Consider the following 140580-nt stretch of genomic DNA (forward strand, 5'->3'; position numbering starts at 1 on the left):
GCGGTGCCATGTAATCTGCTGGTATTGGTCAACTGTGTTTTTTGAGGTCCAAGGTCAACACAGCCGTATACCAGGAAGCTTCCTGCTGCTAACCAACTTTATGGAGATGCAGATTTCATTTTCCAACAGAACTTGGCACCTGCACACAGTGTAATCTGAATTGGCCAGCAAACTCGTCTGACTTTAACCCCATAGATTTTCTGTGAAGAGGAAGATGCGATATGCCAGGCCCAACAATGCAAAAGAGCTGAAAACCATTTACAGAGCAACCTGGGCTCATAACACCTGAGCAGTGCCACAGACCGATCGACTCCATGCCACGCCGCATTGCTGCAGTAATTCAAGGAAAAGGAGCCCCAACTAAGTATTGAGTGCTGTACATGCTCCTACTTTTTATGTTCATACTTTTCAGTTGGCTAAGATTTATAAAAATCCTTTCTTTGTATTAGTCTTAAGTAATATTCTAATTTTCTGAGATCCTGAATTTGGGATTTTCCTTAGTTGTCAGTTATAATCATCAAAATTAAAAGAAGTAAACATTATACACAAATAAACAAGAAACATTTGAAATATATCAGTCTGTGTGTAATGAATGAATATAATATACAAGTTTCACTTTTTGAATGGAATTAGTGAAATAAATCAACTTTTTGATGATATTCTAATTATATGACCAGCACCTGTATAATAGTGCATGTAACATGTAACAAGAACACCTTAAAATAAAGTGAAGCTTTCACACAGGACGCGGAATGCGCTGCACTATGAAATCCATTTGTGTCAATAGCTTGCGCCGGACAAGGGCGGTTTGTTGCTGTGTCAACCAAAGCGCACGTGCAGCGGTGGACTTTTGCTGCTGCGTTCTGTGACATTTACCCGTGCGGCCAGTAGAAACATGCATGTGTGTGTGGGTTTGTGTCGGAATTTCCAGAGCTATACAATACAAAGTTTGCATTTTTTACAAAGTCGTTTTTCCTCCTCTAGCCTCCTCCACTGATTCATTTAAATAAAGCTCTGTTGTTATGTGTCTAGTCTTTCTGTTCTTTAATCTGTTTTGTTGAATTATTCACATAAATTAATACAAATAATCTAAAGGTTTTTACAGTATTTTTGTTTGCAACTAGTTCACTGAATAAATATAAAAAGATTTCATATGACAGCAAACAGCACAGGCTCCAATAGAAGCCCTGTTTTCCACTCTCTAATGTCTTCTCACCGCTCTGTGCTCTCAGGTCTGAACAACCCTGCTCTCTCCTTCTGCTCACGTCTGAACAAGGTAATTATACCTGCAGGTGTCTGATAGCTTTATTCATGGGACAATCCTTCCAGTTATCCTCTTTGATCAGTGGGAGAAAAAGCACTTTTGGGCTGTCATCTTCATCTCCAAAGCATACTCTCTCATGCTATACTTGACGATGATGAGAGAGACATCAGTATAGCAGCTCAGGGGGCCAAATATAATCTGAATCTGACTGGAAGCTTTTAGAAAGACACACGAAGTGCCTAAACTCAGATGTCGCCAAACTTAATTTTAAATCTCTCCCTGTTGGAAAACTAGGGTGGTATGTAGAACCGAAAAATCTTATCTTTAATTCACTGACATCAAGCTATTCGTGTTAGTCAGGTTCACCCTGAGAACAGAAATACGATCAAAGTCATTTTTCCATCCAAATATTTCCAGATTCGTCTGTTTGACGACTGTAACACGAGTTGAAACCATCTTTTACTCATGTAATGTAGGAAAAGATCCACTCAATTATTCACAGTCAGAATGTTTTGGCTAGTCGGTCTTGGCAGACAGACCAATTCCCATTCCAGTTGCAAAATCTAGCTTGTCAAGAAAATGAACCCTGTAGAAACGAGACAGAGTCAATCATCTCTTTTTCTGCGAGAGACACCGCAGCCAAAACAGGAAGTGATGCAATCCTGGACACAAATTACCCATTCGACCTATGATTGTCATGTACAGCTACCCCGACCAGCGTCCCAGAAATGTTTTTTTGCCCAAACAACAAACAAGCATTATCTGGAGTAAGTATACACCGCCGCTACTGACAGACATAAACAGGTTCGCCGCTACTGACAGACACAAACAGAATCCGCAGCTTTACTTTTCAATCTCTAAGGTAAGTCAGACAAGACTTACGTAATGCGTGTCACACAAACATGCTGCCTCAAATCCCGGCTGCAAAAACTTTAATGGCCTGAGCCTTTGAAGACAGACCTTCCATGTGGTGGTTGTTTAATAATAAAAATGTGACAGCGGAAAGGCTGTGGAGAAAGAGAGAGAGACGATCTCATTCCCATGAGCCTCAGTTTAGAGTCTCTGACAGCCAATCACCAGACTCACAGCTTTGGGCACAGAAATGCTTTTAGTTCTCTAAACTAACAGACTGTATCTGTGAACAGTCTACAGCTACATTGTACAGGACAGTGAATTCATGTCTCAGAAATGTAATAAAAAATATCACAAACCAAGCACAAGTTGAATTATGTCTGCTGATCAGCAGTCCACGGTGACCCTCATGGCATTATGGGTAGCCATCACTGCATTGACCAGTCGGAAGAAGACATTCAGCAAACTGCCTGTGGAGATCGAAGATACTCTTTCGTGTCTATGAATATTGGTTTTGAGAGTTTTACAGGGTGCTGGAGTGAAAATATAATAGGGATCCATACAACATTAGACTCCTTTGACTTTCATTGTTCAGTATGGACATTTTTTTATATTTACAATAGTGAGTCAGTCATAAACGTTTAGAAAGATATGAGGGTGAATACATGACATAACTTTTATTTTTGGGTCAACTATCCCTTTAAGCTTGAAGAAACTGATCTCTAATTCAAACCAGGTCTTAACAAAGGTTCTTCTTTTAAAAGCCTGTTTGATTTTGAGAGACAGTTCTAATATGCTTACTGCCTCTACACTCCCGATATTCCAAAAAAATGATTCAATCAAATACGAATAATGATAATGGACCATGGACCAATTATTATCATTACATTTATTATATTATTGTTGTTACAATTATTATATTATTGTTGCTTTTGTTCAAATAATAAAAAGATGGTCAAAAGTAGTCTGTTTTAATCGAACATTTTTGCATTTAGATACAGAAGAGCTTTTTCTGTTGAATATTAAAAAACAAATGAACAAAGAAAAGATCTGGATCTCCATGTCTGCCATCCAAATCAGCTGTTCCTGCTCATCTCCAGACTGGATCTCTTCTCTCCACTTTCCCTAATTGCAGATTAAATTATTAGATCTGTCAGCATTAATATTTTTATACTTAGATCTTGGTTGGAATCAAACTGTAACACCATGTGTCCCAACCAGATGTGACGCGACGTGATAAAAAGTATCTTTTCCATGTAGTTTTTCTCCTAACCACTCGTGACAGTGACTAATTGACACGGAATTATATTTTAGAAATGGTTTTTATTTTCTGCGACGTCGCAACAGGAACAACATACAAAATATGACAATGATAATCTCAGATAATGATTATGTGCTTTATTCAAATGTTAAAAGTGTCTAATGCGAGTTTGAATATTATTTTGCATGCTCTTTATAGCCATAGTGAAAGCAACAATAGATATTTTACCTCAGATCTTGAAAATAAATGAAGCGAAAGCAACCTTACTTTAAAACTGCGAACTCACTATGACCCAACATCCATAACAAAGATGGTAACTTATCACTCACTCAAACGGTTTAGTCCAATCACATTTGAATCATCTATTTTCATTGTCCACTCTTGTTTACTTCACACTTGCCATGTTTTTGCTGTCACATCGTATGTACACTGGACACGACAAATCATTAGAATTTTGTGTCAGCACACCATAAATAGAACGATTCAGCAGTTTTCTGTCATGGATTGTCTCGCTACGCTACACCGCATCTAGTGTTAGAATAAGTTCTATTGTGTTCTGTTGTTTCACACCACGCCTCTCGCATCCAGTGTGTAGACACAATATAAGTTTATGTTGCTTTCTGATGCTGTGTTTGGATTTTCATGCCACATTATTTAAAATTAGCATGCAAACATTTTTCTCTATCAGGCCTGCGGGCCACCTATTGAGGAACCATGCCCTATACTCATGCCTCTATTAAGCATAATGAGATCCAAGACATCCGAGAGAAGTTCAAGGAAACTTGATAATAAAAGATCTACACAGAGGGAGGAAAGGAAATGTATGATGAATTAAGCCTTAAACAAAGACTTCTTATATTATAAAAATATGGCTATTTTCTCTGACTGAAGGGAGGCGGATATTATAACTAAGACCTATACTTGGCATTCACCATAAGAGCTTTTGAGCAGCCATTCACTCTAAGTGCAGACACAAATGCCGTTCCTTAAACAGAGCATTTAGTTTTACAATAATAGCTCCTCCAAATAACCAACATTTATACTAGCACACACTATTTCCAAGATCACTCTAAAACCAGCCAAGTCTAGCGGGGAATACTTCAATAATGTAGAGGAGGATTAATAGAGTGTTTGGTCAAACATTTTTATCTTCATTATTTTTTTAAGTCCATTCTCAAATCACTACAGTTCAGCAGAATGCAATGTAGCAATATTTCATATAAGCACTGGAAAATCTGTCACTCTGACAAAACTATTTGCGAATGCATCAAGGCGGCATAATTCCAATGCGTTGTGCTAAAACAAGCCCTGTTGTCTTTGGAGAACCAACAGTTTAAAGCTTGCAGTGCACTTTGTAAATGATGACTAAAAAAGAGAAATGTTGTCCAGTGCAATAATATGATTGCCAACATAATTGGTTGCTGCTTTCCCAGATATTTCTAGAGAACAGCTCTGTTGCCTCTACCCATGTTGTTTTACAGAGCAAGCTATTCATTACAACAGAGCAGGGGTCTTTAACCAGGGAGTCCACTGCAGTACTGCAGGGGCTCTGACAATTATTTTTTAATGTTAAATAAATTGTGAAAAAATAAGAACATTGAGTTAACTTCAAAGCTGAAGAAGCAAGAGTTCATTTATTTATGCATCACATACCATCCACAGCTGAAGGGGACCCGACTCCATTTTTCTATTTGAATTACACAGTTCAAATATTCCATTAGGTGACCAATTCCCTTCTGAAGCAGTTTTGAAATTGTTGTCTGTGTATAAAAGGCCATATTTTTTCTGATAAATTTGAAAGAACATTACATGAGCATAGCACAACATAGCAGGAACATGAACAGGGGTTATATAAGGTCCTTTTGAGAGGAGAATGCAGTGCAGAACACAAGTGCGGCAGTGAGCTTCCTTCCATCCCTGCAATCCCATCCCATCAGCATCAAACACATAGACACAGCCAACACGAAGTAAACGGCCAGGATTTACTTAATGCCCCTGGCTCAGAATGGCTTGGAGCTTGGGCACTTCCTGTATCTTCTCATCCTGGAGAGAATTTGCTAGTCCCGTGGCTTCAGCCCAATTCAACATCTTGATTTAGTACCAAGAGAAGCATAAGCATCGATAAAGAGCAGCTTACAGTGTTGAGTCTGAATGGGCTCCCACTGCTTCCTCCCTTCCACAATGGGAATGGGAATATTGACAAGTAAAAACTGTATCCTCTAGTGAAAACCATGCCACACAAAGTAAAAAAACCTGATATAGTGTCAACAGTTTTCAACTGTGAAAAAGAGCACAGGCAACATCAATCCTGGTAAAAGGGGCTACATTGACCTTGCGTTTGTATCAGGAAATAAATCTCAATAGATTGTGCGATTCGAGCTCGGTTGGAACTTACCCTCGATAGAAGAGAGATCATTTTCTTTGATAGCCTTAATTAATTCATTGATTTATTCAGCGCTCCAGAAGCTCTTTAAATCACTCTTTAGATTATGATCTCACCGGTACACATCAAACGCGGGAAATTTGGTGTCTTATGTGCAGTAACGGATATGCCTGCAGGTGGAAACTGAATAACATTCAAAAGCATATTAAACACAGAAAGGTGCCATTTTATAAAAGAGAGAGAAAAAGTCACGCTTTTTGTTACTAAAGGGAAGTTTTTAAAGCGATTTTTGTCACGCATGCTTATCGCCCATCTTTGGGAAGCACCACCAATGTTACCTCACTCCTGGAACAACGCCTCTTGCTCTCTCAGACATTCTGAGGTGGATTCTGATGGACATATCAACTCATCTTTATTAGCCTAGACCCCAGGAGAGAGTAATGGGCACAGCCCAGCAGCGTGCTACTATCTCTCTCAGACAGCAGACTGTGGCCCCCTCCGTGGCCCTATTTAAAAGGCACTTATATTTTCGCTTCAAGGAACGCAGTTTTCCACTATGGCAGGAGATCCTTGATAGCCGCACACACACCCAAACAGAAAAAAAGTAGGAGGCGACAAAAAAAGAGGAGGGTGAAACTTCCTCATTAGAATTCCAACAAGGTGGAAGATTGCCAGTGGAGACTATAATGTAATTGTCATGGCAACTTCACAATGTACAAAGATCCCAGTGGAATTACTCTGATTCTCCCCTTCCCCCTTTCCCTAAAAGCCATTGGTTTAAAAAAGAAACCGAAGACATTTCAGTTTGGAAATCTCAGATGAACTGACAAGCTCTAAATAATTTCACAGGGTGAAAAAACAAAACCATGAGGTTCCAGACAAAAATCAATTTTATATGGCTGTGAAATTGTATACAGAAACAGTACGTATGCAAAATTAAATGAGCTAAAAGAGCACGTATTTAATGCAGACGTGGAACAATACATAAAGAAATGGATTTTCTGCTTTTACACCTCTGCAAGTGAAGCCAGCCAGACGTATGCAGAGGGTGGAGGAACAGGCACAAGCAGAGGGCACCGCTCTCCTCACCCATTCGCCCACTCTAAGGGGAACCAATGTGATTACTGCATTACCCTCTGGCAACCCTGCTTGAGTTCTGAGTCTGCCTTTAACCAGCTCGCTCGTCTAAAGACTGAGAAACAGACAGAAAGAGAACAAAACAGAGCGGATAAAGGGTCAACAAAGGAAAATCTCAAATGAAAAGATTCATCTAAGCTTTTTTTTTGTCTCACTCATAATCACCGTTCCGCATCTGTGCATGGCTGATAAAATTTTCAGTACAGACGGGCGAAAAATAATACAAGCCCTGATGCAGGCTTTGTCTTTTTTCAGCAATTTATTATTTCAACGAGATGACAAAAAAAGCAAGGGACTGAGGAAATTAGCTGAAATTCGATTGAAACATTCCACCTCCCACAAAATCAGGTCCATTGCGCTGTCAAACGGTCATGTGAGAGAGAGTTCGCTTGTGTGTGTGATATGTGTGAAGGAATAATGCTAATATTTCCAAAAGCCGCTCTTCAGCTCACCATTAGCGACTTTCTGAGTGACCAATACAGAGCTGAATCGGCTGTGTTTTTGTGCCTTCATTAAGCTTATTGTGTCAGCAGAAAGAGGGAGAAAAATAGCTATTTTAAGGGATTTATGCACTCTGTGCTTCCATGGGCGGGCAGTGAAACTCCAGGCCAGCAATACCTCCTTTCAGAGCGCTACAAAGGAAATGTAATTACCTTGATATGGTGGCAAAGGGAAAGGGCAAACTCTCAATATGCAGTAAATGCACTCATGCTGAGACCAGGCAGGGCTAATTTGCTACTGATCTGTAGGAGTTTTTCCTCATTTCTCCCCCCACCACCTATTTCTCTCTCTCTTTGCCACTCTTGGGGAAAAAATTGCATGAAGGAGTCGTGACCCTATTCCTACATGTGGATGGTCTCCTCAGCCCTAAACAGGACAGTATGAGATACCGGAGGCATGAGGCATGCATATTTAAAAACAGAAGTATGAAAATCTTTTATATATATATATAGATAGAGAGAGAGAGAGAGAGAGAAAGATACTGGCCATAAACTCTTGCATGGCCTTAGGCATTCACATTGTGGGGTAATTTGCATGAATATTTTTTAAAGGCACATAAAAAGCACTCAATGGTTAATAAGATGAAACTCCTAGAGAAGTTTAATTTAAGAATGCTAATTAATTCACTTTTCATTAGCCTCCATTTCAGATTAGGGAGACTCTAAAGACAGAAGCAGAGAACACAAAATTTTTGGAGAATACAAGTAAACCGCCACTCCTCGCTGCAGTTGAGAAAGAGAGATGCAATTCCAGATCCTCAAAAAGGTGCGCAAGAAACTGGAGGTAAATATAAAACAGAACAGGCAGAATTCTCAGACTACAGTTTGTCCTGTATACTCACAAGAAAGACAACGATATATGCAAAGTTAACAGGTTTAATGGATGTAATGGATGGAGTAATGTACATGAAAGCTCCACTAAATGAGAATGAGAGGATGCACAGTGAAAAATGCAAAACATTTTGACTTATTAGTAAGGACAAGTCTGTCAGCACACCAAGCTAAAGCTGGAACATAAGAGAGGAGAACAATTAGAAACCTGAGATTCCTCCGTGGGTAAAAGAACGAGAGAGATGCGGAGAGGGAGGAGGATAAAGTGAATAAGAGGGAAAAAACGTTGGATACTTGTAACTCAAGAACTGTAAGAATGTGTGTGCAGCAGGTATTTATGGAAAGGTGATGGCAGATAGTTGCTCTGGAAACGGCGACAACAAAAGAGAAGAGTAGAGAGTAGTGAAAGAAGAAGAAAAAAAAGAAAGAAAAACAACTGCAGGCAACGCTCAAGGTGTGATGGCACCAGCTCTGCGTACCACATCGTCATGGCAACAAGCAACGGGGAGAAATGGTGGTGTTAACATTCATTCAGAGAGGCAGCACATGTCCATCAATCTCTAGCACACAAAGAGGCAACAGCACGTCTGCTAATGGTGTGAAGCCTGCAGGGCGCTCCATTGTTCTGCAATAATTATGCCAAAAAGGACAGGAAAATGGTGTTGCTCTTTTCTTCACCAAGGGGTCGCAACACACACACAGATTCAAAAGAGAGGCTTCAGTTCATCCCAAGGTATAAAAGAAAAGCACACCTGACAACTCACACACACACATACGTTCATGAACACAGGGCACCCCGTGCACCCTCTGAAAGAGACACCAAAGGCGGACGTTCCTGCTTATCACTTTGTTTTGATAATCTTTTCTAAACACAGCCCTGGGCTTGCAGATAAACTCCAAACACAACATTCAAGGTGAGCTCTCTCTCTTCCTTCACTCCTTCCTTGGAATTCCATTTTTTTCCATTCGGTCCGTTTGCTGCCACACTCTGTCAGCGGTGGCAGGATGACGGGGCGGAGAACCGGAGGAGGTGGAGAGAGGAAAACAAGATGGCACAGCGGCGTGAAGGTTATGACTTTGAACGTGCGCACAGACAAAGAGTGCTCCGAGTGTTCCTGTTTGTTCCAGGTGCTTCTCTACTCTTGCAAAGTCAAACATCTACATGGCTTTTCATAGCCGGAGATACTGGTGAAGGTCAACACATGAGAGGGCAAAAGGGACTCACTGGCATTTGGCCTAGCTACACAAGGCTAAAACGAGAAACAATTTGTGTTTTTGTGTTTTTGTTGAATAGTGATTGACCATGTTATTGTTAACTAGAAGAAAGAAAAAAAAGAAAATCTGATATAAAATGAATATTATAAAAATTTAACTGTCTTGGCGACTAGATAATATAAATAGTACTAAAATTACTAAAAAGTAATAAAAGAAAAAAAGGAAAATTCCCAAACATATGTAAAAAAAAATAATATGCAATATATATTGAAAATATACAAATAAAGCTACTTCTATACTGCTGTAATACATAATACCAAACTTACATTTACTAAGTTTTACTCAAAAGTACTTTCTGAAGTTAATTCTATTCCAAGGAACACAGAGCCGAAGAATAATTGAAAGAGACTTTATTAATCCACAGGGGTAAATCCACACATGGAGAACAGGAGGAAGACACACGTACTTGACAGGTAATTGGTAGACCCGACAAAACTGAACTGAAAGGACTAGTGTTATAAAGGCAGAATAATAGGGGAAACACAGGTGTATGGAATCATTTAATAATCAGACTAAACAAGGACAGTAAACAGACCAAATTAGGTAAAACAGGAACTGAAACATGACAAAACAGGTCCAATCCTGACATCTCACCCCCCTCCCGTAAGTTGCGTCCTCGCACCACAGGCAACAACAGGAGCAGGCATAGAAGGGAGCTTGGGAGGAGGCTTCAGTGAAGGACAGGCCCCTGGGAGGGAGCGACTGAAGACCAAGGTGGAGCTGGCAGGAGGAAGCCGACTAAGCTGGTGGGACAGAGCGACTAGGCGCAGCCAGTGGAGAGGAGTCCAGAGGCAATGGCGGGTCGACGTCTAATTAAGGTGGAGCCAGATGGACGAGGGAACCCGGTGGAGCTGATGGATCGATGGTAGACGTTGAATGCAAGGGAGCTAAGAGCCGAGGAGGAGCCACTGGGACTATGGGCCAAGGCGGATTTAGGACATCGGAGGCTGGAGGCGGAGGTGAGGGAGAATCTGACCACGGCGACACTGGAAGATGGCAGTCCCATGGGCCTCGCACGGACGGGACCAGCGGAGACAGGAGAGGGGCCAGTCTATAAGATATTCTCCTCATTTTAGCCCTTTTGGTGTTCCATAGACTGCTCACCTTCAACCCGGTGCAGGGGGCAGAGCTCCATGCTGCGTTAACATCGTCTGCGGCTCTCTCCCTTGTGGTGGGCACTGTAGCCAGCTCTCACCCCTGTTCTGGTGGGTTGGGCTCTGGCTCACCGTCATTGGTGGACTCGGGCTTATGCTCCATACTGTGAGGAGATGGTGGACTGGGCTCTGGATCGGGAGTGGTCCCTGGGAACAGGTTGGGAACGGATATCTATTTCTCGCCAGTGTCCACTCCAGGAAGGCGACAAAATTTGCTCGGACGACGACACTCTGTATGCGTTGTACAAACTAAGTGAGGTGAGGTGACGTGACATTCAGCCAAGTATGGTGACCCATACTCAGAATTTGTGCTCTGCATTTAACCCATCCGAAGTGCACACACACAGAGCAGTGAACACACACACACTGTGAACACAAACTAATGTTGTAGAACACACAGAGCATGTCATCCGGGTAGTTGGTGAGGTGTGCCATAATCCAGAACAGTCTGGTGTGTGCCCCAAGCAAATTCTCCCCCTGCTCCAGCAGGAGAAGGAGGTATTCTGGGCAAAGGAGGGGATTCATACAACACAACAGAAAGAAAAAGGACTTTTCTGTATGCATCAAATACCCGGATGACCTACTATATTTACCAAAATCTGGTAAATATAACTCAAGTACACTGAAATCAGTACAGAAGCTGTGTTCGGAATGGCATACTACCACACAACTCCTACTATATTGCTGTATGTTGCATGTATACTGTGAATAGTAAGAGAATGTTCTGTATGCATGGAATGCCCGGATTACCTGCTACATTCGCAGAAATTTGATGAATCCATCTGAAGACACTGCATGGGATACTGTTTCCCAGAACGCAACGCACTCCATGTAATGTTTTATCTTCAAAGGCATGAGTAAACTGGAGGCGGTGAATGGTAATTATAAAACACATTTATACATACATGTTACTGTAAACTACAAACTATCACTGTTTATCTAAAAACAAAACCGTACGTAGGACATAAATTGTACTTAAATCTCTACAGCACATTCTGATCAAGCCAAATGATGTCACTTTTATCTCTATAGTGCTTTATACAGTACAGATTATTTTAAAGATACTGAATAATAAAAATATTGAAGTAATATAATGTATAAATAATCAAACACATCAGCAAAGCAGAAAAACTTATCGGCCGATATTTGACAAATGCCAAATATCGGCTGATATTAGAGGTCGACCGATGTATTGGTTTTGCCAATTTATCGGCACAGATAGTTGATTGCTGGAACAATTGGTTATTAGCAAAAATCCATGTCGATTCAATTACATTATATTCGCCCTGAATCATTAATGTACATAATGAATTGTATATTTAGCATTTCCATCTATACTTTTGTCTTTCTGTGGCTCTAATAAATCTGTATTCTTCATTTATAGAGCTATAATATAGATCACTCTTTCCATTTGCTACATTTTTTTAAACACTGAACTTCAAACTTATCTATGCCTCATTGTTCTTTCTTGAAGTAAACTTGTGTCTGTTTGGTGAGTAAATAAACTGTTTTAGACCACTGCTCGAATTGAACGCAACACGTCCGGAGTGTGTGAGTGTGATACCGGTTTATTTTGATTAGATAATCACTGAGTGCTCAATAAAAGAAGCACTTAAAGTGTGAGAGTATACATTGTACTGGGATAAATGTAGGTCCCTATGCTTTTCGCGATGCGGAAAACGCAGATGGAAAAGACAGAATCCATTCATAAAAACAGAATTCACAGTTTAACGTGGAATGACGCTCACGGTGATTTCACCGTCTGCCTTCTCACTTAATTAGGACGAAAACACATGAAGATCTCCCGAACTGCTCTGAGAGTCACTTTATGAGCATTTGACCGTTTGATTTGAGCAAAAGCATTATATGCACAGAACTGTAAAGGTATTCACGGCAACCCGTCAGAATAATAGTCCGGTTTTGAAGTCTATTTTTCAGTAGAATGTACTTAGCTGTACTGGAAATAAATAAAATTGAAATTCAACAGATTTTACAGAGCCCTATTGGAGTGTGGTAATTTCAACATTTACAATTACTATTACTAAAATTATTTTTATTATTATTATCACTTTAATTATTACTACTACTACTATTAGTATGGTTCAGTACTGTTTTTAAAAAAAATTGTGAGTGTGTGTAAATAAAGCACTATTTTACTTTTTGTTCAGTATCCATTTTAAAACTATCGGTTAATTAATCGGTATCGGCCAGTGTGGTCCAACCTAGCTACTGGTATCAGCAAAAACCAATATCGATCGACCTCTAGCCGATATATCGGCTTTGGTGAAATATCGGTCAAACACTATAAACAAACCGCAACACAATTAAGTTAGCACAACAGAGACAAGCTGCAACACAACACAATTAACACAACACAATGAAATCAATCCTACGTGTTGTGTTGTGGCAATTTAGTAGTGTGGTAGAGATTTCGCTGTGTTTTGTTGTGCACTACTGGGCCTCCATACAATGCAGATTAATATTAGATCATTATATTAGCTGATTATCAAAATAATTGATAGCTGCAGTCCTAATGCCAAATGAGACGTCGCTAGATACAAATCGAATGTCTAAAGTCATGCTACATAATTTCTCGTGACATAAACACTACTTAGCGCTTTGGTTCTGGCACGACTGCAGCATTTAATAAAAAAAAAAAACAAATGCTACAATGCCTCCTGCACTCATAAGTCACTCTGTCAATGCAGTACTGGCATGTCATTGCAATCATAGCAAAACACACTGACTCACTGAGGATCTGAGGTTATCAACTCCTAGTAAGTCAGCTGAGCTTAAGTTCAGAGGGATGCAGTATCTTTGCTGTCAGTGATCATGGTTTGCGTGGTGTGAGATGGTGTCTCTATATTTGCCAGCTTTGCAGGACAAACGTGTCTCTCTCAACATAAGCTGCAACTCACAGCAGTGGCCAACTGCAGAGGATGAGTCACATCAAACAAAGCACTAAATCTGTCCAAAACACACACGTTTGTGCACAAGGAGACGTGTGCCGCATCTCCGAGCTCTTGAGCCCTCAAACAAAGGATGAAAGAGATTAATTGCCCCCGTCTCAGAACCGCGTACAGTATCCACGTCACCTCTTCAAAAGAAGTAGAAACCAAGAAGAGAGACTCAGCTGAGGGCTGATAATAATGTGTCACTATAACTGCAAACACAGGGACAAGCTGAAACCTCTAGATACATCATAGTATGAATTTAAGTAATGTGGAGATCTTAGTGGGAGATTGTCAAATGTCTTATTGGCTTTGGGATCCGCTGATAGCTCTGGGTCTAGTGATAACTGTTTGAAATGGGTGTGAATGCACAGCACGCACAGACTTGTAATCCCACCTGTTCAGAGAGGTTTTGAGCAAGACGGTGAACATGAGCTCTACAGAGACACGTGGAGCAGCCATGGGGTCTGAACAGGAGTGGAAAGGGGCTGAGAAACTCCACAGGGAGCATGGCACAAAGGAACTGTTCTAACCCTAATGAGCAGCCAGATCTCAACACTGCAACACTCCTGTGCTGCTCTCACATGGGACTGTATCAAATATTTTCACTCACACTGGAGGTGTTCAAGTTACAAAGCTTTGGCCAAACACACAGCTTGTTGCTGAGGTTGAAGTGGGAGGCCTATTATGAGCAATGAGCACAAAAATCCCTTTCTTCAAATTCATGGCATAATTAGATCTATTTGCCCCTGTAATGTACTTTAGAAAAGGAAATCAAGAAGGAAGATGATGGAGACATGAGAGATTCAGATCAGAGAACCCTCTGAATGATGTATCTACAGAGGCCTGAACTCTTACCAGAAACCCTCTAACACAGTCCTCACCAGCAGATGAGGGGCAACTCGCTTGAAAATGCTTTTGAAGTCATCCAGCTTCAAGAAGGCATGACCTGTACAGAGCACAAAAATTCAGAGCAAGTGTTAACAAGACTAATACTTTAAAACATCGAAAAGTTGTTCATTATGGGACCGGGTGTGTTATTAGGGCGCCACACTTGCAAGAGATCAAGCAAAGAGGATGAGATAAGCATACCTGAGAGCACACTCTAATTATTTTTGCTTATCTTAAGGAATATAATCAGCTTTCTTTGCTCATTCCACCTACTAAAAAGCTGGTGGATAAAGCCAGAAGTACACTTCCCTTGTCCGAGATGTAATTTCCTTCATCAGTACAGTCCACTGAGCTTCACACATACAGGCAAGATTCTGAGTCTGTGAGAACTTGTTAGCAGACAACAGAGTTTTACCAGACAATATAATAAAAATAAAACATTGTTTTCCTAGAAAATTTTGACTAATTCAAGATTTAGTGATTTTATGTTTAACCGGATTATTCAAGTAACTTTGTCTTTGTTAAGAAAAAAAGTTCCAAGTGCATCACAAAAATTGGTTAACATGGTGCAAATGTAAACAAATGACACGATAAATATCTTTGAATAAAATATCCATGAAATATGAAGGCACATATTTTGCAAACATTTTAAACATATCATATATGTTCAGAAAAGCTAAATATTTCTTTACAAAAATTACTCCTGGCCTATTCACACCAAGAACGATAACTATAAAGATAACTATATTAGCATCCACACCAGTAGACGTCTGTTTATTCCAAGCGCTCGCTCGCCTGCCGCTAAGAATTCTCATATTATTGTTGATTATAGCAAGAATGATTCTGACTGAGTGTCATGTTTTTATCATTCATTAGCTGGAAAAAAAAATGTCTGAAATTTATTCCAACGATATTGTTTGTCTGTTCTGAGGAACTCATTATTGAACCTCACCTGTTTCCCATCAGTGACACTATAAAGGTTGCACTCATCCACACTCACATTGCGAAGTCTTGATTAGTTCAGTCTGGCATTTCCGAGCGGTTTCCTAGTGTTTTTTCCTTCCCTTTCTTTACTTTGGATTGTGTATACTGACTTTGATTGTCTGCCACCTGCCCCAACCTTTGCCTGGTACTGTTTCTGATTTTGGATATCCCCTGCATACGTGACGGTGTTACCTGAACTATGCCTGTCTTACCATTCTTAATAAACTACTGCATTTAGATCCGAACGTCTCTGACTCCATGCTACACTGACGTCTCATGTCTCTTGTAGCATCTGATGCATTATATGGCATTTTAATATGCGGTGCTAAAGAAGTTCAACTCAGTTCTCATAACATTCTTTCATTTTTTTTCATTCCACTGCCTGGGAATTTTATTTTATTTTTTCAAAAAAAAACTGTGTGAATAGCCGCTTAAAACTATAGATAGATTCTACATTTTTGTTTTTTCTTAACTGTTACCACTGGCATATCGTCAAAGTGTCTAATTTTATTATTGCATATTTTTATTCAAAACTAAGAAAAAAAGGGTAAAGTTCTAATTAATCAATAAAATTGCCCAGCCCTACAAAAGTGCATGTGATATGAGCACTTGAAAAGATGTTTCTATCACACTCATGGTCAAAAAAAATATACTCTAAAAATCTTCCACACCCTGTGCAAGACAGCATGGAAAATGTAGTATACCTAAGTCCACTTGATTTTTGCCTGATGTTGTGAGAGGGAGAAGTAAGACCGGCTGAGATCTCAGAGTGTCTCCGGGAGCCTCTTCCTGAGAGCTCAAAGGAACAGCTTGTTGTGCCTTCTTCTCAGCGGCTGGCACGCAGGACTTTGATTTGCAGGAAATGGCTCCCCTGAGGAAGTTTAGAGCGCTCACATCGAAAGTCAGAGCTGAGAGTGGAATCTGTTTAGCGTGTCTGCTGAATTGATGAGAGGCACAGCAGCGCACTGAGCATGGGGATTATGGTGGGGTGGAGGTGGGGGTCGCGGAGCACTGTGACATGCATGTCAACACACCAGACCCGACGACACCAGCTCACCAACCGTAACCAAACACTGCCCTCCACAGCCATGACAACATGGATGAGAGCGAACACCTGCGGGAACCACAAGATCTGTGCAAAACTTGAAAAATGACACATCTCATATGTAAAAGAATCTGAAGTGTTAGAAAGGTGTATAATTGCATGATTTATTTGCTGAATGCAGAAGAAAACGATTGTTTTGATGACAAAGCCTGAGTAGGAATCGGCAGGGAGCTCAGCTCACTTTCACACCCGGTGAGAACGGGAGGGTTTCCAACTGCACCGAGCATGCTCTGTCACCGGGCAGGCTGCCACTTCAGCTCTGAATGGGAGCGACGCACTTCAGCGCGCTTTAGCTTCCAGCGTGTCCCCATTGAAGATGAGGATGGGGGTGATGGAGCAGATGAAACAGTCAAACATCTCATCCAGCGCAAACTGTTCAGCCGCAGATAGGAGAGGACTTGCCTCTGTTGGCAGTCTGACAGATACATCAGGCAGAGAAAGCCAGGACAGAGGGTTTAAGCTTACCTGGCAGAGGAACAAAGACAATAAATCTGGGAACAGCTGAAATTATTAAGACATTTTGCAGCATGTAAGCTCTGCTGGAGAACACCTGCCTGACAGCTGTCCTTCAGCTTTCCAGCTGTGCATGTTCATTCAAACCCGTTTAATGAGAAGCCAGTTTCATTTTCAAAAAGATTCATATTTGATACAAAGAGCATTTTATAGCACTATCATTTGTCAGTGCTGATGGGTGAGTTAAGAGTAAGTCAAAATCACACTTCCAATCTCGGTTCTAAAATTAGCTCATTTTCAGGTTGCTACAAGGGTTGAGTGAACTCGCTCACAGCAATTTGGTCCTCGAGATGAATTTGATGGTTCATTAACATTCACAATTCTAATTAAAAGCCAACTGTATTTTTTTTAAATGCCTACTACTTATTGCTGGAGACGTTTTTAGGTCCTAGGAGGGTGTAAAAATGTTCCAAAGCCTGATCGGGAGGCTCACAGGAAGTCTGAGATATTTCAAAGCAGTCTGTGAAAGCAAATGAGATACCAAAGAGATAAACAGAAAGTGAATGAGAGTCAGCTTCGCTGCAATAATGGGTCCATCGAACATCTGCTGAAGAGGCAGCCTTCACATGTATAAATATTCTGCTCAAACACACCAGTTTTCCTCTGTAATGGCAGGCCAGCAGGGTTAATGAAATAAGATCCCTTGACCATTCTGAGCAGATTCAGTCAAGGTCAGCTGAAATCCTCCTCCTGTGGTCACTCCTAACATACTCAGTTAAATTATACTGTAACAAAACTAATTAGTTAATTATACATTTGACTCTCATTAGAATATCCTACAAACAGTTCCAGAGAGGGCGAAATGATCCATGGAGACACACGAGACCCATTTGACTGCTTTCTACCCAACCTTGAAGCATAAAACGTTTAGTTTCATAGCATAACTTCATATAGGGAAGAAAAATACTTCAGAAACAGCAGTTAAAGATGAAGGGGACCTTTGTATTTGACTTTGTAGTCTATCAGGCATTAACTGTTTAAAAACCATAAGTTAAATCACCAAAAAAGGTTGATTTCTTTTTCCACAGATATGAAAGTATAAAAAAAAAAACTACCAGGAGAAGGGAGAATATCCATTGCTTGATAGTCACAGTGGACCAAAAAAAGGACACAGGGCGCCCTCTACTGTAATAATAAGAAAACACCACCCATCCCCAAAACCACAATCATGTGTAAACTACATATTAGAAATTTGCAATCAAATATAATAGTTGACAAAAGCACCAACCCTTGTTTAAAGAAGAATAAATAAAATAAAAAATCCTCCCTGGGACAAGTGCACCTTGCATTGCATTCAAGTCATTCATTCATTAATTTCACCAATATGTGTGTTTCTTTTTTTGGAATAGAAACCCTAGACGTTCTACCACGCACTACCAGCTAAGTAACAGGAACTGTAAACACAGCAAACCACAAAGTCTTTGTACAACTAATTTGGTCAATAAATGCGAACTGCACAGAATTTATGTTCACAGTTATTCTAGGCCTCTAATGTTGTTTACTTCTAGTTCTCCTTGGCTAACTGGGGTCTAAACTTATGTGACATATTATATTAATAACCACCTTAGTACACTTGCAAAGTTTTTTCCATTGCACTTGAAAAGTGTCAGCTAAAACCACACATTTAGAGTGCATATGCCTTGTACTTGCACAGAAGACAATCCCAAAATAATTTGCACAGGTGCAAAAAGACTGCACAAGTGTTTCAACTGATTCACTATTCTTTACTATTTCCACAAAATAAAGATCATGCGGTCTGCAAGCAGATATATCACCAGCCTAATTTTCGATCAACTCAAATGTATTGAAGCAACAGTGTTAAACATGCATAGAGAAAGAGAGGAGGAACGTACAGTGTACATCAAATGCACTGAAGATCTGCCTCGTCTTCTCATATGGATCTTCTGCCGACATCTTCCTCCCCATGAGAGACTCAAACCGCTCCAGTGGGACCCCTTTCGGAGAAGGGAGAAAAAGGATACTGGATTTATTAAGTTACAAAGCTCTCGTCTGAAGTGCTTGCTCTTCCTTTACATGGCAGTCATCTGAAAGCACTATGTTTAAAGGAGTAATATCTTTCCCTCTTGCCTGCAGGGTAGTCGTTTTTTCTTTGAGTGCTGTTATAGAGATGAAAAAGGTAGGCTGGGGAGTTCTAGACAGCATTCTCGCGAAACACCAAACATACAGAGGGACTTTGGCGAGGGGAAAGGGGTGGGCTACACTGACAGTGATGGCTAAGAAATTTGGGGATATACCTCTATTGGGAAAAGAATAAATTAATTAAGAGATCCAAAGACAGATGTGATGGCTCCACTGCACTTCGAGTCATGCCAAAACATACGCTGTAATCTGTCCTTTGAGAATCTCACACCAAGTGATAAAAGTAAGAAAGGACTGTTTTCTAAAAACATGTTAGTAAACAGAATTGTACCTCTTCTAGAGGAAACCATGAGCACAAATGGTGACGTGTGAGATATATACCGATGTTTTCAAAATCCCTTATCCTAAGCAACAGTAATAGTAATGCTCGCCTTAGCAAGAACCTTTAATAATTAAAACTGAATCACGTTTTCTTGAAGTCACAACATAACAGAAGTAGTGACAGATCTTTTTATCTGCGCTGTGACATACACCCATGTGAGATGGATTATCAGATAATCTAAATGACTGAAAATTTCAAATGTCGGGCAAGGAAAGTATGGATGAATTATTCATGATAAGATCAATAACATGCATTTAAAAATTAGAAAAGAGGACATTTTCATTTCATGTTGACTTTCATTTGTGCTGTCAAATGTTGGAATTAAATTAGGACAACTCTGGCCTACAGAGATTTTAAACACTACATAAGCGATATCTGTTTCTGTTATCATCACATAGCCACGAAAATCTATTACATAACCTACATATTTGAATGAAATTCTAAAAATATGATAGATGTACAATCCATCTACCTAGTTCAGTTTTTATTACCCTCACACTTTCTTACAAAAAAAAAACACAACATATATTTACATATAACCCTGACAGCATGTTTGGCAACAAGTGAACAACGAAGAGTTGTGCAGACCTCTTTAAAACCCATCTCTCTCGCTGTTTCCCTCCTGCCTTTAAACAATGCTGGTGCAGGAATCCAGATCAGGGCTGACTGACATTCACTGTCAACTGGGTGGGCTGTGCATCATACCCAAGTTCCCACCCCTTTCTTAATTTCTGCCTCTTTACAATCTTCAACTTCAACCTTGGGGTCTTTCTATGCTCTTATTTTTTTCAGTTGGTTATCTTCACACCACCCTCCCCTTCCCCCTGATCCTCAAATCTTCTCTCCTCTTTTGCATGACTCATTCAGCAGAACAGACACACACACACACACAGCAAAATGTGCAACTGTGTTCTCGCCTAGAGCTCCTTTTCAAAATCATGGACATCTCTGATTTGATGTGCACTTTCCTCCCTTTTCACTTCGGACTATCCCTGAGCCATCCAGCCCAGGGTGTAAGATGAAATACAAGATTGCGTGGATGCTTAATGTTGCATAACCAGCCTAAATATAATGAGTTTTTGGGAGAATCAAAGACAAAATCTACACCTTAAGATAAAATCTAATGTGCCATTCTGGTTAGTCAAGCATTTGTCTGAGCTTATCAAATCAACTGCCATCATAATCAAATATTTGTCATACACAGCCTGGGAAGAGCCCATGTTTACATTTGCATGAATCTTTGCAGTTCAATATATAGGGCTTTGACATTTTCAGAGTTTTAATCTAGCATTCTCAACAAATGCTGGCTATTTATGGCAGATTCAAATTATGTACAGATTCAACTAAATTTACTGATAAGTACTTTCATGTCGGTTAATTGGTTAATAATAAATTAATATAAATTGACATATAAAGACAAGAATAGCAGGAAATATGTGCCACACTAAAATGTCAATAATTTAGCACTTCTCAATGGTCACCACAAAATGGTATTTACCTGCATAAGAGTTTCTACCACACTAAAAACTAAAAATACCTATAAGAATTCCTATAAAAATGCTAAAGACAAATGCGAACAAGTTATTAATCTATAAAATAAAACTACTCCAGCTATTCAAAGCCCTGGTCTTTGCTCTGTCACATTAACCTGTGGCGCTCAAGGCGGCAATGCCTTGCATAAACAAAAAAAAAAAATGGCCAAAAATAAACATCTGTTATTAAATATCCATCAGTTACCATTGTGGAAGGTATTTCTGAATCAACATCTCACATCCGGAAGCTTTCATGCCTCTGTGATAAAAATAGAGGCACTAGAAATAAATCGTAATTAGAAGATAGCTAGCTGTGTGACCTTTCCCCCATTTCTCTACTTATTTCGCTAGTGAAAGAGATTGAGATAAAGAAAAGGACAGTGGCAAGTGGCTGAGTGGGCTAGGCAAGTGGCAGCAGTATTGTGAACACCATGGTAGCACTGAAGCCTTAAGTGGCCTCTTTTGTGTACGATGAGCCTGTCAAAGCATTTCACTACTGAGTCTAGTCAAGACTCCCACGTCACCACCAGCAACCCTCTCCTCCCGACCATCACTAATTTAGTAATCACATGAAATGCAAAAGAGGGGCAATTTAATTCACCATTTGCTCTGAGCAAGATTTAATGGTGGAATATTTCATCACACAAAGCATGCCACTTTAACTAGATTATCTTCTGCATTCCCACAGGGCAGCATACAAAAGCAATTTGCTTGTGGGATAAACCAAGAAACAAATTACTTACTAATCTAGGTCTTCAACCATTTAATGTCTCCCTCAAAAAGCTGTCCTGCCAAACCCCCATTTTCCTCAGTGTCTCTGTCTGTCAAAAGGGCCTGTAGAAATCCTGTATGCATTTCACAGCAACATTATTTACCGCTGTTTTTCAGGATTTCATTACTGGCTATGTGTAAAAAGATTACACAGTATCTACATCAAGCTCCTTTTCCTTTCACTTTGAGTGGTATAAAATTTGGTTTTCCACAGAAAAAAATAAATCGAGAGCGAAATTGTGAATATAATTTTGACTGCACATCAATGTGAGTTGAGCGTCTGCTGAAGGTGAATCATAAAACACTAAAATACACAGCACTGGCATGTGTACAACTGTACAGCAAGCTGTGATGCAGTAATTCAATATGACATGTAACAGATATTATACTATGCCCTTACCTGGACAGTCAGCACCATTCTCCATCAAGATATCCGTCTCTGACTGCAAGAGAAAACACAAAATTATTATTAAATTATAATTAAAAAATATATATAAACAAAAAAAATATTAAAACTAAATTTAAAAACAAAATATAAATATCCAAAATCAATATCTTAATATCTTAAAATCATAAATATACAGTATGTAGGCTATACTTCACACACAAATAGTTGTCACTTTAAGTATTGAAATCATGTTTTCACTCTAAAACCGTTTGGATTATCTGACAGTCCAATAAAAATAGATCAATCCAACTTCTGGCAGTTATCGATATAAAAAAGGCGGCAAGCAGTGTTGCCAGGTTTTTATGTGCGGAGAAAATTGGCTTGGGGCGGGTGGACAAAATTTGGACTGGTTTACATTGTATAGGCTAATTGGCTAACAAACAAGCCTGAGTATGCATATACTGCATCCAAACAGTGATCACGACGTAATAAACACCATAGACATATAAATACATTTTTTTATGTTATGATAAACACAGGCATACTGCAGTGCAGAAACGCTGATGTTGACGTCACGGCCGTACTTTTATCCAATCACTCTCCAAATAATTCCAAATAGATATGACATATGTATCTCGTTAAATTTAAGACTGCTCAATTAATTTATAAAGCAATAAATAAACAGTTGCCTGGAAACATAGAACAGTTATTTACAGATAGGGTTGGGGGTTACACCTTGAGAGGGAATTTAAATTTGAGTCAACATAGGACTGGACTCAAAAGTTTGTGTATTTGTATCGATTTGTGGGGTGCTTTTGTGGAATGGTCTGAGCAGTTCGATCAAACAAAGTGTAAATATGTTGCAATTTAAAAAAGGTACAAAAGTTTTATTTTTGTTAAGTATAGAAGTGGAGAGGGTGACTGATGATTCATTATGGTGATAAATGCTGCTTGATAATGGCTTTTGTATATGTTTTTTTTCTTCATCTTTATATTAAGATAAAACATTATTTTAATTACGTTTTTTTTATTTATTATTATTTAAAACGTTATGTTTGATTTATCTTGTTCGATCGTGAACTGGTTTGGGTAGTTACTGGGGGAAGGACTTGATAAGCCTAGGGCTTCTACCTATCCCTTTTCGAACAGGTTGATCATTATGCTATAATTTATTTCAATAATGTTTAACCATTTCTATTTTACACCCTAGGATGCATATCACCAGACAGTGCACCAAACAGCAGCAAAACACCCAAAATGCACAAAATTTAATGTAGCACAATACTAAAATCAAATAAACACTTTAAAGTTTCAAAGGATTACTCTTTTGCATTCAAAAACAGATTAAATGCCGAGCAAATAAAAAAGCATTTGTAATAAAGGGGAATTTGGTTACAGACGTTTTTTATTTATATTTTATGCATTTAATTTAACATAATTTCCAAAGGAGAATTACAGAATACAAACAAATGTAAAAAAACAATAATAATAATAATAATAATAATAACAATAATCTTAATCTAAATGTATATAATGTACATCAGTGGCATCCAGATGGATTGGAATGTTTTATTAATTATTCAAATAACAATCAGAAAGGTAAAACCTTAACAAAAATATAATTATAAGAACAGAACAAGCACCCGGACAGCTTAAATAAATGATAATCTTTCACGGAACTTCAACAAACAACCGCGACGCTTTCTTCTCGCACAGACATGCAATGAACAGCGACCTCTAGTAACGGATTTCTCTAATTTTTAGTGGTGTAGCTCACAGATTTAGGCACAACACTTGTTATGTCCAGACAATATCATGCAAATTACTTCTTTGCAATGATCGTAATGATGTATGAGGTTATATTAGTAATTTAATGCAGTTAAAAGAATAATACATTAAATGAATAGTGATTTTGATGTCATTTCGATTTTGGGCTGCATAGAGCCCGGATAGCTCAGTCGGTAGAGCATCAGACTTTTAATCTGAGGGTCCAGGGTTCAAGTCCCTGTTCGGGCGAACTATGTTTTTTCACTGGAGGTAAAGAAATGTTTTTTCGTTTGCATTTGTAATGTCAAGAAATATCACATTTAATTTTCTATTCACATCTGACTTTTTAATTAATGCAGCATAGATCCATCCTATGCTCGTTCATAAAGAAATGTGACTTAATGTTCTGTCGTGTAACTATTTAACCACTTAACGTTAACTTGATAACAGTATTGTCATTTGTAAATACCATGTCAACTCAGCATCAAAACACCAGAATCTGTTCTAAACAAAACTGTTTCACAAGGGTCATGACATCGTTCAACAACATTAACTCAGATCTTACCAACTCCATTTTCCCTCTCGGCATTGTTTATTTCTCTCTCACTCCTAAAGCTTCTTCTTGCAGAATATTTGCATCGAGACAACCTAGTTAAAAAAATCTGAAGGCTTCTGGAAAGCTGTATATGCTCGCATAGAAACCGTATGGATGTGAGGGATTGGTTGTCTATGCAGAGTAGTACCAGAGACGCTGACTGGATATAAACTATTTCAGAATTCTATGACGAATAGTCCGTATTTTCAAAATAAAAGTGTTAAAAGCTACTCATTGCAAGTCAATTTCGAAAAAACAAATCATCAACATATTTCACCCCTCAAACCAATTAACGTGTAAGAAAACATTTATTCCGCTTGAAGAATAAGCTTATTTTAGGGCAATAAAGGAGGTTTGCATTTTACATTACTTTCATGAAAATTAAGTAATCACATCCTCTTTATTGGAAGGCAAAAATACAAACACGCCGTTGTAATGAAATACTGATCAATAAAAAACCTAGACATGTTAAAAATTCCATATTACATTATAATCATTACTTATTATGCAATATTTAAATTATTATTTATTATTATTTTATTTGTAATTATAGTATTATTCTATGAATTTTGCTGTCACTTTATTTAATGAAATAAAACTTTTACAATGTTGAGCTATAGGATGACAGTGAGCTCATAATGAAACTGATGTCTAAAACTGTGTGTGTGTGTGGTCTGTGTGTGTGTGTGTGTGCGTGTGAGTGTGTGTGTGAAAGATAAACATAAAAAAGTCGAAATGTTGACATATAAGTATAATTATAATAAATCGAAATTAGAAGATTGTTCAATGTCGCGTATCATAGACTTTTATTTTGAAGAACATTATGGCGTGTCTCTGCTGTAGCTACATGTGGAATTTACAGTGAGAGACTGAGAGCGAGTGCATACCAAATCAAAACAAAGCGAACTGCTGTAGTGCTGTAATGAGTTTCAAATTGACAAGGGTCTAGCAGTTTTGTAGCTGTATATTTGCAGCACTTTATTTCTTTATAACCGTAAACAATTTTAAAAGTATCTTCTTGTAGGCTTATTTCTTCTTCCCGCCTTTTTGTAAGTTTAAATTCATCTACGTTGAACTACATTGGTATTATGTGATGCATACAGTGTATCTTTACGATCTATTATCTATGCGAGCATTTATCTTTTGTCCATATCTGCTTGTGCAAATACAAAAAGCTGTTAATTTAACACAAAACCAGATTGTTGTATTGTAAACATAACATAGTATGAACGATTACAGTATATGGTTGACTGTGTGTAACTATAAAAGTACAATAATACTGTGATCCACAGCTGAAGAAAAATGTCCCAGGACAGTCAACACGGCAAATGGACCATATCAGATAGTGAAGACGAGGACAACATTATTCCTCCAACACCTCAAAAGGAATCAAACAAACCAAGCATTAAACCTGATTTAGAAAGAAAACCTGACACGAGCACCACTTTCTTCAAGCAAGAGCCCAGGCTGAGTCCAAAACGCAATGAGGACACCCATTCTATAAAAGAACCGTCCGCTCCCTCCATGGGATCTGAAGCCAGGAAAGCCGCCCATGTGAATCAAACCCTCCCTGTAAAATATGAAAGCAACCCTTCACCTTCTGTAAAGAGAAAGAGAGAAACAGAAGAGGCAGGCTGGAACCTCTCAAGCAGTGATGATGAAACTCCACCACCTGCCCCCAAAAAAGAGCCCAAGAAGTCTGATGTAAGTCCTAAGAAGAAGAAGACTGAAGACACACGTCCTCCGAGTCCACACGGCACTGGTTATTATAAAGAAGAGCCATCTGATTTCTTTGAGACCAATTTATTGTCTATGAACGACATGTATCGTTTTTATTTAAACAAAGTCACTGGGATACCTAAACAGTTCAACACTGGAGCGCTGCATATCAAAGGTATGTCAATTTAAAAAAAGTTCTGATACATGTTATGTATTTCTGATCATCTTATAATAAACTGTTTTCTTCTTCTATTCTATAATCAGACATACTTTCTCCAATGTTTGGAACGCTGAAAGAGTCTGTACAGGTATTGTGTTAATCAATGAAGTTGCAGGTAAGAGACTTCTACCAACCTACTGACCAACATCTTTTTTTTTCTTTTGTAGTTTAATTACTGCTTTGATGTTCCATGGATGGTGGAGCAGTATCCACCTGAATTTAGGTAGGATGAAATCTCATATTGTTGGTGATGTAGAATAACACACTCATTTCCCCACACTGAACACATGTCAGTAAGAACTTATGCTGTTCGTTTTTTGCTGTTTTTAGGGACAAGCCGGTCATACTCGTTCATGGAGAAAAAAGAGAGTCCAAGGCTCGGTTAATCGAGCAAGCCAAACCATATCCACATATTCGTTTCTGCCAGGTTCTCTCAGTTTTGCAATAATTTACTTTTTCCACTAGAGGGAAGCATTAAACTTTATGTTAGTCTGAGGTCGTCTATAATATTATGTATTACAGTAACTGGAAAAACCTATAAAAATACTTTAAGGCAGGATTCTTAATGAAAGAATACTAAATGTGTCTTGGTGAGTTAAACTCTCTCTTGTTTTTAACAGGCCAAACTGGATATTGCATTTGGCACACATCATACGTGAGTGTTGAGATGTTTTATATATTTATATAATTTTAGTGAGACTGGGTGAAAAAAAAAAAAACTTAAGCTTGAAGTTTGAAAACAGGTGCATGAAATAAAACATTCAACCATATAAGGTTTTTTTTTTTTTTTTTAAGTAGTATGGGTTATGCCAAACATTCTAATGTGTCACTGTCGTAGGATGCCACCAGTTAAATGAGCTGCAATGCCAGCTGTAAGCCACATCCCATCAGTACCATCCCAGAATATGGATTAAGCAATCTTCTAAAATTAAAACACATTAATGCTCACAGTTATGAGATGAAACACTCAGAAAGCATATATCAGTGTGGTCCAAGTGGTGGCTTGGTTTTTAAGTGACAATGCAACTGTGGTGGTGTTGTAGTTCACTTATATAATTTCATTAACACCTTGATCAGGATTTAGGTTTTATAAGTAACATAATGCCAGTAACATAATGCATATTGAATATAGCACTCCTCGAACTACTCAAATAAGTATTAACGTCTTCACAGTCCATGCCGGTGTGCAGATTATCAGCAGCGCATCTGTTGTGATGAGTTGAAATTAGATGTTAAACAGGCGCAGTATTGAATTTTAATGTGATGTATTCCTAGAGTACTGTTTTCTCTCATAAGGATTTGTTATGTTTTATTCAACAGAGAAAGAAATAACAGGATTGAGCATTTCTGACTCCAGAGGAGCAAATTAAATGGCTTGTCTTTTATATAAATTGAACAAAAAAGGAAGCAAAAGAACAGAAAGATTTGCAGTATAATCCTACTCGAAACACCTTTAAGTATTCATGTGCTAATTTGCCTTTAAATGAGTTCTAAACGTACCTCTCTGAAGAACACAGAGAGTTATTTTATTATTTTATTAAGTGAAATAATAGATTTTCACACAAAGAACAGCATAGAATTGATTTTGTATTTCAATACTTTTGGTTTTTGTTAGAATTAATTCAACACTAAAGCTGAAGGCTTAATCATTTTTTTAAATGTATTATTTTATACCGCTTGACACAAAAAGCCATAGAGTTTAGCTCAAATAAAAGTTATTATGCAGCGAAGTAATACTGAGTCTTTGGTAAATGTGCCATAGGGTTTAATGGTAGTGTTTTGATAGACACAAATGAATGACATTATGTAAGATCAGTAGTATTAAAATCATAGTTGCCTTTTGCAGGAAAATGATGCTGCTTTGGTACGAGGAGGGTTTCAGAGTCATCATTCTTACCTCAAACCTCATCCGAGCCGATTGGTACCAGAAGACACAGGGGTAAGATGGTCCAGTGTGGAATGGGAGGGGCTAAAAACAAACTTGAGTAAATGAATGGTCAGAATGGAAACGTTCTAGCTGACGGTGCAGTCCATTAAGAAACGAGCTGTTTATGTTGTGCTCTCTTTTGTAGAGAAGCTCGTTTTCTGAATACGCCAACATTTGTTTCATATCTGAAATGAAAGTGGCGCATTCGCTAGTCCTAATGACACATTTGTCTGTTGCTATGACAACACACTGAGAAGATACTTAGAGTAAATTGAAATTAAGCTGATGTATCCTAAATAGGAGTGTTGAGCTCTGCAAATCCAAATAAACCAATCACGTTGTTATAGACACCTCTCTTTCCCGAAATGGTGTTTAAATTAACTACATGGAATAATTGCTTAAACAAAGCATTATGAAAGCTTTCCATTAATAAAGTTATTGTCAATGGTGTTACCAGCAGAAGCTAGCAGGCAGGTCAGCGTGATGGCTAATGAATTAGCAATCACTTTCGGTTATTAGGTTCAATTTTATTCACGGTGTAACAGAAACAGAATACCATTAAGGAGACAAAAGCTCCAGAGTCATAGGGTTAGGCTGGCAGTTAGGTTATCAAGCACACTAAGCTGTGGATTAGTGAGGAGGAAATGAAATCTCTAAATGAAACAGTTAATATTTAAACCCGCTGGCACACATATATTCAGACAATCTGACATAGTACAGTATATTGGCCCTTTCACTAAACCAGTATTGTGAGATTAGTGTCAGCTCACACAGAGGCTATTAAGTGCTTTTGGAGCTGTGACCTGGTCAGTGCACATGCTGTGTCATATGGTACTGTGGTGTTTATACGGAGGATGTGAGTTTGAATCCAGATTGATATTTCCCAATACCATTCCCACCTGTTCTATGCATCATTTCTTGTCCTCAGTGTCCCTGTAAATAAAGTGTAGCCACAAATGAAAAGGATTGGTAGACTAGAATAGAGGAGAAATAGCCACCGCTGCTAAGTTTGAAAGAGAAAGGCATTGTGTCCACCAGAACATCTTTGTCCAGCTGTCAATGGCAAAAAAATAAAATAAAAAATAAATAAAATAAAGATGTGGTTGTACATTTGATTGTAAAATTAACGTTTAATCAAAGTTGGCACTATTTACTATTCACATTTTTGGTTTTGTGAACAATGGAAGTCTCTTATGCTTACCAAGGCTGCTATTATTTGATCTAAAATATATAATTTAAAAGTCATTTATTTTTTGTTTATTTCACATGATGATCCTTCAGAAATCATTCTAATATGCTGATGTTGTCATCAAGAATTTTTTTTTTCTAATTAACAATGTTAAAAACAGTTATGCTGCTTAATATATTTGTGGAAACGATGATTAATTTTTCAGGATTCTTTGATGAAGAGAAAGCTTCAAGAACAACATTCATTTCAAATATAGATCTTTTGTAAAAAAAATTCCATAAAAAAAAAAAACTTGCTGAACCCGAATTTAGTGTAGGGTGACAAATGATAATTCACGTTGAATTTAATTACAACTGAACCGTTTTGCCGTAGATGAAATTGTTGTTGTGGTGTTGTACTAACAATATTCAATTAGACATTATAGATATTATAGGACATAGATATTTTGATTCTAGTCCATGATGTTTTTGGCGTTATTAACAAAAAACAATTTGCTGCATATAGCGCCACCTAGTGTCAGAAAGATGTGTTTGTGTGTGTGCCTGAGTAATGAGTGAGGTCGGGACCATGGCTGAATGGATTATAGATTTGCTATTCGCATGAAAATTGCAAAGCTTTTAAAGCAACAGTTTTTCACTCAAGCTGTTTGAATTGGCTGGGCAAATGCTAGATGCAGTTGCCTGAAGGCCAGAGTATTTCATCGGTGTTATGGAGAATGCACCCTCTGTTCCTCGCATTTGCCAACCTGTCTCTATCAGCTTCAGACCACAGTGAAGCACAATGAATATCATTAAAGGTCTGACATGGCTCCCCATCTGGTTCTGTCTGATCCCAGGTATCCACATTCTCATTACTATTCACACAGACGAAGGTTCTTCCTCTCAAGTCTCTTCTGACAGACTTTTCTACTGCCTTTATTGTAATGGCTCCAATCTGAATCCATATTGATTTGCTCTCCTTGAGTCTCACGGGAATATGCTATAATCAGTCTGTCAAGACAAGACCCCACACTCCTCCAGTCTTGAGTTATTGGACTTCTTTAGGAGAAGTCTGGCACATCTTTTTCTGCATGAATGTGTGCACTTGTGGAATGCAAAAGCTTTAATAATACTAAGGGTTCTGCATTGATCTTTTATTTTCTACAAAAGTTAAAATGTTAACTAGCAAAAAAGGATTAGAAATTGACTTGGTGCATAAATGTATTTATTGCTGTGGTCCTTAAAGACAGATACCATATTTTAATTGAGGTGAATGAAAATACATAAAGAAAAATCAACATATTTTGACAAAAAATCTTTTTCACTGAATTAACTTTTACTCCATTGCTTTTGATCTCAACAGCGATTCTCCTTCAGTACCGAATCTTCTGAGTCATGGCAAAATAAATCATATATTTAACATGCAGTGAGTTTTTAGTCAATATTGAGTGTGTTGCAATAAAAAAAATGTGGAATAATGTCAACCAACATTCTTCAATCGTGTTGTCTTTGTGGGATGTGCGCAAAAACAAACCGGTGTAGTCTGAATCCCAAACAAATGACTCTTATGAAACAATTATTTTAATGAACTTTGCCTTTAGAATTGATTTTCAGAGGCATTCTTTAATTTAACTTTTTGGCTTTTTAACCAAGCATATAACACAAGCAAGCCAAATATGACATGTCCTAGTCGCAACGTCAGGATCTGACAATCTTGTGCATAAACATTGTAACATTTTGATGATTCCCATCCTTCATTAGTAAATTTGTTGCTTGTATCTCTGTGACAGGATGTGGATGAGTCCTCTGTACCCCAGGTTACCGGAGGGAAGTCCAGGAACAGCGGGGGAGTCTCCAACCAACTTCAAAAGCGACCTGCTGGAATACCTGGAAGCATACCGGGCTCCAGAGCTTGCTGAGTGGATTGACCGCATCAAACAGCATGATCTGTCAGAAACGAAGTGAGAATCTTAACAAGTGAAAGAGCCATTATTTAAATTAGAAAGTTGACGTAATATAGTCAGACATTTGACCGATTGCAATAGGCATTCACAATGCTGCTTATTCTATCAGAAACAATCCATTTTGAGACTGTCTGATTGACACTTAAATCAACCAGTTTATTTAGTTGTTCATGCCATTTAGTTGTGGGTTTATCTAAAATAGATGTTACCATTTTTAACCTTTAACCTATAACCTTTTTTTTATGTTTTTGAAAGCTCGCCAAAACAGCCATTTTCTATTTTAATACATTTTTAAATATAATTTATTCCTTTGATGGCAAAGCTGAATCTGTATTAAATTATTTTTCTGAAATCATTCTAATATTCTGATTTGGTGCTCAAGAAGCATTTCTTATTATTATCAATGTTAAAAACACTTGTGCTGCCTAACATTGTTGTGGGGACCAGAATACATTTTACAGAAATCAGTTTTCAGCATTGGACGTATTCATTCCTTGAAACCAAAAAATCCTACTGACCCCAACATTTTGAATAGTAGTATACAAATTAAATCACAAAATAATAGAGTAAAGTATCTGTCCATCCAAATGGAATTATTTTTTAGTCTCGGGCCGGACGGAATTGTGGGTGGGGGGAGTGCATGTACAGTTCTATCTCCACCTTCAATACCACGACTTAGGTGCCCTTGAGCAAGGCATCGAACCCCCAACTGCTCCCCGGGCGCCACAGCATAAATGGCTGCCCACTGCTCCGGGTGTGTGCGCACAGTTTGTGTGTGTGTGTTCACTGCTCTGTGTGTATGCATTTCGGATGGGTTAAATGCAGAGCACAAATTCTGAGTATGGGTCACCATACTTGGCTGAATGTCACTTCACTTTCACTTTTCACTTTTATTTGATTTCTAAATAAAACTCAGCATATCTGTCAGGTTTGGTTTCACTAATCTGACTTTGTTAATTTGTTTAATATTAATATTAAATTATTAATTTTATAAAATCTTTATAATTTTTTTTATGTTATTGTTTTTTAAGTGACAACTGATTTTGTATGTTTTCTTGTATAGGGTATATCTCATTGGTTCAACTCCAGGAAGATATCAAGGACCTGCCATGGAGAAGTGGGGCCATCTACGATTAAGAAAAGTAAAGTTTTTGTCTTATTGATTACACAATCTTTTTCAAAGACAATAGTTCCTCTCCACCCTAAACTTTAAGGGTTAAAATTATGTCATTAATGACCCTCATTTCGTTCCAAACCCCTGAGACCTCCGTTCATTTTAGGAACACAGTTTAAGATATTTTAGATTTAATCTGAGAGCTCTCAGTCCCTCCATTGAAACTGTGTGTACAGTATACTGTCCATGTCCAGAAAGGTAAGAAAAACATCATCAAAGTAGTCCATGGGACATCAGAGGGTCAGTTAGAATTTGTTGAAGCATCAAAATACATTTTGATCCAAAAATAACAAAAACTATGACTTTATTCAGTGTTAATTATAAAAATAACAGACTTAATTTTTGTTATTTATGGACCAAAATTTATTTTCGATGCTTCAACAAATTCTATCTGACCCTGGAACGACATAAGGGTGAGTAATTAATGACATAATTTTAATATTTGGGTGAACTAACCCAAATGATGTTCATGAAAATGCATTGTATGCCTGTTAGGATGCCTTGGAGATGTACTCTTCATTTATTGAGTGAATTCAGATAACACTGGCAGAGTGAGGTGTTGGATTGGTCTTTGCAAGATCCAGAAACTGAGCCAGGAGAAATCAATTTCTGTACTAAAATGAAGTCACACTGAACATTGTCTAAACAGCGCTTTGATATGAATGACTGACTCACACAGAGCACACTCTTTACACCTTCATAAGGCTCAACCCACATCAACTGGTGGGTCGTGAACCAAAAATAGGTCAAGGGCTGGTTTAAAAGATTGCTGACAGCAGAGCAAAACAATACTAATGCACATAATAACATGCAACCTACCATATACTCATGCATACTTATGATAGGCATATTGTCTTTTAAAAGAGAGGTAAAAACACTTCCCATATCTTGTGTTGTTGACGTCAAAGACAATGTGTCCAATTTTGTTGCTAATTCATCTGTCAATTGATAAGCTAGCCATATAAGAAACATGCGAATATTGATGTAGTGTGACATACACTCATTGTTTTTGTTTCTCTCAGTTGCTCAGCGAGCATGCGATGCCCGTGCAAAATGAAGAGCGATGGCACGTGCTCGGCCAGTTCTCCAGTATTGGCTCCATGGGACTTGATAAAACTAAATGGTTGGCAGCTGAGTTCCAGCGCACTCTGACCACACTGGGGAAGGCAAGGAAATCATTAGCCAGTCCAGAAACACAGATGCTCCTGGTAAGTGTTTCAAACAGCCCCTGCAGAGCATTTCTGAAATGGTAAAAGGATCTGTTCGTATCACTGCCGTACCCTCTCTGGATTTCGAATAAAGTGGCCAGAAGGATATTACAATAAACACAGTGGCACACTCTCCTACCAGCTTGCTTATCTATCAGGATAAATGAGCTCTCAATTGTGTCTCCATTTTAATTAGGTTAGAATCTAGGCGGGACACCGGAGCGCACATGTGCATCTGCTTGTTTCTGCATGTTCCTCATTCGTGTATTTCAGTATCCAATTCCTCTGAGCTATGAAATGTGAAATTTGTTGGCGTCCCACGTGTTTAATTAGCAATTAGTATTCATAGCATGTTCCCTTTTGCTATACTTGAATTCCAATTTTGCAAAAAAGGAAACCTTTTCAAGTCTCTCTCGGCACGAGCTGTTAGAGACAATAGTTACAAGAAGAATTCTCATCCATTCTGTTATTTGCATAACAATATCTGCTCAGATGGAGGAATGGAAGATTGATTTCTGTCTGATGCAGTTATTGTTAAATGTCAGTTGAAAAGTCAAGGCGCCACACGGAGTGTCTTCATCACAGAGAAAGATGGCAGACAGTACCATCGAGCCTTAAATGTTACTGTGTCATCTCTAAAGACCGAAGGCTCTTCCAGTTAGCAGGTTTCAGAAACTCTGTTGAACTATTGAGGTAATTTAGTTCCATTACTGTTGAGGACAAGGGAAATTATTCAGAAGTTCTAAATGTAGACATATAAAGAACACATTATGCACTTTTCTATTGCGATCACATCTGTATTGTGCGAGTCAGACAGTTTAGTTCTGTCTAGTTTCTTAGTGTTTTAAAGGTCAGTGGGTTTAATGGGTGGATGGGTACAGTAGATAGATAGCCTACAGTTCAATAGTTTGATTGATCTTCTTTTTTTTTGTCACATGATGCAAAATTATTCTAAAATGGCGATTTTGTGCTCAAGAAACATTTCTTAATATCAGTTGTGCTGCTTAATATTTTTGTGGAACTGTGATAATTGTTTTTTTTTCTTTGAGAATGGAAAGTTCAAAAGAGCAGCATTTTTTAAAATATAATCTTTAACAATGTAAAAGTCTGTTACTTTTGTTTCATTGAATCCTTTCTTGAATCCCTAAACAAAATTATGAATTCATTTATTTTAAGAAAAGAATAATACTGAACATTTAGTCAAATTGCCATAAATAAATAAAAATGTAATGAATCCGTTGTCATTTCTAGATTTACCCATCTGTGGAAAATGTCAGAACCAGTTTGGAGGGCTATCCAGGTATCATTCATTTTTTATTCTGAAATCAAAACATATTTTTTTCCCTCACACCTCCACCTCCACATGTGATGAGTAACTGTTCTTATCCCTGCAGCCGGGGGATCTTTACCCTACAGTATACAGACGGCTCAAAAACAACTCTGGCTTCATTCTCACTTCCAGTAAGTTCTCATATCTCTGTAAAAAATAAATAAAATAAAGAACATTTTGGCAATGTACTCATCGATATTCAGCCTAAAATTCCCCTGTTTAAATGCTACCATGAATATTCTCCTAAAAAGGCTCCTTAGCAGTGCACAACTAAACAGTTGCCTTTCCAAAGAGTTATCTGACCCTTAAATTGCTCCTTAGAAATTTCAATTGGGTTCTTATCCCATCTCTTCCATCATTTTAACACATTATAATCATAAATAAGCTATTTTACTGTTCGCCTCAATTTTGCTAAGTGATCAGAGATGGGGCTATTGCAATGTAGATTCAGTCTCAGTCCCCCTCTGGAGTGCACACTCTACACTTCTACTCAGTATATTTAAATGAGTCCATGTAGATTTCAGTATTCATGCCTGAATGCTGACAGCAATCAGACAGAAAGCTCTCCTCTTCGTCGGCACAGAACGTCCTAAAGCATCATCTCTCTGCACCTGCAAATTGCATGAAATACTTCTCTTGGTGCTTTTGCACCTAGGAAAGGTATATCAGCAGGTGTTTCTCCATGTTCTTTCTCTCTTTCACTTCCCTTCTCAATCTGTCTCCTCTAAACAGTGGCTGGCATGCCGATGTTACTGGCAGGAGCAATGCGATGCCTCACATTAAAACCTACATGAGGGTTTCACCGGACTACACACAACTGGCCTGGTTTCTTGTCACAAGGTTAGAATGATTAAATAACTTGCTTGCTGAATTGTATTCATTTTAGGCCTGATTGACAGTCAGAATTTCAGATCAGATACAGCTAGTCTAGTCACAGCTGGACAAAGAACTGTGCCAAGCGGTTTTATTTTAGTGTTATTTATATATGATTATAGTGCTATACTGTGTACTACTACTGTACTAAATATTATAAATACTAATTGAAGTATATATACTATTAAGTGTTTATTTTAGCTACATTTTGCCTTTTTCATACTACTGTTTAGGTTTAAATTACTTTAATTCAGTTTAAATTTTATTTCCAGTTTTAGTGATTCAACTTAATGTTATTAAGCCAACATTTTTAAATTGTTCATGTATTAATCTTTTATTGTCTTGTTTTTTATTTAATTTTTATTTAACCAAGGTTATAGTCTTGGTGCCATGTTTGTTGAATGCAACTTAAAATGTCTAGAATTTAGAGTAAAAAAATAGGCTTACAATTACAATATTTAATATTGTACAGTATTACAATCACATATTAAATGTTGTACAATGACAATATTTTGGCTTTGTTAAGCCATAATAATGGTTTGAAATACAGTTTGCAATTCTGCTATTACACAATGCACTTTTAAAGTAATAGACAATATAATCTTATCATCATTTTAAACACCTGTTTTATTGAGATTTTATCTCTTTTTGTTATTTCACATCCAAGCTGCTTTAGCAATATCAGATAATTAAGTGTTTATCATATGTCAGTTCAGATCATAATTTTGTCAGTCATCACCAAACTGCACAGCCCTACAAAACAACAAGAGTGGTCTAGAAGGAAATATCTAGGGCTCAGTGGATAATACACATGCCTTTGGTGTGAGAGACCTGGGTTCGAATCCACTGTGAGACACCAATGTGTCCCTGAGCACGACACTTAACCCCTAGTTGCTCCAGAGGCGTGCGACCTCTGACATATATAGTAGGGCCGGGACTCGATTAAAAAAATTAATCTAATTAATTAGAGGCTTTGTAATTAATTAATCGAAATTAATCGCATTTTAATCGCATATAAATATTTGACCTGAGAACAGTGAGAAGTAATTTTTTTTCACATGGATTTATAGTATACCATTGAATAATGACTGAATACATGAGCTTAAGCAACAAAATATTGTTTATTTTTGTTCAACCAAGTCTAGCAGACCAGTGCAATTTTTGCCATGAAGTGTAGCAATAGCATATTTAGAAACAATTTAGAAATAGTACATTTCAGAAATTCAGGAAGCTTATAGGTGCTGGAACCTTCTGTAAAGTGTTTTTTTTTTTTTAAGTAAAACACAATACTGTCAATTACATTCAGAACATTGGAAACACTGACTATTAGAAAACATCTCTCTGTAGCTTCAGAGGCCATAACATACTAATTATACAAACCTTGGCCAAAACATTAAAGAGTTCAACATAAACTGTTGCACCAACAAAATAATACATAGTTCAACATAAAATGTAAAGTCCACGCTAGCTGCTATATGTTTTGCGTTTAGGTGATACTTGAGGCTCGATGTGCTGCTGCAGTGATGTGCGAACGCTAGTTGGTGCTCCAGTATAATCGGTCCTGACGAAACTCATCCAGTGAGAAACGTTCCGCGGTGCTAAAATAAGTTATTAAAAATGCGGGATTTTTTTTTTCTGTAATTAATTAATCTTAGTTAACGCGTTATTTTTTGTGTAATTAATTAATCTCAATTAACGCGTTAAAGTCCCGGCCCTAATATATAGCAATTGTAAGTCGCTTTGAATAATGTAATGTAAAAAAAAAAACTTCATTTGTTGCCTTGTACCCACATGTGTAATAAAGTTGAATCTAATCTTATCTAAAAATACACAATTCTAAGCATAATTGCATCAACACTGAAATCAGTTTGTGGTTACTCATAGGTTTTGTTGATGATGCATACAGTATATATGTTTGTGTTAGCTTTTTACAACAAACACCAAAACACATCTTTATTGCCTTGAATTTGACATATTAATGCTAAGCCGGATGAGATCAGCACCGTTTCTGCTCTTTTGTTCTTCAGAGGGCTGCTCATAGCTGCCAAAATAATGCTCTTGGCAGAAGGAGGCTTGTTTTTCTCGGATCCCTGGCAGATTTGTGTCTTCTGTGCAGCATTGATAGTGTTCCACTCAAAGGATCCCTTAGGCCCCATAAATGTATATTTACACAACATAAGCCTGATATGTTTGTTTATTGAAGATTACGCCATTCTCTTTCATTGGCTGTTTCTTAGCTGCAAAATAATAGCTGCTTTCCTGTTTCTTCAGTCTGGAAGGTTATATGTTTGTTAGTTAGCACCTTGGACTCTGGACCATTAAACTGCTCACTCAACAGCACTTTTACAGATAATCAAAGCTCTTTAGTGAAATTGGTCAATTGAAGTGGTAAAGACTTGGTGGACAAGCGGCAGGTGGGTTATAAAACGCAACAACGTGGTAAAAGAACACTCTTCTCTTTGATTATCTTTCAGATTACATTCAGGAATAGCATGTTCATTCAGCAGTTGAAAGCTTGAATTTCAGATTTTGCCCTAGAAAACCAATCACTGAGGAAAGATTCTGGTTTTAAAAGCCTCTCTTTTACCAGCAGACAATGATATTCTTTATTAAAAATCTTTTAACACATGATGTTCCTGTGGCTCTGTCATTGAAGCCCACGTGATTTTCATCTCAAGGCTGCATGAATGGCCACTGTTCCTGTGGCATTTCTAAAAGCGATGGCTTTAATCGTGGTTGAAATGCACAGGAAGGGAGATCGTGAGCAGTGTCTTTAGGTCAGTCATGTCCAGCGATGAGTTATTCATAGATCTTTTTATGAAGATTAAAGCCTGCAGTGGATGCAAAGCCTTCAAGCATAGCCTGTCATTCTTAAACATCTAAGTCCAAAACCCATTAATTATTCAGTAATTGCAGTCTGAAAAAAGACTCCTCTACAATATCCTTTAGCTTTGACGTGTTTAATGCTAATACTTCTAGTTTAGGTGACATTTATATGAATGTTTGACTTTGAAACATGGGTGAAACTTCATCTGCTGGTATGCTCCGCAGTGCCAATTTATCAAAAGCTGCCTGGGGCGCCCTGGAGAAGAACAACACTCAGATTATGGTTCGTTCCTATGAACTGGGAGTTCTCTACCTGCCTTCAGCCTTTGTGAGTATTGAGTACCTGTGCATTTCTGACCTTCTGCTAAATCCAGTTAAAACCAGCTTCTGATTGTGGCTGAATAGTATCTAGTTAGGCCGCGTTTCCACTAAAGCATTTTTCCTTAGGCTAGCATATTCTTTCCGTTTTTTTCAATGGAAGCATTTATTTTTTAAAGAATGTTCAACTTTGGGTAAAACACAGCGCTCATCACAGTCTTTTTAGTCATCTAACCAATCACAGTGGAAGAGGGGCGGGATTAATACCACACCGACCAACTTTTTGCTTGTACTTTGACCGAACAATAATGGAGAAGTAAATATTCCTTGTCTTGGAGTATTCATGACTTCACCAGATGGGCTTCCTGGACTATCACAATAAACTGTAAATATGGAGAGGAATTTCAAAAGTGTGACTTCCAAGCTTAAAAAGTTGATTGGAAATTAGGGAATTTACTGTACAAAACCAAGTGAACTGAACCAAACTGAGTGTTTCCTATATATTCTAGTAATGTTTCAAATATGTACTTCTGGTTGATGAGTCGAACACTTTTCCAGCAGGGTGTTAGTTTAAAAGAAAAATTAAGATCTCCAGTAAAACCCCCTAAGAGAAGAAACTTTAAAGAGAAGGAGCTGAACAGAGACAAAAAAAGACATCTGTAGAGTCTCTGAACGTACTTCTTAGCTACTCTAAGTGTGAAAATACTAAACATAATGTCTTGGAGTAGATCTCTTGTTTCTCCATATGTAGAGACAGAGATTTTGTGTAACATTCACATACTCGCAGGGTAATTTGTCCTTGTTGTCAGGGTAGGTCTTAGAATTACTTCAAAAGTTGCTAAGCAACAGTATGGTTCAGTTCTCTTGCTGTGGAAAAGGGGTGGGGGGACATGAGTTTGAAAGAGGATAGTAAAAGGTTGTGCTCTCTTATTCAAAAGGGATGTGTTTTGTCTTTTTTTGTGGCCTGGAGCCTCTTTGTTTTGGTTGAACAAAGTTTTGTTTATGTCATGGTTAGTTCTTGCTAGAGGTCATTTTTGATTTGTTACATTATAATGGATCCATAATTAGTCATTTTAAGGTTGAATAATATTTTTCACTGAGCATGTTTTTAGGACATTATATTTTGCATTCAGTACACATAAGCATTACTTGGTTTCCTTGCTTAAGTTACAAATGAGCCTGCATGTTGACTGTTGAAGTTATTTTTACATCTGTAGGTCATGCTCCATAATTTCCACATTAGTCACGTTTTTTTTGTTTGCGACAGTGTGGTGCTTTAATAAAAGTTCTCTTGTTTAAGAAAGTGTGAGATCAGACTGTTGAAGATCGTCATAGTATAAAATACATTTTGTTTTTGCTCTTAACGAAACAGCTTTGACTGCATGTCTTTAAGTTTTCAGTACATCACACTGTTTCAGTCATGCTGTGTTGCAGAACTACTTGTGAGCCAAACTCGCCCTTGTCCTCTTTAGCACCAATAAATCTAGTTGACTTAATAAAGCATGTTTCTGAAGTGAGACGCAGTTAATGAGTCATGCTTTTTTAAAAATAGGATTTCATAATTTTGTAATTTCAGATTTAGTATTCATGTAAATTGCTCATTACTAGCTCCTCCAAGCAGCCAAGGCCATTACAGAAATGTAAAAGAAAATGTTCAGTATAACATGTAATAAGATAGGGATGCACTGAATTTAAAAATAAAAATTAAGGAATAATTCACTTTAAAATTTTTAATTTTGTCATCATTTACTCACCCTCCTGTCATTCCAAACCTGTATGAGTTTCTTTCTTATGTTAAACATTAAATAAGTGATTTTGAAGAATGCTGGTAACAGTTGATGGTCCTCATTGGCTTTCATAGTATTTCTTTCCCTACTATGGAAGTCAACGGAGACCAACAGCTGTTTGGTTCTACAAAATTCTTCAAAATATCATCAAGCTTTGGAACAACATGATTATGAGTAAATGATGACAGAATTTTCATTTTGGGGTGAACTATTCCTTTTAATAGGTTCAAGTAATCAAAAATTATGTTTTTCAATGTCTCATTGTATATGGATTCATGGTGTTCTGTTCCATGAATTCATCTTTGTTTTGTGTTTGCTTTTACAAACTGTTGGATTAAATTATTATCTGTGGTAGACAGAAACCCTACAATTCCTGGTTTACCACTTAAGCTCTGACTCAGTTGGGTATTTATTTACTCTTTGGCATCCTCTTGAACCACCCAGTTGGCTACTTGTTTTAAATGCAACCAAAAACAGCTGTGGCTAAACAATAGAACAGCTGGGTTCAATAGACATGTCATCAAGATGCTAGTGAAAAACATAAGAACCAGTGAAGTTAGTAATGAGGAATGTGATGTTTTTGCTAGTGCCACAACAATTAATTATGCATGAACTCTGTCAGTATGTCTGGCTGCAGCTGATTGAGCAGAAATTCAGATAAATTGCTTAATTATTGACTAACCCTCATATTACTCCGGACCACATTAACCTCAATGATGGCTCTGCTCAACCACTAAGATGTGTTTATTAGTTATAACAACACAATTTATCAGTATTACTTGTGACAGCTGAAATATAACTAGAAGTTTGAAGGTTATTTGGGAGTTTTGCTGTTTTTGTTATTTTTTTATGGTTATTATTTTTATATTCTATATTCTATTTTTTTTTTATTTTTTGGTTTGTATGTGTACAGTATATATAGATGCTTCAAGAAACCTGCCTACAAAGCTACAGTACTGTTAAAGGTTTTAGGCACTTGAGTAAAAAACTGAGGATGCTGTCAAAAATAGATTATCAATTAACTTCTGTTAACTAAATTAAATCAACATTTGGTGCAACCATCCTTTGTGTTTAAAGCAGCTTTTGGCCTAGGTGCACTTGTGCATAATTATTTTTAGGTAGCTTTGCAGGTAGGTCTCTTGAAGCATCTTTGAGATGCTGCCACAGTTCTTCTAGATTTAAGGCCCGTTCACACCAAGCACGATAACTATAAAGATAACGATAAAGATATAGTTCTAAAAATTGTTCTCAATATTAAAGAATAGCGGAGTCCACACCACAACTATAACAATAAAGGCAAAGAGAAACGATATCGTTGGAATCACTTTCAGAACAATTTTTTTTCTGATTAATGATAAAAACATTGCCAACCAATCAGAATCAATCCTGCTGTAATGAGCTCGAGAATTTAAAGCATCCGACGCGCGTCCGCTTGGAATACACAGACAATATCGTTCGCTGGTGTGGACGCTAATATCGTTTTCTTTATAGTTATCCTTCTTGGTGTGAACAGGCCTTTAGTCTGTCTGAGTTTGTTCTGTTCCTTCATGTTATTCCACACAGAATGGATGATGATGATGATGATGATGATGATAAGACCTCTGTGTCGAGCATTAGCTGCTATAAGATTCCTTAACTAGAAACAAAACTAAATCTCACTGGATTATTACAATTAATGGCTAAATGAATGTTTGAAAGTGTAAACTGATATTTCCTATGGACACACTACAGCAAAAGATAGAAATAACTTATTTGTGCTGGTGGTCTTGCATCAGGGTAAAGTGGCCTTTAGAAGAGGGAGTTTAGAGGAAGGCAGTTATTACATGTAATTAATCTCAGTGATTAACAGTCCTAATTGCTGGTTACATTACTTCCATTATACTCATTTGTTTTTGATAAAAACATCTGCTAAATGGTTAAATGTAAATGTATGTTAAAAGCTTTCTAAACTCTCCCAAATGCCTTCCATATTCAGAATTTCAGAACTTTTTGTATTGAGTTTCTAGGTCGCTTCCTGTTTTTTCTTCACAGATAGCAGGACAGTGTTTGCGTGTGCTTGCACCTGCTCCATCTCTCTGGGTTTTGTGAAAGCTTTAGCTGTCTGAGTCTGGGTGACATTTTCCCCACTGCCCTTTAAATCTATCCAGCCCCCTCCATCATCATGCCCACCACACAAATGAGAGTTTAGCTTCCCTCGGAACAGTCCTGCTCCCCTCTGGCTTTTTCCACAGAAAACAGGATGAATAAATGCACTCGTTCTCATTAGAGCTGCACGAGCACTTTTGTCATGTGTTGTCTCCATCATGTGAGTTCATGGGAGTCATGGCATATCTTAAGGTCTATTGATATGAGGTTAAAATAAATGTGTCTTTCAGTTAGTTTGGGACTTTTTTTTTTTTTACATGTTCTCAGTTTTTTTAGCAATGTGAATAATCCACTGGTTCTATTAATGGAAATACTGTTTTTTTTTTTTTTGGTCATATATTTTGTTGTTACTTAAATTATTATGCATATAATTATTTATTTGTGTGAAAATTGTTTTTGTAGGATGCTAGTTATTTCTTAACTAAATCTTTTGGCGTTAGAGATGAACAGGATAGTCAACTATTCATCTGACAATCAATTGGCAAATTAGTGATTATTTATTTAAAATAATGAATAACATTTTTTTATTATTTAAAAAAATATTTTCTCTGCTGTGAAAAGTTATTCTGAGATGCAGCCTAGCTTGCAGTGATGTTGTTAATAATGTTTGTGTGTGAACAGTGCAACAAGTGCACTATAACTTTGTATAATTTTGTGCAATAAGTAATTTATATTTTAGCTTATTTATGACTTTTTCAGATTAGCACATCCCTACTGAGCACTGATACATGTGCTTTTTATTTGTAGAATATGAGCACATTTCCTGTGGAGAAGAATGTGTTTCCGGCCTCTAGCTCCTCCAAAGGCTTCCCGGTGCCTTATGACCTCCCACCTCAGCATTACTCAAGCAAAGGTGAGACTGAACATTGCAAGTAACTTGACTAAGATTCATTGTATTTGTAGTTCCAACCTTCATTAAAATGTCAGAGATGTTCTTCTGAACTCTGAACAACCACACATATTTAAAATGACAGATGAGGCATTTGAATCAAAGTTTAAAGGTTTGCTTAATGCGTAGAAAGTACACTGAATTATCGCTTGAGGAAAGGTTAACCTTTACTTTGAATTTTAGAGTTCAAATGACTGCTGAGGAAACACTCTTTAGATATTAATTGCACAATGAAAAAGCCTTTATGAAAGCTTGCAGTGCAGGCCAGTATCCAGGCTAAACAAATCAATTATTTTGATACTGTGCAAATGTCTAAATTTGCTCTTTCACACTTGTTAGTTTTGTAGCTAAATTACATTCTCTTTAATTATAATGCAGCCTATCATATAATGAATAATTGTGTTTCTTGAGTGTACATCACTGTGTGTGATGAGCAAGGTGTTCAAAGACAGCTACTCGTGATGTCATAGTGTATATTTTAATTGCTGACAGCAGTGAAGCACAAGAGGTATGCATGACACAATTAATGGCCATTTCATTTCCTGCACAGTGGTGTACTCTGAGTCATCCATTGAGATTAATAATGAGGAAACATTTGGTTCAGCTCATAGGACTTGATGTTAATATCCCTAGTAATCAGCACTCCTAATTTTAAGTGGGGAGAGGGGTAAGAACGTCATCAGGGTCTTCAGGTGGGCACCCTCCTTCACAGGTGTTTCGTTGATAGGCCCACGACACCTCCAGAGGGCTCATCGGCAGCACCTGGTGTCCCAGGTGAGCCCCCTTCTGCTTTTACCCCTCCTTATTGTTCTTTGCAGCCCAGTTGGGGTCCTTCCTCTTTATCCAGATCCACCTGCTGCTCTGCTCTGCTGCCTCCGACAGTGATCTAATGGCTTTCCTGAAGGCCTGTCCCCGAACTCCCACACTCTTCAGGAGCCTGACTATGGATGTGGCCACAAATCCTCTGCAGCCAATCTCTACCGGAAGTACCTGTGTACGCCAACCTAGTTGTTTTGCCTCAAAACCTATATCAATGTACTTCAGCTTTTTCCATTCATATGCTTCTCCCACTGCAGCCTCCCATGGTACAGTTAGTTCCACGATGAAGAGGGACTTCTGTGAAGTTGACCACAAAAAAATATCCGGCCTGAGTTTGGTGTTTGAAATCTCAGGTGGAAACTTGAGTTGCTGATCTTGGTCCACTTGCATTTTCCAGTCCCGTGTGGTATCCAAGTGGGTACTATCCACTCTTGCAGCTGGTTTTGCTGGGCACTGCCCTGCTCTCACAAAGGGATGACTGGCAATTGGCGTAGGACTTGGTTATGCCTCCAGGTTTAACAGCGTTGGGACAGACTGGTTTTGCAGCAAGTAAGGATGTGCTTAAGAGTTGCTGGGGTTTGGCAGAAAAGGCATGCTGGATCATCTCCATACCACTGGTTAAGATTCTTAGGTGTAGAAAGAACATCGTAGGTTAGGGCTGCACGATGTGTCGTTTAAGCTTCGATATCACGATGTACGAATCCTCGATAGTCACATCGCCGAATGTGCGATGTAGGCTGTGGTAGTTGATCCGTTATTCTTTAACTGTACGGGCCAGCTGCTCCCCGGCTCTGACGAATGTCATTTGCGGATTAATTGCACAGCTTAACCCTCATAGACTGAAAGTTTTGACAGGGCAGAAAGAAAGAGAGCGCGCGAGAGAGAGAGATAGAGATAGAGAGAGAGCGCGCGCACGTGAGAGAGAGAAAGAGAGAGAGAGGGAGAGAGCAGCATGCTCACTGTCTTCAAACAACACGAGCGCTGTCTTACTCTCTCTCCCTCGCGCATATTAATCAATTGACACGATGGTTTCAATGTTTAAATCATTTAAAATGAGAATTTAAGTGTGCTCACCCCATTTTTGTTTGTAAGAAGAAAATTTATTAGATTTCATATCGCAATATATATCGCAGAAAAATAAAATATCGCAATGTCATTTTTTCCCAATATCGTGCAGCCCTATCGTAGGTGGCCCTGATGAGGAAGCTTATTTGGCTTCCTTCCATTTCCCACATATCTCTCCAAGTGAGCTTATGATTCTCCAGGTTTTACCAGGTAGTCCACTGGCCCTGCTCAGCTTGTGCCACTGCCTTTGCGCATCTCTCTGCTTCCTGTTGATGCCGGACCTCAGCAACTACCAACTTTCTCTTCTCTGCAGATGTTGCCTTGTGCCATGTAGGTCGACTAGTCCCAAGTCCAAGCCCGCCTCTTCCTTGCTGCACCTGTCCAACTGAGTAGGTCTCCATGTCTGAGAGTGAATTGTGCTTGCTCTACACTCTTAGTTGGAGTCCACTTCCTCCCAGTTGCCAGTCTGCGAGGAGCTGTTCGTATGGCTGCATCTTGAGGCCTCGCTTTAATGCACTTGTATTCTTCGGTGAGGCTAGAGATAGGTAGTTCCAGTGCACCGTTTCAATACAACCCAGTGTTACTGAGGCAGCGCGGAAGTCCCAGCCACTTCTTGATGTATGCACTGACTGTCCTCTCCAGCTTCTCAACTTTGGAAGGGTATGCGGGTAGCAACCCAACTTTCCCAGAAATGAAATCTTATCAATACTGACAAGACCTTTGATGGTTTCTTCACTCAATAAGTCACACTCCTCTGCGTCGTTGAGATTTGCATTGTACCACCATCCTAAGCTCTTGACAGGCTGCTCTGTCACCAATGGAATGGGTGTTTCATTGATGTTGAACCTCTGGTTGGTAAGCTTTCCTTTGATGATGAATATGCTCCTGGATTTACTGGGTTTCAACTTCATCCTTGCCCATGTAATGTTTGAGTGAAGCTTTGCTAACAGACGTTTGGTACAGGCGATGGTTGAGGTCAAGGTGGTCATATCATCCATATAGGCACGAATCGGTGGTAGCCGCTGTCCATCCTGCCGACGCTCCCCTCCGACTACCCATCTAGATGCCCTGATGATCACTTCCATTGCTATGATGTAGGCTATAGGGGATATGGTGCACCCTGCCATGATACCCACTTCCAATGCTTGCCATGATGTTGTGTATTCTGCAGTTGCTATGGAGAATTGCAAATCTTTGAAGTAGTTTCTTACCAGATTTGTGATGGTTTCAGGAACATGAAAGAAATTGAAGGCTGCCCATATTACTGAATGGGGGACAGATCCAAAAGCATTGGCCAGATCGAGGAATAAAACATGCAGGTCTCTTCCCTCCCTTTTTACAGATTCTATTTGATGCCAAATCATGCTTGTGTTTTCAAGGCATCCTAAAAAACCTGGTACCCCGGCATTCTGTATAGACGTGTCAATCAAGTTGTTCTGCTTAAAGTAAAAATGCTAAAGAAGATCTTGCCTTCAACATTCAGGAGATTGATTTGTCGAAATTGGTCAATGTTTGAGGCATCCTTCTCCTTGGGAATTACTACTCCCCCTGCTCTTTGCCATGCTTTTGGGATGTTTTGTTTCTTCCATGTCACCTTCATTATCCTCCACAGAAACCACAAGTCACCTGGGGTGTTCTTATACAACCGGTAAGGAACTCCATTTGGTCCTGGTGCAAAGGCTACCCTTGCCTTCCTTACTATGTTGTCGATCTCAGTCCATTTTGGGGGGCTGTCATCGAACTGGTGATTTTGTTGGGGAATTGGCAGTATGTCTGATGGGATCTCCTTTTGCTCAAGTCTTTGGTCATCTGAGTGTGTCGCTTCAGGTGGTGCTCCAGCTCCTTCTTTGGTACCTTAAGAGATCCGCTCTTTTCCCTTGTAAAAAAACCCTTTTCCAAATTGAAGGGATTCTAGTAGGAGAAAATTCTTGTCTTCTCCTTTTTCCTTTGTTTAGTTCGGAGGTTTTCTGCTTGTTCTTGTCTTGCAGCTGATGATGTTAGTGCCGTGCTGATTATTCGCTTTGCCATTGTCATGTTCTTTCCAAGGTCCGTTACCGTCTAGTCAGTTGACGACATGACATTTACTGCCACCCAGATTTTCAAATATATATATTAGGGGTGTAACGGTACGCAAAAATCACGGTTCGGTATGTACCTCAGTTTTAAAGTCACGGTTTGGTTCATTTTCGTTACAGTAAGGGAAAGAAATGCAAACATTAAACTGCAGGTTGTTTATTACTATAAACTTTTTTTACCAATTAGTTTTTTTAAATACTTTTTAATAAAATATATCTAAAATAAAAAAGAATAAGAAATAAAATACTGCTGCAAAGTTATCCACTAAAAAAATACTCTGTCTCAAACCAATATCATATAATAAAATATAATGAAAAATATAAATAAATAACTATGATTACAGTGCAGCATTAGCAATACCAGCTTATAGGCCTGCTCATATTTAAAAAATATATATATAACTTTTCCAAAGTGTAAAGTGCAGCACCAACAGTTTCAGTTTTTAGACCTGCTCAGATTTCGTTATTGCGTTGGACCGATCGGAATTAAGAGCAAAGGTCTGTTTAAATGCAGACGGGAGCTGCGTTTGAGTTACAATAGTTTTTTTCCTAGTTGTAGTGATGTTCACACTCGCATGATGCCTTTTGAAAACATTAGGCCGGTGACACACTGGCATATTGCACCTGCAATATTTGAAAATCGATAATTATTAATTAATTTTTTTAATTACATTTATATCTGAATATATGTCAACCTATAGACTTTCAAACATCAAAGTGTCAATTAATATGTATTTGTGTACAAAATGACATATAAACATATTTTCCTATTCTATTTTGCCTGGAAACGCTTCCAACACGCGTGAAAAATAGGCGTCGGTTCTATTTCTAGCATGCACACGTGTTCCGCGCCCCGAGCCGTGCATGAGATGCGCGTCTCACACAGGCAGTCTGCAAGCTCTAACCTGTTAACATGGGAGCCGAATTAAAAATGGACACACCACGCAGATGAGACGCTTGCACCACGCATCCAGTGTGTCGCCAGCCTTATTAGAATCAGCTGCAGGGCGGGATTTGCAGTGAACGCGGAGACTTCCGCCACTTAATATGTTCGTTTGGAAACACGACAATGAACCTATGTTACGCATACAAAATATTGCATTCGGTCATTCGGTACACACGTGCACCGTACCGAAAGCCCTGTACAAAAATGGTCCGGTAGGAATACACGTACCGTTACACCCCTAATATATATATATATATATATACTGATTTGATGTGTGCAAAATGTTATAATTTATATTAATAATGTTTATTATTATTTAAAAACGATTTCTATTTCAAATAAATTATTTTCCTTTTCTGTTCCTGTATGAATGTATGTATACAACAAAGAAGAAAAAGGATGCTACTTGTCAGCTTCCTGTAAGCCAATATGTATAAACGAGAAGCCTTCCATTTTATGTAAATAAGCGTTTTGGTCATGAGTCAAGTATATGGCTGTTTAGTAAAACTATGGATTGTTTTGACTGACAGCACAATTCCAGATGAACCCAAACTATAGCCTGCAGGACTTGTGACACTAAATTAACTCATTATCATCTGCTGGGTAATTACTGTGTTCTATGGTGCAGACTTTTGTGCAAATGCACAGATTCAGAGACAGAAGGCTCACAGGGATATATCACCAGTTTTGCATTCAACGCATGCTGTCAAAAGAAAAAGAGATTTCACATTAATTGGTGTGATAAATTGGTGTTAAAAAATCCAAAATGTTAAATAATTTTTAAAAAATAATGTTTTTTTGAAATTACAGGTTCTGAATTATGGTCTTAAGTACAGAAGTTTTGCAGAGAAAAATAAGCACCTGATGTTGAAAACAGAGCATATTAGACATACCTTTTTTGGCTTTGTTTTGAGATATAAGATTATTTTATTCTGTTTTTGGGTGTCCATTATATTCATATGCTACTGATAACGTCAGGAATCACTAGTACTTATGTTAGTCACTGTCAAAGACCGTTTGATTGTTCAGCCATATAATTACAGAGAAAATCCAACTGTCATCGGCGCCACATTCTTAGTAAATGAAAATAAGAGTGCTATGGGCCCTGCCCCTGCCCCGGCCCCGTCAGTTTGACGACCTTTAATCATGGTGAGAAAATAGAGGCGGCAATCGATGGTACTATTGAAACCAAGGGTGTCATCAGTTTATGAACTGAGGCAGAAACACTCTGTGGTTGCCATAGCAGCGTAGGTCTTTTGATAGCAGAGGCTTCAGCCATGAAGTGTGATTAGTGGGCGTGGCCTCTAGATCAAGATAAAAATGGACAGTCTTCTCTGTATGTTTAGTAAGCTTGGGCTTCTGCATTGATTATGATGCATCAATGTGCATTTAGCAGTAAATTATGTTTTAGCACTCTATCTGTGAATCTTTTTGTCTGTGTTTGGAATATTACATTATATGTGACCTGGACCACAAAACCAGTAATAAGGATCAGTTTTTGGAAATTAAGTTTATAAATCATCTGAAAGCTGAAATTTTTTTATAATAATAACCTTTCCATTCATGTATGTTTTTTTTTTTTGTTGTTTTTTTTTTAATGTCCAGGATATATATATATAAAACATAAATAAATAATATTGACAGTATTACTATTTTTACTGTATTTTGATCAAATAAATGCAGCCTTGGTAAGCATATTAAACGTCTTTTACATACATTTAAAAAAATATTTTGGACTGTAGTGTATACTTTGCACAGTATGTCCAGAATTTCTATGTAATTTATGAGTTATATATAATTTATATTTAATTTAAATTTATACTTTTGATTTTAACATTTTTACCTATATTTAATCACACTACCAAACATTTGTAAAAAAAAAAAAATAATAATAATAATTAGGTCAAAATGCAACTCCAAAATATGTTTTAGGTGTGTCTCTCAGCTTGGCCTGAATTGCATTCATAACAGACTAAATTATTTGTATTATTATTTATTTATTTTATTAATTAATTGTTTGTAATAGACAATAAATTAAGCTTATTCTAGTTTTCTGAAATGAGTGCAAGTGGAGGACAGAACTATGGTTCTCCAGTGGGCCACTCAAAGGGTCACAGCCAGGACAGACAGAACTCATTGAAAGCTCAGATGAAAGTTATTTCCACCAAGGCCTATCGTAGTGTCTCGCATCTGCTATCAGGCACTTCATTTCATACACATGATTGCTTATCCAATCAAATCAAATGTGTCACTGTCCTTGCTGATACTCATTCGTGTGATATTCAGTTTCCCACTGGATATATTCCAGTGTCATTCGTTTACATAAATGTATGTAACAGTTAACTGCAACGGAGTCACACAAGTGCTTCTTAGAGTATTATTTTATGTCTAAAAGGAGTTTTTAAAATATGACTTCTCTTATGGGAAGGGGATATGTTAGTGGTTATGGTTTCTTTAATAAGAGCATCCATCATGCTCTCTCTCACAGTTCATTTCATCTGAGCCCTGCCGTCAACACCTGTGATATTAATACAGACCGATCCCAGTCACACACCCAAATGTACACCTCAAAGAGTAGCGCTGCACCTCTATATTAAGACAAACGTAATACATTTCTATTTCTGTTGCTGCTGAGAGAGGATAGTTTCATATCCCTCTAAATCAGCTCAGGACTTCTCAACACTGTCTATTCTTCAACGGGCTCAGTCTCGTCTCACAACCAAAAAGGGACCAGCTATTGTGAATTAGAATGGACCACTTCTCAGTAGCTACTTGAATCTAGTTCTTTAATTCAGCGAGGAGACCATTGAGTGCTGCTTAAGATCCTCTAATGTGCAAACACCACTAAAGTAATAGTTCTCCCCAAAAACTTTCATCTATGTACCCAGATCTTTCAAGCTTCAATTTTCCATACAATGAAAGCTATCACAGCTGTGAACTAAGTTCATTCTAGGAGAAGTTGTTCTTTATGAATGCTTTTTTAATGTGCAAGAAAAGATCATGTCAGAGGTGTGTTATTTTCAGTTATCATATTGGTAAATTGCATGCCATTTTTATGCACCCCTTCTGGCAAAAAGACAAGCCGTAGATGGTTTTGATGATTAGTTTTTCTTCACTTCCTCTTCACGTATATTGCAGCTGTTCCAGGCAACAATTAACCCTGGGTGTGAACGTTTGTGTAGCCCTACTGCTGTGTGTTCCTGCTGTTAGATGAAAAAACTGTCATTATTGAAAGTTCTTGAAATTGTTGCGCTAATTAAATAACTTAATAGTTCTTCCAAAGGCAATCATTGTTATTGCTATTGCTCATAGTCGGGCTTAGGGAAGTATTACATTTGAATGCATAATTCATCCTACACCAACTGATATACTAAAAGTAAAACTGAAAAGAAAAATAATATTAAATAGACATTTTAAAAAATAAATAAAAAAACAACAGAAAAACAAAATTGATAAAACTTATCTAAAATTAAAATGAAAACAACATAGAAATTTAAAAACTAATTCAAAAGATTAACAACTATATATTATCTAAATTATACTAAAACGACTGTTATGTATTCCTTTTTAATACATTTTTGTTTATTTTATTTTTGCATAATACAATGCATTAAGGTCCACACAAGGCATCTATTTATTTTAAATAATTTTATTGGGTACTACACCACCTACTCATTAGGTCTATATATGTATAAATAAAGACAAGTTTTATGACGGTTGACTATATATGCCTCTGTATTTTACCCAGTTATCTGTAAAAATTCCTTTGAGATAATTGACTCGCTTATATTTTTCTGTAAGTTATAAAGTGTAATGTTCTCATATCAGAGGTATTATATATCTATTCTCATTCACCATTTTGTTTTGTTTCATGCACTTTCTTTAGAGGTATTTTAATTGCTGGGTTGTTTTGAGATTGAATCCAGTTGTCAGCTTGTTACCATGGATACTGCTGTTTTACAGTCTTTTCTAGAAGTATATATCTTATAATAGATTATTAAGTAAACCACACAGTTTGTGCACGATCCTTCATACTGATACAGGACACACACCAGTAGTTATGCCACAGGTGAGCATATATCTCAAGGCAGGTCAGCCTTCAGGGAGAGGTTAGAACCTTCTCTTCTAGCCATACTGGGAATATTTGTTGGCCCAAGGCAAATATGTAATTCTGCATCATCTCAAATCATCATGAAACTCTGCCCGGAGCAGTTCAGACTCCGAGACTGTAAATCTCCAGGGTTTCCATTAATGTATGCTGTTGCGTTTCAGTTGTGTTTTCTTCTCGTTGCAGATCAACCGTGGATCTGGAATATTCCTTACACTAAAGCCCCAGACACTCATGGAAATGTATGGGTTCCTTCTTGAGAAGTTCGAGGTTCAGGGATCATCTGCATAAGACAGAATTAACATAGAAAACAGACCATCGGCATTTGACTCTGCTTCGGGTCTGTTTAGGTTAAGCCTTATGAGGATCTAACCACCACACTTTAAAGGAATAGATCACCCACATTCACCTTCATTTCGTTCCAAACCTATATGAGTTTCTTTCTCATGTTGAACTTAGAAGATATTTTGAAGAATGCTGGTAATCAAGTAGTAGTTGGTCCCCATTGACCTTCTATGGATGTCAGTGGGGACCAACAACTGTTTGGTTCAAAATTCTTCCAAATATCTTATTTTGTGTTCAACATAAGAAACTTATATAGGCTTGGAACTGATGACAACATTTTCATTTTTGGGTGAATGGTAGATGTGCACCATTATAGTGTGCACCCTTAATGCTGTATTTTAGTCCTTTTTTTTCATAGTAGAAATTGGTGATGTTTAGTTATGCCTAAATTGTCAACTTTTTGTAAAAACACCAAATAAAATGCATTTTACAACTGGAAAACCTTGGAACTAAATACATTTTTCAGTAGCAGTGTCCTCCAATGACTGAAATCCAGTAATGTTTGTTGAAAATAGCAATCAAATGATGTTTTTATTCAGCAAAACAACCATTCCCAATGGTTTTTACCTAGTTATGTTTACTTCTTGATTCAAAAACCTCAGAAGCAGGTAATGGGTACCATTTATTTATATATATATATATATATATATATATATATGTATATACATTTTGAGCTGGATTTGTTGTATATAACCAATAGAGTTCAGATAAAAAAAAGGACTAAATGAAATAGTGAAAACATCTCAAATTGGTCTTTTTTAAAAGTTTGATTATGGACATGTCCTGTGAAATGAACTCTGGGCGAGCTCCAAGGGCAGATTGATATTTTCATTCCCGGCTACAGTGATGCAGTAATGTGTTTGAGGAGGACTCTGCTCCCCCGGCATCAGTGATATATTGAATGTGTTCAAAATACAGAACAATTGGTGATGTTTTCTACTCAATCTGAAATTGTCATGTTGCCTAGCAACATTGGAAAAGTTAACTCTACCTTGATACAGGAATTCCCCGTGGCCCCATTCTATTTATTTTTTTCGTTTAATGAACAAATTTAAGGTTCACTTCGACCTTTTCTCCAGCACATCTGTACTTTAAAGTTGCAGCATGTCCTTTGAGGAATTTTTATCGTACATTGTAATGAAAATGAAATATTCCACCTGAATTATGTATCTCTCACTTGCACAGCTACTGTATCTGAGACATTTATTGAAACCGCTTTAACGGAAACTGCTTTAGAAAAGATAAATATTAGAGAGGTCTCCTCTATTCTGAAAAGGTCTTTTAGTATTGATCTTGGATCATTAGAGTGATTCCTAACAGAGCAGTCTGGCCGAAACCACGAGGATCATTATGTGTTTACCATTCCAATGAGTGACTACTGTGTTAATGATTCCAATTACATCCCTGCAATTACTAATAATTGTCCCCATGTTATTCAACTCATAGTTTTGTCTCTGTATGACATTTTAGCAACTATTTTTCAAAGTGTGTGTGTATATATATAATTTACTATAATTTACTAATAGACTCCTGTTTACATTTTCTCAAAAAAAAACTAATCTAATTCTAAATCTAATTTCTTATGATTTTAATAATAATGTCCTAAATACAAGGTAAGTATCAAACTATCAGCTAAGTATCAGTCTTCATTTCAAAGGAGCAATTTATTGTGTCTGACCACTGATGAAGTTGCATGGGCAATCAGGCTACAGATGTCTTGTTTTGTGTTGCTTGGAACTAGACATGAAAAGACACGAAGGCATCATATGGAAAGCTGTGTTAACATTTATTCTTTAAAACTAACTAGTAACTGCATTTGTTAAGTTCTGATTAATGCTATTACAGTTTTCACTGGCACATAATCCCTTTTTCAGTGATGTTTAATTAGGTTCAAATATCAATTAGTCCAGCTTTGCTATATTAAAACAGCTTATTTATTTTGACTGTTTTCTATCCCGACATGGAGACTGTTGAACGCGCCACTTTAAATGGTTTTGTGGTGCTCGTTGTATTTTAAAACACAATTGCAATGTTTTCAACTGATAAATAAATAACAAAAAAAATGTAAATATATGGGGCAATAATCTCCAAATAAGTCCAGCCAAACCCGCGTTCGCTACATCTTGTATGCACGCACTGTCACGAGCTAATGCACTGTAAATGGCAGATTTTTAATAAACAAATAGGACTACCGGACAAAAACATTCTAAATCTGACATTTTCAGGAACAGGACCAAATTAAGTACTGGTCATAATACTCGCTTAAAATGTTTGATGTGAGTAACAGTGTATTTTGGAGCAGTGCAGATGGAAGCGGTTCTCTGACTGCGCAGCATAGCCACACAAGCCACAGTTATGTTCGGGATCATTTTATTTTAAATGCCATAATGTCAGTTGAAAACATTGCAATTGTGTTTTAAAATACAACGAGCACCACGAAACCATTTAAAGTGGCGCGTTCAACAGTCTCCATGTCGGGATAGAAAACAGTCAACAAAGTAAAATAATCTCATTTTATCATATGCTCATAATCACATCTATTCATTGTATAATCCTGTTACCAGTATTTTATTCAGGCTAAAACCCCTTTAATCGAAGAGAAAAAAGCATTTTTTGATTAATTGATCATTAATTTAAACAGCAATCGATCATGGAAATGATTGAAAATTGACATCCCTTATGGTATTTTGAGTAAAAAGTGCCCCTGCTGATGGGGGATAGATAATCAATCATGAAAATCATAAGGATGACTTTTCCATTTGTGGATATGAAATGGATAGATTCAGATGGTAAATATCATACATTATGTTGGGCATTAACTTAGAGATAATCACCATGTTTAGCATGCAACCATCATAAAAAAATATATATTAATCATGTCATATAATAAAATAAAATGTGTTGTTACTACTGTAAATTATTATGGGATCTCCTTCAGAGCTTTCCAAATCTTAAATTTCTGAAAGATTTTGATTCATTATTTTAACATGTTTTATATTAACATATTTTAATGATGAACAATTACTGGATAATTACTGAACAAAAATAGTTTTATCAAAATAAGTAGAAAAAATACTACACACTTGACCAAAGTGATTGTTTTGAACAAGTATTAACTTATTTAAAAAAAAAGACTATTTTAGCTAAAGTATTTGTATCAATACTGTGTGCCTTTTACCCCATACCACCTCATACATTTATAAGATTTTTAAACAAAATAAACGACTATGATTTATTTTAAATCAAAATCTGTTGCTGCATAAATGTTCAATACAAATGTATATGTTTTTTTCTTCAATCATACACTTTGGGCGCCATACTTTTATGTCCTCTGAGTACATTATTAACATTTAAAAACTACTGAAAACAAGCAGTACACTAAAATGTTTCTTGGGGAAATAAAAGTTCCATGAATAATGTATAAATAACGTTTTTGTGAAAACGTTTTGAGAACATTATTTAAGACGAGAACTTTGAACAAATATTCCATTATAATTAGTTTATGCATAGCTTTTAGGGAACTTTGCCACAAACTTTAGCAAGTTCTGATAACGTTCCCTATTAGCTGAGAAAAAGATACTAGTCGCTATTTAGGTTCTTATTAGTTGTAATACTGTTAAAATAAGACCCAGCAACAAAGATAGAACAACTATGGTTTTAGAGTGCAATTGTTAAAATGGCTTGCCATATGCGTCTGCTCCGAGAGTTTCGTGTAGTCGCAGTGAACATGCGCTTCTTGTGAGGTTTGTCTACTGAACTTAAGGGCACATCGTGAATATTTCCAGAGAGTTCTTGCGAGTTTAGTCTGTGTGAACTGGTGTTGAAGGCTTACTATAAAAGTTTTAGCTTATGCACAGATTCAAAGCTTGTATCCAGTAGCGTATTGCAGCTCTTTTTCCGTATAGCTTGTGTATGCACCTGATGGACGTTCTGTACCTGCATCGACTGAAGTGAATTTAAGGTAAAGGCTTTTCGAAGAGACCCAGTGAGATGCATCACATGAGATGAGCTGAACTAGCAGATCCACCCACAGTCTCATCTAACAGGATTTCAGCTGCCACTAAACCCATTGTCAGAGGATGGTATGAGCATCTCTCATCATCATTGCTCATACTCATTTGGTGTCCATGCAGCCAAGGAATAATGGAAGACGAGGAAGTTTCTTACAGTTGCATGGCCACCACCGTTAAATGTAAGATGTGGATACTTTATTACCAGTCCTGTCCAGCAGTAGTCACATAATGGCATGTAGAGGCGCGTGCTGCTGTGGCTGTGGTCCTGCGAATGAAGATAATGCGAGGTTCATAATGTTGCTGCTCCTCATCATCCTCTATCTCCTGTGCGGAGCCGCGGTCTTTTCAGCCCTGGAGCATCCCAAGGAGAAGCAGGCGAAGGAAAAGTGGGCTCAGAGGTTTGAGCTCTTCAGCCAAAAGTACAATCTCAACAGAAGTGATCTGGAGAAGTTCTTGAGACATTATGAAGAGGCGAATATAGCAGGAATACGGGTGGACACCCTCAGACCGCGCTGGGATTTTACTGGAGCCTTTTACTTTGTCGGTACTGTCGTTTCCACCATCGGTAAGACTTAAAAGATTAGGAAATATTCTTTAATGTATTAGGTATATGCTATTTTTCTAAAATCCTTAAAAAATGTTTATTAAAAATATATTTACAACAACTACATAAAAATAATAATAGTATGATAATATGGTAATACTAATGTATTTAGTATTGTGTGTTTGTGTGACAGAGAGAGAGACGCTAGTCACACTTTTCAATCCAGTAAATAGCCTAAAAGTGTTCCCTGGGGGGAAAAAATGTAGACACTGTTTATTCCAGACACCTTATTGTTTGAAGAGTGGGGCATGTGCTCACAATAAAAGTAAAGTAACCTTTCAGCAAAGTCGAAACAGTTTAATGAAATAAGAAAGATAAGATAAGATAAGAAAAAATAAATAAATAAAAATAAAGACATTTCTTTAGCCAACAATTACTGTAATTAATAAACTTTACATTTCTAATATTTCAAATAGTCCAACCTGTCTTATAGTCCCTGCATGAATGTATGTTGGTGTGGTTTTATCATCTTAATTTGTTTACCTGAAACACTGCAAATAATAATAATAAAAATCAAGAGAGGTTTGACTTTAACATATTAAAAATCAGTTAGAGAAAACAATTATGTAATTTGAATTTGACTCATAAAGCACAAAGTTACTGACATATAGCCATTGTGTCAACTAGACCTGCAGTATATGTGACAGCTATTTGTGAATTATTTATTTATTGACTTCTTGTGTTGTTAAATTTTAGTGTTCATGTTGTTGTGTATTTATTTATTTGTTGATATATGTGTTAAAAAACGTTGTCAGGATTTTATAATTAAAAATGAATACATTTAGTTTAGTTTGTTTATCTCTCTGTGATCAAGCACCTCATGAAATGTCCAGTGATAAAGTCTTCAGACCTAAGCTGAGGATGAGCTTGTCTTCATGACGTCCCCGTCAATGGTGGGTTTCATGTGCAGGGGAAAAACATCTATGAGAAGAATAATGCAATCCACTTGTTATTTGCATTTCAACAAGTGTGACAAGGGAAAGGTGGGAGATGTTTCAGTATCTGTCACCAATAGCAACAGTTTGTGCTCCAGCTTTGAAGAAGAAAATAGTTCTGGCCGATTGAGCTCAATAAACAGCCTGCAGCAAATATTATTTATTCCATTCTGTATAGTTATAAATTAAAATTTCTTGCTCTCATATATCCCACAGGGTTTGGAATGACCACACCAGCCACAGTCGCTGGCAAAATCTTCCTGATCTTCTATGGACTCATTGGCTGTGCAGCCACCATTTTATTTTTCAATCTGTTCTTGGAGAGAATAATAACAGTGTTGGCTTTTGTTCTCAAATCCTGCCACGAAGTCCAACGGCGACGCAGAGGAGTTTTACCACACGACAGCAGGCAAAACTTGAGCAACGCGAGGCTCAATCATGAAGACAGTCTTGCGGGATGGAAGCCCTCGGTGTATTGTGTGATGTTGATCCTTTGCGTGGCAGCAATAATCATTTCTTGCTGTGCTTCGGCCATGTATTCCTCAATCGAGGGATGGGGATATTTGGATTCACTCTACTTCTGCTTTGTGGCATTCAGTACCATTGGTTTCGGGGATATGGTCAGCAGCCAGCGGGCCAGTTACGAAAACCAAACCGTCTACAGAATCAGCAATTTCTTCTTTATTTTAATGGGCGTTTGCTGCATTTACTCGCTATTCAACGTCATCTCTATTGTTATCAAGCAGGTGCTCAACTGGCTCCTGAAAAAGCTTGAGATACCTTGCCGTCACTGCCCCAAGAGGTCTCTCCGGCCCCGTAAAAATGCAGTCATGCCGGCCCATGTCCGAACACGTGTTCGCAACATATCCATAGACACAGATGCAGTGAACGACAGCGAGACGGATGGACGCAGGATGTCTGGAGAGATGATCTCCATGAGAGACTTCCTGGCGGCTAATAAGGTCAACTTGGCGATCATGCAGAAACAACTGTCTGAGACTGCCAACGGCCATCCCAGGCCATGCGGGTCAACAAATAGGCATAATGGATTCTCTGGTGGGGTCGGAGCCCTGGGTATAATGAATAATAGACTTGCAGAAACCAGTGTGGACAGATAAATGTAACCATAAAAAAAAAACACCACAATGGCTTAATAAAAAGACAGATTGCACTGCCCATATTTTAGCTAGTATTACTTTTATAATACAGATACATGAAGTCTCTTGTGTGTGTTGAATGCTGTAGCTGAAATATCCATTGCTGCTCTGAAGGTGAAGAGAACAGAAAACTCCAGCTCAGGTCTGTTTCTAAGATTGATGTGCTGGGAGAGGCTTTGCCGCACTGTTTCGACTCAAACTTTCTTATAATTGCAGGGGGTTTTGTTTGTTTGTTTTTTTAATGGAGGATGTTGCAATCAGGTGTAGCACTTTGTATGGCAAAAAAAAAATGAACAGATGCGTTCTACAGAACAGATCTACAGTGGGGTGTCCAAAGTCTGAGACCACTAGTGTAAATGTATATTTTCTATTTATATTATGAGCATAAGACACATTCAATTTCATAACTATTCACAGAAAAAAATGATGTGGCTTGTCCTTCTTTGGCTTAAATTGCAGCAGCAGTCGAGCTGCGTGAATTTTGGATCAAATGAGCCAAAGAGCATCTTATGAACATCTGACCTTCAGAGTAACATGAGCAATGTTTACATATTGGACCTAGAAATAGTTCTCAATCTTATGTATTTAATATATTAAACCTAACATATACACTACCGTTCAAAAGTTTGTTTGAAAAATAACACTCATTCAGAAAGGATGCATTAAATTTACAGTAAAAACATTTACAAACATACAAAATATTTATATTTCAAATAAATGCTGTTCTTTTGAACTTCAATCCATCAAAAATCTTTAAAACATTTATCATGGTTTTCACAAAAATATTAAACAGCACAACTGTTTGAAACATTGATTATAGATATTTCTTGAGTACCATAGCATATTAGAATTATTTCTAAAAAAAATAATTAAATAAACAACTTTACTATCACATGAACAAGTATGCATGCATTTAATATGCATGCATGCACATGTAGGGTCTGAGATTTCGACTGTGGTGTCAGACTTTTGGACTCGCCTTTCTGTCACTTCTGTCTGACACTTTCTAGTGGAGCATTTCTTTTAAGTTCAGCTGAACAATCTAAGTGAAAATTTGATGCAAATTAAATTCATTCATCAGTAGCTTAATATCCTCTTCATTGTGCAGGTATGTAGATATGGACATGAGGCATAAGGTGCAACAGCTAAGAGATCCAGACAGCCCACATGCCATCTGTTTCAGACACTTCAAAGAGTCTAGCAGCTGTATAGAATTCATGACCTAACAGTCTATTGATTGCTTTAATTGCTTATCAGGTATTTCAGATGAACTGGAACAAATGTGCAACAGAACAAAAAGAACAATGTCGTTTTGAACTCTTCATGAAATATGTGCAATGCCAAAATGGGTGTGATGCAGGACATCAAATCATTTTCTCCAGCACTTTGAATCTTGAACTTTGAAACTTGCTTACTTTATTTTGAGGTGAATGACTGTATGTAGAGATGTAATGCATGATGAATTATAATAAAATAAGCTTTGACACTTTTGCTGGGAAATCATGCAAATCATTGTATCATTCTGAACAACATTTATCTAAGTTATATTATTATTACTTTTATTTTTTAAATCTTGAATGCATTATAATCAGGGATGCTCTCTACACTTGATGCAGCACGGCGTGTGTGTGTTTGTGTGTCATGACTTTCCTTCCATTAACATCTGTCACCTGCAGTCTTGTGGCCTTCACCAGCTTTCACACCAACTAATGTCGATATGATTCTACTGTCAATTCAGGGGAATCTCAGGGGTGATGTGAAAGCCAGCAAAAGCAATGCAATGAGTTTCCAACCTGTTTCCAAGCAGCAAAGGAAATAGATGTTTTCTAGCATGTTCTAGTCTTCTTATTTGTTCATTTTGTGCATAGTGGGCTGTCAAAATTTGTGAGTGGATCAATGCAAAGTCAGTGATCCATAACAGTCATATTGTTGCACGCCTAATGCACATTTCTTGCCCAGTTTGCACAATTATAATACTATAATCAACTCAAGAAGCCCTGGGTTATTTGGATGTGATTTGATTTTGAAACACATGCACATATATAAAGTCTAGGCTGCAAATAAGCTTCCGAAGAGACCGTTCATTTAACTCAAACACCCACCACCATATTTAATATTGTATGGGGTAAGTTGCCATTCAATAGGTATTTCAGCTAAAACTAAACAACTGTGAAACACACACACTCACAAAAAAACACAAAAGTATCAAACCATTGTTCTAACCAACATTTTTAAATCATATAAAATTGAAATTGGCAGTATACCTACTACATAGTAATAATAAATTAGAGATATTCTGAAAGCGTTTGAGAATTAGTATTTTGTGATAGCAAAACATGGTGTTTTGTGGGCACTGTTGTTGTGATTGCGGTAAATGTCCACTAGAGGGAGGTAGTATGTTATAAAACTGTGTATCCCCCTGTGCAGGTGTTGTAGGAATTTCATTTAATCCAGTACCATCAAACGTACCTTTTTATCTTTTAGGGTTTCTTTACTGCTTTTCCTCACACAATTAATAAATTATGAAGTGTATGTGAGTCTTTCTTTAAAAGTGCTATGTCGAATAAATAGTAAATATGTACTCTGAAGGGGGGGGGGGGGATACATTATCTCTATCAAAACATAGCCTACATCTGTATGATTTGTATAAAATTACTAATAAACTAAATTCATATTTTCGAGAAAAAAGAGTGAGAGAGGAATATAAGCAGTGACCTCCACATTCTGTCGTCACGTCCTCAGCGAATAAAAAGTCAGAAAGGACATTTTTGTCCGTGCAGCACTTGGTGAAAAATGATCGAGGATGAAACTGTACCATATTCCACTGGATTTGTAGTCCGGCGCTCGACGAACTCCCATTAAGTGTGACTATCCCGCCCGCCGGGAGGAACTACAACTCCCATGAAACCGCCGCAGCGCTTCTGTTAATATCAATATGGCTTCTGTCAGTCAGACAAAGGCGAATCAGTTTTTGCCCTGAAATGAAATCAAATTAGGGAAAGGTAGCGGGAGAGTCGGACATCGTCCTGTTTTGCTGGTTCATGCCTGGCGACGGGGATTAAAGAGACGGAAACACTGTAGGTTGAGTTGAATAAATGCTGTGGTGCACGGAGGCCCCGCACGCGCACAATCAGGTAAGTCTGATTGTGAGATGCCAAATTATAAGAAAGGCGTCATTTGTTAAATCTGTCTGGAGACGTGGAACATGCATTCACGTATAAATGACGCTCGGAGGGAACTGAGCTCGGTTCGACCGCTGGGTCGCATGTAGAGTCACATCTGCTCTCATTCTGCGCTGGGATAGGGCTTTAGAAAAGAAATGCCAGCAACTGTGCAACAACTTACTCTTATGTTGACATTGGTGAAATTAACTAGTAGCTGTGTTGATGCTAATCTCTTTGCATTTATTACTATGACTTATTATTTATGTATATGTTGTATATTATTATATTTTGTGTTTTAACAAGGTGCTGACAGCATCCTAGAGCTGTGGTGTTATTTGGGTACGGGGTGTGTTTAAATTGGGTTAAGGTGACATCTGGTGAATATAGGCTTGATGGTTTATGCAAATTGTATTTTTTTTTTCAATAGCAGTTATTTTTTATTTAGAGAAGGCGACCCTATTAAAACACCCTAAATTCAAAGTTGTGCATGTTTTTTGATAGATACTATATGTTAATAGTAAATAAAGTGTATGCAATATATGAGCAATCCAACTGATCAAGTTAAATTGCTTTGCAAATGATAAATCCAGATCGTTTTTCTAATGTAAAGTGCATTTATCTTGCACCATGCTTCATGGTGCATCATGCTTTTTTATTCTAAATTCTTCACATTGCATTACGTTAAATAAAATAATTTAAATGCATTTTTGACTAAGCAGCCTACCTGACAAACTGCAAAAACTGCTGATGAAGCTAAAATATGGATCATGGTTTTGTAGTTTACTTATAGGGTAGGCTTATATGAATAAGGGTTAACAGTGCACATTATAAGCATTCCTTATAAGCCCTCAGAACAAAAAAAAAGTGTTAAGTTTATGGATAATAATTAAGAAACAGAGCTTAAAATCTTTGTAGTTTTTTCTCAAATAGCTTGTATAATATTTTAATTTAACATAATTATTAAAAGTAGAGATGGGCGTTTTCTGCAAATATCACATTTGAATATTTGAGTTCAAAAGAAACAAATTTTTGAATATTTGTTTATTTAAATTAAGTTTAATGAGACAGACAGTTATCTATTCAGCAACATTTATTATTATTTTTTTTTTCAAATAACGAACTTGAGCACGCAAAAGATACGATGTGTGAACGGCCTCTAAGAACTGCTGTCTTCTACAGTAACGTTACTTCAAATATGCAGTGGAGAATCACAGAAAGTGGCACGACTAGCGTTTTCCTTGAAATGTTTCCTTGAAATGTTTGAATGAAACAATGTTGAAATGTTTCCGCGAAATGTGAATGGCACCTTATTCATTAATTCATTATTTTTTGCTTGCATACATCTTCAAATATGCAGTGGAGAATCGCAGAAAGTGACCAAATTAGGTTTTATTGTGAACTTTTTATCTTTTTTTTTTTTGTTGTGAAATTCGAATATCATTTTTATTTATTGAATAATTTGAGCAGAACGACTATTCGAATGTTCGACTATCCATGCACACCCCTAATTAAAAGTGTTTATTTATAATTTTTTTTTTTTTTTTTTCTACTGCATCTTTGTGAGCATCATTTAAACATTGTCATGTGCTTGTTACAAATGTAACAGTTTAAAAGCCTGAGAATTGCCTTTAAAAGTAAGGAAAATAAATAATTTGGGGATGCATTTGATTTATTATCTCTTAATTTTTAATACAAAATAGCTTCTTGAATTGCAGTAAAATTGCAGTAACAGCTTTACTATATGCAGTTTTGTGTGGCCTGAAAAATAATTTTGTTTATGTTTCTGTAAAAATGTAGATGTTCTGTAGATGCTTATCACATTGTTTATTTCTAGAAATAACTTTAATTGTAGAAGCACAGTGAGCATCAGGTACTTCAGACACATGTTCTGGATGGTCTCTGTTTTCATTGATCAGTGGACTTGAAGGTCTAATAATTACCAGCTGTCTCTAGAGGTAAATTGATATTTTAAAGATCACAGTAACTTACATATGCAACAAATGGGCTGTAAAAATAGTTGAAAATTGTGGAGAATTGAAGTAATAAGAGATTTGGGCTTTTTGTGGATGCCGTGCTGATGAAGAGAACCAGGGGCATATGGACAAAATCAACTTTGATCTTGAGCTGCTGTACAACAGATGAGTTTTTGTGCTGCTGCTGCTGCCTTAGTACTGTAGTTTCATAACTTTAATTTATAGATGCTTTTATGCTTCCATGTATATGTCAGATAAGACTATGAATATGCAAATAAAAGAAACAGTGAGCAACACTAAACTCTAAAACTCCTCAGAGCATTAAATGTTATTAAAATTGCATGCACACCAGTAGCCTTGCATTCAATGCTTTATACCGTGAGATTCCATCTTCATTGATTAAAAGTAGCAATGCATTTTGCATTATTAAACATTTAATAATTAAACATATTTTTTTTATGTGTGCAGACCAGTTAACTGAGTTGGTTTGTCATCACCAAGTGCGGAGAAGTGGTTGTGCGTGCCTGTGGTTTATCACGTCTACATATAAGCGTTTCTCAATTCTTGTGTCACTGTGGTTTATCTGCTAGCATATAAAAAAAAAAGATTTGATGTCTGAGGTGACACCTTTACATTTGTGATTACATTTTTATTCTCATATCAGAAAGACTGAACATGTTTATGTGGTGCACGCATCCGTGGGACAATAGGGGATTTTTATTTTATGACTTGTATTGTTCGGTTTCTAACACCAAAGGATACAAAAAATGGAATATTGAACAAATCCTTTAAGAACGCTCTCAGATTTATTGTTGTTTTTGCTGATTCGCTGTATCTGATGCCTCTGGATAATTAAACCTTTTGAAGCTTTTTAGGGGTGCTTGGGTGAGCAGAAATCTTTTATGCATTTTATGCAGCGCAGACACCAGGAGACAGTCGTACTCGCTCATCAGCAGAATTTATTCTTGAAGAACATGTCGCAGGGAAGTTGAAATCTTCATTTTGTTAAAAGGAGCGTCACTGTTTTCTCGTTTGCTTGATTGCACTGTGCCATATGGAATGCATATTGCGCTGGCACGAGTTTTGCATTTGCAGCGTCATAACTTGTAGCTTCCTTTTAAAACTCGAAATGAATTGAAATACGGTGTGTTACGGGGCAACAATTCGGCAGAAGCACGCGTGTGTGGGCAACAGCCTGGCATTGAGAGAACTTTTCTCAGACAAACGCCTGTACGGAGTGATTCATCCTCAGCTTCTTCACTGAAAGTAGGTTGGCCGCCTCGAATGGAATTTTTCTTGGCAGTTTTCCCTAAAGTTAACCTCCTTCCCCCTCCTCACGTGTCCCAGCTTTCTGCTGTTTAAAGTCTATTAAAAATTCTGTGGTAATGCATGCAGTGTCTTTGCCTTGACCTCAGACAGGCTCCACACTTCTGTTGCAATGATAGGTCGATAAAGGTGCGGTGACTTTGACATTTTCTTGGAAAAAGAATGCTTTAGTTAGGGCTCATGCGCATGCGGCCCCTGCTACACCTCCTCCACTGCATTTCTCAGCCTAGACTAAAAAAACAATGTTTTTGTCTGTGTTGTTTTGATTTTTATAACTATGCAGCCATGCGTCGTGTTTTATCAGCATTTCCTCCAGCATCAGTTCTCTAATGCAGCAGCTCTCTCTCTTTTTCTTGGCAGAATGTCCCATTACACAGATGAGCCTCGTTTTACCATTGAGCAGATTGACTTGCTGCAGCGGCTACGTCGGAGCGGCATGACAAAGCAAGAGATTTTGCATGCCCTGGACACCCTCGACCGGCTGGACCGTGAGCACGTGGAGAAGTTCGGCCATCGTCACGTCCACAGCGGAAGCGGGGCAGCTGGCGTCAATCACGGCAATGACAGCAACGCCACCACCTCTTCCAACTCCTGCACTACCTCCTCTAACAACCTCACAGCCTCTTCTTCAACGACCTCTAAGGCCACGCAGACGGGATACCGTGGCAATGGCCTCTCTCCCTCCCCAAGCAACAGCTATGACACCTCCCCGCCCCCGACGGTCCCCACCCCCGTTCCGGTAGTAGCACCCATGGTCCAAAATGGACGGGACGGCCTCGCCGCTATGCCCAACGGGAAGCTCTCTCCGCCCCGCTTCGCTGTTAGCAACACCTCCTCGCGGGCGTTTGCATACGAGCTTCCAGATGAGGAAGTGGACATCGATGACAAAGTCGAGGAGCTCATGAGGTAGGTGGGAAACTCTTGGGATGGGACGGTTCTTATTTTATATAAAAAATAAAAGAATAAACTGGATGGTTACAACACAAAAACAATATGAACATTAAACTTGCAGGCAGCATTGAAAGGGCCCTCGCACCCGGTATCACGCTTAGTGGTGGTGATTTGACTAGATCTGAATTTGGGCAAGGGCTTGTGTTCAGGACAGGACTCTTATCAAGCATGTGAAGTTTATGGCAGATCGGATATTGTATGCCTGAATTGTAACAACTTGCTATATTATAGCGAAATATTGAAGTTTGTCAGGCCGTCTGATAAATTCAAGATCTTTGTGATTTAACGTCACAAAGGGCTTTATTATTCTTAAACTTCCAGGTGGGTTTCGGACTTTGCACTGGACGGCTTCTTTGTAGGTATGGGTGTGATACATGTGTCTACCAAATTTCGTACATGTATTTGAAACATAGCTCAAGAGGCACTTTTGTTTAAATTTAATAGCTGGCACTGTTGAGCCATTTTGCCACACCCACTTCTGAAACCAATGTCAGATGTACATTTTCACCACTTCTGATGCTTGTGCACTCAAGTTCAATGAGTGATTGAGCATGTTTAGGCTCTCAAACTCAAAAGCACTCACTGCGGTGCTCGGGGCCCTAAATACAGAACAAAAAAAACAAAAAAACTTTTTGTAATCCACTTCATGATGAACATTTGTCTTTTGAACTCATCAGCCTAAATACCTTAATTATTAGCTTTCATTCATATCTGAACTGAAATAAACATTGTATTTGTGTGATACCTCGAAATACAGTGTAAAAACAACAACAAAAAAAACAGTGTACAGGTGTATCTAAAAAAATTTGAATATCGTTCTTTTTTATAAAAAAAAAAAAGTGAAATATTAATATATTCTAGATTAATTACATGTAAGGTAAATAATTTCAAAAGTTTTTTTTTTTTTTGATGATTGGAGCTTACAGCTCATCCAGTATCTCAAAATATTATAAGATTTCCTAAGATCAGTAATTCAAGTTCTTTAAGTATGTTCATTTATGCACTCAAAAGTGGTTTTGGCACTCTTAAACAAAATAAAATCCGAGTGCAGTCCAATTCATGTTCAGTTGACTCTTATGAGCAACTCTTTTACATTCATTTTACAAAACGAATCACAAATCATTCATAAAGATAAGGATAAACTTTATTCATGTCAGTCTTTAACACTCATAAACCCACGTATCATATCTGAACTGAAATAAACGATGTATTTGCCATTTGTGAAGCTTAAATGAGTGTTTTTAATACTGACTGGTTGTTGATATGATAACATATAGTTAAAGGCAAGCATTAGGAACATTTTTGTTGTCTAAAAATGGTTCTTTAAGAAATGTTGCCAAAAATAGTGTTGCTGTTTTTCACTTGATGTCTCTCTCTCTCTCTGTTGTTGTAGAATGGACAGTGCTATAATTAAAGAAGAGATTAAAGCCTTCTTGGGGAACCGGCGGATATCACAGGCAGTAGTTGCCCAAGTTACAGGTTAGTTTGCTCTGGCTTTTTGTTTTCAAAAATGAATAAAAGATATATTGTGAATTATCCTGTGACTGTGATATTTCCCTTGTTATTTTGTATAATAAAAAAGACAGCCGTTAAAACACACACCTTGATATTTAGTTATTTCTAGCATCAGCTGTATGGCTGCTTTTTATTACAGTTGTGGGATTTGTCATGGCAGGCCTTCGAAAGGCATATGCAAGTCAGATTTTGCCCTAAGAAGCTGTGCGTTGTTGTGTGCAGGTATCAGTCAGAGCCGGATCTCTCATTGGCTGCTCCAGCAGGGCTCAGACCTCAGCGAGCAGAAGAAAAGAGCTTTCTACCGCTGGTACCAACTAGAGAAAACTACACCTGGTAATACACAACCCCAGTCTCATTTACCCATGTAGGACGTCCAACAACTTTCTGTCATCTAATAACTTTAAAACCCTAGACATATTTGGCTGATAAAAATGTTGTTCTATCATGTCATATCGTATTCTTCTTGTGTAAAGCAAGTTTTAAATTAATTTTATGGTTGTGTACATGCTAATTTCCCATTTTTACATTTCATACTATGTTTTGCAATGCTCACTTAATAAAAAAAAAAAAAAAAAGCACAAATAATTTAATCTTTATCAAATCTCAAAATGAATATGTATTTTAACAAAGTTACAAAACACTGATGTGGTAAAATAGTCCATAATATTATTATTGTTTATTGATTTATTATTTATAGATTCTTTCTATACAACACAATATCAAAAAAAAGAATCGAAATCATAATTTTGTGTAAACCAAATGTTATTTTGTGATTTGCAAAATTGGGTAAAATAAGCAGTGATGCCTTTCCAAAATTTACCAGATGCCATATGTAGGTTTTATTTAATCGTTTTGTCATTTGATACTGATACTGTTGTTTTAATTAGCTTTTACATTGAATTTTGAATATTTAATATTCTCGCGACATTAAATGGTGCTTAATATAAACCTTAAAAGAAAAGTTCCGCCAAAACTGAACATCCTGTCATTTACTCAACCTCAAGAGGTTGTATTCTTTTAGCATTCTTCAAAATATCTTCTTTTGTGTTTAACAGAAGAAAGATGTTCATAAAACTAGAGGGTGAGTACATGACGAAAAAATAAAAATGTGGGGGTGAACTATACCTTTTAATATATGCATGTATACAGCATTAAATGGCATTGTAAAAAAGAATAAACTCATCTCCAAAGCCTTTAATTTTAGAAAACCTCTTGTGCTCCTTCAGTTTTTTCCAGGCTGATCCGAGAGAAGATGCCAGACATTCAATGAATATTAGAAGGTCACGACCCAAACCCCAGAGTGCCGCTTTTCTCATTATCTTGTGCTTCCAGACCAGTTAAAAGGCTTTGGTCTCCTCAGAAGCACACAGACCGTTTTCCTTATGACACTTCATCTGAGATGACGTGACATGTTTGTGTCCCAGGTGCAACACTAGCGATGCGGCCCACCCCGGTGGCCCTGGAAGACATTGTGGAGTGGCGTCAAACCCCTCCTCCCATTAGCAGCACCCAGGGCAGCTTCCGTCTGCGGCGAGGCAGCCGCTTCACCTGGAGGAAAGAGTGTCTGGCGGTGATGGAGAGGTGAGAGGATGTGGTTAATTGTGAATGGTCAGGACAGGACACTGTGGGTCGATACTGACCCACAATGGATAATGGATGACCTTTTGATTTTGAAATCTTTAGGGGCGAACACTTTACAAGAACATTCCAATCGTTAACTACATTAGTTAACAAGAACAAACAATGAAAAAAATCATTCTTTGATTGTGATTGTTAATGTTCATTTTAATGTTTATTAATACAGTAATAAAATGTAAAGTTGTGTTAACATTATTTAATGGACCTGAGCTAGTATAGCAAACGTGTAAATACTGTAACATGTTTATTGTGAATTAGTTTTAGTTAATCCATTAACTAACATTAACTAAGGGATCCTTATTAAGTTTTTAAGAGTTTTACAGTCTGTTACTAGCTTAAGATTCTTATTAGAAAGCAAATGCTAACTGATAAATGAATTGATTTAACACTAATTTCTGCAAATATCCCCATTTCAATAATTAATTGTTTAATAGATAGTTGTTTATAATGCAGGATCACAGGTGGTAACAGGACTGAACATCAAACATTTTGTACAGCTTTCAGTAATCTCTACCGTATTTTTTGGACTATACAGTAAAGTCACACCTGAGTATAAGTCGCATCAGTCCAAAAATACGTCATGATGAGGAAAAAAAACATATATAAGTCGCACTGGACTATAAGTCACATTTATTTACAACCAAGAGAAAACATTACCGTCTCCAGCCGCGAGAGGGCGCTCTATGTTTTCAGTGTAGGCTACAGGAGCGCCCTCTCGCGGCTGTGTAATGTTTTCTCTTAGTTAATTTCTCTTGGTTCATGTCAAATTAATTTTGATAAATAAGCCACACCTGACTATAAGTCGCAGGACCAGCCAAACTATGAAATAAAATGTGTGACTTATAGTCCGGAAAAAACGGTTTATGTCACACCTAATGTATTAACTAAGGATTTTTGAACCTCATTGTAAAGTGTTAATTTATTTATGGCATTACTGTTTATTGGATAACTCATTGACAGATATGAAAGAATGTGCACCATTGTTTAATTCAGTTTGTGTTTATATTAATAATTAACTGTTAAAATGAATCTAATGATACTGTACATTATAGTTTGCTGTGGTATCTATTATTAAGAATTGTGAAATTTGACTGGTATTGACTACTGAAATGTTGGTATTGTGACAATGGTAAAACAATCAACCTAAATCTAGATTGAACAAAGACATAATCCAAGCATATATATTGAAAGCTATGAAATAAAAGGTTATCTGCCTTACACTGTTCATCTTATGCTTTCGCACAAGTTATTTCAATGACAACCAGTACCCCGATGAAGCCAAGCGAGAGGAAATTGCCAACGCCTGCAATGCAGTGATCCAGAAACCAGGTAGAACGTTTAAACACCAGCTCCATAAAGAAGATGAATGCATGTGTAAATGCCTGTTATCGTGGCCCCAGACGTTATTGATGAGCTCTGCTGTGATTTGATTAAGGGAAGAAGCTTTCAGATCTTGAGAGGGTCACGTCTCTGAAAGTTTACAACTGGTTTGCCAACAGACGGAAGGAAATTAAGAGAAGAGCCAACATAGGTAATGTTGAAGCCCTCTGGGGACAGACAAATCTCGAATTACATGCAACAATGCATTTTGAATATGGACAATGTAATTATTCCGTTGCGTTGTTATCACCGTGCTGCAGCTGTCTCGTTCAAAATGTGCATTCCTCAGAAATATTGAATTTACAGAAAAAAATGCCTTTCAGAAAACATGTTGGGTACATCCTAATGGGCTCAGATATGTTATGGCAAGGTCTGTTTTTTTCTAAGAAGCAGCAATCCTGGAGAGTCATGGGATTGATGTCCAAAGCCCGGGAGGTCATTCCAACAGCGATGAGATCGATGGAAATGACTACGGTGTGCCAGTAGCTGCCGACCAAGTTTTGGGAATGGTAAGGGAATTTTATTTCGCAATAAATTAAGCATTCCTACATATTTTTGCTAGGATGCCCTATATTTTAATTAAAAAAAAATGCTAATGATAATAATTTAATTTTATAATGTTTTAGATTTTTTTTTTTTTTTAGAATAATGTTACATTTATTTATAATATTTTTTTCTTTTAATTTTTCTTTTATTTATTTTTTTATTTAATTGGCCAATAGCAATGTTGTTATGGCTGATACTCACTAAATGTCAAATACTGAAATTCTAAAAAAAAATAAAAAAAAATAATAATAATGTATGTATATATATATATATATATATATATATATATATATATATATATATATATGTATATATATATATATATATATATATATATATATATATATATATATATATATATATATATATATATATTAGTGCTGTCAAAATTAGCGCGTTAACGCATTCGATTAATTTGAAATATTTAACGCGTTAAAAAAAAATAACGCAATTAACGCGGTTGCAGTTTTTTTTATTTCTGGTTGTGGCCTATGTGTGTTCAACGTGCAAAGAAATATGGATAAGACCAAGGAAGGACTTTTAGACGGAAAGTTTCAGTATAAAACTCCGGATTACTCTTCAGTCTGCCACAAGAAACAGCAACATTAAAATCATGAACTCAAATGTCATTGTTTAAAAAAAAAAAAACAATGACTGTTGTAACAGTGCGTAAATCAGACCTTTCTGTAACGCTAACGTTAATAAGCTTAAACGAAAAAAACGAAATAATTGTGTAGCGGAGTATTTTTTGTACACAGTGCCGCGAACTGTCAATCACTCCTGTACGCGTGCATCACTGTCCTCCTCAGCTGCAGCAACTTGCGCTCTCTCTCTTCATCAAGCTTTAAAACAAAAAGGGGACAAAAAGATCATATTGTCTTTGTGCATAGGCTATAGATTAATTAGATAAATGAATATCTAAATTTGTGCCTTGCCGTCTACGGTATTTTTTTAGAACTTAGAAAAAAGATGCTGCAGCCAATGAGCAGCCAGCGGGGGCTGCAGGACGACTCAACCTCCGCAGACAGTTTTTAATGTTTATAAGACAATAAATACTCAAGATTTTGCTTTAGTATAACTTCCGGAACAATTAGGGCCAGATTCGGGAGTCGGGACAACAGTTTAGATTTCGGGACTGTCCCGAATTTTTCGGGACGTCTGATCACCCTTCCTGAAAGCTGCATTACTTAATTAGCCTATCACTGTCTGACCTGCAGTGATAGGATTCGAATTTGGTGAGATGTCAGTCAGCGAATCATCAGATTCTGGTCTTGTTCTTGCAGTATTCAGAGTCTGAAGCCAAGAAAACATATTAAGTGTTGTTGTTAACTGTATTTGATTTTTAACCGAACCGAGTGTTGTGTACACTCATAACGAGTTTCACACACCTTCTCCGGCCACGTTGAGTTGTTGACACTTAACAGTGGGAAAAGCGACACATGCGCTATTCACTTGTGTAACTTAAGGGTGAATGGGTAATGTAGTTTCTGCTCTGGGTGGGATGAATTAGGAAGCTTGCATTGTGAAGGGCGCTCTTAAAATCGGCAGTGCAGGTAAAAGATTAAAACCTCTATTAAAACAGATGTCCAAATGAGCGTACCGGTACGCTACAAGCACGTTCTTGGCGCATGGAGAGATGGCGGTACGCTCAAGAGCTATATTTGGAAGTGGCGGTACTGAGTGCCAGTGCATACAGGCCCACTTAAAGCACTGGCAATGACTATACTTTGGAATTTTTTTGCAGTCCACTTAGAATTCAAAATGGAAATCATTTTTGTTTTTTATTGACATTGATTGTTTTGAAATTCAAATGGTACTTACATGCCTGTGTTTTTATTTCTGTAATAAATATGGCTTTCAAGCCAACAGTTAATTTGGAGGATATTGATGGTTTATTGCAGGTATGTTGTTTACATGAGAAAATCTGTGTTACAAGTTAAACAAAAATTCCAATAAACAATCATATTTTGAATTTAAATAGTTTCTTTGTCTTGAGTTTACATTAATTATTTACATTTTACATTTATATATGCCAAAAGTTTCAGTCTTTTAATTGCGATTAATCGCGATTAATTGTAAAAAATTGTGCGATTAATTAGTTAATTTTTTTTAATCGATTGACAGCACTAATATATATATATATATATATATATATATATATATATATATATATATATATATATATATATATATATATATTAGTATACTATTTAGTATATAGTATTTTATATTTATATCATATATTAATTTTCATGTATTTGATCCAAGATTAATAAAATATTCTGGCTATTACTGGTTAGGTAATAAGTATTGTCATGTTATGGCTGATAATCACTATATGATTGAAATGTTCAAATGTAATGGTATTTTGTAAATAAAATAAATGATTTTAAATGCTGCATATGAATTTAGGAAAGACAGCAGAGTTCAGTCTAAATTTGAAAATGGACAAATATCTAATACTAGCCAACAATCCAGTAAATCCATAAATAAATACAATCAGCTAAAATTCCGAAATGGTACCAATATACCATGAGTTGGATGACCTATTTCATGCTCTTCTGTCTTTTAATGAGACAAAGTCATTCAAACTAGTTTTCAGAGGCAAAAGCAGAGAGCTTCAGACCAATCTCTGGTTCTCTACTTCCTTATAGGATGACAACACCGGCCCAATCGAACACCAGGACCCCATAGCTTTGGCAGTGGAGATGGCGGCTGTCAATCACAGCATCCTGGCACTGGCGAGGCAGGGCGGAGCCACCAGTGACATCAAGACAGAGGTGCTGGACGACGAGTGAGAATCTTCCCTGTGGAGCACGGAGGGAAGCCGAAGGAGAAATGTGGGGTTACGAAAACAAAGCCAAACAGTTTGCGCGTGAACCGTTATTATGAGGAATATGGCCAGGTCGTGGATGACCAAAGTGAATGCGGAGGTTATAAAGACTGTTAACCCAACATTCCCCCTCCTCCTCCCTCCTACATGTGACGCCTAAATAGACTTTCCATTCAAACCGTTCTCCTACACGCAGTGGGTTGGGGAGGCGCTGCAATTAAACTGTTGATCAAACACGTTCACTATAAACTTCATGCGACATATCACCCTGCCATCTCACACTTGGATAGTGAATTTCGCCTCTCAGTTTTCCTTCTTTCAGGAAGTCTTCTTTGCAGGATATAAGAGGTCAGTATCATACTAAATGTTCACTGCCTCAGTCTCTCCAGGGAAAGTGTGTTGGGAAGCATATTCTCTCTCACTTCTTAACTTATTTCTTTATGTACGACGTGCAGTCCAGCGTTGCTGAAATTGTGTTTAAACTTGTACAGTTGTCACCAGGGTCTAAAGTTAACACTCGCCTACCATCAACCTGCGACTTTGCCAAGTCTGCTCTGCCAAGCATTAACAGACTAGACAATTTAAAAAAAATAAAATACTGGCTAGTGGGTAAGTCTTGCTGAGAAGTGCAAAATAGTTTGGTACTGTAATTTGAAATAGAGTAGTTTATTGGCATCTACATAAAATTTGTTTTTGTGTTCAAAAACAGCTCTTAAGGCATGATTTTAACATTTAATGTTTAAATAACATTATTTTAAAAGTTATTTTAACATCATATGTTGTCTTAAAAATTACTGAGAGACTAAAAAATCATTGCCATACTAGGGGTGGGCGATATGACCAAAATAAAAAAAAAAATTCTCAGTAACAAAATATATCACAATGTTGTTATGCTTGGTCTTTATGATATCAAATTTTTGAAGTTTTAATGATTGAAATTTTAGAATTCTTGTTACCGGTGTCAATGTCACAAAAAACTAATACTAGTCAAGAAAAAAAAAAAAACTCTAAAAACTCGAGCTCACTAAAGACAAATAAACAGTCAGTGATTAAATAAGAATAAGACACTAATTACAAGCAACAGAAAAAAAAAACTACAGTGGAACAAATGAATAACAAATTTTACATTAAGTTATCAAAATGTTTAAAAAACACTGCATATTCTTTACTGTGTAAATTAAATATATATATTCTTCTCATTAAAGTTACAAAAGTCAAAAGCAGTGAGAGATTTTCTATATTAGACTGGAAATATTAGACTGCTGTCAGTTTAAGAGCTCCCCAGATTCAATATACTGTTACACGTCTGTTTTCTTTCTCAGCTGTTTGCTTTCACTTAAGACCTAAATCACTGAGTTTATTAAGATATTTGCAAAGATGGGCATTTTGACATACAAGTGTGTCTATTTAACGGTTTAATGCTAATAAAGTGGCAAAAATAACTCTTGAATATTCCTGCGCTCTAGGAGCAACTTCTTCACGTGCGCGCCTCATTGACAACGCTCAAAAACAGTCTCTCCGACTCCGACATTGCGCACATATAGTAAAGCGGTTTCAATGCTGATTGCATTTCAACGGCTTAACAAAACTTAAAAATGCATGCAAACGAAAAGTTTTCATGACCATGTAGCAACAGCAACATTTAGCATTTAACAGAAATAGAGATGACAGTCCAAAATCTCAAACCATTGACAAATATCTATATATATCACCCACCCTTATGTGATATGCACTCTTTCTGAATGTGTATAGCTGTAGCGACATGTTTAAACAAGTTGAATTTAAAGACGCAGCTCCTGGATGAGTTTCACCATGCAGAATATATTACAGCTAATGTGAAGCATGTTAATTAAAGCATCACTACTAAAATATCTAAACTGAAAGCAGCAAAAAATGGAAAACGTAAATTGAATAATTGGTTGAATGATAAATTGTAACTCATAATAACTAAACATATTACCTCTTAAAGAAAAATTTTAATAAATTTGCTGAAAATGTACTCCCCTTTAGGCCATCCAATATGTAGATGAGTTTGTTTCTTAAACCAAACAGATTTGAGGAAATGTTTTTATTACGTCGCTTGCTCGCCAATAAGATCCTTTGCAGTGAATGGGTGCCGTCAGAATGAGAATCCAAACAGCTGATAAAAACATCACAATAATCCACACAAATCCTGCCATCAGTTAATATCTCATGAAGCGAAAAAGCTGCACGTTTATAAGAAACAAATCTATCATTATAATATTTGTAACTGTGATGCAATACTATATTTCTCCAAATCTGTTCCAATGAAGAAACTAACACATCAACAACATGGAGTGCGTAAAATTTCTGCAAAAAAACCCATCACAATTTAGTCATCATTGTGAAAAGAATTATTTACGTAAAACAAAATACAGTTTTATGACCAGGATGAAATACTTGTCATTGTGAAATTGGCAAACTGTTAATTGTGGACCCTGGTTGTCAGCGTAAAAGTTGCATAAGACTGTTTTTGCAGTACCATAACCGGCCTGCTGGCTTCAGCAATTATGTATTGCACTTTTAATTACTAGCGGCAGCTTATTTATGTTCCTGCCGCTACACAACTGTGCATCTCTGCAGGGAGGCGTCGAAGGCTGTCTGGAAGCTGAAGCCTACTCGTGAAGATTGTGCCATTATATTTCCGCATTAGCAGTCTAGAAATTCAGTCGGGCTCTTCTGCAGGCCTCTCTTAAAGCAATCAGACAACAGCCGTTTATTTGAACGTATATAACCTCAAAGTGTTCTACTCAGCCGATAACTGTGCAGACGTTTCAGCAGCACGCGGCTGGAAAATGTTGTAGCATTGGGAATTTCTTCGTCTCAGCGAAACGGGAAAACACTTGACAATCAGGGTGACGACGTTCCAGTACACAAAAAAAAAAAAAAACCTGTTGGTGTTTGCCCACGTGTCCAAATAATGGGTTTCTCTGGAAAGTAATGATCGCTAAAATCCTTCCAATGGGAATTAATAACTGTCATATCTGAAATTAAAGTGGATTTAACCACTCTAATAAATATCCCATGTTATAGCTTGTTTTTTGTTGAATAATCATAAAATGTCACTTTAAGGGGGAGGGTTATGGTGCTTTGGGTTCCTTACCCCAACCTACATATATATGCTTTTTTTTGTTTCATTTATCTGGTACTGTTTCAAAGAAAGAACATAAGAGGGATGAACTAGTTCAGGTTATTTTTATTTTCAGTGCTTCAGAATTGAAATAATATGGTGCTTATTTAAAAAAAAATGAAAGGAGAAACTAACCACATGCCCTCTCCCACCTTATACAGTCTTTCCTCTTTGCCTTTTAGGAAGCTGCTTTCTGTGTATAATGCACATCATTGCAGTCACACATAAGCTTTTTTTAGACTTATTAAAATAGCTATCGAATGACAAACCTGTGAAACGTATCAGCTGCTTCAAAAGTTCTCTCAGAATGTCTGAAACACCATTTCAACTCATCTACACACCTTTGTTCCTATTGAGCGTAAGATTTCAGTCGATGAGATCGGCAATAGCTAACAAACAAGCTCGTATTTAAAGAGTCCGTCGCAGTCGAACGTGAATTTTGAACATGGGCTTCAGCCTTAATGCAAGTATTTTTAAGCACTTAAATTACAGAATGTGTAAAATCATGTGTCAACACGTCATTTCTGTGAAAATTAACTGTAGATGACGCTGTTTAGGTTAACGTTAATATTCCTAGATGCATTTATTCCATAAATCTACATAAGCTTAACATAAATGTACCAAGTCTATTTGATAAAATAAGTATCGAAAGAATATTGTATGTTAGGAGAGAATATTAATTGGAAATGAAATTTCTCGCTTTAGGAAATTCTGCTAAGCAGATAAATCTGTCAAATTAGACTTTGTTTCTGTAGTTTTGCCTTGGAATTTGGTTGAATTAAATCAAGTACAATCTGTTCTTTGGTAAGAGTGACTGGGGCTATTTGGCACATTATTATATATTTTTTTTTTACTTCGATTATTGTTAGTGTATATAGAATCAAATCTTACAGACTCTAGAAGTGCTAGTCACATTGGAAACCTGCTGTGTATAAAAAGGGAAAAAAATTATTAACTTTGGCTAAAAAAAAGTTCTAAGAATTTCACAAAATTACAACGCACAAAACTGTGAAAAAATTTGCCCAAGCCGAATTTTGAACCTAAATAAGTTTTCGTAATAAGTTTATATCCACTTTCTTATATGAATATGTATAATCAGTAAAAAGTAAAATATAAATTTAAATAAATTGTATGAAATTACAGCTTTCTAAGATTTATAGTTTAAATCGGTTTTCATTATATAATTGTAATGCAGATTTGATTTTATTGTGTTCAGCAGCTATTAGAAAAGATACTGACATATAAATGCAAAATCATATTAAATTTTTTATATTGTTTTGTAGTTACTGATCCTTGCGACAGTTTCCCTATGTGACAACTAGCCCCAGTCTGATTTGTATTTCGGAGTTTTTCACCTCAGTCAATATATTAGATGCTATTATAGCGAGACAATGAACAGTATTGCAAACTGCCAATCATACTTTCAGCTAAGAAAAGTGTAGAATTGTCCTCGAAATGTTTTAAGTCAGCTGGCATTGCCAACCAGATTGGAGCATAAAGCATCATAAGCTTGCACAGCAATCATGCAGTCTTGTATATTTTATTCTAGGATACAGACAGACCAATCTTACTAACACAGAGTCCCTCAGTAAACGCTTTCTTAGAAACAGTATTGAGGCACAATGTGATGATGGACTAGTGCCCAGTCAGTTACCCAGAAGTCTTTATTAAGCTAGTGTTGGAATGTGTTTGGAACAGAAGTCTGTCGTGAAAGAATGAGGGAACACTTTGACTGTGTTTTTAATCTGTCCATGTTCAATATGTGAATATATGAAATATATATAAATATATTCTATGACTATAAAAAAAAAATTCAAAATATATCACTGTTGTATTAACTTGAAATAGTCTAATCATGTATCTCTTATTACAGAATTTAGTGCCTTTTTTGGACAGTAGACTGTTCTGTAATTAATATGTAGTATAAAACGCATATGCTGTTACTTTTTTAAGTTTTGTTTTGACACTCTTTTGTTCATTTTCAAACTTTGTTTTAAAGTCGTTTTTATTTTAGAACTGTACCTTCTAGAGAATAAAAACCTGAGCTGAAAGACACTGCCTGATTAGACTTTTTATACATCGCTTCAGAATTATTAAACCGTGTAAATTCGGAATATTTTGAATTCTGAAATTGTATTGTTAAATGTCAGTTTTTTGTTTTGTTTGTTTTTCCAAGAAAAATCTAAATGTGAACATAGGTACTTGAAGAAAGGTAAGGTGAAGTAAACTAAGACTGGGACACCTAAAACCCACTAAATAAAAGACAAAAGTGTAAATCAGTTCACTTTTTATTTTTCTTTACAGTCAGATTATTGTACAGTCAATATAAAAGAAATTATAAATGAATTATTATACATGATTATTCTTTGGATATCAGCATAGAATTGCAGATAATTAAATTAATAAAACCCAGCCTTGTGCTCAGATTGAACTCTCAAGATTCAACTATATACAAAACACATGTATACTCTGGGTTCAAACGCTCCGTATACGGGACAACTTTCATGACATAAAATCATCAGGACGAGGAACAGACTAGTGGTGAAAGATGGAGCCATCCACTCGCCGCTCCCAGAAATGGAGGGAAAAGAAAAAAACCTACAAAAAGTAGAGCAGCAACTTCCTGCCAAGAGCTTCATCTGACATCTGTGTAAACAGCAGGGCCCAAAGCTTCCTTCAAAACCTCTTTCTCCTGATGCCCTTAACGGGAAGGATTTCAAACAGGAGGAAAGCACGAGTCTCCACACCTGTATTTAGTATTAAACTTCAAAAGGCCACTGTGTGGTTGCTCGGATATGGCTCTGGATCTACTGTATGCCATTTAAGATGGATCGAGGTGTCATTACCGATCCTGCAGACTTTGAACAGAATGGATATACAGTAGGATGCATTCAACCATTTTAGTGAGGGGATAAAAGGTAAATTGCACTTGAAAACAAAAACACCTAGTACACATCTAGTTAAAAGCAACTATGTTTGAAATGTTGGGCCGTGGAGATCAGCTTACTGAAAATGTCTTCAATAAGTTCATTTCCCCTTTCTTTTTAAAGTAACTCACTACGTTCTAAACAATGAACCATCAAATTCCTACAAGCACTTTTAATGTTATTGCTACAACAGAAATGTATTAAAACCTAGTTGAGACTTGTCATTCTGTAGGCAATCGATCTACTACCTTTAAATGAATACTTAATGACAAGGAATTTAAATCCTACCGCCTGAAAGCCATTGTTGCTAATCAAAGCAACAAAAATGTTCTGCATGTGGGCGTTTTTTTTCTCTCATTATGAATGAGGCACAGATTAAGATGCATGAAAAAAAAATATTTACCCAAATTTTTACTGAACACAAACAACACCACCATACTACAGGAGAAAGGCAACTTCAAAATGTTGAGAAATGCATTTTTTCTTGGATGAAAATGTTGAAATATTTTTGTCTTTTGAGCACCAATTTCTTTTTTTACAGTTGATTTACAGTGGATCTTCAGTTAGTTTAAGTTAATTTACAACAAAACTAAGTACCCTTTGGGCACATAAGCTATCTACTATAAATCAAATGTGCAAATTAATTTTCCATTCATGGGATTTTTACACTTTATAACTTCAATTTACATAACTACAAACATTAAAATATATTTTAAGAAATTTATATTGCATTAGACTTAAATCGCATGATGGTTTCCACATATAATATAAAAGGAATTAAATGACACACTTTTTCTCCATCATGACGTGAACAAGTATCATATCTGCATGGAATCATGCTCCTTATTAAAAAAAAAAAAGATATAAATGTGACCACTTTGTCCATACATTATGCAAAAATGATTTGATGAAATTGTTTTTAGATGTATTAATCTGAATAAATAAGATGAAGGTATTGCCAGTAATTGGTCCAATACACAAAACTGGAATGTACTTTTACCGTGACCTTCTTGTGGAAGACAGTCCTTAGAAACCAAATCAAACTGAGCCACTTTAGATTGCAGCACAAAGTTATTTGAGGTTGAAGTAGTTTCAATAAACCAATTCCAATTAAAAGGCTGCTTAATAAAATGTGCTCCAATCAGATTGTAAATAAGCCACTTAAACCATTAAAAGAGGGTCTAATTAAGCCAGTCGATTAAACCTGAATGTGCCAATTCAGTCAAGTCTAAAAATTCACCATGAGCAATTAAGATACACACCAATCAGGTGGTTTACTCCAAAATACTGATAAGCAATTCTTCCAATGATAATAAACCAAATAAAATATCCCATATCCCATCTAGTGGATATAGCCATCCAATCACTGGTCAAGTAATAACAGTACTTCACAATGAAGAATGAAGAAACATCAAAAACCTATATTAACCTGCTCAGGGCGACACTTCTGTACATGCTCCTTGATAGTGGCTTACAGCTGCAAACTCAACTGGGCATATCCAATGCCTCTGATTGGATCCCTGAGATAATCTCTTTCATGTCTACCATTTACCACATTCTAACTAGTGTTATGAAGGTGCAATGAGGGACACCAAACAAGAAATGGGTTGACTTAAAAGGCACATTCAGGAAACTAAAAACCGACTGTGCAGAGAAGGTTAAATTAGGCATCATTTGTAGTATTAAGTCCAAAAATGGACTCTTAATAAAACCAGGGCACAAACAGAAATGATGGGTTGATCTCAAAGACCCGGAAGATTAATTTTACGGTCAACTCAAAGAGACTTGCTTGAGGAACACAGCTGAAGCAGCATGTTAAAAATTTATAGCACTCCCACACGCTACAGATTAGCATAACACCGGAACTGATAGAGGGGTTTGCGAGGGAATGCTGTACCACCTCCAAGCAACGTTGGGTATAAGAATGTTCCATTAGCCCAAGCACAGTGATGGACGGAGTTGAACTCCTCGGTCAGATTAAGATGTTGCGAGGTTGAGGTTCTGTCCTGCTCAGCTCATTGTCAATTAGCTATTCCAGGATTTGCGATTCTCTCCTTTCTGAATAGCAGTGCCGGCTCCTCCCCTCAGTTGCTGACTGAACTCCCCGCTGCGGCGATTTTCTGTATGCCTTTTGGAAGCTTCCCGTCGAGTCAGTCGATCTGGACGGACTAATACCCCGAAACCAGGGTTGCATCGGAAGTACTGGTGGCCTTCAACGGAACCATCATTCTTACCTAGTCGACAAAGGATAGAAAAGGAACCAGGTTGGTAAATCAGTTTCAATTCAAAATTCCCCTAAAAATCTAAATTCCTAAAAAGAGGTTTTTGTGCTAAAAACACATCCTGTGCGTTTCAGAACTCAAAACTTTCTCAGTCTGAAAACAGCTTATATTGAAGCCAGTCTGCCAAAACGACAAGTTGTTGAATGTGCCACTTTATGACATAATAGTGTGGCTAAACCCCGCCTCCACAGAAGATCATCAATGCCTGCTTCTACATCGCTGCCTGTTTAGCCCCGCCCACCGATACACACAGGTAGTGTAAATAATTAGGCAAACACTTAATTTTACCACAGATTTGTTTACAAACAATGCACAATTCAAACACTGCAGCATCCATTTATGAAGGATGTAGGCTGTCAAACATACACAATTGTTAGCCAATCATAACAGTGGGCATTTACCTCAAAATCTGCAATCCTATCGCCTATTCAAAACAGTACAGAAAATAGCCTATTAGTTCTAAATTCTATTTTTGGATGGAAAAATCTTAACATTCTAAGTGGACCTCAGAGAACAGTACAAAAAGGCAGTTTATGACCCCTTTGATAATGGAAGGTCTAACTCACCCGAGGGAGTGTCTAACTCGACCCCGACCCAGATGCCTTCTGAGAAGTGCGTTGGGCCGATGTAGCGGACCGTGCCGGACTTGCTGGATCCGACAGTGACTCTCCCTCCCACCTTGAGCCATGCGAGTTCCTTGGGTTCCTCATCCTCAAAGGTTATCTCTAGCTTCTCCAGGCTGTCAGTTTGCATTGTGGTTGCTTTTCCATCTCCAAGAATGTTACTGAAAGACCTGAGCTCGTTAGCTTTGACCTTCTGGAGGGAGAAAGGGCTGTCTGTGGAGGTACTCAACACCAGGGGAGGGGTTGAATTTAGCTGTGCTTCCTGCTGAGAGGTGGCGACACCATTCCTGTGGGCCGCCTGGGTATCTTCCTCTTTTCTAGGCCTGTCAGATCTTAGCCCAGCTTCTACAGGAGCAACAGAGGCATTAACAGGGGTTGGTAGACAGTCTTCGTTGTCGTGCCTGGATGCTATGGGACCCGCTTGGGAATTGGGAGTAGGGGTAAGGTCCCCGCAGGCTATGGAGACATCGGAAAGGGTGGCAGTGGAGACGCTAGTAGAAAAATAGCCACTGGAGGACTCGCTGATGGGGCTCAGGGGCAGGTCATGCGGATCATGCACAGAGGACGGGGCATCAGGCCCATCTGAGTGTCTGTCTGAAGCAGGACTCTTCCCCATTACTGCAACCTACGGGGAAGGACGTCCAAAACCACAAGGAACATTTAACTACACCTCAACCTATCATCTGACTCGCATACAGAGAGCACATGCTAGGAAAACCACAGATTTAATAGCATGCAATTTACATCACATGCAGGAGAGAAAGACTGGGCTCTTAAAATATCTTCCTAGGCTATACTTTTGCAAAATACAAGTCTGTAACCCAATTCATCATTCATATTTATTTAATTTCGCCAAAGACGGAGCATGAGATCAGAGTGGAGATCTACTTACCGGTTCTATTCTTACTCTTCCTTCATCAGCGTTGTTGGCTGTTTGCATCATTATTCGTGGCATATGCTGGAGAGATGAATGGAACGTATTAAATTTGTTTTTATGATTTTGGTAATGGTTTTCAGAGAGGCGGCACAAAGCTTGATTTAAGTGTCACAAGTTCATTTTTTATGTCGGGAGCCTTTGGATTACATTTGATCTAAAGTACTGACAGATCAAAAGTCTGCGTGCAGGGGAGGAGTGATATACACGAAGAAATATCACTGTCATATTTTTTTTCCCTCTACGCCTCCGTCGAAAGCATGCTGGGAGATATGATGAAAGGGTATGGCTTGACAATTAATCTTGGGGAAATTAAACACTGGAGTTTAGCTATGGACTCCTGCCTAACATATAATCAGGTTTCCCTGACATGATTTACTTTGACAAAATGAGGACACTGTTTTAATCATGGAAACCAAAAAAAGCCTGTTTTCTCACAAAAAAACAAAAAATAAAAATAAAATCCACTACCAAGCAATAAGGCTTAATTTAAAGATTTCATTTTCCTCATACGAGATGGATAATATAATCACAGATACAGTGCATGGGCAACGTAGTAGCATAAGGAATTTCTGTCTATATGGAAATGAGGTGGTAAGAAGACAGAACGACATTACGCTAGAATCTAAAATTGACAAATTAAATCAGTCAAGAGGATTTGCATCCCTCTTTGATTACCACATATGATTTAGTCATCTAAATGCAGCATATTTCTGATAGGCTTTGTAAGCGCTAAAATGGCTATTTTTTATGACTGATACTCTACATCAGTTTTTTTTTTCTTTTTTACATTTATGCATGAAATCACCCCATGGAATTACCATTGACAGGAATCTACATACAGAAATGTTTATAAGCATAGGTACTGCTTGTCTTTTGAATAAATGTAATTATTTGAGTTCTTTGTAATGGGAACATACTTTGAAAAAATAAAGGAGGTGGGTCAATCTCAAAAAAATTACAAGAAAAATTCAGAAATAACGTTTATTTATATTAATTAATTAACGACAATTAAGCACATTTTACCCCCAAATATTACATGATATAGACATAACTGGACTTTAAAACTTAATATATTACTTCTCCCTAAAAATGCTTTATTTATTGTTTGTTATATTTTCATTCGTGCATATATTTTTCATATTTATTATACATTTTAAATTGTTCCTTTTGGTTTTTGGGTTAAATATACTATCAGCATAAAGTAAATGCACTACAACAAACACAACATAATATACACAACTGGAATTCAACATTTCATATACCACTTTGCCACCGAAATTCTTCATTTATTGTTTATTCTTTAATTTTTATGTGTATATATATATATATATCCATACATAAAAATAAAAAAATAAAAAAAAATAAATAAATAAATATACATACATACATACATATATATATATATATATGTATATTTATTTATTTATTTTTTAATACATTTTGCTTTTGATTTTAAGGTTAAATGTGACCCGGATGTGCATTTCTTGACAGTTTTCATGAGACTCACCCAGGTGACCAAAGCAAGGTTTTATGCATAGTTCACAAATTAAAAAGTTGAAAACACCTGTTGGGAGTGTGGAGAAGGTCTCAAATCTTTCTTGTCGTCGCGTACAGGGAACAGGGACTTGAGCAGCTTGGGCATCTGAGGAACCAGGGCCTTGACTGGGGAGATATAAGAAGCAGCAAGCCCTGAAAAACCTGTGGGTGGGTTGGGAAGGAGGCGAACAGCAAGGCAGAGGTGTGGAGAAAGACGACAAGGGTGGTGAAACCGAGACAGATGCAGAAAAGATATAAAAGGAGTGCATGAAGACAGTCACGTAAAAATGTCACACTGACATTTTGTGACAGATCACGAAGAGACAAGGTGAAAAGAAGCTAAAGTTGAACTAGACAGGGAGAGTCTTTTTGAGAGGTTGCAGGCTCAAATCCTGAAGTGCCACTATTGTGCCATTGATAAATATACAGGGATCTTCTCTGGAATAATTGGTTGTTAAATTCATAAAACAGGTTCAAAATGAGAGGTCAGTCAGAAATGAATCACATTTACAGTAAAGAACACAGAGTTGAAAGGAGTTCCTGTAATGAGTGACCATTATATCGTACCTTGCTCGGGGTCCTGATTCTGTGTAGGTGGTGTAGGAGGTCTGGATGGTCGTGGCAGTGTTCTGCTGAACTGAGATGTCGTCCCAAAGATATCCTGCTGACTCTCCCATCGATTCTTACATAAGCAAACTGGATATTAGAGGTTACATAAAAGGACCCATTTTCTATCTTATTTTCACCTTAGAATCTTACCTTGTTGTCATCCAGCACTGAGTTTAGTGACAGATCCTGTCTGCTTCCAGATAACTAGAGGAGAAAAAGGTGACGTGTGAATACAGAATGTGCCAGACTGTGATGATGCCGAGTTTTCTTAACATTTCTGTCTGTTAAGATGACTTTAAGGCTGCAGATGCGCTTACCCGATGCACGCTGGGAGAGCTGAGACTGCGTCTGCTGCCCTTGCCTTTACCTGCCAAATGCTCCTTCACTGCCACCTCCTGTAGCAGATGAAAAAAGATGATTTAGATGATGAGAACTGAACTTGAGAGAGAAAACTAGACATTCATTTCATTTCAGTGTTATGATTCAGAGGACTGCTTGTTTTAATGAAATAGAAAGTGCACTGGTTTCATTTATAGAGTAAAACATGTTTTTAATTAAAGTTCAAATTAAAAGTTTATACAGAATGACTTACGTCTTGTGCTTAAAGAACAGTGACTTACAAACACTTTGCGATCAGTCAAAAGGAAAAATGAATCATTACATCTGCCACAATACTAATGAAACAAAGTCTTGCTTTAAGATTCAGATTAAAACTCTGTACTCAAATGGATTAAATGCAAAAAAAAAAAATGCAATCTTATCAGAACAAATAATATTAATGAATGTGGCTGTGTGACCTGTCTCAGACGGTCCAGCGTGAGGATGTTCTCCACAGCCAGGACGCTGCGCAGGTACTTCTCTATGGCAGCTTCGTTGTCTGAGGATTTGGGGTTCTCAGCGCTGGCGGCCACACGGGCCAGCATCTCCCGGTCCTCTGAGCTCTGGCTGTCCTGCTGGCATACACAGCCGAGAGAGAGACAGGTGCTCGTAAACAAACAGACTCCAGAAACCAGGTTTGCAGCTTTCTTGTGGATAATAGCAACCTAACACGGCCTGTAAGCGGTCCTGAGATTTGTGCAGTGATGCATATGATTTAATGATATTAATATTGTTTCATATTTTAGAATTATCAGCAAAGATTTTCACCTTGCTTCAGTTCGGAAATCTACTGACAATTCTATTCTGGATCGATGTTATTATTAATAAGAGTATTATTAGTTTTGTTTTATATACATTTTAATTATATATTTTATTTCTATTAACTTTATTTCAGTTTTAGTTTTAGTCACTGTAGTACTTTAGCTAAAACTTATTTTATTTCAGTCAGCTGCCAAAGCACCATTCAGTTTTTCATCTAATATTTACATTTTATTATTTGTATTTCATCTGGACTTCAATAAAACATTTTTTAGATTTAGTTACTACAATTTTCTTGAATTTTTAGAGAAATTATTAAAGATTGTCATGGGTCACTGAAAACACACATCATTTAGATTCTGCATTACTTATTATTCATATCATGCATTACATAGACACACACATAAATATATTTTGGATTTTGTATGCTTACCCCTGGGATGTTGGAGACGACTTCAAAGGTCACACCACAGCCAGGAATAGTGCTCCTGGTAGACATTCTCCTTAAGAAGTTTTGCGCAAAACCCTGTTTAAACCAAAAAAAGGTTTTATAATATGCAGAGAGATATAAAAATCATAACTTTTTAGCTCTAAAGCTTAAAATTCCTTTAAAAGTATAAGGTTTTTATCAAATAAGCACCAAAAATATCCGGAACAGCTGTACGTAAAATATTTATATAGAAATTTTTGTACAGTTCTGATGATAGTGCAGGTTATACAAAGTAGGCTATCCCTCACCTGCCGTCCAGTGAGATTCACACAGATGCGTTTGCGCAAGACTAGCTGCATCTCTGCAGGGTGGCTGAGCTGAACCACGGTGCGGATAATCAAGTATACTCTCTGATCTGGGGCGGCACCTCGACTCAGCTGTGGACATTCATGAACCGTGGAGTCCCAAGAAGCTTCGGCTTTCACCTGGAAGAAAAAAGAAAGAGTTTTTAATCCATTTCTTTAAGACCAACTAAGGAGCCTCTGAGAGTGCATTGATCCCATTCTCACCTCTCCATCATAGTGTTTGACAATCTGAAGGTCAAAAAATTCATCCTCATCTTCCGAGCTGAGCATGGCATCCCAGCCGCCCGCCTCGGGAACGTCTAGGTTCTCCTCAGAGCTGAAGTCATCAGCTGCAGGAAGGAAGAAGAGATACACAGGATGGAAAAGTGTGAAAATGAGTGTTAAGATGAATAGTGTTTGCAGTGGAAGAAAGGTCACAGAGGACATTGCATTTCTGCAGAGAACATTGCTGCTTTTAAAAACATACCGCTTAGGTCGAGGAAGAGCACTGGAATGTGAGTTTCCATCCCAGGCACTGGTACCCTGCCAAGAGAGACATAAAAATCAACCCAAGGGCCAAACACTCATGACTAAACATTTGTAAAAATGTTTAACCGATACTGACATTCATTTAACAAACAAAGCCTCAAATCCAAATATTATTCATTAAAACACGTAATTTAAGCTTTATAAAAACCTGCCTAAAAAGCAAACTGCACAGAACTGGATTGACATTAAATATCAAACAACACGTTTACCAGCTATATATAACATTATATAATTTAAGTGTTCAGTGTAAATGCAAATAGGTTGAAATGGTTGTAGCAGTGCTGTACCACTCCGCAGGAGCTCCTGGTATTCCACTGCCAGCAGAGGGCACCATCACTGCATTTCTCTCCTCCGTGAGCGTCAGACGCCACTCCAGCAGCTGAGCCTCCCTCTCCACATCATCCTCAGACTTATCTGCTCATAGAGAGCAAACTAGTTACCACTGATTTCTCTAATTTCATGCCAAGCAAAACCCATTTCCAGTTGAGTCCCTGCAACTATATATATTATATTAACTTGAAAATTTATATACACAGTTTATAGAAAAATGTAATATATCGATTTATCTATAAAAGCATTATTTGACTTTATAAAAACATTAAACAAACCAAAAAAAAAAAAAAAACGATCAGTGGACATGCAGTGATAAAATTGCTGCTCAGTCAGTGTAGATCTGATTCTTTTTTTGTGGCTTTTTATCTAATCAATCTGCTTGTGACACCAGCTCCTCAAAGCTAATTAGCATCAAACTAAAGCAAGGAAAGCACTATTTTGTAGTTTATTACTGAGCTAAGACAAGTTCATGAGTCCATCTGGTTTTTACCTGTTTTGCTGACCAACGTCTGAAGATGTTGGTCCAGATACTCTTGTCTCTTAGTGAGAGCAGTGAGCCACTGACGCCGCAGACGCTCCAGATCTCGCTCCTACAGGATGATGGACAAATACTTAAACACAAAAGCTTCTATCGCTTGGCCATTTCTATTTTGCTAACAAAGGCTTTTTATGTCTTTAATGGGCAGGACAGAGGAGAAAGACAGGAAAGAAGTGGGAGGGAGAGACAGGAATGTGATGAGGAAATGACGCAGATCGGAATCAAAACTGAATCTCAGCAGGAGCAACACAACACTATGAAAAATATTATGTAATATAAATATGAAAAATGTATAATAACATCATGGCATTTATAAACAACTAAAAAGTCGAAGTATTGATCCAAACATACCTGATAACTGTCCATTTCATCGCCCTCAAGCTAAAACCAAAAACAATATAAAGATTAACATTCAGACATCATCCTGGTAAATGCTAAAGGTTTAGTTGAAAAAGAATGTTTACCTCTTGTGGCTCATTGTTTTTAGTCATCTGCACCTGTCTGATCTCCACACAGCCGATGGACACTCCCAGAATGATCTCTGCTATCAAAGGCATCGTGCCGGAGTCCTGCACTGAACGCACCTCCACCTGAATCCGCCGAGACTGACCCTGAGAAAGACATACCAAAAAACAGTTCATACCCCATGACAAAAACCCTAAAGTTAAATGTTAAACAACAGTGTTGATAGAATAACAGACCACAAGTAAAATACAGGTTCACATACCTAGGAGTCAAAAATACTTTAGAAAACTATAGAAAAGAACACCTCTTCACCATCTGTATTAAACCGGTGACAAAAAAAAAAAAAAAAAGTAATAAAAGGTGCTTTGCCTTATTTACCAAGGCCGATATATCGGCCGATATTTAGCATTTTTCAATTATCCGCATGGGCCGATAAGTTTTCCAGCTTGGTCGATGTATTCGAGAAGGGACTTTTATTTTGACAGCACTGAGAAATCAGCACCTGAGCAAACACAGTGCTCACATTCTCCCTCTTGTTCGCTGTCGTCGTTAACAGTTCTGTCTAATACAGATAGAAGTCTGTCTAATAATCAGATAGAACAGTTAAACAAAGGAATTTATATATACAAAAAGTGTAATAACGATTGCTTTTATATTATTAGCGACAGAAAGGCAAACATAATACTTCCTTTGTTTGCCGTCAGCATTAAGCAAATACGCATTAATATAATTTAAACAAATCTTTAATTGGCTAATGAACATTTAATTTCAAAAACCTTGCAAATGTAGTCGAATCCAGCTGTGAGATCTTGTGAAATATGCATTTTTATCCAGCATGATCGCATGTTCGCTGCGTAACTTCGGCAAGTCCGTGTGAACTTTTTTTTTAAAAAATGTATTTATTTGTGAAAAATACTGTCATCTAAAGTATAAGAATGTTTATTTCACACATACATTTTTTAAATCCATTTTCAAATTATTTCAAATTTCCTTAATATTATTATTTTTTATTATATCGGCTATCAGCCCCCCCCTGCCTTCCAAGATATCGGCATCGGGCGTCAAAAAAACAATATCGGTCGACCAGTAATTCTGATCATAAAAAACAACTCAAACTCTAACAGACTTGCAGTGGTGTAATTTATAATAACCACGCAGGAACATGTAGTGTATAACCTGTTTGAGCTGGAAGATGCCACCGGTGCGAACATCTCGTGCTGGCACCACCTCCACGGGCATGTACTCTCCATTCTCATTCAGCTCCAGAATCTGCACCCACATCTCCAACTTGCGTGTTACCTCGCTCCACCTGAGGACACATAAGAGTCAAACCAGTCTAAAAAGCAGGAAGCAGATCACTTGATGCTAGACGACGTCCCAGTGTTCTCTACATTACTGGAAGTTTATGTTAGTATAATCTGACAATTACAGGAAGATGAAGCTCATGTTTCCGCTCACCTGTCACGTAAAGTGCGTGTTTTGGCCTGGATGATGCTGAGGTCCCACAGCGCAGGGTTCCTACCTGGATCAGCCTGTCTGTGTCCGTATACCTCGATGGCTACGGCACCCTCTGTTAGATACTCGATAAATTCCTCTGTTACAGTCACAGCATTCTCCTACAGTATAAAGAGTATAGTAAGTATAGTAATGAATGTTAATAATTTATTGATAACTCCTGTTAAAGAAATATATAATGCAGAATTTTTTTTTTCTTTTTAATTGACCCTCAGATATAGTTTTTTTCATTAGAACGGATTTAGAGTCACTTGCTCACCAATGGATCCTCTGCAAAGAATGGGTGCCATCAGAATGAAAAATTCAAACAGCTGATAAAAACATCACAATAAAGCCACACAACTCTAGTCCATCAATTATTGTTCTTAACATCAAACCATTGATTCCAATAAAATACAAGTCCTCTATTCATTATATTGCTTTATACATTGAAAAATTCATCTTGTGAGAAGACAACAGAGGATGGCCTTTCATACTGTAGGAAGTGTTATGAATTCTGGCCAGAAATTACATTAGAATGGAAAGGTTTTTGTTACTTTCAAACATGCAGCTTATACATTATTACATTATTTGATGTACTGGAGTCATGTGGATGACTTGTGGATTATTGTGATGTTTTTATTAGCTCTCATTCTGATGGCACCCATTCACTACTGAGGATACATAAATAATGTAATGCTACACTTCTCTAAATTGACTGCAAAAAAACTAACTTATCTACATCTTGGATGGTCTAAGGTTGAGTAAATTTTCATTTTTAGGTGAACTATTCCTTAAATGAACAAAGAAGCACAATAAGGCTATTACTAGTTAATTTACCATTTGATTGTAAAGGCACACATCATGACTCGTACCTTACAGCTGTCAAATACAACCATGCAGTGGGGGTCTTTGCTGCTAGAGAAGGAGGCAGAGGGATCCACTTCTGGGGCAACGATGATAGGCTCTGCTTGGTCCCAGAAAGAGTACTGACAGAAGACAAAATTGGACAGGTACTGCGGGAGACCAGTAGCCTGTAGGATCTTTATCTGTTCGAAAGACATGACTAAAATAAGTACGAGGTAAGATTTTAAATATGAACACACTAAAACAGTAGATTCTACTGTTATTATGAATTTTTGCTAACTTACTATTTAATTATAATTTAAAACCAAAAATCCTGAAATGACTTAAGTTGCTCAAATCTCATGCACGAAACCGTCTTCTGTGAACTTCAGTACTCACCATACAGACCAGTTTGCGTTCCTGTACATCGCCATCTGGGCTTCCATCACTGTCATCTCCTCCGGCTACGCTGTCATCAAATCCTCCACCAATTCTCATCACCTCCACATGCAGCCGCCCGGCAACCTGACATTAACAACAAGTAAACAACACTTCACTGGTCCGCTGGAGATGAGTCTCATGCTTTATATGATGACTCAGATTCCATTTCACAGATGAATATACATACCATTTCATCTTTTGGAAGAAACAGCGTTAAATATTCATAGTGAGTCAAAACACTGCCTGACTGCTGCAGACAGATCACATCATCATCCTCACCTCTCCTTTCTGATTGATGATGGGAACCGCATATTGTAGCTTTACATCATAGAACAGGCAGGAGAGGAAAACGTTGGCCACCCCGATTAAACTGTGGTTCACCTGCTCATCGAAGAAAGGGTCGGCTCTTTTGAAGTACGAGCGCATCACCTATTAGATGGAGAGAAAAAACACTCCTGTAGTGTTACCTTTTCATTTTTAATGGGACAGTAAAATGTGTGTGATGAATAAGAGCTTACAGGGTTGTCCTCGTCAAAATCCTTCCACTCCTGATAAAGCTCTCTCATGTCCACCAGCCGGTTTTCCATCTTCTCGAGGGCCCATATTTGCTTCCCTTTGCCTTTCCTCCTCACCTGAATGGCGGGTTCGCTCAATACAGCGTCTCGCTGCATACACAAACACAAAAAAAGTCACATGACTGCTCCACCAATGCTTATCTTTAGCTTATCTCATGGTTATCCTGTGCATAGAGGGTTTCTGCAAGTTTTAGGAAAGGATGATTTTAAAAACAATTTAAAGGAAACTGATGGGAACACAATGTGTCAGTATGTTCCCTAAATGTAAATATGGTCACACTTTAATTTAAGGTCCAATTCTCGCTACGTATTATAAACCAATAACTGTGACTTTGCCTCAAATTCCTAATTTGCTGGGAAAACTATTTCCAAAGGGAAAACAAGTTTTTGTTCTTGTTTTAAGCCCAAACTCATTTTGTTCACTTTCTCATAAAACATTGCATTTCAAGTAAATTTATCTCGATTTAAAGGATGTATAGATATTGGAAAACAAGACAAAAATACTATTATTGATACTTGTTTTTAATGCATGCAATGTAAATCTTTCTGCTCCCATTTAAGACCTTTCAGCCTTAATTTGTCATTTTTAAGACTTGCAGAAAGCCTTATAAATTGTGGCTGACCTTTCTGTTGGCGTTAAGGTTTGCAGCAGGGATCTGTAGAGTAACTCTGTATTCTGTTCTCTTGTCCAGCTCTTCAGCGATGAAGCTGGCCTCCTGCACCAACAGATTAGCCCGTACGATCTGCTCCCTCAGTTTCCTGAAGCTCCGCGTTAGCACCACCTCCCTGTTGTCACCAAAATAAGAGCGTAACAACAAACTCACCATGTACCGAATTTCACCTTGAGAAAACAAAACATTTGTTCCCACCTAAAACTGAAAGCTCACCTCTCCTCGCTCCACTGGCGCAGGCGGTGCTGGGCGCTGGGTGATGATGACATTCCTCCCTGGCTCAGTCTCTCCCAGCTGCGGTACTGCGGCTGCAAGGGCTGCGACTGCGGTATCTGCATGCTCTGTCTGTCTGGAGTCAGCTGTTTGCGCAGCTGCTGCAGCTCCTGCTCGTACATCAGTCGCTGGCGCTCGAGAGCACTCTGCTTCTCCTCCTCATGTTGGCGCTCCAGTGTCTGCAAAACCGCCTGCATGGGGTCTGTTAGACAACAAAAACAGAAACATTTTACATCATTTTGTATCATGTTTTGGCTACTGTAGCTTTAAGGCTTAAGGTAAATTAGCCATTTTGACTGGCTAATCTTTTCACATTTTAACATTTTAGTTAACGTTCCTCTTTAAATGCAAAATAAGTGTCCATATTTTTAATAGCAGCAATGTTCTACTACAGCTAACCAAATGTTAGGGTCAGTAAGATTTTTTTTGTAACAAATTAATACTTTAATGCACATCAAATGTGACCGTAAAGACATGTATGAAAGTAACTTCCTATTAATTGAAAAAAACATTTGTTTCCACAAAAGAATATTTCAAATTAAGTCATATTTCACATACATTTTGTGACTAAAACTCACCGTTGCTGCCCAAAGCCTTCATCATGACTTCAGTCTGAGCAAACTCGTAGCTGAAGCTGACCTCACTGGACACCTCGCTGGCCGTGTCTCCCTCTCCGTCCAGCTGCTCACTGCTGTTACTGTTCTTCATGTTCCCTCCCTCACCCTCCTCTTCTTCACCCCTCAAGCGCCGTTTCGGTAAGTTTATCCTGAAGTCGTCACAAATATAAATAGTGTTCATAAAAGAAGAATCCATACTGCACTTTCAAGTACAAATAAAGGGAGCCGCTATGTGACATTCCTTAGTCCAGGCTAATAACACTGACCTGAAGAAGTGATTGTTTCCCCAAAAAATACGGTCACCATGGTGAAGCTGCTGCCGGCTGGTGACTGGAGATCCGTTCACACATGTTCTGTAACAAAGGAAGTTGCTTTAAAAACTTTACATTTAACATTTACCTAAATAACGATTTGGCTGTTAGCTTGGTATTAATGTAAGGTAAAAGTTTTTTTTAGATAAAATAACTTGTCTTATACATAAATTTAAATGTACTATACAAGCAACATTTACACTACTATCCTCGATGCATTACCTTGAGTTTCTGTAAGGGTTGAGAAAGACCGCTCCCTCAGGTGTGATGTTAATGACACAATGCTCTGCTTGGATGCCCATTCCACAAAGCTGGATGTCCTGTGAATCTGCTGATCCGACCTTAGTGTGTTCCTGCAAAATATCCCATGATTCCCATGATGCAGCTATAACTCTGATGACATCCACAGAGGCCAAATCAAGACATAAAGGGAGCCACATTTTCAAGCACGGAGTTACAAATTAAACTACAATATAGTCCCCTGCCCCGTAATACTACTACTAATTCAATATTTCAAAAAAAGCATTAAATATATAAGAATAATAAAATGTATATTATATTATAATATATACTTTTTATATATCGTGTTACATTAAAATGTGTATAATAATAATAATAATTATTATTATTATAAACATGCATATTGTGTAATAATAAGTAGCAAATAATATAAATAATAATACTATTAATATAACAGTATACACACAATATGCAAAACTCTTATAATAAAATCAAATCAAATCTTTATGCATTACCTTTAGATAATAAACCAATAGTTCATTAAGGGCAGGGTCAGCGTTGAGGTTGACCAGGAAGCATTTATCTTCTCCAACCTTGATACCAGATGACTGCAGAGAGATGCCAAGACTCTCCAGCTGTTTTTGTCTCTCCTGTGCAAAGAAAAGAACATTGCGAGAAGAACTTTAGCGTCCTCTTCTGTGTTTGACGGATGGTGTTATGGAATATGAACTACAGAACATCCAGACGTAAACAACATTTTAGTCCAAACTAAACTTACTTGTGCGATTTCCTCGGTCTTCCTCAGCTTCTCTTCCCAGGTGACGGTCATCTCCTGTATCAATTTCTCCGATTCCTCCAGTCTCTCCTTCAGATCTGGTGCCTTCATCGACTGTAGAGGAACGTGGCTCTTAACATGCTGTTTTTAACATTTTGCAAGGTCACACTAAGAAAATGATCAAAATGTGTACCTCAGCCTGCGTCAGCTGATCTCGCAGTTTCTCCACCTCTTCTCGCAGTTCCCGGATGATCCTGGCATTGGGGTCTTCGTTGACCACGGCGTGGTTGACGATGCTCTTTGCTCGGTCTGCATAGCGCAATGTTGACAGCGTCTCATCATAATTATCTGCCGCAGGGCTTATAGTGGCAACCATAGCAGTCCGACTGTTTCCACCCAGACTGTCCTGTGGTTACACCAGAAGGACAGACATTAAACATTAATGCACAGGGCAGAGTGGTCCCTTTCCAGGGATTATAAAGTGTGTGGAAGGAACTGAATTGGAAAACGTAAAAAATACTGTGGAAATTCCCCTTCCTGGTGTTTTTACCGGACAGAATGAGTGTTTATACCTTAAGCAGCCATGTCAGCACCGAATCTCTGTAGGGCACAAACTTGTTCTTGTTCTTTCCAGCACCCTGGTCTGCCAGAGCTGAGATCACCAAACCCAGAGTGGTTAAAGACCTGCCCGGCGTGGAGAGGAAAGAGAGAAATGGAAAAAGTAAGTGAAAGAGTAACAGACCAAGGAAAAAGACACACTTCACACACAGAAATATGCACTGGCAGGCCAAAAAGCCTTAACCAGATTTATAAACCTTTCTCAGAACAAACTGTGCCCTTAGATGTAGCCAATTTAACAACTCTGATTCTCCACGGTATCTTTAATCAACTAAAATACATTCTTAGAGGGCTAAAACATTCAGACACAATATTAGTGGGGAGCTTCACACTGAAAATGAAGATAATGTCTACAAAGACGACAAAACTTTTTTCCAAACAGTTATTTTCCATGACATGTCTCCTGTAAAAGACAAAGCACCCATCCAACAGAAAAGGAGACGCCTCAATTCAGCACCACAGGAAAATATTCAGAGGTGACTCAGACATTCAGAAACTAGATTAAGCAAGAGAATCTCACAAAAACATGTCTGGTCACATTTTACACCAAAATTGAAAGAGAAAAATGTATCAAATTAGGCGTGAAGAAAATGAAGATGATTTTTGGAGCATGAAATTGTTATTTTAACATATTACATTTTTATTCATCATTAATAAATCAATTACAATAACATAACATACATTCATTCTCCACATTGCTTGTCCTTGGTAGGGTTTAATATAATGTAACAAATTATATATAGTAATATGATACTGATTAATGGACTGAAAAACAACTAATTTTATTATTACTAATTATTCATTAATATAATATAATATAATATAATATAATATAATATAATATAATATAATATAATATAATATAATATAATATAATATAATATAATATAATATAATATAATATAATATAATATAATATAATATAATATAATGCATTTATGGGTTACAAATGTGTCCAAATGCAGAAAAAAAAAACATTCAGGCTTTAAGAAGTATCAACTAGACTCTGTTGTTCTGGTTTCTTTTCTTATTCTTCCATAAAATTAATGCAAAACCTCTGCAGGTTTGTACTTTAATTAAAAAAAGTACCAAGACAAGACAGCTTTAAAAATAAAAGAGTCAAGGTTGCACACACTTGTTAATGTTGCTGCCTTCCTTGAGCCGCTCGCCTGCAGCGCCTGTCTTTGCAGCTCTCTCACTTCCTGCCAAGTCCACCAAACTCAGCTTACTCACCTTTTCCCCACTTGTCTGTAGAAAGAGAAAAGGAACAAAAAAAGAAATGAGACGCTACGTTCAAAATTGAATACTGCTTACTGCATAATGTTCTTTTTTTCTTCAGAATAGCATGTCACATGACCTCATTATGTGTATGTTTCCATGATTGGCGCCTAGTTATCCTGGAAATAAACAGTGAACTAGCGGTGGGAACTACTAAAAAAAAGCTACATAATAATCCCTCACTACTGAACATTTCCATGGTTGTCAATCCTGTCTGTGCTTGTCCTCCCTAGAAACCCAGGGAAACGGCTTTAAATGTTAAATTTGTGTATGAATGACCATGCTGGACAAATTCTGGTGAGCTGTCCTATATTACGAAGTAACAATGACAAGAGAGGCAATAGTGGGCTGTAGAAAGCATCCATTGTTCTCCTCTCTATTGCACAGCATTGGAGCAGTATGTGGGGTGGAGTTCCTTCATGTGCCCCAGCATCAGACCTTACTGTACACAATTCTCCTGTTTGAGCATCAGAGGGTGTACTCACACTAGCCAGTTTGAACCGTGCCCGGGTGCGTTTGACCACCAAAGCGCGGTTCGTTTGACTAGTGTGAGTGCTCCGAATCGTGCCCGGGCGCGGTTCGATTGGCCGGCCCTGGCCCGCTTGGAAGAGGTGGGCCAGGGCACGGTTCAGTTGGACTCGGGCGCGGTTCGCATGCAGTGTGAGCGCTAACCGTGCCGGAGCACGGAAAAGGACGCGTTGCGTCACGGTTTTGCGACGCTCCAAAACCAACATGGCAGGGAAAGGGTCGCTTTGGTCTATGGCAGAGGTGCAAAACGCATAAAAACTAAAAACTGCAAAGTCCTTGCTGCACTTCAGCTGGTACATTGCAAACATCCTCATACGAGCAGCGCGATTACGTGAAAATTTTCGCGCCACTAAGGCGACGCATCTGTTTAACAACAGGCTGTGAGAGGGCTGTGGACCAAACGACACAAAATTATCCACAAAGAAAACAGAGCGATTTACTCCATTGCGTTCAGAGAGCGCCGCTCTTCCTGTTTATCCCGAAACCGTCGCACCATAATGACGTAAGCGTGCTTCCGCACGAATGCTGAAACGCTATATGTGAGTGCAGGCCAGAGGGGGAGTGGGGAGGGGGGACAATCGTACTCGGGCCCGGTTCATGGCAACCGTGCCTAGTGTGAGTACACCCAGAGATGAGGTTTAATTGAGAGAAGAGGCAGGGAGATGCGAGCGCGAGCTGAGAGGATATGGGAAGTCGTGAGGAGGGGGGACTGAGCTGGACCGAGATTACAGTGCATTACAGCAACAAAGAGTCGTTGTGCTGCTTCAGGCTCCACATGCACATTGGCTGAGAATACACAATCATACAGGGCCATAGTTCAGTTGTCAATCTATAATCAGCTATTTAAAAGGCTCTTTTGTAGCATTACATTTTTTCCCTTCTTTAACTACACTCAAGTTACTTTTTTATGACCCATTTCCACCGTCTCTGTGACCTTTAGAACGAACAGGCTGTTCTTGCTACTGTACCTTTAAGACTAAATAAGTGAGTGACCTCTGCAAGCACATTGTTATTAGTAAACCCATCACAACACATTAGCAACTGCATAGTGAGGCAGTTACAACAACTCAGAACACCCTAGCAACTACAGAGATACATATGAATCCCCAAGAACGTATTAGCAACTAGGAAACACCCTGACAACCACCCAGAACTCCTTATCCACCTTTAAACCATACATTAACCCTCTCAGAACACCCCAGCAACCTTATAGCTATCCATTAATCCCTCAGAGAACCGCCTAAAACACCTAGCAACCACAAAGCTAATCATTAACCACTAGGAACACCTTAGTAACAACCCTGACAACCAAACAGGGAGCGTTTCCCAAAATCATAGTTGCTAACTAAGTTAAGTTGGTTGCAATACAATTTCCCATTGCCAACCGACTAAGTTGCAAATAGGTTAGCAACTATGCTTTTGGGAAACGCACCCCAGAACAGCTTAGCACTGCGAACACTCTGGCAACTGCGTAGGTACAAATTAGTGCCTCAAAACATGTTAGCAATTGCCTGAGCTGGATAGATTACTTGCAAACTGTAGTCGGCTACGGATTCCAAATTACATGACATAAATTATAGTTAAATGACATAAATTTCACATTTTAGGTAATATAATCAGACTACGTTTTCATAACTTTTAGATGACTTTAGACCCATCTCGTTTATCAAATCGATTTAAAAAGGATCTTGTACTATATTGATATAAATATGCAAAGAAAAAGAAAATATATTCCATTCCAAGTGCCTTAAACATTAAATTCAAGGTTTCCCAAACTGAGGATCTAAAACTAACTGCAAGGGGTTTGTGAGTTTAATAAAAAAACAAATAATTTATTCAATTCAATAAGTCATTAATTAAGCCATGAATTATTGCTATTGAGTGAGTAAATATGTAATCTTGTAACAGATAAAAAAGTAACTGTAATCTGATTTAGAATATTTTAAAATATTACAATTACTTAAAAAATTAATTTAAATTAAATAAAAAATTAATCTGACTACATAATCCAGATTATATCTAATCAGTTACTGCATAGCAGTAAGAACACACAAGTGTTGAATAGTGTTGAATAGTGGTGAGTTTACACAGTCAAGCACAGACAATGTAAAAATCTAGTTTTAATGTTTTCCATAATATGCTAAACACAGATTTGAATTCAAAAGGATATAGAAATCAGAGGTAATCTACTGCCCCACAGCGTTGTTTGCATGGAAAACCACAGCATGGAAAAGACAGCACTGATGACTGCGCAGGAAAAATACACACATCATTACTTATTGATGGCTGAGATGACAAGCAGCACACACATAAGGGCTGGGTTTGGTGCATGGGTATGTGCATGCAGGCTAAAACTTTATCATGGCTATTTTTTAGTGACAACATGCTAAATTTAGATCTTGCACCTGTTGAGTGGCAAGCACAGTCCAGGCCCTGATAAATTATAGATTAGGAACTGGACACAAGTCGAATCAGGTGATCATGACATACGGCACAAAAGAAAAGCACAGTGACACCAGGACAGCACAAGAGGAGATCAGCTGACGTCTAAACTCGGACACTCTATAATTTATTCATCGATTTTCCTGCCATTTGCATGAGCTCTCTCCATGCTCACGATAAAGCCGATAAGGGAAGGTTTACTTGGTCCAGAGTGACCTTAACGGTACAAGATCTTTGGAGATGCATAAATTAAACAATCTATGCAATATTATAAATAGGAAACATACAGTAATGACCCAAAGTGGATGGAACAAAGGCAAGTTTATGTAAAAGTATAACATAAGAGGAACATTTGAGACTTAACACTGGACTGTGCCATAACAGGTCCACATCAGCTGATAAAAGGTATTCAATACATCCATCTATGAGATCATCAGGGCTGGACATGATGACTCATCTCTCAGTCTTCCCCTTGCTACAGAACTTGGCTTTATTTCATGAGGATCTTGCAAGAACATTCAAGGTCTGAGTTTCATTATCAAACAGCAGAATCAGGAATGTTCCCAAATTATACTACCCTAACAAAGTTTTCCTTTTTCATTTCAAATAAGAGAGTTTGAGGACAGACTCTGGCCATCCAGACCATTTACAATACCATAGTAAATCATGGTTGCAAAGTTGAGAATACATTAAAATGACCACCTACATTTGCATAGTCGTGTTTATTCAGAATTCAGAAACTTGACCCAACCTGATAACCAAACTATGCTGGTATGCAAAGGTTAGCCAATCCTAAAGAAGGTCATTGACCCAAAGTCTAAAAATGTACAGCAGTAAGAACTAAGTGTGCATAGTGGTAATGGATAAGTTTTATGTTGCAAGAAACTTTGTTTAGCATAAAGTGTGGACCTGGAGCGTGTATTTTGAGATTTTCCACTTGCATTATCTTGCATCTAAATCTTAATCTATGAAAATCAGCTTTAGAACAGTGTGTGTAAGTGTGTCCTTACCCCCGACTGCAGGTCCTTTAGTGTGTGCGTGAGGATGATTTTGAAAACAGCATGTGAGCGACTGCTTTCCTCATTCATATTGGTGGCAGCCACGGTACGGGATTTATTCCCCTCAGACATCAAGGACTCAATGTCCTTCGGGTAAGAGAAGGGACACGATTAGAATCTCAGACATGCTTTAAAGGTCAGAAATACTGCACGCATGTGTATACTTATTTTTTTGTTTAAAATAAGTATTTGTTTAATAAAAAATAAGGCACGCACAATACTGATGAATTATAGTTACTACAAAGTAACCTGTTTTTAGGTTTTGAACTGAGTTAAATAGGGCTTCCACAATGATCACCTATGGAATCTCTGGAATTCTACAGAATGGATTACAATTTGTACAAACGTGTTAAACCAAAGCATTGAACACATTAAACCCATTTTAACTCAACATATTTTAGTAGAATTAAAAGAACAGGTGACAAACTACAAACTTCCATGCATCAAATTCTGCAAAAAGCCATGGAAATCAGTTTTTTACAGATTCTGTGCAGCCTTTAGAATGACTAAGAGTTCCATAAGACCAAAAAGCAGTGAGATGTCATATTGTGAGCTGACTACAAACATTCATACAGTGGGATTTGCCAAACATCAACTGCAGACCCAAAGAGGGGATAACTGAGCCACATGATCAACTAAACGACAGTATGAATTAGAAAAAAGAAGGTGAAAGTTCAATCATTGTGTAAAGCGCATGTTATTACATGATATTTTTGTCCTATTTTGTTACCTTGTAACTTTCTACCGCAAGCCTTGATAGACCATCAACATAAGGCCCCAAAACTTTATGCTCTCTCACTCTTAAGGCCTGTCGACTCCTATGGGGAAAAAATGGATATTGTGTAAGATCAACATCTACAGCGGAGTAAAGCTCAGAGATTAAACATGAGACATAATAGGCTTCACCCTTTGGGGTCCAAAAGGTCCCGGACTTTCTCATTGTAGATTTCCATATAAGAGACTTCCACGGTGAAGCTCTCTTCCTCTCGCTGGTGTTGAATGGTCCGCTCAAACAGAGAACTGCAGAGTCTGGGGATCAAACCGGGTTGGTCTGCCGAACCCATCATGGTGTATGACTTCCCAGAGCCTGAGGCAAATTATTTTTATCATTATAGAGTTGTTGTGTATACACACTGCTAACACACATTTATGTTTAAACAGCATGTAAAAGTGCATTTCGCATCCGATGACCCCTTTAACAAGTAACTACTTTACAAAAGAAGAATGGTTATGTTTAGAGTGCTTTTAAAAAAACTGAGCAAAGGTCATTGCGTACAAAGCATTACTCACCAGTCTGCCCATATGCAAAAATACAGGCGTTGTAACCCTGAAAGGCATTGTGCAAAAGACTCTCCCCAAGGCACTGAAACACTACATCTTGGCCTGTTAAAATATAATTGAATAACAATTAAGACGGACGTACATAAATGTGAAATCTTACAAAAACCTGACAAGAACATTTTCAAGTGATGTATGACTCCGAGATAACAATTAAACTAAACTAAGTTTATGGTTCTAAAAATAGGATTCACTGTAGCTTCAAAATGATTCATCATGTGAAGGAGAGAAACAGAGGAAAACAGGAGAAACCATGTATGGCTGTGCTGAAGTGCATGATGACACCTAAACAAATACAGTAAAAAAAAAAAAAAATGGCTTAATGAAAAAAAAATTAATGGTCCTAAAAATAAGAATATATATATACACACACACACACACTTTTTTTTATTTTATAAATCAAATCACTTTCTGTCCTGCAGATAGAGTGCCATGACTTGAAACTTTACTAAAAACATCAAGGTCACACACTATAGATTTTCTGGAAAAACAATGTTAGTACAAATTATTTTGATGTGTAAACAAAACCTTATCTTCAGTAGCACCATCAGCCCCGGGACAAAAAAACATCAAAAGATGATACAGGTACAGAAATGTTTGGTACTGAACCAAAAAACAAAGTGGCTTCTTCAAGAAGTGTTTCCAGAAACTGACCAGCAAACTTCTCTGTCTCAGACTCATCCATCGACCAAAAACAGTAGTCATAGGCGAAGGTCTTGAAAAAAGGAAGACAGATAGATAGATATAAAAATGGTTACTTTGTGTTTCCATTTGTTCTATTCTATCAAACTTGTGTACTGTATGAACGTTCTATCAAACTTGCATTTTGTGTGACGTAAGCTTTTGAATTTTAGACAGAAATGAGGGTCATACCTTTGGCTGACCCCTGCTGCAAGAAGATCCAGGAGAGGGTGCATATGGGAAAAGACAGAAAAAGAGTTTGTTTACAAACAAATCATGTATACATGTATTTTAGAAGAATGCAACAATTCAATGTGGCTGCACTGAAGTACAAGATGACAAGTAAGATTCTGTATAAACTAACAAAGTTCATGTGATATCATGATAATACTATTAATACCACTGTAGATATACCCGGATTCAATGCCATGGTGTTAATAGAGTTTTATGTGTTGCATAATATTTACACTGGCAGCCAAAAAAAAGAATAATTAAGATTTTTTTTTTTTTGGGGGGGGGGGGGGGGGGGGTTAAGCTCACCTAGTCTGAATTTATTTGAAAATGCAGTAAACACAGTAGTACTGCAAAATCTCATAAAAAAAATGTAAATAACTTTTATATGCTAAATTCAGCTTTGCTGTCATAGAATTTATTTTTTTGATTTTGAATTATATTCAAATAGAAAATAATTATTTTGGCCGTCTGTGCATATTACAGTAAATTTTCCCTTGAAAATATCTGAGCTTTAATTATTCCAGGAAGTTCAGACAAGCTAAAAAAAAAAAAACCCTAATTGTGCAAATTGTGTGGACCCACTGACTCTCAGCAGACCAAAATAGCACGTCACCATGAGCGCACTCAAACAGGACCAGGAACCAGCGGCTCTACACACAATCACACATCCTGAGTGAGTCCATGTCATCAGTTGTACTTTGCTCAGTGGACCTGAACACAAACAGACTGTCTCTCGCTGAGAAAGCCTTGCCGTTTACAGGTTAAACAGGGCATTTGGAGCCCTGTCTCAAAGTTGTGTTATCTGTAGAGGGCACCTCAATGTCTTTGCACAGCTCTCTGTGAGCACAATAACCTAGGCCTATAAGCATTATTGACAGACTGTGGGAGTTGTATTGAAGGATCCTAATCGGTCAGAGAGCACTGTGCCTTTCCAGGCCAAATTAATTCAATTCTGCTGTCGTTATCGAGGTAATTAAAAAACAAATGCAAAATGCAATGCCCTGTTCCAAACCATAATGAGCTGCCTAAACAACAAACAGAACTGAAGCGAAACATCTATTTACATGAAACATCTACCAAGTATTTTACCTTATATTTGTTTGTGCCATTTTTTTTTGCACTGAGCTATTGATATATTATTTAATATACAAAATATTAATATTTATTATTATTATAAAGAGTAACCAATGTGTGTTTTTCAGGAGTCGAGGCCAATATTGATTATTGCATTTGAAGTAGACGAATATTTTGAACCATTAAATATGCCTGTAGTAAAAATTTAAATGAATCAGTGTAGACTTTCTATACCTCAATGTGTGTTGAACTGATCATCACTCAATCTACTAAATATAGACAACTTTCTTATAAAGAAAAAACAACAAAAGAAAAAAATATATAATCATAATCTATGACAAAAATACTATTATAAACTAGGTAAGTGGATAATTCAGTACCAAAAGTTAGTCTAGAAAAATCATGAGAGCACAATAATTTAGTAAAATCTAAATGTTTAGTGAAGAAAAAAAAAAATTAGTGGGGAACAATTAAAAGTGATTAAGTGTTGGGCTAAATCTGGTAAAATGTTACACATTGTAAAATACATTCATGAAAAAATTTATATATTTATATATAAATATATAGGGCCTACTATAAAATTAAAAGACATTTTCTTTTAAATATATAGCACAGTAATGAGGCAGCAACATATGATAGATAAGAGGACCAAGAAAGGCTGTTAATAAATAACTAATAATCCGTCATTGTGCAAAAGTATTATGATACAAAAGGCCCTAATACAGAGTGGCACAAAGTGCTTATGCACATCCCGTGTGCAGAATGATATGCTTGAAGCAACACTGAGTCACAGCATGCAGGCAGTGCTCCACATAGAAAAGTTCAGAGCACAAAGGGAAGAGACATTGATGCATAGTATATTTAATCTGTGCGATAGTTTATTGAGCCTTTTCAATTCATAGTACTCTCTACTCTATGTAGTGTTGTGATGTAATACGATAGAAATGAACATGATTTAGAAACTAAACAAAACTCCATCAAGATAAAGTCGTTATATGCAAAACCATTTATCTTTAGTTACAATTCAAGTATAATATTAGGAATATTAAATCATCTTGGAGAGAGTTTTATCATCTTGATTGTAGTGACTGAATGCCATGCGCAGTTTCAACACTGAATGGAGGATGAAAGATAGCCGCGGCAGAGAAGATTAGTGCAAGAAAACTTGACGTTTGTGTGGTATATGTATATGCAGAATATTGGTTTTGGATCAGTCTCGTCTGAAAGTGGCAGTATCGGAGCAATACCCCTACAAGGGCGCTGAAAAAAAACTTTCTTTAAATGCTTCAGCAAATCGCCTTTAACAATGTCTGATATGATAACCATAAAAATGCTTAATAAACAGCAGGGCTGATATTCATCAACCCCAAAATATACTGAATAGTTTCGTTTATTTATAGTAATTGAAATCTTGTATTTACAAATTCAAACATAAGATTAAATTATCACTATAAACTAAACTATTAGTGAAATCAGCTAAAAATTGGTCTGAAAGGCTAAAACAAATATAAGAGTGCATGGTTGATCCAAAATATGAAGAAAAACTTCTTTACAAGACTGTGCACAAATGAATCATGCACAATAAGCCAAAAAAAATTGGTATAAAAGTAAACAGGATAAATTTTAAGGATCTCATAACTAAGGACATCTATGATGTGGAATTATTGCCAGTTTATACATGCCTTCTGCGCACATAACAAAAAACTTATAATGACCATCTTCAGCAATGGCGATCCTTTTTATGATCCCAATCTAGAAAATCTACGTCCATAAGAGCTTATGGAAATCACTGAAGCATGGACAGCCATGTACGTACAAAGCCAGCAAACAAACATGCGTAGGATGGAAAGCTGGGGCAAAATATGCCTGGATTGAGTTCCAACGACCCCGGGCTCAGCTTGTCATTTAAAATCAGGCCATGCCACACTTGTGGTATAATAAGTTGCATGATGACATCCCCCCGTCACACCACACTGAGAACTGAGAGAGATGTAGGCCCCTGAAGGAAGTGTCGGAATGAGCTTCATCTTGAGTTCCTGGAGGAGGTCTGGCAAACAGGGTGGACTAACACACATGGTGGATATTCGGAAAGCTGTGGAGACAGCTGCATATCTGTAACACTAAAAATAGCATTTCTGAGTGACAGACCCTCAATTCTGACATTTAAATAAATGTGTGGATATTCTTAGAAAGTGATCTTGTCTCCATATTATCTGTTTCTCAAAATCTAGCCTTGTTATCCATTGCTGCAGGGCATAAACTGCATGATACAGATAACAGATAGTTCAGAGAAAAACAAATCAATTTCATGCATCATAGGAACTTAACGCATGCTTTACAAGACAGCTAAAGGACAGATTACTAATTCTTGAGAAGGAGGTCTCTACCAAACCTCCACAGCCAAGGGTGTAGCTTTCAGTAGGTATGTGTGTAGTGGCAAATGAGTTCACTGGTTCGTGTGCTACACCCAGACTACTGCTCATGCTTGCAGCTCCCGCCTCCGGCAACTCCTTTGCCAAACACTCGTTACAAGCCCTAGTGACTTTAACCTTGTACTATCTGGCAAAGCACACACTAACTAAACCTCTGATCACATTTTATCATACCTGATTCACCAACATGACAAATACAATGGTGTACTGTCCCTGGTGGAATGGACAAAGTACTGAAATGAATCATTTCAAACAAATAACACTACTTAGCAATGTTTCTAATCTTATCCATCGCTCGAAGCACAACTGTATATTCATTCCAGGAGAAAGCTACATGGTTGCCATTTTTGCTCATGCAATGTTGATTAAAAATGCTCTGCTAAACAGCCTTCTCATATTTATTTTGGGCTGAGAATCTAAATCATTTCAGTGAATCGCTTAGTTTGTATGACATGGATGATTTTTTTTTTTTATTATTTAGTGTAAATATATCTGTTTAAATTAATATAGTCCCCATAAATGTAATTTTTATAATTTTTGTGCTGGAATAATACTACTCTGATTGCAGAATATACAGTAATTTAATGACAAAAAAAAAGAAAGAAAAAAAATTACATTAAGTAAAAGGAATCAATTAAAAATAAAATAAAAATGTGTTTAGGTATAAATTGGCAAAATTGAAATGGATGCTTTATCACTTCATAGTTAGCTAAATAAAATAAATAAATTAATAACATAAACCAACAATTAAAATAAAAACTATGTAAAACAACATATTAAAAAAATAAAATAACTGGAGAAAGTATAATTGGTTCTTTGTTAGATTCGTGTTTCTGACTGTCCAATGACGGAAGCCATGACAACCTAAGGAAAGCTGGCAGCTGCTCCCAAGTTCCCAGTCTGATTTCCAAACATTGCTGGACTAAACCCACAATGCATCACTCTGTGTTGTCCTAACACGGCTGTCCTGTACATCTGCACAGATCGGAATCATCCATGAGCCAACTGTACAAATGAAAAATGCGTATGCTGCGCCTCTACGCCTGTGCCTGTTTTCCCTACAGGAGGCGGAGGCATGTGGTTGTTATTACCCAAAAAATGTCTCAGTGACAGGTGAGACCAATCGCTGAGAGACACTCTAGAACTGGGATCAGCGCTGCGGTGCTGTTAATCACATGAGTTCTCTCATGATGTCATCGAGTAGCCTCGCTAGTAATCTGGTATATTGCTTTACGACATTGTTTTTGTGGGAGTGAGTCAGAGGCTTCCTGATATGAGGCAGCACTGACTGAGCAGAGTCCTCAGCAGCCGGGGAAGACGCAGACTCTCACTTTCTTTAGCAATCGCACACACAAAAACACTCATTTAGAAAGTGACGGTTTGGCAGCGTGCAGCAGAGACAAGCTCACATAAGACCCTTCCCCCAAACCAGGAAAAATCCTGCAGTAAGGGCTGGACAAACAAGCAAATACAGAAAAAATAACAACTTGCATATTAACAAATAATTATTTTTAAACTCTACCATTTGAAAGTTTTGGTTTAAAAAAAATATATATATATTTTTTTTTTAGCAAGGAAACATTTATTTAATAAAAAGGGAATGCATTTATAATGTTAAAAAAGTTTCTATTAAAAAAAAAAATGTAATCTGCATTTTGGCTACTGACATTTATTAAATATCAAATACCACTATAATGAATGATCACAAGCTGTGATTTAAAAAGGAAAAACTACAGTCTTTCAGGAATTTGATTGCAAACTCCATAGTTAGTTGCAAACAAAATATGGAACAAAAAAAACGGATATATTATCATCTAGCCCTTCCCACAGTTACTGCATATAAATCAATTTAGCTTACTCAAATCATGTCAAAATGAATAATTAAATGTTTACCATGCTTACAAAATAACGCTGTGGCAAACACTGCAATGAAGGTCACTGGTTTGAAAAATTAGACTTTGTTCGCCACACAATAACAGCGAGTTCATCACAAACGGTCGCTACTTTTAATAGTTGTACATTTATTATCCAAGGAACTGTGTATAGGGGAGGAGGCTTCTATGAAAGACTGTGTCAACAGTATCGTCCCTTCCCCCACTCTCTGTATCCCTCCATTGGTGCTGCAAACAATCACCACTCCGGCTTGGTGCTATAATAGTATACAAATGAAACCGAGACCAAAGCACCACAGGCGGAAAATAAAAACCACATTGACACCACCAGAGGGAAAACCCTCCATTTACAGGCTAAAAAGTGATGGCTGATTCTAGTCTGCAGTCTTGCAAACAAGTCACTGGCCTCAATCTGTCTTTGACTGGCATCAAACATACATTTAATTCCACTACATTCAATCAGGCTTTCATGCAATCTCAGGGAGCATTCCAGAAACATGCTTGCGATTTCATTTCGAGCTAGTTAATGGATTCACTCGATGCCTCATCAGACTGTCCTAATATTCCTAATAGGCTTGAGGAAAGCATTTCCTACAGAGAACCATTTAAATCTCTCCTTCAAGAGTGTATCGACTACTCCAACGCTAAGTGTGTGTCGACTCGAGGCCAGGACTGTAAATCCCCATGTCTTTGTCTGCATTCTTGCAGGGGCCGAAGTCTGAAAACAAGGGGGAGGAAGGAGTGAACCTTAGTTATGGTCCACTGCAGCTTTCTCATGGGTTGGTGACGTACAATACGGTGACAGCTGTCAGTGCCAATATGCCAGAGACCGAGGGGTAGTGCCAAACGCTGTCGAACACCTCGTGGTTGGCGTTTGCATGACGGGCTAGTCAGAAAGACAACCCGACCGTCCACTCAGACACACATGAACTCCCCTTCAGCTTTTGGGCTCTGACGTAAAGTCATTTTAAAAAATGTGATTCCGCTTCGGTTGCTAGCAAATATGCAGCTTGTGACTTGGAAAGATGACCTTTTTTACCCTTGACCTAAATTATGATCCACTAGATCATAATAGATGTCCTAATGAATGTATGCGCACCAATAGACATGGGCTCATGCTTGAACTTAATGCTCTTGAGCAGACCGAGGGCAACAGGAGGCACTCTAGGGCATGTCTTCCACATGATGCAGAAATGATTTTTCTAAGCTAAAGTAGCCCAACTGTGACTCAATGTCCCGGTAATTACAACAGTGTAACGAAAAGTGTACAATTAAACTCAATCAGCAGTGCTCATTAACATTATGTGACGCTTATCCAGTCATTTTCACTGATTTGCTGAAATGTAAAGGTTGGTAAGTAGGCATTAGCCATTGTAAGATTATAGAGAGAATATATAGATTATATATAAACATATTTCATCATATATACACATACTGAAAGTGGAAAGCTGCTTTACAGCTGGAGCTGCGCAATTTCTCTGAATAACACCACAGATACACGTATGCATAGTTGGCTAATAAGAGTATGTAATCTTGATCTGCATTAAAAGGTGACTGTGTTTCAACTAGTTTTGAGAACTGACTCTTGGCATTGCTTGAGGACCTTGCTGTACATCTCTTAGGTGAGAGTGTGTCTTTGGAGAGTTCCATATGAGATTGACAAAAAACTGTAAAGGAAAGGTCTTGCCGAGATGGTTTTGGAGTGTTTTATGCAAATGACTAACCATGGGCATAAGGTTTCTCGTTTAGAATACTCCAAATTCATTAACACTTCAATGTGGTTAAGAACAAATTCATGTGCACACGCATGTGGTGTCAATTAGGCAGAAAGCAGAAATACAAATAATATATGCAATTATTATTGAATTACAGCTATTGTCTTATATAATGTTTTAATACTCATTCTAATTCTATGATGACAGCAGAATCAACACCACATCTATAACTATAATGACACAAGAACAGCAATATAATTGGAATCACTTTCAGAGTCAGAATTCATCCTGCTTAAAGAGCATCTGAACATCTGAGAGCACTGTTCAGCGACCTCATGTCTTACATCATGTCCATGCCTATTCAAGAAGCATTCATGACATTTAAGATATCGAGGATATCTGAAAATGCTTTTGAAGAAGTTTCTTTGAGAATGTGACTATAACTTCTGTGCATCACTGCAATCACTAATAGAGATAGATGTATAATAAAAAAAACAAAAAACACTTTATTACACAGAGTGGCAGTCCTGTGAGTCTTCAACACACCTGAACTCATTCTGACTAGTGTACGTCTGGCTGATTTCCTGTCTGCATAAAACACACCCTGTCTCTCCAGTACACGTTTGTGCATTTAGGTGGGATGGTCGTAGTCTTGATGTGCTGGCAGCTCCTTAAATTAACTAAATCTAACACACGCCTTACACTCAAGGGCACAGCTGCAAAACACTGTTAATAATCCTGAAATAGTGGGGAGTGACAAGCAATTATTGGTCTTTATGAATAATACAGAGATTTTTCTAAAGTGATATGTATGCTATTTCTATCATAATTCATAAATACAGTCAAAAATACATTGATTTGCCAGGCACATGCAAACATTTAGTAATAATACTTACTGCTCATGTTTGGGTGTGTTCAATGCTCAACCCGTCCAAAACACCCCTAGGAGCTACTTACAAACATACAACCTTTCAAATGTCATTTTCTTTCATTAAAGCAAATGGACAGGCACTAAGATTCATTCAGGCTGAGTATGTGATGCCATTAGACATGCTTCGAGCGGTACAACCACACAAAGGACTGAAAGACTAATATACATGGACATATAAACATTGCATGTGTAGCCGTCACACAAAAAATGGTCTGGAATGTGTTGTAGCACATGACAGATCATAATTAATACGAAATGCCAGCAATAATCTGAAAAATAAGGCTATTTTGGTCATGTGAACCTTGCCATTTGAGGCATCTGCATCGCAGGGGGCATTAACGGGGCAGGCGACTGAGCGCGGCATGACACATGAACTCAACGCAGCAATTAAACTGTCTGTTGTGCGAAGGCAGCAGGCGGCTCGACCATTCATTTCCAAGTTTAAAACCTGTTCAACCTCTGTCTTTGTTTGCACTGCACCACAAGAGAAAAGCAGAGGGGAAAAATAATTGCGCTCTCTTGTTTACCCGCCATAAAAGTCAGAGGAAATGTTTATGGCCGACAGATGCTAAAGCTAGCTTGTATTTTTCCCCTTTTTTCCAGACACAAGAGCTCCTCAGCTATGGATGACCTAGGGTTAACTCTCCTTCTGCGTTTCCGTGACAACGGAGGGCAGAGAAAAAGAGAGGAAGTCAAGACGGAGGAGAGTTATGCCCCGACACACGGCAGGACGGAGCAAACAGCAGGCTGCGTTAAAAAAAAACTGCACATCCACATTCCTGTTCTCCCTCAGCCCCCATTGTACGAGCCGACCGACCCAAACCGACAACGACGCACCCGTTCTCATGAAGGGTCCAAAACGTGAAATATCTGATTGACAGAGGAAGAGAAACAAATGCTGCTCTTGTTTGGAATGGAATTCTGGAATACAGCATACAACTCTACAAACCTCTTGGTATACATTAAATATTACGGTTTAAAAAAATTAGGAACAAAAGGTATTAAGTGTTCGTAACATTTTAAAGAGTACCATGCTGTATGTATTTTTTTTGTTTTAAATCAATAGAGTTCAAATGCCTCGATTCTTCATCTTGGAGAAAGAAATGGTTATTTTAAATCCAATTTTTTTGCAATATCTCAATACAATCAAATAATGAGTCAAGAAAAAAGATGTTATAAACAGCAGCAGTTATTGTTGAGCCAAGTTGAGTGAAAAGCATTGTGGGATACAGTAACCACTGCAGTATGCAAACGTAGTGGGTCACCGGGTATTCTGCATACTACTAGTAGCTATTCTGAACAAATCACAATGTTGGTAAATTTACACTACCTTGCAGTTTAGTGTCAGTAGGACTTTTAGTGTTTTTTAATAATTATGTTAAACAACGTGGCATTCATTTGTTCAAAAACGCCATTAATGGCAATATTGTGAAAAATTATTACATATTAATTGTTTTCTACATTAATATTTTATAATGCAGTTTATTCCTGTGATAGCAGAAATCATTCTAATATTCAGATTTTGTGCTCAAAAAACAATTCTTATCGTCACTGGTGAAAACAGTTCCAGCTTAATATTGTACCAATAACACAAACACAAATACATTTTTCAGGACTTTTTGATGAATAGAAATGTCAAGGGGACAGCATTTCTTTGAAACAGACAATTGAATGTATCCTTGCTGAATAAAAGTCTTAATATAGTATGTCAGATTGTCCAATCTGACTTACCTGGAATCTTTTCCTAGGTTTGCCGGGTACAGATATGTTTGATTCCCCTCCATTTCCACAACACATTTTGTGTTCAGGTCTTTTTCTGTAGGGAGAAACACATTGAGGCAATTTAAGAACCAAATAATATAAATTTTGAATTTATTCTGTGCTGCATCACCTCAAAAAGAAACTGTTAAAATATAAAAGAAATATGGATAAAACGCCACTAAACTGATCAGATGAAGCATCCTATGGAACTGCTACTCCAAATATGTTCGTCCCATCTCTGTCACTTAGATGTATATAATAAGAATCTTATGAACTACTGAGTTCCCAGTCATCCTGATTAGGCAGAACAAAAGGCTAAAATCAATAGCAGGGGTTTATTTCACAGCAGGAGATGCTGCTCGAGGACTGAAACCAAACCAGCATTCTGACACAGAGAGTGTTCCTGAAATCATCCACCACTATTTTTCTTACAGATATGGAAAGAGTTCAGAGCAAAACCCATTATAACCTCACTTGACAGACTGTTAAAAACATTAGAAAAAAAATCTGTGAAACTAAAGCAATGATTGTACACACGTCAGATTCCATGTGGCAATCTTATCAATATCCTTTTTAATCAATTGACTATTTAACCAACTATTTCCTAAATGATTTCAGTGTTAATGTGAAATTGCAATAAACTCAGCAGGTCATAAGTTCTCAAATGTGAAAACAATTTAAAGCAAAAATCAATATTTCATGTCCAATTATGTATTAATTTGGAATGTAGTCATAAGAAGTAAGAATAGTCAATGATCGGTCTCAGATTATTTAGCAAAATTGACCAGATTGATAAAATGTGGCATATGCCGTCAGTGGATTTGGTTTCGTTTTTGCATTGCATTATTTAATTTAAAACATTGGAATAATTTGTTTAAATTAAGAGAATAACACTGGCTGGCAAACACAATTATTTAAATAAACAATATTTGTGTACACAATTACTTGAAAATAATTAGAAATAATAAATAAAATGTTAAATGTACACACACAATTTTTTTTATAGATATTGGACAAGGGAAGTAAATTAAGATCATTTTATAACTCTCAGAAAATGTTTAGTTTAAGTTTAGTTTAAGCTGCACAACATAAAAACACAGAAACATGGTCAATGAACACAAGATCCAGTGACAACAGAGCACTGGCTATACAGATCAAGTGACACCTCCATGAACTGGCACGAAACTCTCTTAACATTGGCCACATGCCATCGGGCCATCCTTAATGTTGAACTCTGGGATTGGCTCGGGTCTCAGCTTGGCCAGAGCCTTCACTCTGACAGCAACAGCAGGAAGAACCTGCAACAGCATTCCTTCAAACACTATGTCAGCAGCAAGCCTGTTGAAAAAGCAGCTTCCGGTCCAATAAATGGATTCCAAATAAAGTCTTGCAGTTCGGTCAGCTGAAAGTTTATGTGATGCACTGTTGACTGCTGACAAACAAAGGGAACGGCCTGATACTAACACACCCAGTCCAACAGCAGGCCAAAGCATGTTTGAAACCAACAAACTCTCCTACTGACAACAACAGGGAAATGGAAAGCATCTGCAGCTGACTCAGAAATCCTTGGAAAGGATGCAATCCGAAGCCACACCAGCTGTGACAACTTCCTGTTAAAGCAGGAAACAATTGGTTTCCTCCCAGCATTGGTGGCCAAGGTCCAATAAGGAGACCCCTCTGGCTTAACCACAGCTAGCCAGTCCAAAAATCTGAATTTCCTGCATTATGTCACTCAGGTGAGAGCGATAAGCACATGTAATCTTGATGAACAGTGATGAAGTGGAAAGATTGACAGAATCCTGAATACAATAACAAAGACCAAGCGACTATTTATCTACAGTGAACAAAAGGCAGTGACAATGCCCTGAAGCTAATTTCTATAATTATTTGCCTAAGTTTATGGAAGTAAAACTATAAACCAATGCACGTTTTAGTTAGTTACATGAAACTGTAACTGTATTCTTCAGGCCATGTGAGAAGCGAGGCAACTGGTGTACTCAAACTAAACCGGTAAATCATTAACTATTTAAACCTCTATATCCCTTTATCCACCAAAAAGGTTTTTTGAAATTATCTTTACATAGTCTTAGGATTTAAAATGAACATTTTCTTGGAGGAATACAAACACATTTTTGGCCATGGGAACATGTTCGGTTATGCAACGCTGGCAAATAGTCCATTCAGACTCCCTTCCTGCCTTTGTCCAAAATAAAAAGAGAGAGAGACAGAGAGAGACAGCGCAAGTAAAACAGAAAGTTTAGTGTCATTTAGAAACTTTCAAATTCAAGTTCTGAATAACGTCTGAAAAGTCTTGGGAACCGGAACAATACATTACTGAAGGTCAGAATTCCAGCATTACAAACGGAGACTGGGAAGTGTTATGTGACTCAGAAAGCTCACACAGGCTGTCAGCACACCATCGGTGCTGGAGTCTTGTGACCGAATGTTACGCTCCAGTCGGACACGTGACCGCATCACTACAATGCAGCAAATATTTCACGCTTCAGTGGCTTTACCAAGACACATGTTCTCCCACGGCAAGACCTGCTTTAATGTCATGCGTTCATGTGAAAGACATGCAAGTAATCAGGCTAATAATCTTGGAGAAAATGAAAAGGTGAATAGAAAAAAGGATATTTAATTAAACTATCTATGACATTAATGGGGTGTCCTCTGGATAGACAGACATCTAGCATGTATCAAATACACAGAGATTCTTTGGTCATAGAAAACCTGGAAATGTGTAGCTGCCGGCAACTTTAAGCTATGTAATGTGATAATTTATCTCAACCAATCATTTTATAAATGCTATATGTTTGATAACGTATACATATTTTGCACTTTACATATTGTTAATGAACTTCACCATATATACTCAAGTTGAATTAAAAAGTTCAAGACCCAAATATAAATAAAGTCTTGGATGGATAGATAGATAGCATCACATTTTCTATTAACTCTTTTTTATTTTTATACTTTTTATTGTGGCATTTTTCATATTGCAATCATACATTTAACATATCAGAGTTGACACAATATTTTTCTCTCCTTTTTTTTAATATATATTTTCTATTTACTCAATCTGGTCATATGACCCAACAAGCATCGTTACATAGAGAATCCAGCTGGCATGGCCTGATCAAATGGACTTTCTCAGAACTTTGTCAAACCTCATTATTGATCAGATTAAAGGGGTCATATGATGCTGCTAAAAAGAACATTATTTGGTGTATTGGATGTGTTTAAGGCTAAAAAAAACACATTATTTTCCACATACTGTACATTATTGTTTCTGCCCCGCATTCTGAAACGCGTAGATTTTTACAACATTCATCGTTCTGAAAAGCAAGGTGTGTTCTGATTGGCCAGCTATCCAGTGCATTGTGATTGGCCGAATACCTCAAGCGTGTGACGGAAATGTTATGCCCTTAACATATTGTGATGTCCTGTCTGGCTAGAGCGACAAGACATAAACATAAACCCCATTATAAATGTGATATAAACATGATTTCTAGTCGTGTCCTCTTTTGGAAGGCCAAACAAAGTAGTTTCGCTTTCACAATGAAACACAGCGTCTATTTGATATGTTGGCAGCAGCAACAATACTACAATGAGGGGGAAAAAAAAGAATATTCTTTCTTTGCCTGTACATCTGGGCAGCGTTATGCAAATCTTCCCACATAGTGACATAGAGATGTGGGGGCGTGGACGAGTCTTAACTTTTAGAAATAATCTTTTTTTAGACTTTAGTCTTTGCAACTTTACGTATCTTCTTTATGTACCAAGAGTTTGTAACACTACAAAGAGAAAGGAAAGACTGAAATCGCATCATATGACGCCTTTAAATGGCCGTGTCACAAAACCTAGTGTGCTGGCTAGCTAGACATCTTCTGAGGAATACCACAAGAAAGCACTACACTGGGTCTTGAACTACAGGCTGCACGTGACATGTCATATCTGAAGTGACAGAACTGAAACTGAGACTCACCTCTCCGGTTCATGGGCCGGACTCGAACCGCCACCTTCACGTTGGAGTCGTTCAAATTAGCGTCACCCATGATGTATGTCGATATATCCACGAGAAGACGTGTTATAAAACGACCAAAATGCTTCCTGACAGCTACGAGTTCATAAAATAAAACTCATCTAGATATGCCTGTCACAGTAGTCCCGGATAAATTGTGATATCTGAAGCGTGTCGTGTCCAAAAATGGCCAGCATCGTCCTTACTGGGCTGTTTTTCTGCGTTTTGAACGACACAGTAAAGACATGGTCGCTTTTAATAGTGTAAAAGCAAAGTTTAGCGGAATGTCTTGACAGCTGGAGATTTAGTTGGATCAAAAACAAGAGCCGAGAGCAAAGCCAACTCCCTCCTGGATCCCTGTCACACTCACACTGGGTCAAACTGCAAATGTCAAGACTTTTGTCCAGCAGGAAACCGAGTAACTAATAAGCAAGCAGGGTTTAAATAATTAATGCCTGGCTGTGACAGTCTAACTACCGCATTTTACTTTAAGAAGGTTTTGCATTTAAAAAACAAATATACCCCTGCAGGTGTTTTAAATCAGGGAAACACTGCAAAACTATTTCAATGGAGGTTTAATCGTGTTTATCTGGGTAAAGTGCAATGCAGGCAGATCTGTATAATGTTTATTCACAAATATATATTTAAAAAAATAAGACAATGGTCGCAATCCACAGGACTAACGTTACTAGAAGTCTGGCTGCTCTGTCAGTGCAACACTTTTAACGTTACATGAACAAAATGGAAAGAAATACCATTAATGAAAATGTCAACGACTCAGAAAAATCCTAAACATCCTACTCTGGCAGTTAGTTCCGAAATCTGATCGCGAATTGTTGAAATGATAAAAGATCACACCGCATCTGATGGGTAACGTTATTTGTTGATTTTTTTTTTTCTTTTCAGGCTGGGTCCAACTTCACGAGCTAATTAAAACAATGGTGCTGCTCTACATTCCCATCCAGCTCGGCAAATCTTCTGGGTTAATATCCAATATGATAGAGACGAAACACACGTCTTCTATAGTTAGCGAATCCGGGAAAATGAAGTCTGGACTGATTTAAGGACTCCAGCGTGGATGTTACGGTCGAAATAAGCGACCGCTTTATTCCATGACTGAGCAGCGTGAAGCCAGTGATGTTAACGGTGATCTATGACGCCCAGCGGAAGTTCATCTTTCAAAGTAAAAGTCCTCAAAAATAACAACACAAAATGATTAAAGAAGTGATTTCATACACTCATCAATAATTATCATTAATTTTATTATTATTAATAATAATAATTAATAATCAAATCACCAGTAATGTAACAACAACAATAATAACAAATAATATTATTATTATTGCATTAGTCGTACTATAAGCTTTTTTAATTACAAGTATATTTCCATCCATTTGTGTTCAGCCGATGTCCTGGAACAGCCTTTCAACCTCCGATGAGGCAGAGCTGATTGTGTGAGGAAGTTCATGCCATTGTGGTGAGGTCAGATATATTTCGGTAGTTTTCCCGTTTAAGTCCACCTTTTACATCGTTAACAGACATTTTTATATCCTATCCATATAAAGTTGGATGTTCCGAATGCTCACACAAACTCAGGGCGATATAGCTTTGGAAAGAGAGATGGTTCTTTAATATTACTTATTTTAAGGAGTTAAATACTGATAGCGAAAGTAAATGGCAGCGATTTACATTATGTAAATTTCCTTGAACCCCGTTTAACGGTCTAGTTTTTACTTGTTCATGTTGTGCGACACCTGCTGGTCATATTTTAGTACTTTACATAGTTACTTTACATTTTATATATATATATATATATATATATATATATATATATATATATATATATATATATATATATTTTTTTTTTTTTATATAAACAAATTTTGTCAGTGTAATTATTCAGGTGTATTTATTTTTCTTTTTTATGTTTTAAGTAAAAAAAATAAAAGACTTTCAGTTAAACGTATAAATATTAGAACAGCAATAGAAAGGATAGTAGTTAAAAAGAGCATTAAACGATATAAAAATCCATAGCACAAACCAGAAACAGAACAGTAATTAACCTAAAGAAATAGATTACAATAAATAAAGAATAATAATAATATTATAAGTATTTGTTTTTCTTTTTTATGTTTTAAGTAAAAAAAAAAGACTTTCAGTTAAACGCAAAAATATTAAAACAGCAATAGAAAGGATAGTAGTTAAAAAGAGCATTAAACGATATAAAAATCCATAGCACAAACCAGAAACAGAACAGTAATTAGCCTAAAGAAATAGATTACAATAAATAATAATAATAATAATAATAAAGGGAAAGAAAGAGGACAATACTAAAATAATAAATAAATAAATAAAAAAGTGTGTTTGGTGTGGTCGATGACGATCACGATGAGGTCACAATCTATCTGTCATGTGTTATTTCTGTTTTGTATTTACTGGTTATTCAAATTAGTGCATAGAGATCTTAGAGAGACGGTATTTGTATGTCAGATACGAGTTAATAATTTGTCGTCGCAGTTTCTTGGTTATGTAATACTGTGATATCCCACTAGAGGATGCTGAACTCTCAAATAAAACCACCCAAATGTATTTTCATGAGACCAAAAGGATACAACGATACATTTTTACGTTATAACTTTAACTTAATTCTAAAATTATGATTCCCTTAAAAATAAAGTCGTTTGTACTTGAGCTGAAAAGCATCAGAATTATTATACTGTCAAAAAGCGCCATAATATTTTTTTTTTTTTATCAAGACTTGTAACCAAATTTGCTTGAAGCTGAGTCACTTTTCTTTTACAATAACACTCACTGCACTTACATGAGTAAGTCGTCTGTTTCTGAAATGTCATGCTCCACCCAATACATAAAGGTTGAAAATAGGAACAATAATTGCAGTTGAAGGAGTGCCTGTACTTTAGGGAAAGTTTAATTTGTTCTTCAAGTAGAAGGAAAAAAAGATGTACGCACATGTTCATGTTTCAGTATTACAGTGAAAACATGTCTGCTCAAGAACAAAGAGTCACAATATGGAGAAAACCCAACACAATTAATATAGCTGTCTATGATAATAAGGGCAGAAATGTGAATACAATTTTACGTTTTCTGATTGTGTCATTTATTTGGAGTTGCGCAATTGTGCAATTATTGGGAAAGACCCAATTAAAACCTAAATTAGATTTAGATTGGCTTACCAAACAAATCACATCCACTAATCACAATGTAAGCAAAATTCCACAAAATTGAATCCTGTTTTTTTTTTTTTCAGGATCTATAGCTTAATCATTTCAGTCTGGGTACATACAGTGCACTTTGAAGCTTGGTAATTTAGTGTAAATGTTAGAGCGTGAGGGGTCTGACGGGGCCTGAGAGGGAACTCCTGTGATCTGTGTGGCTCCGAGAGGAGGGGCCTTCCAGGGGAAAGGGCATCTGCTTTGAATCCCACCACGCAGGCCTCCTCCACCCCACTGTTATGCTTTCGCCTCCTTCAAACCTGAAGATACTATTAGATCAGTAAACCACATCCACTTCAGTGAGCTCATTTCCATTGCATTACTATGGGTGAATGTTTGTTTGTTGTGTAAGGTTAAGCAAACCCCTAATCCTAATTTGAGAAATAAACTGTATGTGGTGGTAACAAATGTCACTACTCAACGGAAGTGATACAGTTCCAGTACCTTGTCATTAAAACAGATGTACTAACTATGAGACTCTAACTAACATGTTAATAGAAGATTAACTTGTTTAGCAAGGTTCTCTTCTAACAGTTGCTCTCCATAGAATACAATTCACACTAAAGCCATGTTATAGAGGCCCTTTCATTCATATTGCAAACTCTGAGCTTATGTTGCAAAAACAATTGCTTTTTTAAACTTTTGTGTGCCATTCAGGCAAGTATTAAACTTTGGCACACAAATCTTCCTCATTTGGAAACTCAAATTACGTGGCTTTTTTGTTAACAAGAGCTGTGCTATTACTTTTCTGCAGCGTTCAGACAAGGGTTATTATAGTTAACTATGACTAAAACCTCTAAAAATCACCTTTAACAGAAAATAAAATATTAGTAAAGAACTTTTCAGCTAGCTGCCAAAACAACATTTCTCATTTTTACTTTGTTTAATATGATGTACTAAAATGACTAAAACAGAAATAATAAAAAAAATATAAAACAATAAAAATATAAAATAACAACAATAAAATAACAATAAAAAATAAGACTATATAAAAACTATTAGAAAGGCTAATACAATTAATAAAAAAAAAAATAAAGCCCAAAAATAAAACTAAATTACTAATTAAATTTAACTGAATTAAAAACAAAATATACAAAATTAATTAAAACTGTTACAAAAAAAATGAATAGGGACTACTAAATATACATTACTTCACATAAATTACACTATAATAATTATATAATAATAATAAATACAATAATAATACGTTTCCTTTAATTCCTGTAGGATCATGTAACATGTAACAGAGCTTAATTGCAAATTAAGTAAATGAATCTTAAAATATTAAAATACAAGGCATGTATTTATTATAGGTGATTATATTTCACAGTAATACTGTTTTACTGTATTTTTGATCAAATAAATGCAGCCATCATAGTGGCTAGATTTGCATGGACAAGAAACACATTATAATTAGAAAATGTAAATTATAGTTTGTTTTTACACATCGCAAGCGAGCTATTCACTCAACATTACTCAACTTGTTTTCCTAACATTGTTTTTCCACACATTAAATGCTGCTCGGCAATGATGGTGATTTGACTCCCAGCATCTTGATTAGATAAACCAACAACTGTCACTAACAAACATGCGTAAACACCCACAATGGGAACTTTATGTCTTTTCCTCAACTTAATTCATCTTTATTAGGAGGGGCGATAAGGGACTGTGTTCCGTGTAGGCGAAGGTCTTCTGGATTACTGGCCCCAAGGCGGCTTATCGTGGGGGTTCGTTAAGATGACACGATTAAGATAATTGTTCCGGCAGCTAATCAGACGGAAGCGTGGCAGGCAGAGGGTTCGATTTCAGGGACGACACTTATCTTTACAGAGAAGGCTCAGAGGGGGAAGGTGGCATGGGTAATCAATTAACTGTTCCCAAGTTTAGAGGTGCCGTCTTATGAATGGTCCTGTCTGCAACATTACAGAGAGGAGAAGATCTAACACAGAACATCTGACGACAAGAGCACATGCTCTCAAATTAGAGTTTAATTACTTTTCACACTTTAATGATTATTTCTAAATGTGACTGTTTGTGCTATTGACATAAATATAATTAATGTCGTACCTTTTCTGGCATGCAAAAACCAGGCCTGGAATCACAGGAAGCATGAATCATAAGCCTGGGAAGGTGAAAGCAGAGGCAAAGAGGTGGAAATATACATCAGCAGTTTTTCAGGAATAAATTCAAAATTAAATGCGATCTGCTGCCCTTCTTGGCCTGTAGAGAATGCAGTTGAAGCTGTGCAGCTCCGTGTGGAAGATGACTCATACTGTGCCAGAGCGGGATTAGTAGTTTGGAAATGGGTTTCCGGAAAATCGGAGGTGAGCAACCATTATTGGGTGTCATTTCTCAGCTTTGTCTTCTATAAAGTTTTTCTCTCTCCTTTATTTTGTGTGGTCACATTATAACCTAAAAAAACAAACAAAAGAAACATCAATGTCAAGGAGATCACTTCAATATGTATATAGATAGATATTAGTTATATTCACATACCCATATGGTCACACTTTAGTTTTGGGACCAATTCTCACTATTAACTACTGATTAAAGGTGCAGTAGGGAACTTTTGTAAAAAAATATTTTTTACATATTTATTAAACCTGTCATCATGTCCTGACAGTAGAATATGAGACAGATAATCTGTGAAAAAAATCAAGCTCCTCTGGCTCCTCCCAGTGGTCCTATTGCCATTTGCAGTTACAGATCGCTCCCGGTAAGAAATCAACCAATCAGAGCAGCGGTCCGTAACTTTGTTTGTGTTCAAATTGCAGAAAAATTTATATAATAAGTGAGTACACCATGAATCAATTTTCCAAACCGTGTTTTTAGCTTGTCCTGAATCACTAGGGTGCACCTATAATAAGTGTTTATATTCAGACTATTTTAGATTGCTTCTGGGGTACCGTGGCGGAGTAACCCAGTATCTTTGTGATTCTTCATAGACATAAACAGAGAGAAGTAGTTCCGCAAGACGAAAGCAATTCTGTTTATTAACCGCGAGAGCGTCAAAAGTTCCCTACCGCAGCTTTAACTATGACTTTTGCCTAGATAAAATCCCAATTTGCTGCTTATTAATAGTTTTTACATTTAGGTTTAAGATCAAAGGATCTAAAATATGATAATGTAAAATAAGTCACTGATATGTGCTAATAAACTAATATACAGACATTATGCTAGTAATATGCATGCTAATAAGCAACTAATAGAGAATAGGTCCCGAAGGTATATATAAAAACAAACTTTGGGGAACCAAAAATGTTGTGGAAGCATTATTTTTACAGTCCTGTTGACACTTGTTCAGTTTCTTTGTTGTTTTGGTCTTGACCTAAAAGTATATTACATTACAATACATTTAGTAATTTTTAACACAGATTCCAAAAATACAAAGCAAACGGCATAAAGATGAGGTCGCAAAATTATTGGGGAGTTTTTATGAGCTGTTTTCATATTTTCAGTCAATCTGCACCAGAGATCTTAAAAAAAAAAACACCTTTTCAGGGTTTGTCAGAAAAAGCCAGCTTTTTCAGGGGTTCTCGGTTCACTTGTTTTGTGCACACCAAGGTTCAGATGTTTCTGCTTATTCAAATGAACAGCTGTTCTTTTTAATCGAACCAAACCTGCCAAGTGTAAAGATGCCCTAAAAGTGTATAGATTACTAGTTGATGCATGATTAGCCATATGGAGGAATCTCACAGAAAACATCAAGAATTCTCTGTATCACATCATAACAAAATCTTTAAAAAAAAAATACTAATCATTTATATATATATATATATATATATATATATATATATATATATATATATATATATATATATATGTATATATATATATATATATATATATGTATATATATATATATATATATATATATATATGTATATATATATATATATATATATATGTATATATATATATATATGATATGATATGATATGTATAATTACGATTAATCCCATCTAATATGAAAGTTTTTAAATATACTTTAAGATTCGATTTAATATATAAACAACATTAAGAAAGTATATTTAATATTTGTTTAATGGCATCATTTTTATGACCAATGTCGAGTATAATTAAGAGCTGTCAAATTTAACACACACACACTTATATACTGTATATAATTGTATATATAATAAATGAATATATATATTAATTTATTAATATATTAATATATGGTCACATATAACCCAGACATTTCCTTGGTTAACCCATTTATCTGTTATGCATTTGCAATTTTACAAATCCGATTCTATACATACTTCGACTTTAATGTGTTGATCACATTATCCATCACTATTTCATTATTAAATGAAAAACTAAGGTTTGTTTTTCATGCATTTTAGAACACAGCCACTGCATTAGTGATGGTGTACATATGAAGCTCTCAGTGGTGCAGGTGTATTACTGTGTTTTTATGGTCCTTTCTAATGAGTCCTGTGGCACAATATTGTTTCACATTATGAAGGACTCTGTCAAGTCAAATGAATTGAGCGTGTTTATGGGGAGGGATCATTGCCTATGACAAAGAACCTCATCTGGGCCTTACCATATGCAAAATGACTCGAATAAGATTGTGGGTGATGTAAGCTATACTAAAATCAGCGAGTAGCCCTCTGGGTCCTTTTCATATTCTGGCGATATTGAAAGAGGTGATGGAGAGGTTATGGTGTGGTTTGATAGTTTTGCATATTAACCAGAATTTTTTAATAAATTCACTATTCCCATGGATATCTGAACCCATACAAGTTTGGAATTCATGTCATTTAAACTAAGTGAATTCAAATGTTCCATTTAACATGTATTTTTCCAAACACATCTTTTGGCAAAAATTCTAAATGTTTTGAGGTTGAATAATAATAGACTGTTTTAACCATATGGTCAAAAAGTCAACGTTAGAAAAAAGTATACTATTATGTTTAAAGGGGAATAATGTCAGAAAACTAATTCTGAAAATTAACAGATTAAATAAATTTAAAAAATACACATATACAGTGAATGTAAATTCAGAAAAGTAATTCAAGGAGTGCCTTTTATTATTATTTATAAACATTTAAATATCTGTTAATTTCTCCATTATAAACTAAATCTATTAAAAACTTGCCCAAGTGTGTCCTCTTTATTGTATCATTGTAAGTCATGGGACACAAAGCACATATGGCATAGTTTCCTGAGAATTACCCAAAAGCAGATGCAGTATCAAAGCCCATAATAGCTGCATGTCTGTTGAGAGTAGTCTGGAAATTCACTTTTCTCTTGGGCTTGAAACAAAGCCAACTCACCGCCTTCCCTTCAGCAGTTTATCAGGAGTATCTCCCCTTGACCAGGTGCACGGAGCAATAGGGCAGCTCTCTCCATCAGCCGAGTTCAAACCTCAAACTGCCTTTCTTGTGAATCACTGCAGTGATAAAGAAATCCCATTAAGCGTTTGCCAGTTTGCACACTCCATCAATCTCACTTCTAGCAATGAGGAAGCCAAAGTGTGTGAGAGCCAAGTGAATAATAGTTGGACACAGGTTGTTTAAAACCTACTGATATTGCCCTTAAAAAGTCAGAAAGGAACACCAAAAACTCTTCGCATTAGCTCTGAATTTTATTCTTCTAATGAACTAAAAGATATTCTGAGAGTAATGATTGATAGAAGATAGCAAGAACACTCAGAATGTCCTCTACCTGCAGCTGTGAGATCATTGTCAAGCTGCAACAGGCAATGATAAGACGTCATTGACATCTCATTGATTCAGCTCATCTCATTGATTTGACTCCCATCATGTGCGTCACAGAAAGGGACAGGAACCTTTGGATCTGTCTGTATCTTTCAGCTCCTGCTGGCCCACTGAAGACAAAGTATAATGACAAATTTTACTCACCCTTTTTACTTACCCTTAGGTTATCCAAATGTTTGGTTCTTCATCGGATTTGGAGAAATTCAGTATTACATCACTTGCTCACCAAAGGATCCTCTGCAGTGAATGGGTGATGTCAGAATGAGAGTTCAAATAGCTGTTAAAAACATCACAATTATCCACAAATTATCCACATGACTCCCGTCCATTAGTTAACGTCTTGTAAAGCACAAAGCTGCATGTTTGTAAGAAACAAATCCATCACAATGAGATAACTTTGAACAATAGCTTCTATCCATAATATTGCTTTCTCTAATCAAAATACTGACTTATCTGAACTAGAAGAGAAATATGCACATATCAAGCATGTTCATCAAATATGGCAGTGGATTTTAATGCGAGAAGACAACAGAGGATGGGCTTTTTCAATGGAGGATGTTATTACAGATTATGATATTTTAGCCAGAAAGTAAAAAATGCCTTAATGATGGATTTGTTCCTTACATACACCCAGCTTTTTGCTCTTCAAGACATGAATTGCTTTTTTAATCTCATTCTGACGGCACCCATTCACTGCCAAGGACCCATTGGTGAGCAAATGATGTAATGCTAATTTTCTCCAAATATGTTTCCATGAAGAAACAAACTCAACTACCTCTTAGCTGGCCTGAGGGTGAGTACATTTTAAGCTATTTTAACATTTTGGAGTGAACTATTACTTTAAATACACACACACACACACACACACACATAATTATTAATAAAACAATTTCCAAAGATGTTTTTAAAGAGACATTTACCACATAAATACTATACATTGATTTTACATTTCCGAATGTACAATTGATTACATTCCCATGCCTTTTTTGTTAGGGGAGGGGGGTGTTTTTGAAAGCATTATCTATAAAAACCAAATCAAATAAGTTTATGTGAGTGTTAAAAATGAATTCCGGGAAGCTCCCATTGCTCGAGTTCAGACTGCATGGCGCTTGTCAGTCGTGCACACTGTGATCTGCTAGTGACGTCTATGGGCATGTGACTGAACCTTCACTGTCACGCACACACCACTTGTAAAAGTCACAAATTTATTTTGGGATTCAAATGTATGCACACCTGAAGGTTAAATTACAAGAACACACTAGCATAGCTATGAAAGTCACATTATTAGCAAGAAACTACTTTTTCAAAAAGAGAGATGTGCACCTGGGTGTTAACATACCTATAGTCTGGGGACAAAACTGTCCCCAGAACATAATTAAATCCAACAAAAGTTCCCAACATTGTGAAAACCATTTTTCCCCCAGTAGGATCATTAAACTTGAAATCACCTACACTGTGGAAACCAGTCTCCATAAGGACAACATCTTAATAAACATGCTAAATAATATCTTAATGAAAATATTTGAGAGTTAAGCTAGGTTCAAGGTTAAAGAAAATAGCATCTTAGAAAATATAATATATACATTTGTACAGTTGAGCCCCATTATAACAATCTGATGGACACTCTGTTTTGTAGGGAAAGCTACTCAATAAAATATTTAAAAATTAACCAATTTAAATCAGTAAGACATTTAAAAAAAATGGCTAGTCCTTGATGTAGAATGCTTTTAGAGAAGTATAATTCAAGGCCACAATAGCAATGATGTTTGAGTCTCACAGGCCCCAGACGGCTGCCATCTGTGTTGCCAGCAGAAATGTTTTTGACCCCAATTAGCTCCCGTCTCTCCCCAGCACCTCAATGACAGTCTACTCCACCACACACAGACAGGTCCTTGCTTTAACAACTCCCGTGAAGTCACTATGGTTAACAACAGGTAAATAAATTGCTCTCCTCTTACAAAAAAAGTCTGAAGCTTTGAAGATGCAAATCCGGATAGCTTTGAAAATTTGATTGTTTGATCAAACGCGTAGGCCTAAAACCTGAGGTTCAACGCCCTATTTATTCTTTTTATTTATCCAAAACACTAAAGAGCAATTTACACATTCAAAGCTCTCGTCTAAACACTGTTTGACACTATGCATTCCAAAGCCAGTCCTGATTAATGAGGTCTTCACCTGAAATAACAAACCATCAAGTTTGAGGTAATTTAATCTAATATATATGGTCCACAGGGGGCATTTGCCGCTTTAGTTGCCCTTATAATTTCATCATTTTAATCAGATCACATTTAGTTTTCAATAAAATTACATGCTTTTTAATTGTTAAATTTTACGACCAGAAAAAAACTCACCCTACTTCTTTTTTTATTTTTTATATAGACCCTTTTGATTAGCATGTTTTCCAAATCCATGCACTGATTTTGATTGACATCATTGCAATTATTCTAAAAATGCATTTTCTACATTTTCACTTTGTTTTTACACTGATAAGCATGTTATTTTTATATTCCTTTCCATTTGCTCTCTCTCAATTTGGAGGCAGCACCCTGACCTCCGCCAGCTGTCCATCATTACCGTGTTTAGTAAGCCAGTTAATAGACTGCCTCTCGGATCACAGGTTAGCCACTCACATGAATTTTATCTGAATAGTCTCATTAAAGTTTTGCATGTTTCTGAGAGGAGAGGGATTCCTTATGCAGACATAATTCTTTGCTTCGGCCAAAAAGTTTACACATTTTTTTTTTCTTTTGTCACAAGGCTTGTATGATGTTCTTTTATTTATTTGTATGTGATCACTTTTGGATCTTCACAGCAATGTTCAATACGAGCCATCCTTGTCCTGAAAATCTTTTCTTTTTATCTGCATTTATGTTTTACTCAAAGAAATTACAGAATTAATAGACTTTAGAATGAAAGAAGTCAATATATTTCTTTTTTGGATGAACTATTTATTTAATAATATTTCCTGATATGTGGAATATTTAGACAAAAAATGTATTAAAGGAATTGTTAATTTTTTTTAAATTTGCTGAAAATGGTACTCACCTGCAGGCCATCCAAGATGTAGATGAGTTTGTTTCTTAATCGGAACAGATTTGGATAAATTTGGCCATCATTTGCTCACCATTGGTTTCTCTGCAGTGGATGGGTGCTGTCAGAATGAGAGCCCAAACATCTGATATCTGACATCACAATAATCCACAAGTAATCCACATGTGAAGAGTTGCTTCTTCGTAATAAATTAATGCATCATTAAGAAGTTTTGCACATTTAACTAAAATATGGAGTCCTCTATCCATAGTGAGGCTTTCTACAGTGAAAAAAAACTGAATCAGGAGAGAAATATGCAAAGATCAATCACCATCTACAAATTGTTCTAAACAATTATGTCTGTAGATTTTGATTAGATTAGATTCAACTTTATTGTCACTGCACATGTAAGGTACAAGGCAACAAAATGCATTTAGCATCTAACCAGAAGTGCAATAAGCAGTAAGTACAGAATATACAATGTACAATAACTATACAGATACGTATTATGGACATCATTTACAAATTTAAATACTATCAGCATGATATACAGGTTTGCTATGAACATACTATACAGATGGATTATGTAAAAGTGTATGTACACTATAGGCAGAAACTATGAATATATGAACATCATTTACACTAGTGCAATGGACAGTAAAGTGCATAGAAAATATTTCATTGTGCAAATGGATTATACAGTGTTCCTGGATGAACAGACAGTAGTGCAAATAATAACAACTGTTTTTTGCTTGTTGTAAATAAATAAATAAATCAGTCAGATGTAGTGATGAGGAGGGGTGAGAAGTATGTGTGTGGGGTGTTGAGGGGTGTCAGAGGACAGAGTTCAGCAAGGAGACAGCTGTAGAGAAAAAAAAAATTCTGAATCTGCTGGTCCTTGTCAGGAGGTCAGGAGGTTAAACAGTCCGTAGTCAGGGTGAGGGGAGTCCTTGAGAATGCTGCGAGCTCGACGTAGACAGTGTTTTCTCTGGATGTCCTCAATAGCAGGAAGTGGTGTGCCTGTGATACGGCAGAGGGCCAGTCAGCCACTGAACAGTTCCCATACCAGACTGTAAAGCAACTGGTCAGGATGCTCTCGATCGCACACCGGTAGAAGTTCACCAGGATGTCTGAAGACAGATGGTTCTTCTTCAGAGTCCTGAGGAAGAAGAGGCACTGGTGAGCCTTGTTGACCAGGCTGGAGGTGGTCTAGGACAGGTCCTCCGAGATGGTGGCTCCCAGGAACTTGAAGCTGGAGACACGTTCAACAATCATCCTGTTAATGTGGATGGGGTCAAGCATGCTTCCTTTCTTCTTCCTGAAGTCCACAATGAGCTCCTTTGTCTTGCTGGTGTTAAGGAGCAGGTTATTGTCAGCACACCATGTGGCCAGGTGCTGTACCTCTTCCCTTTTCATCATTGTCACTGATGAGGCCAATCACCATGGTGTCATCTGCAAACTTAATGGAGTTGGATCCATGCACAGGCTTGCAGTCGTGGGTGTAAAGGGAGTAAAGGAATGGGCTCAGCACACAGCCCTGTGGTATGCCTGTGTTGAGTGTGATGGTGGTGGAGCGGGTGTGGCCTGACCGAACATGCTGAGGTCTGTTGGTCAGAAAGCCCATAATCCAGTTGCAGAGGGAGGTGTTAATGTCCAGATCTCCAAGTTTTGTGGTCAGCTTGGAGGCAATGACGGTGCTAAATGCTAAACTGAAGGAAACAAACAACATCCTAACATACGTGTTGTTATTGTCCCAGTGTGTGAGTTCAGAGTGCAGCGGTGTGCATATTGCATCCTCTGTGCTTCTATTCCTACGGTAGGCAAATTGGTGTGGGTCCAGTGTGGGTGGTCTTTGAGGTGTGCTAGGACCAGTCGCTCGAAGAACTTCATAATGATTGGTGTGAGTGCTACGGGGCGATAGTCATTCAGGCACATTGAGAGGAGTGTTTTCGGGCCAGCAGCCTTGCGTGCGCTGATCCGGATCAATGTAGTTTTTACATCTGTGGAGGTGAGTTTGAGAGGTTGGTGGTTTGCTGAGTGTGTGATTTTGGTGGCCATCTCCTTGCTGTCGCTGGTGAAGCGAGCATAAAAGTCATTTAGCTCGTTAAGGAAGGAGACGTCCGTGGCTGTTGGAGCAGAGTTGCTTGTGTAGTCACTGATGATCTGGATGCCCTGCCACATGCGTCAGGGGTTAGAGTTGGAAAAGTGTTCCTCTACCTTCAGCTTGTAGCAGTACTTGCCTTTTTAATGCCCCTTTTGAGATTAGCCCTGGATTTGATATAGGCCTGAGCGTTATCTGACCTGAAAGCAGTGTTGCGGGCTTTCAGCAGAAGTCGCACCTCCTTGTTCATCCATGGCTTCTGACGTTGTTATCTGTTTTTCTGTTGTGACACTGTCAATGGTGGTGTTGATGTAGTCCAGTACAGAGGAGGTATAGATATCAATGTCAAAAATGTAAGAGGACACCAGGAGATGGACTTTTTACTCGAGGAATCACTATTATGTGCTCATATTTTGGTAAGTATCAACGGTTCAAACAATTAAAAAATGTGTTCATGGATTTTTTTTTACTTACAAACATTTAACATTTTACATATTGAGTCATATTGATAACTTGTTGATTAATGTGATGTTTATATCAGCTGTTTGAACTCTCAATCTGACGGCACCCATTCACTGCAGAGGATCCATCCATTGGTAAGCAAGTGATGCTAAATTTCAAGAAGAAACTCATCTACATCTTGGATGCATGGGTGAACTATTCCTTTAATGCACTTGTTTAATTCACTTGTTAATGCACTTTTTGTTTAATTAATCAATAGTCATTATCACCACTTCTTTAGTCAAGCTCCTGGCTTCTTGCAGAAACTGATGCAGCTTCAGGTGATTATCTGAAACCCATTTGCTCCCCTCACGCATCAAAGCTCATTTGGCTTATTCACTTCGCAGCCCTCGTCTTTTAGCCTCTGCAGTGCAGCAAAAGAACAGTAAAATGCATAAAAATGCTTTCAGGTCCGTCAGCTGCAGAGTTCAGTCGATTGGGAGTATTTATCATGGGGGTGCTTTCTATCTTTAGAAAGCCTATCAACACTTCGGTGCAGTCAGGACAAGTGTCCACATCGCACTGTCATCCGAAGACGTCTGTGTCTCCCGGCCAGGACGGAAAGAGCACTGGTGCATCCGTTCGGTTCAGCGAGCTGATGATTGCCTCAGACGAACCCTCCATCTCAAATGGAGGATTCAGTCAAGAGGAACAAGTTAAAACAAAGCTTTTGGTTCAGTTTCATCAATGCATTGCACATACACACATAGCATGTTTCATCTGTGAAATCAAAGAAGCACTTGTCTATATTTTCTAGGATCTAGAATATATTTAATCATTTTAATCCTAGTTTGGCTCCTATACCCAAAACCTTTCAGTATCCAGTAGACAGACTATATTTCTCAAGCTGTTTATAGTGGTTCTTTTCCCATAGTTATTTCTCATCTCATTATTTCTTTGTTTTAAATAGCCAATTATGCTTGCTTTTGTGGCACCATGACACAAACAACATGACGTACAGCTCTTGAAGATAAAAGCCATAACAGATTAGCCACCTGAAATATGATTTGCAATAAAACCAAGATAGTCTTCAATAATGATATGTCTGCAGCCCTCATTGAGAAGATAATGGCGATGAAGGATCAATGTGTTTTCTCTCAGGGTCACAAGCCAATGTGTACAAAGCCATTCAAATATGGAATGTCTTAAAGGGGTAGTTTGCCCAAAGATTAACATTCTATTATCATTTACGAAATTAAAAATTATTATATATTAAAAATTACAATTATTTTAAACTATTTAGGACACAATTGTGTACACTGACACTTTTACAAATGAAATTGTCTATATTTGTTAAATAAATAAATTAATTTTAATTTTCAGATTAATTAATCAATTAATTGAACTAGGAAAGAATATTGTACAAAGACTTATAGTGATAGAAAAAAAACACTTGGTCAACTTGCCACCTATATGTATGTCAGGGTTAAGTAATTAGAGATACAGTCAATTTTTGATTCCATGATGTCTTTGAATTCACTCTTTCTTCAAAAACTTATCTGGAGTAGTTCCTCTGGGAGGCATTATGGGAAGGCAGATAAATTATAGCCACGCTGGCCCATGAGATGTATTTACGCATACAGGGTAATTATCAATTATGCCTGAATCTAATGAAGCTTTTTTCTCATCTGAATTAAATCTCACAAGAACCACTGATCTCTGTTGATGCTGCAGTGTTGTGTGTGTATATATATATATTTATATATATAAACAATGTTATTACGACACAATTCTGAGAACCTTTTCCTTTAAAGATTCTGTATCATTGGCAGAAGGAATTGATTAAGAAGTCATGTTCAAAAAGGCTTTTTTCTCTTTAAGGAGGGAACCCCCATCTAAGCCTGCCGTTATTTCCTCCATTATTCTTTACTGGCTTATCTTGTTAAGAACTTTACTTTAGGAGAATTGAAGCACTGAAAGTGGTCTACAAGTGCGAAAGTATTGAGTTGTACACTTTAGATGCACAATCAAACACTTCCATCATCACCCAGAATATCTGTCAGCACTGGAGAACTGGAAATGTGTGCTACATCACGATGGGTCCATTAACTTAATGGACAAAGGGTGGTTGTGAAAAGGGAAAAAAAGATAGAGAGTGTGTTAGAGAGACAGGAGGGGGCTGGGACAGTAACCTTTGGGCTTTTTATTGGAATGAGATGACACACTCGAGGAGCTCTTAAATGAATGGCGTCTGTAGTGCGGTTTCTGCTGAGAGGGTTGCCCTTTTCTTTGCAGCACGGTCCAACTGAAAATGAAACACTGCCTCTTTTCTTTGAACACCTCAGAGTCAACCTCCCAGCCTTGCTGTGTCCCTGCCAGATGTGGCATCAATGTACCTTTTCAGCTACGTTATCGAACTGCGATGCTGGGTCTGATCTGTGGTTCAACACTTCCTGTTCAAAAGGTTAGCTTCACTTTCACAAAAATACTTTTTTAAATAGCGGCATCGTGCGAAATAACGCTATTTCATTACGACTCACATAGAAGTGCTCTAAATGCAATTACCAACATTCTTATCGTTGTTATTGTCCCATTTGAGGATTCTAATGTTCATTGGTTCTTTTTGAGGACTCTACTCTGAGCAGTTAATTATATAATCATTTTTAATGTCCACGCGCCATGCATACAGACGAGACACGCTTCCATAATTCCTCGCTCCATTGCACTTACAGAGATTGCTGTTTTAGAAATTACACCCAAATTGCTCTCAGCTTTCCGGCCAGATAACACCCAAGAACCTCACATACAACTCGGAGGATTTCCTTGTATCACCTTAAATGAGAAAGACAGGCGTCTTAAAGTGGACTTATCAAGAATGTACAGGGAAAATTTCACAGTTGGCCTACCAGCATAAACACACACACACACACACACACACACACACACACACACACACACAGCTTCTCATCCTTCACAGCTAAAAAACAAGCTCTTCTGGGATTTTCATATTACATATTTCTTTGTAAATCTCTGTGGCTCAAAAAAATGCTTAAAGAGTGCTGATGTCATACTTCATACTTATGATTTATTATAATAAAAACAATACACACAGTTTATCTATATCCTGCACCTTTGTTCTTTAATGATTAGAGCTTAAATGACAGGTATTGTGAGAAACCAAAGTTTCTGAGCACGGGCAACGTTAAAGTCGAGTCGGGGGAAAAGAAAAAATAGCAAAAAAAAAAAAAATTCCATTTGTTTTAAATTATAAGTACCAAAACCACGTCCTACCTCACTGCACGGTGTCAAAGCAGTTAATAATAACAGCAGAGTCAAGAATAACTTAAAGAGGTTGAACTTTCTACAGTCGTTTACTGGAAGTTAATTTACTGGTTGATATGGCCCAATCATAAAGTTTGAACTGGATCTAGCTCTGAACGCATGCTGTCTGTGGAGGTTTAGCCAGTCCACATTCCAGAATTAAATCACTGAGTGTGCTCTAGCCTTAATTTACATCTATTTTCACATATATTCTGCACTGAACAAAAACTCTGCGTTTTCAGCAGTGAACGAATTCTGACCACCTTAAACACCTCTGATTGGCCGTTGCATTCAAGAAATCAAGAGAAATGCCTGTGATTGGCTCGATGAATGCAGCAAAAATCTGTTGAAATAGAAATGTTGATGTTTTCTAGAGTGCAAACACAAACGCCCACTGGATTGACACAGATCCAGGCATGGGCTTCGCTAACCGCTCCAAATAGGGAACATTTCAGTACCCACTGGTACCAAAGTTGGAACTTTTAACAACAATATGCACCTGATTGGTTCTTTTTGCTACTGCAGCCAATCAGATTGCTGCTTAACATTCAAATACTTGGTTAGGTCCTGCTTTAGCAGTTGCAACACGCTTCAGAAACCCTCCACCTTACCAGCTTACATGATCACAGCAGCATGTTGTGGATGCACTGGCATTATCAAGTCTCTGTATTTGCTCTGCTGCAGCAGCAACAGCATAGCAGAACTATTCCCCTCAATTTCGCCCCCTTCTAAATATTTTTATTTGGACATTATGAAAGGGCAAAAATCTTACTGAACACTAAACTACTCCTATAATTTCTGCTATTAATATTATATATGTTCATGGGTGCTTCTTTATTGATATTGACCTTTTTTAAGCAAATCAACTGAGCTGTAAAAGCCACGTGATTAATCATTCTGAAGCTGCAGCAAAACATTTTGACATGCCATAAAAACATCAAAGGAGCAGACATAGAAAAAGCAGCATTTCATGCTTTAAAGAGCCCTGCTTTTGAATGATGAAATGTGATATTTAGTAAAAACACATCCAAATATAATATATGATAAAATATAATATATACATGGTTAATTCTGAATGGAGAAAATGCTTTTTGCCCTCATGTTAAAATCATGTTAACCAGCAAAACCAGCCAAAAAATAAAAATAAAAATTGCAGAACATGATAGTCTACACCACAATAGAAAATGAGATAATTTTCTTGTTTCACTGCCTCACTGGACTGCCAAGAGTTTTACATAAATTGGATTAAAATGCAAAATAAACATTTCTGTTTCTGAGATAAGCACACTTGCTGAATTAAACATGCAATGTGATAAGGTCATATAATAATTTATAAAGAAAACTATGCAGAGTACAAAACTGCACAGTATCCATTAAGTAGATACTATTTCATTAAGAATATAATATAGCCACAAAAAATACATCAACTTATTCAACAATCCTGTCAATGATAATCATATGTAGCACCGGCTCTTTGCACAAACACCTCTATTAGGACACTTACATTACATTCACATACTAGACATATTTACTCAACACTGAAGTGACCACCTGCTAGTAGCCTGCCATACTAGATATTTCAAACAAGATTTTTTTCACAAACATACTGGATCTACAAGAGGTCAAGAGTCAATGAATTCCTTCTGAAATTCCCTGATTGGATCGCAGTCTCAAACACCTGCAGAAAGAGAGATAAGCTACTTATCTTCGAAATGTTCCAAACCCCAGTGTTTCCGCATCCTTTCACAGTGGATTATGGAGAAACACACATAAAAAGAAATATAATTGCCCGTTTACTGTTATAATTACAGCATCGCGGAGCTTGGCAAAGAGTTTTCTTATAGTCACAGCATTATTAAATGCAAATTAAAATCGGCAAATTAACTAAAGCAATGATGATATTCGTGTTGATATATTTTAGTTTGTTTCACTGTGCACTAAACTGGAAAAAAAGAAAATAACTGACTTAATTATTGCTATTTTCTTTAAATATAGCCTGGAGCCAGCAAAGACTCTCTGTCATTCCTCCTCAGGGTAATCATAAATGAGCTGCAACTCCTAATGACTATTTAATTAGCGGCTAAAATGACTGAAATAATGAAAGGGATTTGTCATGGCTTGACTGTCAAATGAATGCATTAGTTTACATACAGCTTGCAGAATCAATAATTTTTCATTTTTAAATAAAACAGAAAATATATTTGTAAATATATAAATAAGAAACTGCATGCATAAAAGACTGAACGGTCTCAAAAATGTGGTCTAACCAAACCTCAAGTTCTCCTCATGTCTGGCAGCATCTGTTTTGGCTCCTACAGGCAGAACGCTGAGCATCATACAGGAGAGTCACATTAATTTGGCAGAAACACTCTGACTAAACAAGTGTGTGGTTTTGTTGCACAATGGTGATTCATTTTCAAGGAGATTTTGTTCGGCAATGTGAATGGCTGCCTTCCATGATGTATCATCTGTTGACAACAGTCTGGTGTGCATTGTATGATTAATTAAATGTGTACCTTTCTGCCATCGGGCGATTTCATAAATGCTTAGTTTGACAACATCTGTGCACATTTTCATTTTATGTGACAGATCATGTCATTTTGTGCACATTTTGTGCAATTTAATCAATAAATCACCTGTCAGTGTTTGACAAATTCTCTTTTATTTAATAGTGTTGTTTACTACAGCAAGCATTAATATATTTTCACAAAATCTCTAACCCAAGTATTCAACTTTAGCGTGTAATTTAGCTTTTGCTGTTTGCGTGCTTTAATCGTGCAGCATATTGAGGAGAGGTGTGTTATTATCACTTTTCTAAGAAGTCAGGCTTATGATTTTCATCATGATAAAACAGATGAACAAATCCCACTGAAGGAGAGACTTGAGAGAGATCTCAAGACCAGAATATCATGGTGACTTGGAGCTGGGTTTTCTTGTGAGAAATAAACCACCAAGCAACCACCCAGATTACTATAGCTGTACCAACTGGTATTTTTGACAGCAATACTAGTAACTACAAAGAAGAGGTGCGCAAATAAA

At 37.2% G+C, this 140580-nt stretch overlaps 5 protein-coding genes and 1 non-coding gene across 12 annotated transcripts; 4 read left to right on the top strand and 2 right to left on the bottom strand.

Annotated features, from left to right (window-relative positions):
• Positions 1 to 12986: 12986 nt before the first annotated feature.
• LOC127976026 (EF-hand calcium-binding domain-containing protein 11-like) lies at positions 12987 to 24758 on the bottom strand. Its single transcript, XM_052580120.1, has 5 exons — positions 24607 to 24758; positions 22287 to 22329; positions 18955 to 19056; positions 14467 to 14557; positions 12987 to 13005 (listed from the first exon to the last, which is right to left on the bottom strand). Exons 1-5 carry the CDS (start codon positions 24628 to 24630, stop codon positions 12987 to 12989), a joined length of 279 nt encoding a protein of 92 aa, XP_052436080.1. The 5' UTR covers positions 24631 to 24758.
• Positions 24218 to 24290, top strand: trnak-uuu (transfer RNA lysine (anticodon UUU)). The gene has a single exon. It is a non-coding gene; the product is annotated as a tRNA-Lys (tRNA).
• A 686-nt stretch (positions 24759 to 25444) lies between the features above and the next one.
• LOC127976760 (tyrosyl-DNA phosphodiesterase 1) lies at positions 25445 to 53982 on the top strand. The gene is made up of 16 exons (XM_052581409.1): positions 25445 to 25685; positions 25929 to 26530; positions 26620 to 26663; positions 26743 to 26798; positions 26906 to 27002; positions 27196 to 27230; positions 28422 to 28514; positions 31460 to 31630; positions 32697 to 32775; positions 33830 to 34015; positions 35267 to 35315; positions 35410 to 35476; positions 36078 to 36185; positions 39270 to 39372; positions 44042 to 44147; positions 53383 to 53982. The coding sequence occupies exons 2-16, from the start codon at positions 25939 to 25941 to the stop codon at positions 53454 to 53456; spliced, it is 1860 nt and encodes a 619-aa protein (XP_052437369.1). The 5' UTR covers positions 25445 to 25685; positions 25929 to 25938; the 3' UTR covers positions 53457 to 53982.
• Positions 53983 to 57513: 3531 nt separating this feature from the next.
• LOC127976662 (potassium channel subfamily K member 13-like) lies at positions 57514 to 60492 on the top strand. Its single transcript, XM_052581250.1, has 2 exons — positions 57514 to 58119; positions 59310 to 60492. The coding sequence occupies exons 1-2, from the start codon at positions 57783 to 57785 to the stop codon at positions 60209 to 60211; spliced, it is 1239 nt and encodes a 412-aa protein (XP_052437210.1). The 5' UTR covers positions 57514 to 57782; the 3' UTR covers positions 60212 to 60492.
• Positions 60493 to 63150: 2658 nt separating this feature from the next.
• On the top strand, positions 63151 to 80778 carry LOC127976624 (homeobox-containing protein 1). 3 transcript variants are annotated; one of them, XM_052581185.1, is made up of 9 exons: positions 63151 to 63384; positions 67074 to 67619; positions 69058 to 69143; positions 69402 to 69512; positions 70604 to 70760; positions 72064 to 72146; positions 72253 to 72348; positions 72591 to 72706; positions 75398 to 80778. In XM_052581185.1, exons 2-9 carry the CDS (start codon positions 67075 to 67077, stop codon positions 75539 to 75541), a joined length of 1338 nt encoding a protein of 445 aa, XP_052437145.1. In that variant the 5' UTR covers positions 63151 to 63384; position 67074; the 3' UTR covers positions 75542 to 80778. The 3 variants fall into 3 exon arrangements, with proteins under 3 accessions (XP_052437145.1, XP_052437143.1, XP_052437144.1); XM_052581183.1 differs by having other exon boundaries at positions 63166 to 63384; positions 72585 to 72706; XM_052581184.1 differs by having other exon boundaries at positions 63166 to 63384; positions 72588 to 72706.
• A 219-nt stretch (positions 80779 to 80997) lies between these two features.
• LOC127976072 (kinesin-like protein KIF13B) lies at positions 80998 to 120839 on the bottom strand. Of its 5 annotated transcripts, none has more exons than XM_052580174.1 (40): positions 119651 to 120839; positions 115633 to 115717; positions 105816 to 105831; positions 105597 to 105657; positions 104895 to 104987; positions 104511 to 104691; positions 104335 to 104422; positions 103557 to 103691; positions 99434 to 99546; positions 98253 to 98364; positions 97874 to 98086; positions 97684 to 97794; positions 97421 to 97555; positions 96888 to 97018; positions 96621 to 96707; positions 96316 to 96503; positions 95681 to 95939; positions 95417 to 95579; positions 94737 to 94883; positions 94498 to 94647; positions 94177 to 94302; positions 93807 to 93980; positions 92896 to 93053; positions 92614 to 92746; positions 91437 to 91583; positions 91324 to 91353; positions 90925 to 91024; positions 90389 to 90515; positions 90040 to 90095; positions 89778 to 89902; positions 89517 to 89693; positions 89212 to 89304; positions 88439 to 88591; positions 87959 to 88036; positions 87792 to 87845; positions 87600 to 87714; positions 87061 to 87194; positions 85452 to 85517; positions 84503 to 85184; positions 80998 to 83888 (listed from the first exon to the last, which is right to left on the bottom strand). In XM_052580174.1, the coding sequence occupies exons 1-40, from the start codon at positions 119718 to 119720 to the stop codon at positions 83680 to 83682; spliced, it is 5475 nt and encodes a 1824-aa protein (XP_052436134.1). In that variant the 5' UTR covers positions 119721 to 120839; the 3' UTR covers positions 80998 to 83679. The 5 variants fall into 5 exon arrangements, with proteins under 5 accessions (XP_052436134.1, XP_052436133.1, XP_052436136.1 ...); XM_052580173.1 differs by having other exon boundaries at positions 88439 to 88594; XM_052580176.1 differs by having other exon boundaries at positions 87061 to 87158; positions 119651 to 120838.
• Between the last annotated feature and the right edge of the window lie 19741 nt (positions 120840 to 140580).

Source organism: Carassius gibelio, chromosome B17 (assembly GCF_023724105.1).
Source record: "Carassius gibelio isolate Cgi1373 ecotype wild population from Czech Republic chromosome B17, carGib1.2-hapl.c, whole genome shotgun sequence".
NCBI classification, from domain to species: Eukaryota; Metazoa; Chordata; class Actinopteri; order Cypriniformes; family Cyprinidae; genus Carassius; species Carassius gibelio.

Excerpts from the sequence above, each read along its gene's own strand:
- LOC127976760 (XM_052581409.1), top strand. The coding sequence starts at position 25,939 with ATGTCCCAGGACAGTCAACACGGCAAATGGACCATATCAGATAGTGAA. Across the intron at positions 26,664-26,742 it reads CGCTGAAAGAGTCTGTACAG|TTTAATTACTGCTTTGATGT; the intron begins GTATTGTGTTAA and ends TTTCTTTTGTAG. Across the intron at positions 27,231-28,421 it reads GCATTTGGCACACATCATAC|GAAAATGATGCTGCTTTGGT; the intron begins GTGAGTGTTGAG and ends TGCCTTTTGCAG.
- LOC127976072 (XM_052580173.1), bottom strand. The coding sequence starts at position 119,720 with ATGGGTGACGCTAATTTGAACGACTCCAACGTGAAGGTGGCGGTTCGA. Across the intron at positions 88,595-89,211 it reads TCGTCTCCAACATCCCAGGG|CAGGACAGCCAGAGCTCAGA; the intron begins GTAAGCATACAA and ends TGTGTATGCCAG. Across the intron at positions 87,715-87,791 it reads CAGTGCTGGATGACAACAAG|AATCGATGGGAGAGTCAGCA; the intron begins GTAAGATTCTAA and ends TGCTTATGTAAG.
- LOC127976662 (XM_052581250.1), top strand. The coding sequence starts at position 57,783 with ATGGCATGTAGAGGCGCGTGCTGCTGTGGCTGTGGTCCTGCGAATGAA. Across the intron at positions 58,120-59,309 it reads TACTGTCGTTTCCACCATCG|GGTTTGGAATGACCACACCA; the intron begins GTAAGACTTAAA and ends TATATCCCACAG.
- LOC127976624 (XM_052581183.1), top strand. The coding sequence starts at position 67,075 with ATGTCCCATTACACAGATGAGCCTCGTTTTACCATTGAGCAGATTGAC. Across the intron at positions 69,144-69,401 it reads AGTAGTTGCCCAAGTTACAG|GTATCAGTCAGAGCCGGATC; the intron begins GTTAGTTTGCTC and ends TGTTGTGTGCAG. Across the intron at positions 72,349-72,584 it reads TAAGAGAAGAGCCAACATAG|AAGCAGCAATCCTGGAGAGT; the intron begins GTAATGTTGAAG and ends TTTTTTTCTAAG.
- LOC127976026 (XM_052580120.1), bottom strand. The coding sequence starts at position 24,630 with ATGCCGAGAGGGAAAATGGAGTTG. Across the intron at positions 19,057-22,286 it reads GAATGGTGCTGACTGTCCAG|GGGTCCCACTGGAGCGGTTT; the intron begins GTAAGGGCATAG and ends CTTCTCCGAAAG. Across the intron at positions 14,558-18,954 it reads CAGTGCATTTGATGTACACT|GTCATGCCTTCTTGAAGCTG; the intron begins GTACGTTCCTCC and ends TGCTCTGTACAG.